At 43.6% G+C, this 144,179-nt stretch overlaps 3 protein-coding genes and 2 long non-coding RNA genes across 6 annotated transcripts in view; 3 read left to right on the forward strand and 2 right to left on the reverse strand.

The window, feature by feature from the left end:
• The window catches only part of itga1 (integrin, alpha 1), a 37,115-nt gene extending 37,073 nt beyond the window's left edge, over positions 1-42 (forward strand). Inside the window, exon 30 of the mRNA XM_077019806.1 lies at positions 1-42. This exon is cut by the window's left edge and continues 2,360 nt beyond it. The gene's annotated coding sequence lies outside the window, so the exon portion shown is untranslated.
• A 4,382-nt stretch (positions 43-4,424) lies between these two features.
• Positions 4,425-6,995, reverse strand: LOC143525630 (uncharacterized). The gene is made up of 3 exons (XR_013133704.1): positions 6,910-6,995; positions 6,763-6,818; positions 4,425-6,678 (listed from the first exon to the last, which is right to left on the reverse strand). It is a non-coding gene; the product is annotated as an uncharacterized LOC143525630 (long non-coding RNA).
• A 4,651-nt stretch (positions 6,996-11,646) lies between these two features.
• Positions 11,647-14,232, forward strand: LOC143525631 (uncharacterized). Of its 2 annotated transcripts, none has more exons than XM_077019807.1 (3): positions 11,647-11,782; positions 11,872-11,927; positions 12,076-14,232. In XM_077019807.1, exons 1-3 carry the CDS (start codon positions 11,763-11,765, stop codon positions 13,869-13,871), a joined length of 1,872 nt encoding a protein of 623 aa, XP_076875922.1. In that variant the 5' UTR covers positions 11,647-11,762; the 3' UTR covers positions 13,872-14,232. The 2 variants fall into 2 exon arrangements, with proteins under 2 accessions (XP_076875922.1, XP_076875923.1); XM_077019808.1 differs by having other exon boundaries at positions 12,079-14,232.
• A 19,639-nt stretch (positions 14,233-33,871) lies between these two features.
• LOC143525633 (uncharacterized) lies at positions 33,872-77,644 on the forward strand. Its single transcript, XR_013133705.1, has 3 exons — positions 33,872-33,968; positions 34,257-34,372; positions 77,594-77,644. It is a non-coding gene; the product is annotated as an uncharacterized LOC143525633 (long non-coding RNA).
• On the reverse strand, positions 74,573-107,054 carry gfra2b (GDNF family receptor alpha 2b). The gene is made up of 9 exons (XM_077019809.1): positions 105,845-107,054; positions 104,493-104,807; positions 95,097-95,174; positions 89,080-89,464; positions 80,605-80,714; positions 78,635-78,775; positions 78,226-78,413; positions 75,188-75,238; positions 74,573-74,830 (listed from the first exon to the last, which is right to left on the reverse strand). The coding sequence occupies exons 1-9, from the start codon at positions 105,882-105,884 to the stop codon at positions 74,681-74,683; spliced, it is 1,458 nt and encodes a 485-aa protein (XP_076875924.1). The 5' UTR covers positions 105,885-107,054; the 3' UTR covers positions 74,573-74,680.
• Between the last annotated feature and the right edge of the window lie 37,125 nt (positions 107,055-144,179).

Here is a 144,179-nt window from a genome sequence, read left to right on the forward strand (position 1 = left end):
CAGATAAAAAATGACAATAAAATTGGTTTTGTAAACAAACTAGTCACGTGAATGCAAGAATGATTAAATGGAATCAGAAATCAAGTGCAATTATCAAGTTATTCAGCAGACATATTCACCATTGCTCTTCATATCTGAATCTCAGATCCAAACCCAGTCCTGGAGTGTCATTATAAATGTCCTAAATGAGAAAAGAATGTAAGCAAGTTAACCAACACAGCCTCTTGCACACATTTAATGAGTGAGAAGTGGCTCATTGATTTTTCCCCTCACTCACAGCCATAAACTGAATTCAGGCACCATCACACAATCTTCCTACTTGGAACTAAATACACTCCGTTACAGCTTCTGTCAACATTTTTGTAAGGATGGAAAACATGGTTTGATGAATTTATTCAAAAAAACATCTCAAAATTCACAAATTTGTTGAACAGAAAACCCAGATATGATAGACTGATTAGTTAAACGAGTAGCATAACTGGTTGGCCACTTCATCAAACCCAATTCCTAAGTAATAGGGAGAGAGAGAGAAATGGGTGTAGAACCTGGAATTTGAATATATGATCTATACCTTCCTAAGCAGACAGATAGGTTAATTTTGTACATTTGAACTGGGCCAATTTAGTACGAGCATTTGTTCACATCAATATTTCCTCCCAGTAGTAAGGGCATCTAAACTGCAAAGCACTTTACAAGTTGCTCTGGATAAGAGCGTCTGCTAAATGTAAACTGACCATTAAGAAAACACTAGCAGATAAAAGGTTCACATATTGCACACACAAAGACCCTTCAGTTCACCACAAATGAATCCCCCAATAAAGAAGCCTGGTTCTGACCAGAGTGGCTGTGCGACATGGTATAATACTGCCCATGGACCTCTAAATAAACCACATTGCAAAACCAGGTGGTTGCCAATCCTTCACTTGGATGTTGTGCCTTTTCGACAAGTCTGAATGCAAATAGAACTGAATCAGAGACAGCAATACAGCAATTTGTTTTATGTAAATCACAAAAATCAGAACGAGAAGGATCACTCCATCCAGCATCTCAAGACTGCATCAAACCCTCAAGTTACATAATCCTGGTCCCACCCAATGGAGTAGCTGCTGCAAAGCCCTTTGGGAAATTCACAACAGATGGATGAGGTTTGACTTGCAGGGCCTCATTGGTTGAGCATTACAGTATGGGATTCAGGAGGAGCATCTTCATCTTGAGCATCTGGCATCAGTCTGTGCTCAAAGACTAGCATTGATCTGTACTTTAGGAATACAAGCGGTCATTATGGCTGTAGCCTTTACGTGCCCCCTCCTTGCCAGAGGGCTGGCTGGAGGTCACATGAGAACCCCAAATCTGGAATTGGGCAGTCTGTCCTGAAGGGTGGTATGGGCCAGAGGACTGGCCTTTGTGCATATCCTGGGAATGTGGGTGTCCAGGAAACCTGTGCCTTTGACGTGCATCATCCCCATCAATGTGGTAGCCAGTGGAGGGGACACCAGAACCCCACATCTCAGATTGAGGAAATTGTTCCAACGGGTGATATGGGCCAGAGGGGTGGCCTTTGTGCATATAGTGGGAATATGGACGTCCAGGAAACCTGTGCCTTTTATGGCCATCATCTGCATCAAACTGATAGCTCTTGGTGGGCACACCAGAATCCCACATCTCAGAATGGGGGCTAGATTGCTGCCATTTGCTTGCAACCCAAGGAGGGTGCCTCCGGCTGCTTTGTCGAGGATCCTTGGCAGAATCCACACCAAAGCTCTCACTAGCCAGAGAAGATTGGCTCAATGCTGTCTGGGGTAGAAAGTGTGGGGGTTTACTTAGCGGCCTACGGCATAAAGGATAGGGACGTTGTGTGCCTTGATGTTGAGTATGGGACGGACCATGATAGTGGTGATGTGTTGACTGGCTTGAAGATGGAAGCCTGTAGCCTCCCTGATAGCTTGGACCAGACTGGACCTTCTCCCTGGGTACCCATGCACCAGTGTAAGGCCTCAGGAAGCCTTGAGCTCTGGATACAGAGTCCAAGTCAACAGAAGAACCCTGGTGCAACTGCCCTTGCTCAAAAAGGCTACTGGACAACTCAGTGGTTTCTAGTGCAACACTAGGTTCAGAGCTCCATGCATCAAATGAAAATGTCCTCTAGCCCCCTTGATGTCATGCCATCATCTCTTTTAAAAAATATATTTAATTGTATTTGCTCAAGTATTGTAAAATTGATTAATTACTCTCTTGGCTCCGGTTCTGTACCTCTCTGCTTCAAAACATCTGTTGTCCGTCCTCTGTTAAAAAAGCCTAATTTGGACTCTTCTCTGTCTGAAAACTATAGACCTATCTCCAAACTTCCATTTATATCAAAGATCATTGAGAAGGTTGTAGCAGAATAACTCGACCGCTTTTTGGGGGAAAATAATTTTATGGACATTTTTCAGTCTGGATTTTGCAAATTGCATTCTACAGAAACTGCTTTATTAAAGGTTCAAGTGATGGCAGCTGACTCAGGAAACTTTACTGTGTTATTGGACTTAACCTCTGCATTCGAAACTGTAGATCACTGTTCTTATCAATAGATTGAGAGATGTGTTTGGTATTTCTGGCTCTGTGCTAAACTGGTTCATCTTTTACTTATCTGAAAGGTCTTTTACTGTTCCTATGAATCATGTTTATTCTGATGTTGCACCACTGTCCTGTGGGGTACCCCAAGGTTCAGTTTTGGGCCCAGTCCTCTTTTTATTGTACCTCTAGTATACATTTAAAAATGTTACAGTAACATGTCATATCATCTGTATGCTGATGACATTCAGCTGTACTGTTCCTTTAGAGCCTCTGAATTCTACAAATTGTCTGATCTCGTTAATTGCTTGTCACAAGTTAAAGTATGGCTGAACAACAACTACCTACAGTTAAATGCAAACAAGACTGAAACTCTTATTGTTGCTCTTGATGATAAAATCCCTGAAATCAAGCAGCATCTTACTTTTTTAACTCCTTCAGTAAAAAAATAGTCTCAGAAATTTGGGTGTTGTTTTTGATAGTTCCTTGTCATTTGACACCCATTGTATAACTTTAGTTCGTTTAGTTTTAGTTAGTTTAGTTTTATCATTTATGGAATATTTCAAAACTGAGGTCTTTTGTATCACAGAATGAACTAGTGTTCACGCATTTATTTCTTCTCATTTAGATTACTGTAACAGTCTTTTTATATATCTTAATAAATGCTCCTTGGCTCGGCTTCAGTCTGTTCAAGTCCCATAAGACAGCCCATATTACACCTGTTCTGGCCTCTCTGCACTAGTTACCTGTGCACTCAAGGAGTCATTTAAAATTTTTGGTTTTAATCTTCCGAGCGCTTCATGGTCAGGCCCCCAAATATTAATTAGATCTTTTGAAGCCTCTCTGTCCATCCAGGACTTTGAGGTATTCAAATCAAATGCTGCTGGCTGTACCTCAAACCCATTATAAAACTCGTGGAGACAAAGCTTTTCAGGTGGTGGCTCCAAAGCTCTGGAACGCTCTACCACTGTCCATTCACTGCTCTGATTCCTCTGACTTAACATCTTAAGACATTTTTATTTAGGCAGGCTTTTTTAAAGTGCTATTCATTGTGTTTTAATTGTTGTATAATCTGTGACTTATTCTTAGTTATGTTTGTTTAGCACTTTGTGATGATTGTGAAAGGTGCTATATAAATAAAGTTTACTTACATTCATGCCTGGTGGAGTTACTGCTACCCTTCCCTCAATAGGGGTAAAGGGGTTATTACTTAAATACATGGGGAGCACAGAATCAACAGGCAGGCTACAACTGAATGACTGCTTTGTTTTCACCCAAAAGGTGTTCACATACATAAATACAAGGCTGAGAGAAAACAATACATTTCTATATACTTAAGTATAAGAATTCCCACTACATTTCCCTCCTTTTTGTCCTTTATGGACAAATTTCAACAATCACAGACCACTCCATTCTAGGTTTAGTCATTCACCTCAATAGTAATTTTTTTTACAACACTATCAAAATGTTAAGACAATACATGCTTACAGAACATCTATAGGAACTAATGATTTTCCATTACAGGAATTTGAGTACGTTGTAAACTATTGCACTTCAGCATGCAGAGGTATTCAAATCTGGTCCTGGATTTTGTAAGCCTTGTAGTTGATTAAATGATTGCGAATCATACCATATCTACTTCTAAATATACTTCATTACTTGAAGTACACACACCATACCTCTGAAACAGACAGCCACTTTTTGTAATTGTATAATGGAAAATAAGTTTATAAATTGCAAGTCTTTCATATCTAAAGTTTCTTTGCATAACCATAGTGGACAGAATGTACACTTACCAGGATTATGTACACATTTGGCTAATGCTCCCCTAGTCACTTCAAAATGAACAGTAAAAACTTTAAGCAGACAGCAAATTTTACAAGCACATTTTATTGGAGAAAATTAGATTGGGCAAACCACAGAAGAATAGATAACCTGTTCAACATGACACATCAAGAAAGCCTTAATGCTTAACCGTCTAGTTCTGGTTAAGGGTTTGCATTGACAGCTGTATAAACAGACAAGCCACGAGTAGCTGTAGATTTTTGAACTTGAGCATCTGGCATCTGGGACTGGGCAAGTTGCAGTTAAGATTCTGGGCTCATCTTCCATGCAACTACACCCTGCGAATACTGGAGGTTCATAACTGCTTTTGTGGAGCATCTCTAGCAGGCTCTTAGTTAGTAGAGGTAACATCCAATGGACGGCATGTTCTTGTACCCCGAAAACCCAGAGATCTGCAATGACTGCTACTTGTTTGGCTGGTTGAGCTCAAGCCAGCATCAGCATTCTGCATTGGTGACTGACTTAGTGACTGCCATCTGCTTGCAACATGGGAATCCGCCTTTCCATAGAATTTGCTTTGTTGCACAACATCCCTGGCAGGCTGCATCTGGGAGGCAGCACTCTGTACTGCAAGCAGATTTTGGAAAGATGGCTGCTGTTTGACATTTGCCTGTGAATACGGAGGTACAAAGTAGCTGCTGCTTGTTTTGAGAGCATTCCAGCCAGATTGTTGGCTGGAAGTAAAGTCAGAACTTGCTTTGAAACCCTGCACCTGAGTCTGGGCAGGCAGGTTAGATGGATAGCATGTGCTTGCACCCTGAGAACCCACAGGTCTACAGGGCCTTCTTGTTTGGAGTGGATCCCTCTCAGGTAGTTGGTTGGTTGAGGTCAAACCAGGATCAGCACTACGCAGTGGAGTTTTGGTAGACTGGTGGCTTAGTGCCTGCCATCTATTTGCAACATGGAAAGGCAGTTTGACATGGGAGTTGCTTTGTTGTACAGCATCCTGCATCTGGGTTGCAGCAGTTGGCACTGCATGCTGGTTTTTAATAGAAAGCTGCTCCATGCCCATAAACTTAGAAAATGGATCTCCATAGTAGCTGTTGCTCATTTTGGAAGGATCCCAGACAAGAGGTTGGATGGTTGAGGTCAAACCAGGATCAGCACTATCAACTGGGGTTTTGGTAGACTGGTGGCTTAGTGTCTGCCATGTATTTGCAATATGGAAAGGCAGTTTGCCATGAGAGTTGCTTTGTTGCACAGTATCTACAGCAGGTTGTTTGCTGGTGGAGGTGAAGCCAGGACTTGCACTGAAATGCTGCACCTGGGTCTGAACAGGCTGTTTGGGGCTAGCAGAGTGGCATGTGATTGCACCCTGTGAACCCACAGGTCTACAGTCCCTTGTTTGGTGTGGATCCCCATCAGGTAGTTGGCTTGTTGAGGTCAAACCAGGATGAGCACTTAGTGCTGGGGACAGGGCAGTCTGGTGGCTTAATGTCTGCCATTGACTTACTGCCTGAAGAGGGAGGGCCTCATGGAAGCCTCCTTTCTGTGCAGGATCACTGGCAAGCGTTAGACCAGAACTTTGTTTAACCAGGGGAGGCAAATCCAGTTGACTTGAGCTTTGGTCAGCAGGTTGTGACACAGGCCAGTGGGAACTCTGGTACAGAGCAAAGCTGCCTTGGTGAGGAGTTTTCACCAATACAGCATCTGCAGTCCGTGTTTGGGACATTGGCAAGTTGGGGGTAACTTTGAGGGTGGCCTCTTGTGGGTAGTCTTGAGGGTCCTGGGATAAAGCACAACTAGAAGGCTGATGCATTGACGGTTCCGAGGGAGCCGACTGCACAGATTCCTTCTGCACCCATCCACCAGTATACAAACCTGGGAATCCTTGAGCACTGGATGCAGAGTCCAAGCTGCCAGAAGGCCCTTGGTACAACTGCTTTTGCTGAAAGAGGCTACTGGACAGCTTGGGGAGGTCTTGTGCAACACTGGGTACAGATCTCCATGTTTCACTGTAAGAGGAACCTAGCAACTGGGGTTTGGATACAACTCCAGGAAGCACCTTGCCACTTTGAAAAACAGATTGGTAATAGCTCTCAGAGTCACATTGAGATTGTGGTGAATCCTTTTGACTGCTGGGAGCACAATGTGGCTGAACAGGTGCAGTTCCACTGGGTTTTAAGCTTTGGTGAGGGACAACAACTCTACTTTGTGTGGATACAACACCAGAAATGGAGTCCTTCATCTCTGCCAAATAAGGAGGATAATAGGCTTTTTTGGGCTGAGCCACAGAAGCGGATGTACTGCGCCATTGGTGTGCAGGTAGATTATGCCACACTTTTAGGGAACAAAAACAAAATATCTTTCAGATACTGAACTTAAATTAAAAGTCTCTGTAGTGCAATTTGAGAAGCAGCCTACCTGCAAGTCCCTCTGCATCCTTCACTAATAATATTACAGCAAAAAACAACCAAGACCTAAAAGACAAAAGAGCATTTACACATGAAAACAACCCATCATCAAGCTAATAAAAGGAAGACATTATCAAAAGCAAAGTATTAGCAATACCTTCTATGCAGCATCATGGCTTGAAATGGCCCACCACCCAGAGCAACACTTCATACAACATCTCATTCAGACATGCATTCCTTTTAAGCCTCTCATTAAAGTTAGCTGATAAGAATCACCTGTTCAAACTCTTTTCAACTGTTGGCTAACCAATTATAGGAACCAACCTGTGAACAGAGAACAAAAGATCATTTGCATTTTTAAACATTAATATTGGTGTATCAAAGGCCACATTTTATTGTACAGGCATTTTTTATTGTTTCTTTGTCACATGGATAAAGTTGACTGCCAATTGTTTTCCTCTTGTTATTGTCTTTATTTGTGGATTGTTTTAATTAAACAAATAATTTATAGCTAATCTTCATTTTCAATTAGATTTTTTAAAGGTGTTATTTCTGTTACACTTTTTTATATACGTTTGTTTGAAACATTCTGTACTATTGAGCTACTTTTTTGGTTGTTAAAGTTTCCGAAAATAATTATAGAGCCTAGAAACTTTTTAATATAGTTACCTGTTTCTCAAAAATTGTGGACACGTTTGTTAAAAATGACAGTCAATCATGGAGATCCATAAACTCTACAGTTTAATATATTTCACATACTGTCCAGACCACAAACATTCAAATAAAATAAACATTTTTAGACTGAACCAATATATTATAATGTATAATGTTCTTAACAGTATAATGTTAAGAAGATCATGTCATCTTTTGCAAAAAAGTGCAAGAATGGAAAGACCACCTGGGAAAGAATGACATTTGGTTCAACATTACTGGCCACAGACCAAAGGGACCATCTAGACTGACAGTCAAGACCTCATCAAAGTTTAAATTTCTTGGATCCCTGATCAACTCTGATGGTGACACACTCCACGATGATTCAATGCCACATGAATGAAGCGGTAATGAGTTACCGGTGATTACTGATGAGAAAATACTTATCCACCTCCCAGCTAAGATCTGAAGCTTCAAACCAGTAACGCTCTGTGGTTTAGTGTTGGCCCTCCTCTTCAAAACGAGCAGGTACTCTATGGGATGGAGAAAATGGATCATGGATGATAGTAGATACACAGGCATCTGACACAATTTAATTTATTTTAATAAATGACCATATCCTTTCCTTCATCCAATGTCCTTCTCAGAAGGTCTGAGTTTTGTTTTTAATTAGTTTTTTTTAACTAACATAGTAATTGCTTAGGCTACACTGAATGCCTTTATTTGTAATACATACATATACAAACAAACAATACAGTAAAATGCTACTTCACTGGTAGGAAGGTTCAGAGCACAGGGTCAACTGTTTCACAGCACTTCTGGAGCTGAGAGCATTAAATGTCTTGTTATATAGACCAAAATCAGCTACAAAGCAAAGATGGCAGTTGGTATTCTAATTGAAAGACCAAAATCCAGGTTGCTACTGTCCAGTTATGTGTGGAGTTCTGTGGCTGATTTATATGTATGTTTTGAATAAATTGTGCAAGATAAATAAGAAAACAATGCAGGAAATAATACAGTTTCAGGACGAGCAGCCTCTGGACCATGGTTTATAGTTATCCCATGGGAACTGTAAAAAAAAAAATTAAAGAGCTATTGAGAATATCAGTCCATATTATATTGAATTTTAATTCCAATTCTGTGTTTGAAAGATGTATACCTGAAACATCTGCAATACATCAAACAAATTTGATTCTAGGTTCTATAATTATTTTCAGATATGTAATCAAGATGTGTGAAAAGAATAAAAACATAGACAATGTATAACATAATATCACTACTAACATTTGGATGATAAAGGTAAAAAAAGGTAATGTTAATGTTTAACATCACCAACTACTTTTGAGTGTGCCTATATTTGGTCAGACAACAGCAGAAAATAATTTGAACAGGTGATTCTTATCAGGTAAATTATTAGAGCAGGGGTGACCAATACGTCGATCGTGATCTACCGGTCGATCGTGAAGGAAGTGTGGGAGTGTGGGTAGATCGCATGACATTAAAAAGTAGTTGATGAATGATAGGCTATCGTCCATCTGTAAGTAGGTAGATCATTTTGACTTGGTCATTTTATAAGTAGCTCACCAGTTGAAAAGTTGTGGGCACCCCTGTATTAGAGGCTTAAAGGGAATGCAGGTAGGCAGAGAAAATATGTTGGTCTGTGGTTCTTAAGGAGCAAAGGAAGGGCTGTATGAAGTTGTGTTCTGGAGTATCCCATCTATAGCCATGATGTGGAGGCACAGAAGGTATCCATGTGGCAGGGGTCACACCAGTCTGGCCCCTATCGCCCTTGGAAACAGTCTCCTCAATCCCAGATGTGGGGTTCTGGTGTCCCCTCCACTGGCTACCACGTTGATGGGGATGATGCATGAAAAAGGCACTGGTTTCCTGGACGGCCACATTCCCAGGATATGCACAAAGGCCAGCAGCCTGGCCCATACCGCCCTCCAGGACAGACTGCCCATTCCCAGGTTTGAGGTTCTCATGTGCCCTCCAGCCATCCCTCTGGCAAGGAGGGGGCACGTAAAGGCTACAGCCATTATGACCGCTTGTATTCCTAAGGTACCAATCAATGCTAGTCTTTGAGCACATCTTGAGCATCTGGCATCAGTCTGAAGATGCTCCTCCTGAATCTCGTACTGTAATGCTCAACCAATGAGGCCCTGCAAGTCAAACCTCATCCATCTGTTATGAATTGCCCAAAGGGCTTTTCAGCAGCTACTCCATTGGGTGGGACCAGGATTATGTAACTTAAGTGATCCTTCTCATTCTGATTTTTGAGATTTAAATAAAACAAATTACAGTATTGCTGTCTCTGATTCAGTTCTACTTGCATTAAAACTGGTTGAAAAGGCACAACATCCAAGTGAAGGGTCGGCAACCACCTGGTTTTGCAATGTGGTGAATGCATGGGCAGTAACATACCATGTCGCACAGCCACTCTGGTCAGAACCAGGCTTCTTTAATGGGGTGGGCATTTGGGGTGAACTGAAGGGTCTTTGTGGGTGCAATATGTGAACCTTTTACCTGCTAGTGTTTTCAAAATGGTCAGTTTAGATGCCCTTACAACTGCAAGGATATTGGTGTGAACAAATGCTCGTTCTAAACCGGCCCAGCTCATGTGTACAAAATGAACCTGTCTGTCTGCTTAGGAAAGTATAGATCATGTATTTAAATTGGTCCTGGATTTCCAGGATCTACACCATCTTCTCCCACCCAGTACCTAGGAATTGGATGTGATGAAGTGGCCAACCACTTATGGTTACCAGATATCATAACTGGGTTTTCCATCCACCAGGTTTTTGTGAATTTTGAAAATGCACATGTGTGCACAACTTGATTAGAAAAAGGCCAAAATTTGAACATGATGCCCAATGTGAAGTAATGCCACACTTTCAAATCGCATTTAAATTCCAGGTCAGTTATTAATCAAGCTTAAAATTATTTGATGGGGGAATCTGTTCTGTGTAATCTAGACATTAAAGTACAACACCCAACTAAAATCAGTTCAGTGACTGAATCAATTCCCATACCAGTCTGCAAACAGCTGGACATTTTCCATCACCCTTAAATGATGAGACATCATTCCAACTTGTGAGTGGGTGTGCACTATCCGGGCTAATTGAACTGAATTAATCATATTTATTCATCTAAACAAGTTTACCCAATTCAGGGTCATTAAGCCTATACAGACAAGACACAAGGCAGGAGTCAACTGTGGACAGACCATCTTACACACACACACAGTGCTAACCAAAATACCACCCACCCACTACATTTATCTATCCTACTTAACATATCAATTAATTGATGTTCTTAATAATAGAATCAATCATTCTCAATCATTCCAGCAATTGATAAATGATTAGATTAATTCAACTTGATGCAATGTCTAAAAAAAAAAAGTTGCCCCGATACCACAACCAATATTGTTAAACTATTGCACTTTCTCCTAAATGTTTTATACAGTCAAAACAAGATATGTTGTAAATGTCAATTACACTACAGTCAAAAACAACAAAGAAAATGTAGACCAAGTGAAAGTAATACAAGTGTGTTTCATGCCTGACAATAACTACACTACATAGCTGTTCACATTATGACATCACATTTGGGTTCCATGAACACGTTCATAAAAACAATGAACAGGCAAAGCGTCTAGAATGGCAGGGCTTAACATATCACCAAGTAAATGATCCAACATGGCTTGGCATGGTACCTACATGGATCTCTGGCTATGATATCATGATGCCACATTCCATTACAGCTGCTGTCAACCCAGATAAATATCAAAAAATGATTATAGGTTCGAGAATTATTTCCAACTATTTAATCAAGATGTGCAAAAAGAAAAAAATATATAGAAATGTATAACATAATATCACTACTAACATTTGGATGATAAAGGTAGAAGAGGACACTTAATTGAATTAAAAGTTCCACAAACAAATGAAAAACACAGAGGGAAGTAAAATTTGCACTCAACTCCACCCATGTGATAATCATACAAATGAACAAACCAAAAACCCCCAAATGGAATTGCATGTAAATAATAAATCTACAATAAATGGAACCTGTGGTACCAAACTTTATTACTGATAATGTTTTAACATCAGCAACTACTTTTGAGTGTCCTGTCAGTTATTCATTGGTTCCAATCATTCTCACTATTCACTCATTGGTTCCTATAATTGGTCAGAAAATGGCAGAAAATAATTTGAACAGGTGATTCTTATCAGGTAAATTATTAGAGGCTTAAAGGGAATGCAGGTACGCAGCAGAAATATGTTGGTCTGTGGTTCTTAAGGAGCAAAGGAAGGGCTGTATGAAGTTGTGTTCTGGAGTATCCCATCTATAGCCATGATGTGGAGGCACAGAAGGTATCCATGTGGCAGGGGTCACTTGTTGTGTTTACTTGTTTAAATTGGACAGTGGATTAATTGTGTGTAAATGCTCTTTTGCCTTTTAGGTATTGGTTACTTCTCAGTGCAGTATTGCTGATGAAGGATGCAGCGGGTCAAGACGGTAAGTTAGATTAGACTATGCACATTGATGCTTTGTGCTTGCTCAAAGTTTTTAAAAAAGTAATTTTTTCCTTGTTTCCATTCAACCCCTGGCCCTCTTCCCAAATGTGGAATAAAAAAAAAAACTGCTCCTCATCGGTATGGTGTAGTAGCATGGGATTCTGTGGCTCAGCCTGTAAAAGCCTACAGGCTTCATCGGCGGCCAGAGGTGGAAGATTTTAGTTCGAGTGTCGTAGCCATGGAGACTAGCTCTGTGGTCTCTGACCAAGATGTGAAATTCAGTGAGGTTGATGTTCAGTCAAACTGGGCTTCTGGCAGTCAACAAGGTTCCTCAGAGGTTCTAATTGAACGTGAATCTGCAGGCCCTTACCGGTCTGTTGTCCATCGTGACCAGAAGTTTCCTGGAGCTGTATCTGAAACCCAGCTGCTGGCTTCCTCTTCCGTTGATGCATGGAGCTCTGAACCTAGTGTTGCACTAGAAACCACCGAGTTGTCCAGTAGCCTTTTTAAACAAGGGCAGTTGCACCAGGGTTCTTCTGTCGGCTTGGACTCTGTATCCAGAGCTCAAGGCTTCCAGAGGCCGTACACTGGTTCATGGGTGCAAAAGGAAACCGTCCAGTCTGGTCCTAGCCACAGGGTTCCATCCTCAGGCCAGACAACACGCCCCCCTTATCGTGGTCCATCCCATCATCATCCTCGAGGCCCACAACGTGGCCTTCCTTTACACAGCAGGCCGTTAAGTAAGACGGACCCAGGTTTTGTACCTCAGACGAAATTGAGCCTCTCTTCTCTGGCTAGTGAAAGCCTCGGTGTGGGTCCAGCCAGGGATCCTCAACGAAGCGACAGGTGGCCCCCTACTTTGGTAGCAACCAAATGGCAGCCATCTAACCCCCAATCTGAGATGTGGGGTTCTGGTGTCCCCTCCACTGGCTACGACGTTGATGGGGATGATGCACAAAAAAGGCACGGGTTTCCTGGACGCCCACATTCCCAGGATATGCACAAAGGCCAGCACTCCGGCCCCTACCGCCCTTGGCAACAATCCCAGAGGTGGGGTTCTGGTGTCCCCTCCACTGGCTACGACGTTGATGGGGATGATGCACGAAAATGGCACGGGTTTCCTGGACGCCCACATTCCCAGGATATGCACAAAGGCAAGCACTCTGGCCCTTACAGCCCTTGGGAACAATCCCAGAGGTGGGGTTCTGGTGTCCCCTCCACTGGCTACGACGTTGATGGGGATGATGCACGAAAAAGGCACGGGTTTCCTGGACGCCCACATTCCCAGGATATGCACAAAGGCAAGCACTCTGGCCCTTACAGCCCTTGGGAACAATCCCAGAGGTGGGGTTCTGGTGTCCCCTCCACTGGCTACGACGTTGATGGGGATGATGCACGAAAAAGGCACGGGTTTCCTGGACGCCCACATTCCCAGGATATGCACAAAGGCCAGCACTCCGGCCCTTACCGCCCTTGGGAACAATCCCAGAGGTGGGGTTCTGGTGTCCCCTCCACTGGCTACGACGTTGATGGGGATGATGCACGAAAATGGCAAGGGTTTCCTGGACGCCCACATGCCCAGGATATGCACAAAGGCCAGCACTCCGGCCCCTACCGCCCTTGGGAACAATCCCAGAGGTGGGGTTCTGGTGTCCCCTCCACTGGCTACGACGTTGATGGGGATGATGCACGAAAAAGGCACGGGTTTCCTGGACGCCCACATTCCCAGGATATGCACAAAGGCCAGCACTCCGGCCCCTACCGCCCTTGGGAACAATCCCAGAGGTGGGGTTCTGGTGTCCCCTCCACTGGCTACGACGTTGATGGGGATGATGCACGAAAAAGGCACTGGTTTCCTGGACGCCCACATGCCCAGGATATGCTCAAAGGCCAGTCCTCTGGCCCATACCGCCCTCCAGGACAGACTGCCCAATCCCAGGTTTGAGGTTCTCATGTGCCCTCCAGCCATCCCTCTGGCAAGGAGGGGGCACGTAAAGGCTACAGCCATTATGACCGCTTGTATTCCTAAGGTACCGATCAATGCTAGTCTTTGAGCACATCAGACTGATGCCAGATGCTCAAGAAGATGCTCCTCCTGAATCTCGTACTGTAATGCTCAACCAATGAGGCCCTGCAAGTCAAACCTCATCCATCTGTTATGAATTGCTCAAAGGACTTTTCAGCAGCTACTCCATTGGGTGGGACCAGGATTATGTAACTTGAGGGTTTGATGCAGTCTTGAGATGCTGGATGGAGTGATCCTTCTCGTTCTGATTTTTGTGATTTAAATAAAACAAATTACAGTATTGCTGTCTCTGATTCAGTTCTATTTGCATTCAAACTGGTTGAAAAGGCACAACATCCAAGTGAAGGGTCGGTAACCACCTGGTTTTGCAATGTGGTGAATGCATGGGCAGTAACATACCATGTTGCACAGCCACTCTGGTCAGAACCAGGCTTCTTTATTGGGGGGTACATTTGGGGTGAACCGGGGGGTTTTTGTGGGTGCAATATATGAACATTTTACCTGCTAGTGTTTTTAAAATGGTCAGTTTCGCTGACCTTACAACTGCAAGGATATTGACGTGAACAAATGCTCGGACTAAACCGGCCCAGTTCAAATCTACAAAATAAACCTGTCTGCTTAGGAAGGTATAGATCATGTATTTAAATTGGTCCTGGATTTCCAGGTTTTACACCTTCTCCCACCCAGTACCTAGGAATTGGATCTGATGACGTGGCCAACCACTTATGGTTACCATCTATCATAACTGGTTTTTCCAGCCACCAGCTTTTTGTGAATTTTGAAAATGCACATGTGTGCACAACTTGATTAGAAAAAGGCCAAAATTTGAACATGATGCCCAATGTGAAGTAATGCCACACTTTCAAATCGCATTTCAATTCCAGGTCCGTTATGAATCAAGCTAAAAATATTTGATGGGAGAATCTGTTCTGTGTAATCTAGATATTGAATTGCAACACCCAACTAAAATCAGTTAAGTGACAATTCCCATACCAGTCTGCAAACAACTGGACATTTTCCATCACTCTTATGAGACATTACCACACCAACTTGATTGTTGTGTCTGGGGGAGTTTCACTGGAAGCAGTGTACACTGAGTGGGTGTGCACTATCACACCCAGCAACTGTGTTGCACTAGAAACCCCCGAGTTGCCAAGTAGCCTTTTTGAGCAAGGGCACTTGTATCAAGGTTCTTCTGTCGGCTTGGACTCTGTATCCAGAACTCGAGGCTTCCCGAGGCCGCATACTGGTGCATGAGTCCCCAGAGAGAAGGTCCAGTCTGGTCCAAGCCATCAGGGAGGCTACAGGGTTCCATCTTCAAGCCAGTCAACACACTCCCCTTATTGTGGTCCATCCCATCCTCAACCTCAAGGCCCACAACATGGACTTCCTTTGCACAGCAGGCCGCTAAGTAAGGCCCCACATTTTATACCCCACACAAAATTGAGTGTCTCTTCTCTGGCTAGTGAAAGCATCAGTGTAGGTCCAGCTAGGGATCCTCAACAAAGTGGCAGGAGGCACCCTCCTTGGGGTCCAAGCAAATGGCAGCCATCTAGCCCCCATTCTGAAATGTGGCGTTCTGGTGTGCCCACCACTGGCTACCAGTTCAGCGGTGATGATGCACATAAAATGCACAGCTTACCAGGACGCCCACATTCCCAAGATATCAATAAAGGCCAGCACTCTATGCCCTTATTGCCCTTGGGAATGGTCTCCTCAATCCCAGGGTTAGGGTTAGGGTTACGTGTCAGGTTTGGTGTCTCCTCCACTGGCTACCACGTTGATGGGGATGATGCACGTAAAAGGCACAGGTTTCCTGGATACCCACATTCCCAGGATATGCCGAAAGAAAAGTTCTCTGGCACATACCACCCTTCAGGACAGACTGTCCAATCCCAGCTGTGGGGTTTTCGCCCCACCTCCAGCCATCCTTCTGGCAGGGAGGGGGCACGTAAAGGCTACAGCCATTATGACCGCTAAGATACACATCAATGCTAGTCCACGAGCACAGACTGCCTGATGCCAGATGCTCAAGATCAAGCTCCTCCTGAATCCCATATTGTAATGCTCAACCAGTGAATCCCAGCATGTCCAACCTCATCCATCTACTATGTATTGCCCAAAGGGCTTTTCAGCAGCTACTCCAGTCTGGCGGGACAAAGGTTATGGTGATTCATGTAAATAATCCATCCTTCAGAAGTTGTGGTTGGTGCTTTGTTGGGGTGTTTAATGTGTTGGTCTTCTGACATTTGTTCTGGTTTTGACTATCTCTTAAATCAAATCTGCTTATTCCTGTTTCTTTTCTATTGCTTGCTTTTTCTTTATCCAAACAGCTGAGAAATTCTGTTTCTTTAAAGTTGGTGAGCACTGAAGTTTATGATCAGTGATGCATCATGTTGCATGCCTAATCTGCTCAAAACTAGGGTTCTATATTCATGTGAGGTTGTATTGATACATATAGGAAACCATCCAAGGCACCTAGCATCTGTAAATACCAAGTGCAAGGAATTCATTTCCTGACTGCAGATTTTGTATTGGTCATCCTGAGTTGTATCCTTACAACTAACATTTGAGACTTTGTGCAAATTTTGAACCAGAGCAACAACTGTTGTGTATGTGCTCCTCATGACATTATTCTCTATAATGGTAAAGTTTATTTTGAAAGTGTTTCTGGTCTTTAACGTGCACTCTAACTTCATGGCAAAAATGTGATTTGTCTGATTACAAAAATATAAAATACATTTTTTTAGAGCACAGGGGGCAATGTAAGGCACAATCTTATCACGAACATTTTGAAGGTTCAACCTTTTTAATCTGCCAGTGTTTTTCAGGGCATTTTTGTGGAATGGATATTTTTGAAGTGTTAATTTGCCATTGATTAAATATTTAAGGTCTTGTCTTTTTTTTTTTTTTTTACTTATGAAGGCAGGCATGAAGCAACCTGTTTCTGCTGTGGTTTTTATTATGGAGCAAGAGTCCTGATGTAAAGTTAACCTCCAGTGGGTTTCTTTAAGTGGCACTAGCTAGAGCTTCACTCCGGAGCATGCTAGTCCTTGTTTATCAAAGATACTCACTTCTATAAGCCCCCTGCTCAGTTTGGAATTAAGGCATAAGCTTGTATTAACTATGTTATGTTGACCTATATGTTGGTTCAGTTTTGTATACTAACAATTTTCTCTTAAAATGTCATAGTAATGTCACTTCATCTCTAAGGGTGATAAGGTCCAGCAAAAAAGTGCAACATTTATAATTTGTTTAATGGAAATTAATTATCGTTCACCAGGCTGACCTATTTACCACATACTGCTAAATTGGAAATTTTCACATTATTTTCCAAGTTTCCCACTTTTTTTTGTTCTCCCCTCCCCACCAGGTGGTGGTATTGTCATTTAAATGCAAGTAAATAGCAACGAAAGTTTCCTGGGAGTGACCAGCATTAATACAAGCATCATGAAAGAGGGGGAATTAAAATTATAATATACACTGAATGTCAATTGGCAACTTGTCAGCATGTAATAGTCGACCTTTACAAGCACAGAGAGCCAGCAGACTTTCAAAGACTTGAAGTGTGTCAACTGAATCAACAAATGTGCACTTTAAGTCTACAAGTGTCTTTGATCATGGGACTGTTTTATTTGACATCTTGCATCCTGAGGTGGTAACACTTACCCCTAGCAATGCTCCAGTGATCATTTTGAGGTAATGTCCTAGACAGTACTCTCTGAACCTTTAAGATGTACTCAAGCCCCATTCTTTGCCTCTTCAGTCACCAGGTCTAAACTTCACTAGGGGGTGCAGAGCATAAAGCAGACAACCTGAAGCTTTAATTCATGATGAATGGTTTAATATTTTACCACAAGCAGTTCAGGACTTTAATGACCCCACTGTAAGAAGTGCCCAGATGCTTTGAGCCAGAGCCTAATCCTTGGTGCTAGTAGTTAAATACTGAATTAGCACACTAATTTACAAAAGTAACGTTTATAAGAATAAAAGAAAATGGCATATACATCTTAATTGTTTAATATGTCCATATATTTAAAACACGTTACTGTGCGTATGACCTGCTCCATTAGCCCAAATATTAGTATGATTACAGTTTTCAATGTTTTTCATGCAATACAAATTTATTTATTATATATAGTAAGATGTAGAAAGAGAAAGAATTATAGAGATTTGTAGTTTCATCCAGTCTTTGCAAAATGAGTTCCATCTCATTCTTTGAATGTGGTCCATCCTGATTTGCCTCCTGGAGGGTGTGAGCCAATGGGAGGGCTGAGGAGGAGAGAGGAGGGAGGAGGGTGATTGTACAAAGCTGCAAGGACTGCACAAATGTAACTGTTTCTGTCTTTCCTGAAGAGAGGCAATGGCTAACAGCCAAGCATGGGCCCTGCTACAGTTTTCTGGACTCCAGCAGAGTGAGATCATCTACATATTTCCAGGGATGTTAGCAATAGTATCTTTCTATCAGAACAAGGAATGAGACTCCAAAGAGATGCTCAATCTGACATGATTCCAAGGTAGCACACTCCTTTTGTTCTCTTGGGAATGAAACTTCAATGTGATTAGCCCAAGCCTACCTCCCTCACTCTGGATTGTATTAACTATAATGTTATGATCAATTCTTTAAAAGGCCTTACTAATCTCAGCAGACATGATGGAACATGCAGTGGTGGGGTATTCAGAAATTCCAACCAAAGAATCTACCAAGGTCACAAAGATTTAATTTTTGACATGTTTGTATATGGTCTATGGTCAAATGCAACGTTTTTAATTAGAATTAATATAATAAATTGATTGATTTGTTTGTTGATCAAAATGTTCTGCTGTATTTTGCTAGCTTAATGCCTTTCAGGCACCTCCATTCAGAGTAAACATCTGGTGGAGGAATGAGAAGACTGATTGGAGTGATGGATGGAGGAATGGGAGGAGTCATGGAGGGGTGATGGGTGGAGGAATAGGAAGAGTGATGGGAGAAGTGATGGAGGGATGATGGGTGGAGGAATTGGAAAGATGGAAGGAGTAATGGGTAGAGGAATGGGAGGAGTGATTGAATGATTCATTTATCATGTTTGCAGCAAGCACAGTTTTGGCCACTGTCATGAATTGAAGTCAGTCTATTACTCAGTCAAACTCCAAGAAGTGTAAGAAGAAGTACATAAAATATGTTTAGTGTTGGCAGTGATTATCAACACATAATCATTACTCATACCAATGTGTCACCATATTTTCTAATTAGGGCAAATACTCTCAAAGTCATGATGACTTCGCTGTAGTCAACAATTCACATATGGTATTACAGACAGGTTGGTCGTTTTCTGCAATGTAAACATAATGCTATAAGCATTTTATTCGGAAGGGTGAGGTACATATACACACACAGAGTGTCTCAAAACTAAGGAAACACTTCTAGACTATCAGTTCCTCTGATCCTCGATGAACCAAAACATCTGGCCTAAGCACAAACAACAATTCTTTAAGATGAACAACGTTTTATATTGTATGTTCATGGAAAATTCGTTGAAAATGTGTTTACTTCACCACAATTTTTTATATGTACACTGCTAAAAAAAAATTAAGGAGACAACACAATGTAACTCCAAGTCAATCACACTTCTGTGAAACCAACCCGTGAAAACACTGATTGTGAATCAATTTCATCTGCTGTTGTGCAAATCGAACAGACAACATGTAGAAATGAGAGGCAATTAGCATGACACCCCCTATAAAGGAGTGGTTCTGCAGACGTTTTCTGTTTTCATCCTTTCTGGCTAATGGCTTGGTCACTTTGGCATTTTGTCAGTTCTCTCACCATAGAGGTAGCATGATGCGATGTCTACAACCTACAAAAGTTGTGATCTGTGGCAAGAAGATTTGCTGTGTCTGTCAGCAGTGTCCAGAGCATAGAGCAGTACACCAGGAGACATGGGGGGGGTCGTAGTAGGGCAAGGAGGAACTGAAGGAGCAGTGCCAGAGCACTGCAAAATGACCTCCTGCAGGCCACTAATATCCATGTTTCTGCTCAAACTGTCAGAAACAGTCTCCATGAGGGTGGTATGAAGGCCCGACGTCCACAAGTGGGGCTTGTGCTTACAGCCAAACACAGTGCAGGGTGATTGGCATTTGCCAGATAACACCAAGATTGGCAGATTCACCATTGGCATCCTGTTCTCTTCATGGATGAGAGCAGGTTCACACAGGTTCATGACAGAGTCTGGAGATGTGACAGTCTGGAGATGCCATGGAGAATGTCCTGCTGCCTGCGACATCCTCCAGCATGACTGGTTTGGCAGTGAGTCTGTAATGGTGTGGGGAGGCATTTCTTTGGAGCGTCACACAGACCTCCATGTGCTAGCCAGAGGTACCCCGACTGCCATTAGGTACCGGGATGAGATCCTCAGACGCATTGTGAGACCATATGCTGTTGCAGTGGGCCCTGGGTTCCTTCTGATGCATGACAATGCTAGGCCTCATGTGTCTGAAGTGCGCTGGCAGTTCCTGCATGATGAAGGCATTGATGCTATGGACTGGCCTGCCCATTCCCCAGACCTGAATCCATTCGAGTACATTTGAGGCATCATCCACCAATGCCACGTTGCACCACAGACTGTCCAGGAGTTGACTGATACTTTAATCCAGGTCTGGGAGGATATTCCTCACGAGAACATCGCCGCCTTGTGGTGGAAATTATGATGATCTCAGCCTCATCAGGAGCATGCCCAGGCATTGTAGGGAGGTCATACAGGCACACGAAGGCCACACACACTACTGATCCTCATTTTACCTTGTTTGAGGAATTTCCACTGAAGTTGAATCTGCCTGTCATTTGATTTTCCACTTTGATTCCAAATCCAGACCACCATAATATTGATTTACATTGATCATTTTTATGTTATTTTGTTCTCACCGCATTCCACTATGTAATAAATAACTGGAATATTTTATTATTTGAGATCTAGGATGTGTTATTTTAGTGTTCCCTTTATTCTTTTGAGCAGTATATGTGTTTGGATGAAGAATTGTGAATTTAAAGGCACAAACAAATATCAAATGAGCAAATGAGACTATCAGATGAAATGGGTAAATAAAAGCTCGGAGTTTAGGCTTTTAGTTGTGTGGTTACAGCCCATAACTCATCTATTGCTATATTTCAAGAGAATCTAGTCATCAGTAGCTCTATCATTGTAAACTGACCACTACTGATGATTTTCTTGAGTGGCAGTGAGCTGTCAACCAAGCGACACTGCTGTGCATGATATCAGCCTAACACCCACAACAAGCAGTGTCCCTGGCAGTGTCTGCTGCATTGAAAATAGCTTTGTCACCCAAACATGCAAACAAGGTCCTGTTGTCAGAGACTGACAAATGCCAAAGTCTGCAACAAAAGGTTTTGCAGTCCTTAAGTGTGCACCTGTGAAACACACCTGTATCACAGGCAGACTTAACACATTGCATCTTGGCTGGGTTTCCCAAAAGCATTGTAAAACAAAGATCATGCCTAAATGGTAATGTGTTACCCCTCTCCCGTCTCATTTAGATGATCTTAATCTTATGAATATTTGGGGAAATTGAGCTTCAGACTATAGGTGTAAGGTAGCTGCCTCTCAGTTGTAAGAGTAAATGACTCGCACACAACGTCCACATCCACACAAGTATGTAATCCGCTGATACCTTTTGAAAACAGATATGTGACATGAAGGCTGGAATGTCTGTGGGAGAAAATGGAAGCCATTTTGATTGTAGAATAATGCACTGGAAACAATTTACAGCCCACATAAGCACAGAGTGGTGCAGTTGTAAGTGGTGTGGGAGGAGCTGTAAATCTCTCATTAGCATATCCAAACACAGGAAGAGTACCAGTAAGCACAGAGGAGTGTGCAGAGTGGTGGAACAAAGGATTATGGGCAGATGAAAAGATAAAAATCAACCAACGGAAATGTACAATATGTAACTTTCCTAGAAAGTATCTCATAATTTAGAGGTAGCTCACTTTACAATGCAGCAAAACAGTAAGTCAAAGCACACTTTCATGGCATGTGAGAAGTTTGGGAAGAAAAGGTGGAAGACATTTCTTGATTTATACTCCCTCAAGTGGCTTGCTGAATAATTACTTAATTTGGCCTGACATCTATTATCGCTTAAAATGGGATGACGAGACACGAGTGCTATCGTTCAAAATGATAACTACCAAATGATCAAAAACAAAAAACGGATCACCCCGCAAAGCTTGCAGATTATTGGTCATTTCGTGTTTAACCCTGGCTGGGCGCAGGTTCAAAATGCTGACCAAATACACTCCCAGTCCAAACACCTTTAGAGAGCCGAGTGCATGTATATAATGCTCTAATGAGTGTTACTGTAATAAACATTAATACGAAATGAGAACCTGATCATAACTGTCGCTACGTAGACCCATGAAGCTGCTTTACGATTACATCGAGCCCACGCTTTGACCTCCGTGACCTCCTTCACGGGGACATTAATCAGATGTCCGTGTTTCTTTGAGTCGCATCATTTCCCATGAGGTTCTGCCTCTCACCGCAGCACCACTACTTCCCCGCGTGCATTCACACACCTTTAACCATTCTAATCATGTCAGTGTATTTTTAAATCGATCCCCTAGCCCCCATCTCCCTGACAGGCATTTTAATGCGCAGCCATTGGCGTGAACACACTGCATTAATGTGGCGCCTGCGATGATTCCAGCAGAGATATTTTACTTTAATTTTGTCACTTTCTATTGCTGTTATAATCACGAAGATTATCACCAGTTTTCAGGCACTGGAGCACTGTGTGCCACTAAGTATTTTTTTTTAACAAATGTTTTATAGTCAGTGATTTTAGTCACTATGAATTATGCATGAGGCTGATGTACACAATCAAATTGTATATAAAAATGTAATTGCATAGTTAGTGACTAAAAGTTGTTTGCAGGCGTATTTCATGAAGAATTTGTTTAGTTAGCAGTGAAAGAAGATTTATGATACTCCTCCACCTCCCCTCCCTCCCAAAATTTGACCTAAACTGAACCCTGTGAAGGCCCGAGAGCTCTGCATTGTTACACAACGCATCAACACAACGCGTTTTAAACACGTTTTTTCAGCTCCCTGACTGAGTCTGCGCTTTTTAAGTGGCCTACAATTTCAGTCGGCTACAGAATGAATAAGAAACAAACATTTACTATGCGATCTCTTTAATAAAACAGGTGCATACATTTCAAAAAGCTGCAATTAGCTGACCTTGAAATAAGAAGCAGTTAGCTGCCTTGCATAACGAGTGTTTGTGTCTTAGTTTAGCAGAGATAGGGTTCTTGGCACGCTCTTGCCGCTGTGCAGCATCTGGAGACGTGTGATCTGGTTCTCACCGGGGAGCCAGCACGCGAATGATTAGATGGCCTGATTCCTTCAATTATTTACATTTGAGGCAGCTACCACATCTGAGGGAAACGTTTAGCGGAAACATTAGCACTTGTTTGGATTGTAAATGAACAGGGCTAGGTTTCCCAAAAGCATCGTAAAACAAAGATCATCTTCAAATGGTAGTGTGGCTATTACATTGATCTCTCTCTCTCTCTCTCTCTCTCTCTCTCTCTCTCTCTCTCTCTTCTCTCTCTCTCTCTCTCTCTCTCTCTCTCTATCAAGGCGATTGTAACGCTACAAGGCTTCTGGGAAACAGGGCTCAAGATTAGTGAGCAGTGTGCTGCTGTGTATTTTTGATTGTTTGAGAGGGTACATTTAGTTGTTTAATGTAGACAGTCTGTCTGCATGCCAATATGTCTGTGCTGTCACGGAGAGGCATGTCATAACGATATTTCTGCACCATATCACTTCAACTCTGACGTTAATATGCGTAACTTACTTCATGACCTAAACATCATGGGTTAAGAGAAGGCTTTCTACAAGTTTGGCATGTCTTTTATGTTACCACAACATTACGTGATGACAGTCGTACATCATCAGAATAGGTGATGCGATGTGGTACCGGATTTCCAGAACCTGCTCCATGTATTCATTTGTCCTTCCTGAAGGACGCTGATAATGACTCGTGGTGCTTGATCAAAAACAAACAGGGAATTCAAGCTGAGATTCCTGTGTATTTGGTGAATGGTTTCCCAGTGTACAATATGTGTAAAACAGCAGCTTAGGCCACTTGCCAGATGCAACTTTCACCATACTTATTAAACTAACTACATATAGCCCACTACTAAACTTGACCATGTAAAACACATGGCTACACCAACAGATAAGCAAAGAGTTGTGTGTTTGTTTGTGTACTTCTGTACAAAATGTCATATTTCTCTGAAAACTTTATGGACTTCACTGCAATTCTGAATCTTTCTCTCTTTATCTATCTGAGCTACTGAGCTACCTTGAATTGATTTTTAAGACATACTAATGACCTCCAGATGCGTTCCTGATCTTGTACCATTGTAGGTTGGTGAATTGACTGTTAGGTATGTATGTTGCTGGAAGAACTCTCAGCTCGGCTACAAGTAACAATCTGGTGAAGTTCAATACCTTCCAACTGAACTGAGATGTCTTTATGATCGAGGCACCTTGAAAATAAAGAATAAAACCTGTCTGTTTACATTAATCTTTCACCTCTGCACTTTTTTCTACTTTGTTTATTCTTCTCCTTTAGTTTAGTTTATACCATTGCAATTTATTTCTACTCTGTAAAGCACGTTGTAAAGCATGTTTAAAATTAGCTATATCAATCAAGCTTCTTTCTTCCTCTTATTTAAGACTATACAGTGTGCAGATGTCTCTTGCTGAGGGGGAGGTGTGCGTTCAGGTGCTACGTATGTTGAGTGTATGTCTTCCTTTTCTGCTGGTGATTGGTAAACAGTTAATCATTATCATACATAAAAGATATCTATTAAACACTCTTCTCTGAAAAGGAATAACAGGGAGCATGAATGCATTTTGTCAGAATCCTACTGAGATTCTATTTTAAATGGTGACAATCTGTTCAAATTTTATCCCATATGTTATTCACAATGACATCTGAATTATAGCATTTTTTGTCTATGCTCCAAACAGTCCTTAAATTGTTTGGGGATTAATTTTCCTTAACCGAGACCATTTCTTATGGCTCAAACACTGTGTATAAACATATGTTTGCAAGTTTTCATCTTCTGTCAAAACTGTACTCTTTTTCTCATTTGCAGTATTATTTACAATAAGGACGTCTCTGTCAGTGACACATGGGAGTGTAAAACAGCTAAATTCAATTTGAAAACTCAATTATACCACTGGGGTTTGAACAGACGAGTCTTCATTCAGCAATTGCTGTGTGTGTTTTTCTGTGCACAACAAACAGAAAGGGTCAGGTGATGTGGCTGAAAGACAGAACATATGCATGAAAGGACCAAACCTCCAGAAAGCATCTCTGGTCCCGGTGCATTATCTAATTAGTGACCTGCAGCAGCACAGCGGTGATGCCTGAGTTATTCCTGGGAGTCAGAGGTCTACTGTAGTCTCCAGACACTGCAGGTCCCCCTGGAGCTGCAAGCAACAGAGAACAGCAACCCATCCACCAACCATGACTGGCACAAACAGCTAGATCCCAAATTGCTCCCAAATAATTTTCAAACGTTGATTAATGCCATGCAAATGTGCTCCTTCATGGCATCTGGGCAGCGCTGGGTGGTTATTATCTTTTCACTACATCCAGCACCATGGGCATCGCCCAGTTTCCTCCATGCCGTGCCATCGGAAATGGCACAAGAGGAGACGCTTTTGGGCTGTAAAGCAGACAACGTGATCAGCTTGTTCTCCCATGCAGGAGGGACTTCTGACTTGGAAACTATGTCTATGAGTCAGGGTCACATTGGCTGGGACATGGTTATTTGAGAGTCATCCAAAATGCCACATTAGTGATCAATGGGAACTGCCTTGGAGAAATATGTAGCTGTGAACTCACAGTGCAATTTTTCTTTTCCTCTTTATTTTAAAATATTTATTTATTTATTTATTTATTTTGTTGCACCTACTGAGCTGTGACCATTCAGCTTGTAAGTATAATACTGAAGCAATGTGAGCTGTGTTTCAAAGTGAATCTATATACACTAATGCACTATTAGAAACACAAAAGTATTCGTCTTGTAGGTGTGCAATTTGTTGCCATGTGCAGCATGTGTTAGTGATCCTCCAATCCTTCTGCAGAGGTCACGTCCAGACGACAGGCCCACTGCTGCCTAGATAGGTTTGGGTGACAGAACACTCTTAAGTCAGCAGTGACACTGATGTGTAAAAAAACAACAAGCAAACAAACCTCCAGCTAACACTGCTGTGTCTAATACATTCATACCAGTGAAAGGCAAATATAATCTTGTCAAAAGTGATTGTGTGGTCAGAAACCGACCAGTCATGATCTGGCTAATAGTCTGTGTATGCCAGTGGAGCTCCAGATCTAAACTCTTTCATTCTACACCTTCATAATTCACCTAGCAGATATGTAGGCCTAGTGAGGTGGGTACCGTGTGAGGATGTTGCTTATGAAGTGGCAGATGAGTGTGTATTTTAAACATATTTGCAGTAAATTGCAATTCTTTAGATTGTCTGTTCAAAGCCTGGATCCCAAACCATGAATTCTTGAAATCCTGCATCTCTGGCACAGCACAGAAATGAACCTGCAGTGTATGTTGGGATCTTTTAATTCTATGAACTTTTGATTTAAATTACTTACTTAAAATGCTTAATATCCTGCTTTGTACTTATATTAAACATTAATGTCTGAATATACCTAAGATTATACCTCAGGATACACCTCAGGATACACCTCAGGATACACCTCAGGATATAACTCAGGATACACCTCAGGATATAGCCTACCTCAGGATATACCTCAGGATACACCTCAGGATAAACCTCAGGATATACCTCAGGATATACCTCAAGATATACCTCAGGATACACCCCAGGTATCAGGAAATATGGATGACGTGCTTTTAGTTCCATCTGGAGTAGTTTAGGTCTTATTCTATCTTATATGCGATGATGGGTACTTGCCCTCTTTCCCAGCCACACAAAGTTCAGGTGAATAGAAGCCATCTTAAAAATTAATGACATCCAAGAACACCAAAAGATATAAAAAAAATCCAAGAGAGAGAAAATTATGGTGCGTTCTGCTGAAGAACAAGCCGCAGAGCTGTGGATTCCACTTCCTCTGAGCACTTTGATCTGTCCCAGGTTTTGATGATAACTGATCGATAGATTCCTCTCCAACAGAAATTCAATCAAGCCGAATGTTTCTGAAGTGTGTGATGGTGTGTTTAAAGGAAATGAGAGGTGCTGCTTTTTTATAGCAGGAGCTTTGTTTACGAAAGGAAAAGATGCAGCATTTTAATAGGCAGCACCCCACTGCATGGCTAAAAATAATGCAAAACACCCCAAACTGTTAGCTTCAGGTTTTTTGCTTCACGTTTGTCTTTTTTGAGCTCTAAATAACAATTTGAGCTCCATCGTCATAGTCCTTCACAGAGCATATTTATATTTCAACAGGAATACAGGGCGTAGAATGTGTGTAGACATGCTAAATTTGAAGGATTCTGTCTCTTTTTTGGGTGGATGATGTCATTAATTGTCAGGCTGTGTGTGCTTCTTCGTGTGTTGAATTCCAACGAGTGTGGAGGGGTTTCGATGCTCTCCTCCTCCCTCTCCTCTCCTCCTCCCTCTCCTCTCCTCCTGGGTCTGTCCTCATCCAGCAGACAGCCTGTCTGCAGCGGGCAACCTTCGAAGCAATTACAACGCCTTTGGTTAATTAGAGGAACCTTAATGACAATCAATCTCCACCCCTTGCATATATCACTGGATTTATTTGCTGGGTTTGCTGGTAATTAAGCCATGTGCAACCAGCCAGACAAATAGGTTTACTGACTAACTATATAAAGCAACACGTTCCTAGGGCATTTACATGGCAATTAAAGCACAAAAGCAACGTTGGACGGTGATTGATCGGAGGACTGCATGGTACAAAGAGAGACAAGGTGGTTTAATGGCCTCATAGCTATTAGACCTATTTCAGGGTTTGGTTCGGACTACCATGGGAAGAACAGGAATAGAAAGAAGCCCATAACCTTCTCAATAGACAAGTACTAACCTAAATAAGAACTAACCTAAAAGCAACAGATTGTGGAAAACTGCTAGTGATGACCCCCCTCCCCCCCTTAACATCTGATGGAAAAGAGATTAAGCATAAAGCATATGGCATAATTTAAAGGAAAACGCATATGTTTGTAGCTGTGTGCATGATGTTTGTCCCAGTGGTTTGCTCATGCTGTTCTCTGAGGGATGCAGTAATGATGCTGTAACCACTCTAATCAGTCATCTGCAGAGGAGGATGTAGTCTTCTAATTCAAACAAATGCTTTCATAACAACATAATGCATAATACATCTGATCGATGGCAGCACTGCCAACTGCTGTCATGTTAAAAAGAACATAATTAGGACCATGTGCCACAGTAATGTTGGCAATGGGGTCTTGACCTACAAGCTAGCAGACCAAAGCTTGTAATACAAAATACATGTTCTTAAGGGAGAAGCAGTGATGGTCTCAGCAGAGCGCACATGAGCATAAATGTTCCTGCAACATACTTCTGTCACTCATTCTCCCCCAGTTCAGTTCTTTAATTCTCTTTCGTTTGGGTGCAGCCGATCCAGTGTTGCATAGCTACATGCGTAGTAGTAATGGGCATCCTACCCCCTCCCCCACCCCCAACACACAAACACAAACAGGCTTTAGATGGCATCGTGGTGATATGCAGATGAAGAGCTTTCAGTGTGCTGGTTTCTCTCATCAACAGGACAGGCAGCTAATCAGAAACCACATGGTGGATGGATCATCTAGCATGTGGCAACTGCATCAGTCAGAGGAAACGAGCAGCTTCGATCCAGGGTTCCAATAATTATGGTCTGAATTCGGCCTGAATTCAACAGGCTTCAGCCTGCATTGTTCCACCCAGAAGAGATTTCTGGAGATTTCACCACTGAACACATCAAACAGTGGACTCAACTGCAGCATGTTCACAACATAAGGGTATGAATCAATCCAGTGCCTCAGAATTATATAATTGCATGTCAAAATAATGATCATTTTGAATTTGTAATGGATTCATGGACTTTGGATCTGCAGTAGTTTTACTAAGTACCCTCTTTAGACATTTAAATTGGCATCTTCCCCATCCTAAAATAGATCTGCAGTGAATCTTCACCAACACTGTAATTTAGTCCTTGATAGAGCTTAACCTGTGCCTGGAAACCTGCCCCTGCAATTAAACCTGAGCAACAAATAGGTGTAGTTCCCTCCCCCCAAAGTTTAAATCTGTAAATCTGTGGCTTTTTGTATATGTGTGTCCTGTCTTTCTATACCACAAACATCAGAGACTCCATCAATGTCACAGTAAAGTTCCTACTGACATGCTCTACTCCTCTAGGAAAATGTCAAAATTATTTAGCAGAAAAACATGTATTTGACAGCCACGAGCATGCCTGCATCAGGCAGCTGGTGCAACTCCTTGCACCACACTGTGATTCTGCAGCTCTGTGATGTGATTCTGTCATCTGATTCTTTACTGCTTCTCATTACATGACCTGTGGCCGATGTGCAGTGTTTTCGGTGGAGTCACGTCCCACTCCTGACACCACTGTGCTTTCTCAGCAAGTGTTTCCTCAAGTTTTAAGTGAGTGATTCAACTCCTCAGGTATTCAACACAGACTTGGAATGAATCAGGTGTTACAGTGGGCCTTAGACCACTTAGTATAAGCCATTCAATAAGATACACTATACTATACTATACTATACTATACTATACTATACTATACTATACTATACTATACTATGCATTCAGCTAATGATTGTTGCTAATGAGTCTGCAGTACTCAAGTTAAAATAGGTGGCTCTGTGTCATGGCATTCATGTGGATAACCTGCCCATGTATGTGATTGGAACAAATTTACTTGTAACAAGGACCTGTGAAAAGGTAGTTCAATGTACATTATACAGCCAGAGATGCATAGACAACACTCCTAATTAATGAGTTCGGGTGTTTCAGTTATGCAGTTATGTATCACACCAAGCAAATAGCTAAACTCTACAGGCAATCTCCATAAGCAAACAATGGCAATTTAATGAGATATAGTGAGCTCAGTAAATGATGTAAATGTTGCATATGTGTCAAACGATGTCTCAGGACAGATCATGAAATTTCTGCCCTGCTAGATCTGTCCCAGGCATGTGTAAGTACTATTATTGTGAAACAGAAGTGTCCAGAGTAATGATAAGGTAGAAACTCAAAGAACGCATCCGCCATGTGCTGAAGCAATAGATGATAAAAATCACCCATCCTCTATTGCATCATTCGCTACTGGAGTCAGCAGCATCATGTAATGGGTTTCCATGGCTGAGCCGCCTCTGACAAGCCTAAGATCACTATGCGTAATGCCATGCGTTGGCTGGAGTGGAGTAAAGCATGTTGCCACTGGACTGTAGAGCAGTGGATACATGTTTTTGGAGTAATGAATTATGTTTCACTATCTGGCAGTCTGATGGATGAACCTAGGGTTGGTGAAGGTCAGGATAATGGTACCTATCAGAATTCAGAGTGCCAACAGTAAAGTTCGGTGGAGGAGGGATTTTTTAAGGGTTGGGGTAAGTCTCTTAGTTTCAATAGAGGATAATATTAATGCTACAGCATACAAGGACATTTTAGATATTATGGTTCCAGCCTTGTGTGGGAGGTCCCTCACCTGTTCTACTATGGCTGTGGCCCTGTGCACAGAAGAGTTCCAGAATGACATGGAGGATTTCCAGTGGTCTGCACAGAGCCGTGACCCCCACGCCCCTGAACACTTTTGGGATGACCTGGAATGCCACAATATTATCTGGCTTCACAAATGCTCTTTTGACTTAAAAGACACTTATTTCCATATACACTCTCCAGAATCGTGTGTAAAACCTTCATGGAAACTCAGAATAGCGGAGGCTATTACAGTCATTATGGCTCCAGTGGGAGCCAAAAGGCCTGTGCATCCAAGGCCAATGACACAGAGGTCTCCAGAAAGCAGTATTTTTAAAACCACAACTTAGCATTTTACATTTAAGAAATTAGTTCTACACAATTACTGGTCATTTTCACATGCTGCTTCTGATTCCAATACTTTGCTTAGGCTAAACAAGCTGTTACCATGGTGTCATGTAGCACATTTCCAGAGTCAATCTTATACATTAAACATGTCCACCTACTGTATGTTATTACATTATACACAATTTTGTTTGAACAATAACATGAAATAATGTACACTAAAGTTTATATACCCTCACTGTTGTTGATTTCTAGTCCTGCATTTTTTTTCTTTGCTTGAGTTATATTTACAGCTCTATGCATTTGCTTAGTGTAAGTGTTATGTAGTTTTTGTAGCTTGTAGGTTACATTAAGGCTTGCAGCCATAGAGAAAATTGCCCCCTCTGGCCCTTGGGGGGGGGGGGGGGGGGACTCAATGGTTTTGGAATGTTCAGCATGCTCATATTTGTGTGATGATAATGTGCCCACATATCGTTAGCCACATAATATAGTTTAAAGGTGATGCAATTCTGCACATTTTAGTGTTTTCCCTGCTCCGGACATAGTTCAGTGCACAGTTCATCAGGACATTTACCAGCCCTTTGCCCGTTTAAACTGGGTGATTTAGGAGCAGGAGAGACACCAAACCCAGTGGTGCGGGACAACTCCAGCTGTAGCTTGGAGCAGCACTGCTGTTAAAGGAGTGATACCAGCAGGCAGAGAGCAGAGACCTTCATCAGCACTCCATGACTCCACACACCCGGGTTTGTTCATCATCAAGTGAAGTGCTGTTCGTTTAGAACAGGGTTGCACACTTGGAGGGGTCTTGGACGGTCTCTGCTTCTCTTTACTTGTTTGTGCTGTATCACACAGATTTCAACTCATGGAAGGCTCGTAAATGAATCAAGTGTGCTAAATTAGTAACCCCCCTGCTAAACTCTGGCCTGCAGAACTACTCTAATATATCCCCTATAATCCAGTGAGCAAAAAGGTAACAAAATTAAATATATTTGTCATATTACATTTTGCTATTTTATATTTAGTGTTAATTAATTTGCTAAAGCTTAAAAATGCTATATCTTTCAATTTCTTATTTCCTGACATAGCAAATGTTGTAATAATACACAATTTGTCAAAGTAATGTATGTAAGTAAATACCTTTACCAACTTGGCAGTATTATTTATTATTGCAACATCAGCATTACTTATTTAAGAGGTTTTGCTGCAAACATGTCATCTGCTAAAGAAAGCCTCCAGTGAGATTATAATAACATCTTAACTCTAGCTCTGAAATTTTTTCAGAATTTACAGTAAATTATTAATTTTGAAGCAGCAATCTTTGATATTATATATTTGAAACATGACGCTTCTGGTACAAGCCCTACATGTATTTTAGCATGAAATAGGAACTGGTTTATGTGCAGGTTCATGTACTGGTTCAAACTAGTTTATGTGCTGTTTCATGCTAGTTTATGCGCAGGTTCATGCTAATTTATATACTGGTTCAAACTAGTTTATGTGCAGGTTCATGCTGGTTTATGTGCAGGTTCATGCTGGTTTATGTACTGGTTCAAACTAGGTTATGTGCAGGTTCATGCTGGTTTATGTACTGGTTCAAACTAGGTTATGTGCAGGTTCATGCTGGTTTATGTGAAGGTTCATGCTAGTTTATGTGCAGGTTTATGGCAGGGTTAATATACCATTCATCCTCTTCCACATCATATTCATGTACAAATCTCTAAAAGCACATCACTCGATATACTAACACCCACCATGTGCCAGAACATTATTCACAGCCAAATGTAATTAGTAATGCTGTGTTTTCATACATGTGTGGATCTACAGTTCTCTGTGATTAAGAGGAAAGTTCACACTCATATAACATGTTGGGTTGGGTGGTGTGAGAAATGCCCCCCTCCCCCTCACTCCCTCATTTCACTCCCAAGCTGAAATGAAACTAACCACACTGGGTTCAGACCTCAGGTGCGTGTAACACAGCAGACATTTTCACGCACATGGCCACACACTTGTACCCAAAAATCTGAATCTACTCAACTGAAGAACTTGTTTCATCCCTCAGCACAACAATATCACCTGCTCTTCTGACACTGTGACAAACAGCTGGGAAAATATATCTCAGTCCTCAAGTCCAAAGCACCACCAGTATAGCACCAGCAGTGCAGCACCACCAGTATAGAGCATCACCGGTATAGCATCATCAGTATAGCATCATTGGTATATCACCACCAGTATCATACATACTCATCAAATCAGGATTAGGTAGGGTTATTTATTAAAATACATTTAAATATAAGCATTTATCACTGTTAATACAGTGCATACAATATATATGGTCGCAGAGCTACACATGGTGTACCCACAGGTTTTTATATGAGTAATTCTCCAATAACTCAAAAATGCTTATTCATTTCAGAATGAAATAATATATTTGTGAATAATAAGGCAACTGAATAACATTTGGTAATGTTTTTTGATAAATGATGAAAAGAATTTCTGGACACTTTAGAAACTGACAAATTCGTCCTTCCATCCTGAGTTTTGTTTTCTTTAAATATTTACAAATGGTCAGACTGTACAGCCTTGTATCCTATGTGATTATGTATGAAGTACTTCATCAGTCTGAGGACTGATGGGTTTTTTACTTATGTAGAGGTCAATCAGAGAAAGAGCATCTTCGGCCTGAACACACCTATACAGTTGATTTTCTTTCAAAACGTCTTTGTTACTGTGAGCGTGACAAAGTCGAGGAGAAAAGCCACGGAGGAGGATTCAGAGACACGCTCTCCTGGGAAGTATTAGTACCGCGAGACCTCGCTTCATTACATTCGGAGTGTGTGGGTTTGCCGCAGTCGCCCAGTTTGATATGTTTTGGAGAAAAATTGATAATGCTGATAGTTACCAAGAAACCAGAAACAAATAGGCTACGTTCTTACAGGTGACCTTATTCCATTGTGGCAAAATTATAGCATTTTGTGTTTTTAGGGTTAGTTTCAGTTGAAGACTATTCTGTTGGTCACGAGCTACTTAAAAAACACAACATAGAGGCCAATACATAACTGTGGTCCTGAGCCATAAAGTAATACATACATACTAAAACGTCTGACTGCAGGGTTGATAAACCCCGAACTTAATTCAAGTCATCCAAATCAAACAGAACTTAAAGGTCTGCGCAAGCTGACATTTACACTTGTTTCCTATGTGTTTGTATGGTTCTAACAAACAGGAACAGCACGCGGCCGTCCACGGGACATCAAGATGGCGAGATGTCTGGCTTCTAAAGTTCATTTGTCGAGGTCGGTTGTTTCGCACGCGTAGTAGTTTATTACAGCGACAAGCGAGGTAAGCAGATGTGGTTAAGGGGGCGGTTGGCATAAACGGTCTTGCGTCCAATATGTATTTTAAAATAAACATGTTTTTATTGTCGAAACAGTCGGGGTCAGTGCTAATTATCGTTAATAATAGTTTTTATAATGTGATATGGCGTTCATCAACACAGTGCCTAACCTACTGATTTAACATAGTTTAGCACAGTAGAATTAATAGTAAACTTAGTTCCAGTTCACAAAAAAAATATATACGCATTGTTTTTTTTTTCTAAGACTTTTAAAAGTTTGAATTTTGTTTCCCTTTCCAGCCAGTGAGTCAGCTGGGTTAAAAAGTCAAACAGGTCGATCTTAATGTTAGGTCAGTTCGTGATATTTGCCGTGGGAACTGGATCAAAATCCTCATTCCTCTTTGGAGAGCCTCTTTGCCCTCATGGTGAAAAAAGCCTCAACAGCTGATGTGCTTGCAATTATACACCACAAGCAATGACTGACCAAGCAAGTAACACCCACTCAAGGGCTGAGGTATAAAAACACGTGTTCTGTGAAGGAGAAAGAGAAAACAAGACCCTAATAAAATGTTAACCTGACACAGTGTCAGAGTTTCAGTTAGGGCATCTCTTTCCTGCTGTAATTATGTGCTGAATATTTTTTGACAGTGTCAAAAAAAAGTGTGCAACACTACTGATTGTCTATTGCTTCCCTAAAAGTTTTATCTCCAAATTGATCTATACCAACATTGTCAGTCTGAACTGTTATTGCTAAGTGATCAGAAGCCATTTAATTCTTAGTAGAAGATAGCTCAGACAGCTGGACAAATCTTGAAGATGAAAGGAAAAGGAAAGCTGTAGAAGTCATGCGTGAGCAAAGGCAGCCTGTCAGTCTTTGCAGTCAAATGACAGAGTACTTACTGTGGTCATTTAGATAATTCCCCACACTTTTACAAGGCAAATTTGCTGGCAATTGTGCAGACAAAGGAGCTATTCAAACCAATATAAAAACCTCTGCCTGGGGAGACAGTAATACAGGTCTATTTTCACCAAATGTCCTTTAGTACTGTAGCTTCAAGCTTAATATAAAATGCAGGTACAAAGGAAAGGTGTAGAAATGTAGGCTGTCATGATTTACTGATAGAACTAGCCTGTGTCTAATCAGACCTGATAACAGAACTAACAAACTGCATCATGAAGTGGAAAATTTAAGCCAGATTAACATTGTTGGTGCATTTCATCAACATACCCCGACCATAAATAACTGCTAAGTAGAGTTTTGTAGTGCCTGTTAAATGAATCACCGGGAAGGACAGATTCTAGATGAAGGTGTTATCCACTGGGAGTGAATCTCTGGACTGTGTACTATGGAGAGAGTCAGGTAACGAGACTCTGCTGATCCTTCTATGATTCAGTGAGTTTTTTTTTTGTCAAATAAAGTTCAGATCATAATGAAGCAAAAGTCAAACTTGACCTCTGGCAACCAATTCTACTGAAAACAGATTTATTTCAGAATAAATTAAATATCATAGGCTTAACACAGGATTTATCCTCATTATTCTGTAGTGGATAGCAGTGGATCAAGTTGGGTTGCTAATCTGCTCAGCTTCCTTGTGTTTTTGGATGTAGCTGTGTCTCTGTTGCTTCCATAGCTTTGTTTTGAAAGATTTTCAGGCTTATTTGACTGGCTAGTAAGTGCATGCATGCATGCATGCGTGTGTGTGTGTGTGTGTGTGTGTGTGTGTCTGCCTGCATGTGTGTGTCAATCACTGGTTCTGCAAGATGACACAGGGTAAGGGAGCCAAGAAAACAGCTTTCTCTTTGAATAATTCTTGCATTAATGGAAACTCTCGCAAGCCATATGCTTTTGAGCATAAGCTGGGCTTGTTGAGGCCAGCTTCAGACCACAGCATCTAGTTCCACCGTCGGCACGGGAAATCTGAGGGACTGTGGTTCTGAACGGCACTAAAGTTCAGTGAATTATTACAGTGAACCGGACATGCGTCCTGTTACATCCGTGCCTCACCCTGCTGTTTCGTCCCTGGACATGTTCCACTGCTTTGAGACCATTTGCATAAGCTATGCATCCTCTTCCTGCATTGAACTGCCTGGATGCTCCAGAGATTTCTCACATCCTTCTCCAACTTCTGTCATGATTTATAACTAGCTGCATAAACTGCCAAGCCATTTTTTATTGCTGTTTTAAATGATTATTTTTTAATTCATGAAAACGTGCTTTATGCGCGTCTCTTCTGGGGGTTTGTTTGTCCCATGTATGTTCATCACAGGCTGGAGATAGTCATGTTGTTTCTGAGCTTCTGTTATTGAATACAATTTCTCAGCTGTCTTACTCAACGTGTGGCCCCTCTGTAATCCCGTCTTTAATCCCACTTTTGTCAATTTTAGTTAGAATCCCAAAGTCCAGGGTGGCTGAGAGGAGGATGGCTTCCTCTTGAGTCCAGCTCCTTTAAAGATTTCTTCCTCATGCCGTGCCAGGGAGTTTTTCTTTACCCCGTCACTCTTGGCTTGCTAATTAGGGGGTCTTGAATCAGAGTTCTGTAAAGCTGCCTTGTGACAATGTCTTTTGGAAAATGTGGTACTTGAATTGAATTGAACTGGACTGTAGATTGATAAACTCCTCCTACACCCCCCCCCCCCCCCCCCCCCCCCCATGTCCGAGTCCATTTATTATTTAGTCCTTTCTTGGAGAGTCAGGGCTAATTTTGAACAAATGCTGGCAAGAATATTATTTAGAACTCAAGGCAGGAATCACATAAAACCTGTCTGTTATGGGGGAATATAAATACATTTTGCCTTCTGTCCTTGACATGACATGTGCCTTATTGATCTTTTCATTTTATCCTTGATGCAGAGAGGAAGTAGCTAGAAACCTTTTCAGGGATATGATGTTCTCAGTCTCCATGGTTACAAGGGGAACACCTGTTTCAGGACCTTTGGTCGTTTGGCCAGTCCTGTCATACAGGCTTTATACATTTATGCCACATGGACCAGGCAATGTTGGCCCTCTGTTGGTGATATTAATACTAATGGCTTTTTTGGCACTGTGTGACCGGAGCTTGTTGTGCGAATGGATCCTCCACATGTTGCTGCTTTTGCTTTAATCAGCATCCAGATGAATTAAACATGCGTGTCCCGTGTCTCACGAATGTGCACTCTGACCTGTTTGTGGTGACTCAAGGACTCGGGCAAGCCGTTCTTGCTCCGTTTTGAGTTATGTGTTTTGAGAGCTCGCTATTGTTTTCTGGTGGCATTTAGGTGTCTTAAGGGCCATTCAGTGATGGGTTATTCCCCACTGGACATTGGTTAAACTTGGACCTTGGTTTAGTGACATTTGTGAGTGTGGAGTCAGTGTGGTGCTTCATCTCAAACCTCCTCCACCTCCTTCAGGTGGTAGGTAGATGCACATGGCTTCAGTGCCATCACCCTCAGTCAACACTGCATGTTGTTTCGAGCCCTTTGCTGTACCTTTTAATATGACCGTGGAGCCCCACAGAGGTCCTGTTGTCAAGTTTGCGGGCGAGCCTGTAGTGGTTGGCCTGACCACCAAGCACGGTGACATACAGACATTGTCCCAGTGGTTCCAGGCACACAATCTATTCTTAGATGTCAGCAAGACCAGCAAAGGGTAGTGAAGTCTGTCCAGCGACTCACCAGGTCAGCGTTGCCCAGCCTATAGAACATCTACACTAGGCAGCAGAGAATCACACCTCATCTACAGTGTGTATCACTGGTTGCAGTCTGCAAAAGCACCTGTACAAATGTCAGGACTTCATCCCTCAAGAACTTAGATCCATGAACCCATGACCTCACCCTCCCGATTCTCTGCACATGGCCCTATGTGACACCCCTGCACACTTTAGTGTCTATACATGTACACGTGTTTTGTTTATGCTACTGCTGTTTTCTATTTGGGCATCCGTACCCGTTACCTATTTCTCTACTGTTTGTGTTTTTCAGATTGTTTGTGTAGTGTTCTTGTTTTTGTTTTTTTGGCAGTCTGCATTGTATTTGACTGCACGCTTGTAGCTGCTATAAGTGTGCATGTAACAAACTTTGCTTTGATCTGTATTCAAAGTCCTTTTTGGTCCTGTGTTAGACTAAATGTGTAAATAAAACTGCAGTGAGAATCCCAGTTGCTCATGGAAAGTGTCAGAATAAACCTGTCTGAGACGTCAGATTCACCAGCGGTTGGTTCAGTGTCTTATAATATGAAAATCATTGTGATGTGTAATTTTGAGATGGGGTGATCTGTTCTAGAGTGTCAAACATCTTTTCCTTCTGTGACTGTAAAGTGCTTTTGTTACAGTGGTCTAAAATGGTTGGAATTCATTTCCATTCTGAGTGTTTACACTTCCCTTAAATATCTGAATAATGTTCATGAAGTGTTCTAAATACATAAGTGTGCTGCATTCTTGCTACATTTTGTGCGTCAAAATAACAACTGCCGGAGATTAAAGAGGGGCCAAATAACCCAGGCCTGTAATTACAAGCTTGTGATGTAGGGAAGCCATGCATGCGTTTCGCTTAAGACGGGAAACAGACAGCGCATCATCTTTTAGTTTGAGGCCCATGCTTCGTTTACTGTAGGGACCTGAGGAGGTGGTGAAAGTGCTTTTATAGAGGAGAAATCACAAGGGGCCAGTGCGATTCAAGCTGTTGGGTGCCTTTATGAAGCTCATCAGAGGAGCTTGGTGGATCTGGGTCCATCTGCTTCTGCTGCCTGCTTTCTGCTGTGGAGGACAAAACTCATTAAAAAGTTCTGAAACTTTGCACCTAAGTGGACTAAATAATAAGTGGTGGCTAGTGCTCAGCAAACGTTTTACCAGACAAGTGAACGTGTGTTCACCTGCAGAATTACTGGTTTGCGCTGCACTCCGAATGAGATTCTGGGGGGTTGGAAGTGTCGGTTCAGGAAAGTCACTGAAAAAGAAGCATGTGAACATATTAATCACCTCCACAGTGATTGGCCAGTAGTCATGTATGAAGGGAACTGGCTGTACTGATCTGATGAGATGGATACGTTTGAGGAGAGGTTGTTAAACATCCATGTGACTCCTTCCTGCCGTGACTGCAAACCAGGTATCGCGCATCACTCCTCAGCTGCTGCTGCCATGGTGATGGACATGCCATGTGGTTTTGTTTTGTTTCAGCCCCCCCGCTGCACTTTGTACTCTCGTTTATTCACGTATATACATCTCCTTGAACCTCCTCCTCCTGTATTCAGTGTTGGCTGTTGTTTGCTGTGGTTATAGATGCTCATGTGTTCACGCTTTCTCCTCCTTTGGATGAATGCTGTTATTTTTCTGTTTGTGTTCCATGTGTTTTGCCTTCATTTTGGTTTACATCTTTTAGTTTGAACCTGGATTCGCGGGTGCATTCTGCTCACCTGGTCACACCAGGTTATTTTTTAGACAGCAGTGACCTGGGGGACCGACAGCCAGGCAGGAGATGGCAGCAGTCTGACACTAATCAAGAAGGTAGGACGTGTCCCCAACCTGGACCCCCGTGCGTCGGTGTTCATGAGAGTGTGCTGGCAAATCTGCCGCTAATCAAGGACTGTTTCTCTCTGCCCCTCCATGACCACCTAATCAAACAGGGGACACTTTCAGCTCCAGACAGATCCAGCCATGCAGCAGGAGGGAACAGCCAAGAAGGCCATTTATCTCCACAGCTATCAAAGACTCCTTAACTCATCTACCCAGTGTTGGGATGACACCCAGCCACACGATGCTCTTCTACATGACGTATGTTCGTTGTGTTGATGTGTCTGTACCTTGTAGCACTCATTGGGGAGTTGTTGCTCTTACATGGATGCCATGTTAGAACTGAAATCCTATACCTTTTCTGCAGATGGTTTTGGAGATTACAGGAGGCAGAGATCACTAAAGTGTAATTCCTAAGTGAATTGTATATCGCCTATATGAAGAAACCGAATTTACCTTACACTTAGGATTAGTGCAATTTGCTATAGCTGTTGGGTGTAGCGTTTTTTGGGGTCATTTTTCTGCTTGCAGACACGAGTTAAAAATGTTCCATTCATTCCATACACATTTATGCTATAATCTGGAAATATGTGTAAAAACATTCAGTCAGTCCATACAGGATGATGGATTTGGTCAAATCTGTTGTGCTGTTGACAGCATTAACATGTGAAATCAGAGTCCTCAGTTTAATTTGTGTGGGTGCTGTGCATGCAGTCATTTTCAGCAATGCTTTATCTGGGTTGGCTTGCCATTAAATTGAACTCAAATCACATTAACAATAAAACACCCAACCAACCCCCCCTTAATCAGTAGACACATTAGTTTTGTTGAATAAAGCAGCATTTTTATTTTGGCTTTAAAGGATGCATATGCATATTTAACATACCTTTTGCTTTTTTGCATTATTTTGTTAACCACCATGGATCATATTAAGATATTAATCTATAAGTCAACTGTAGTAAGAAGTAAGATGAGGTACAGCCTGCCTTATTTGCACAGAGTTTAAAGGTAGAGGTACTTTGTTTAAGGTAGATGTCCATCAGACATTATCAGATGCCCCAGGTATTTACTATTAACACAAACTAGCACTTTAGTTTTAATCATTCATCACATTCGTATCATCCAGTCCACCATTCAACTGCTTACTACTCACAGTCTAGTAGCTTTGTCCTTATGGGACAAAGTGTCCTTGTATCTGGTCTTTGCAGTGTCCTCCTTACTTGATACGCTGTGCATGTGGCTGTGACGGAACGATTTCCTTGAGGGATAAATGAAGTACTCTTTTCTGTCTGCATGTCCGTCTGCCAGGACATCATTCGCCAAAGCCGTTTTGTTGGAAGAGCCAACAATAACGCTCGCTTTCACCTTTATGCTTCCTGTTCTGTACCCTGGCACCCTTGTTTAATAGACATCCTGCAAATAGCTCTTAGCCCGATGCTGTTCTGAAGATCCTTGAATGTTCCATGATTCCCGATGTTGGTTTTAAGTCGTTCCCAGAAGTGCCTTCTGATGAAGCACGAACCAGCCTTTCAGCTTGGGTCACGTCTCCATTTAAAGAATGGCTCTTCGAGATTAACCGTGGGGAGCTCAGCACAGTATAAAAGTGTATCCACTGCATCATTATGGATGGCTTGTGATCGTATAGGTGTCCATATATAGGAAATTAAAAATCCGATGTAAGTAATTGGTGTCTGGCCTGGTACCACTGGTGCTCAGATTCTGTTCAGGCAGGGAGATGACTTTTAGCCTAAACAGTACCGCCTAATGGATAGATGTCTTTAATTAATATGGGTGATTAAGTAACCTATGCACAAGAGCTAAGCCCTGTGAGTAAGATCAGGGAAACCAAGGAGCCTGGCTCTTTAAGAACCTAATGGTAGTAGCAGTAAAGGTGGTATAACAGTTAATATAATATAGTACATGATGGAAAGATATTGCAAGGTACAGTATTTGAAACCAGGGGTGTACTGTGCATCAAGCATGTACCCCGTCTGCACATCACCACCCCCCAAAAATGACTTATACAACACAGCAGTTCTCAAAATCAAAATGCAAGTACAGTTGGCAAAACAAAAGTAGTGTACATAATTTTCTTTCTGGTAAAAATGATAGTTTGCCAACCTCGCTGAATAGAAACTAGCATTTACATTGACATGAACATTTAGCTAATCATGCTATAGCCCTTTTAGATTGTCAGATTTCCTGTCATTTTACTAATATTTACATTGCAGAACCTTGCATTGAAATGTGACCAGTAGTTACCGACAACATGTACAGTAGCCTATGTGAAAGGGCTCATGTTTTGATTTACCATAAAAAATGTAATTCAGGTTTTTTCTGTTTACTTGTTGTTAGCCCTTCTCAGAAGGGTTAGCAGGGCCTGATTGCTCCCCATTGGCAGAGGGAAGCAGCATGAACACCTGCAGTTTATCAGCACAGTCACGCATCATCCTGATCTGACCATCACGTTCTCACACTCGTGACTGCGCTTCAATTGTGTAGTGTCAGCTGATGGCTTGTGTATTGTAATCAAGTCTAATGAAGTGTGTGTGTGTGTGTGTGTCTCTGTGTTTTTTTTTTTTTTTCCCGGCCTCAAGCCCGTAGGCTCTGTGGTTCTAAGGTCCGTCGCCTTTGATGCTGTGATTCATGGACACATGCTGTTTTGAATGACAGAGGCGTTTTAAAGCATAGCAGTGGGGTCCTAAGAGACATGAGAGATGAAACACATTCCTCTATCTCTGCATCTGCGTGTTAGTGTCAGTCATCTTAGCCATTCTGTTTTTTAAATCCCAGGCCATTTCAGCCAATACTGTTTGTTGTATTTTTTTTTTTTTTTTTTTAGCTCCATTTTACTTTTTATTCTAAGACATCTCAGCCAATCCTGAGATACCTCTGGAATGTCTCAAGCTTTGTATCTCTGAGTCTTAGGACTTCAGTGCAGTGCTGGATGTTTGGATATAGCCCCAACATGTCGTCCTTTCTTATTAGATCGGAGCAGGACAAAACCGAGCAAAAATGGCGGACAGATTGGAGGGAAAACGCTGTTGTACAGAGCTGTCAACTGCCAATGCAAATTGCCCTTCACAGCTGGGCTGCTTTCAGGGGAGCTAACAGGCCTCGCTGTATTTATTCTGGTGTCACACTGTGACTGTGTGAAAGTGACCTGACATTCTTGAGCTGCCAGTGTCGGTGTTGAGTATGACACGACTTCATGCTCGTTAGCCTGTGCACGGCTTGGATATGGCATTTGATACTAACAATGAGAGACCTTGTTCGGTTTTGCTGATTAATTTGAACTGTAGACTTCTTTAACTGCCTTGGAACATCTGGGTTCAACCCATGTATCAAGAGGAAGCCATTTGGTTCATATTAGTTTATGGAACGTGTTCTGGGCAAAGGGTAATGATTTTAGTTTTCTTTGTTCCTGTGGGGAGAAAGAACCAAGTTTTCATCTAAGCACAGTGCACTGACTGGAGTGATCATGGCTAAATTAGTTATTTCGTGCTGTGTAAAAAGAAGAAGATCTCATCAACGTGACCAATTTAATTCAGCCTGACGGAGGTGGAGCTGCAGACTGCGACACCTGTAGGCATCTCACCCGTGGGGTGTTGCGTGCCGATTGCATTTGCCGACACTTTGCTCTCTGTTGTTTTTGGATAGGATGCTCTGAATGTGATTTCCTTTGTCTTATGAAATATGTGGTGCGGAGTCTGGTATCTGCAGTCACCAGCCTGGGCCCTTAAAGACCCCTGCAGTGTCTAGATCCAGCCCTGGAAGTCCCCTGCAATGCTAAGCACACCTGATCCATCTCACGGAGTGTTTGGTAATTAGCAGCTGAGTTGAGTCAGGTGTGTTGGGATAGGAAAGGTGCAGAAATACACAGACTTCTGGGGTCCTTCAGGAGGAGGAGGGAGAACCACTGATGGGTGAGTCTCAGTTAGACCAGTCACGATCATGACATTGAAGTTGACAGTTACTTGTCATGCAGATAATTCAAATTAATGATTTAATTGCCCTTTTTTTGTCCAGTTTGTGCCACTATTATAATTACAAGCCCAATAATGGGTCTCCTGTAATAATACTCTTAACATATCATGAAGAAGAGGCATTTATTATAAATATGTGAAATTCTGTTTAAGCCTTTAGGCTTAAAAAAAGTAAAATGACACTAGATGAACCATAAATAGAGAATTTCAATACACATGAAGCCTAAGATATACAGGGGTAGTGCTGACAATGACAGGTTGGTTTGATTTGCAGTTCAGACTGACATTTATTTGATCAGTTTGTTCCCTGCATTTTCAGGTGCATTCTGGGATATCATTAAGGAACTCTCATTCCACATCACTGGGAAACCCTAGAAGGTGACAATTCCCAGTTAGCTTGCTACCACAGAGAGCAAGGGGTCAATTTGACATGCTTCCCAGTGTCTGTCTGTAGTGCTTTGATTTCTTTGATAAAACTTTATTCTATGTTGCTATGCAACAAGAAAACATAAATCCAGGTGTCCATACAAACCTTTTTTTCTTTAAATGCTTAATGGCAATTTTAACAAAAGATTTCACTGAGAGTTTTTAAACATACTCAACCAGGGCTGTTTTCTTTTGTCTGATAAAGTGTTGTGACAAATCTACATTATAAACATGTTTGTTGAAATAAACATCAAATCGAAATGAAAGATGCACTAAGCAGCAAATTGAATGAAAGATGAGCTACTTGGGACCACATTGCTCAGCAGTTGAGCGCTGGCTTCTGTACGCCGAGTGGAAGAGCCAAGCGCTTTCTGTCCACGGTCATCAGCATGAGGATTATTGGAGCTGACGAATGTACAGGTGTGCCTGCATTGAAAGACTCCTGCTCAAAGTACAGGATGTGTTGGCTCACTTGAGAGTGGTTTATTGGCACCTGTCTGGCATGATCTTGGTTCAGAAAGCACCGAATTGGAAATGGAGCCGACACAGCCTTCCTGTGATCTTTGTGTTTTAGGTGCACTGTTCATTCTCTGGTCCATTTCGGGTTGTTGCAGTGAAAACATGATTATGGTATTGAACCACTACACAAAGTTATCACACCCAAGCACCAGTGATTGTGATCAGGCTATGCGATAATTGTGACAACCCTAGCCCAGTTATTAAAAAACTATACCTCCGATGCCGTAAGGTTTGGTTGATTTTGTCTCTGGCATTATCACTCTGATCTTTTATTACAGCCCCCAAGAAAGGAGTGTTTTATTCTTGTAAAACTTGAGTGCTGTCTTACTGCCTTCACCACCATACAACAACCAGCTAAGCAAGAGTAAAGTTAGGGGGTGAAAGGTCAAGAAAAAGACTGAACTCTGACCTTCTGCTGATTTACTTTGCTGCCATGGCTACGACTTAGCCGTAACCCTGTGTCCTATTCATGGACCGGTAACACTTTACATTAAGTGTTTTGCATTACTTCACATTAGTAAGTAGAGTTAACATGAAGTAGCACATTAACAATAATTAACCAACGTTAAGCAAACGTGTTGTGGCTCCTGTTTTGGCTCTTTGTTGCTTGCACCTTTTTTGGTACAACCTTAAAGGAATATATTACATTGTACTGATTTACCTACATAAGTAATGGGTAACTTGGAAATATCCAGAATCTATCAGCTCTTTAGTCCCTTTTGTTCCAAACTAAAACACTAAAGCTCTAAAAAGGTGCGAGGAACAAAGAGCTGCAACTGTTGCATGTTTACTTAACATTAGTTAATTATTGTTAATGTGTTACTTCATGTGTTGTTCATGTTAACTAATGCATTACTTCAAGTTTGTAAGTAAATGCTTAATGTAAAGTGTTACACATGGACCTCAGAATTTCCTGTATTAATATTAGTTATGCTTACAAAAACGTGTTTAAATGTTTATTTTAATTAAAAATATATACATTTTATGCTTGGATTCTGGGGTTGGAGCTCAGGTCCAGACTGACAGCTCCAGTAGTAAGAACAAGTTTATATTCCTTTATACTAGCACACACACATCTAGTGTTGAGGGCACCTTAATTATTAAACATGGTGTTTAGTGAGGTAGTCACTCTGTCTTAATTATTAAGCACAGTGTTTAGTGAGGTACTTGCCCATATGTCTTGGTGAATAATTTTTTTTCTGATTATGTTAAAAAAAAAAAAAAACTTCCAGGATGGATATAATTAAGAAAATGAACAGAAGAAGGATTTTACATATTGCTGAAAAATATATATTAAAACTCATAATCTGTTGGTTATTATTGAAGATACATGTAAAAATGCAAATGAGCAGGCCGCATCATCACAGAGTGGCCTTGAATTATGGGTGAATATGGATTCAGGCTAATTACCCCAGTTCAGCGCACAGCAGTATTACTAAACTCTAATGACACTAATACTGGGAAAGAACAATTTCAAAAAGTGCGAGTTTATTTACAGTACATTAAGCAGCCTAATTATTTAATATACTTGAATTTGTTTGTGGGTTTCTGACTTGATGAGTGGATTTGGAAAATATACTCTGTTGATCCTGCGTGTTACACAGTGCCAGAAGGTGCTTGGTCTTTCAGAGCTTTAAGATGGGCTTCCTTTAGAGTTTATGTGGAGTAGATGATGTGCAGAAGGATGACCTTAATGTGTGCATGAAAATGTCAAGGTGCATATACAGAGAGACGTGCATTCAGACAGAATGGATTCCTCACTCTCCACAACATTTTCAAGTGTTCTAAGGTTTTATCTCACTTTTCCATCACTATGAAAGACAAAAATTTGGTCATATTATCCATCTTAAATCAAGATGATAGCAATCTATGAAGGTGTGTGTCATTAACAGTGATATTTATAGAAATATATCCCCTTCTGTTTTCGCAGGGCATAATTTCAAGATCACAATATGCTTTAAGAAGCTTGAATATGCTGGTAATGTAGAATCTGAAAGCTGCGGGTACAGTGCTTAGCACACTGCAGCAGAATATTTATGTGTACCAACATCCGTCGAAGACGCCATGTGAACCGCTCTGCTTGTGCCCTGATAATTGTTCATTTGGAAAGAGGATGAGTTTCTTTCAGATCTCCGATCCACCGTTATCAAAGCTATGCACATGCTGTATGTATGTTGCGTGTGGGAGCTGGGTTCTTTTCCGGTTCACTTCTCCTTGGCCGATGCTCTTTGTAGAGGTTTCCTTCATCCTCATGATGTTTTCCCTCATGCTTTCTGCCCTTTTTTGGTGTTTTTTGCATTGCTGGCTTGTGCTTCAACTTCTCCACAGTGCTATTAGAAAACCCACATGCCTAGATAAGAGAGATTCAACCATGTACAAGAACAAATGAAGAAATCAAATGCTTGAGTAAACTGCTGCTTTTTACTAAAATGCAATTTAAAAGTGCTCTGGGTGTTGTGCTTTTAAACAGAAGGTAAAGCTCTGCCTTCCCATACACCCATATGGATCCCAAAGGGAGGACGATTCCTGCTGCCTGTTTTACGTTTCAGGGATTAGGGTTCTTAGTATGCTGCCCCAAACCTGTGAAATCATTTTAATCTTTCAGCCTCGGTTTGGTTGTTGAAGCAGTCTACCATTTTGTAAGAAAAATATGCCTTTCATGCCTTAAAACCCTTCCAGCAAATTGTGACCTAGTATGTTGCAATGTGTCTCATCCTGTGTTCACCAGAGTGAACCAAAACGCTTCACGACAGCGAAACCGAATCGCTCCTTGTTCAGTCTGTTTTCAGAGCGACATTTAGCAGATCAAGATGATTGGTCTTAAATAGAAAGCAAGAAACTCTTCAAGAGAGCTGGAAATGCCAATCAGAAGACACCGGTTCCTGCAGCATAGTCTGAAGGCTGCATTTATTCATTATGCCCGTTTTGAAAGATTCATGTTGTCACCATTTTGTCTTGTTCTAATTGGTCTGCAGTTTATTTTTAGTGCATTTTGTGTGTGTGTGTCTCTGTGTGTGTGTGTCTCTATGTGTGTGTATTCAAGGTTAAATTTTTCTCTTTTTTCCCCTTTTTCTGTGCGTCAGGAGTGGCTCTTCACTGGATGAAAAGAGGTTGGGATTTGATAGAAGGCTTTTATTTTCTTTTTCTTTTTCATTTTTTTGCAGCTGATGGAAAGATTGCAGCAACAGACGAAAATCAAGTGACAGGATGTTTATAGCTCTGGCCCATCCAAGTGCTATCACTTAGCAGAATCATGTTGTTTCAGTGTGAAGATATTATGTCGCTTTGACTGTAACTTGACCGTGGTCCCAATGACGCACCCTTTTACCTCTGTGCTGTCAAAATAAAAGGCCAAGATCCCGTGTCTTGAAGGCAAAAAAAATCAAGTACAGGCGTGTCGTGGCACATGCAGCCAGCCCTACCTGAGAAGGAAGTTATTTATAGCAGTCCTGAGATAATCTGCATCAGCGCTAAGCACACATCCCTTTCCCATTAATACGTTCGGAATTGGCGGGTGGTGGAGAAAGTGCCTTGCAAAAAGATTGATCTTTAAATCCCATTTGTCGTGAGTGATTGCTTTGCCTTTCTTTACTCCGAAGTCAGAAGGCGACTTGGGCAGGAACAGTGAGAGACTATACTGAGCTGAAATAGGCTTCAAAGAATACTATTCAAATAGAAACGGCACTTAACCCCACGACACCTTGCTGTGCTCCTGCATGGTAATTGGGGTGTTTTGTATGCCATTCCGCTAGGAACCACACGCGTTACAAGAGCACCATTAAGCTGTCTCAGCTTGTCAGAGCCAAATCCATCTGTCTGTAATAGTACGAACGACTCCCCTATGATATGGTGTAGGATGCTGCAGGAGAGACGTGGACCAGTGTGAGAAGGAAGTTGATCCAGACCTCCACTGGGACCAGCTCCAAACCGCCAGCTGGATTGTTGTATGTGCTTATCCTCCATGCAAGTAGGACATAGCAGCTTTTTAAAGTTTTTAAATTACTGTATTCTCACCTGACAAGGGTTATCTATCTACTGTCGATATCTCTCTGCATGCATGCATGTGTGTGTGCATATATATATATATATATATATATATATATATATATATATCTGGAAGATACCAGGTAAGTAACTGCAGCGTATTTAGGTAAGATACATAGACATATTAAAAATTGTAGTAAAGTTCATAAAGTTTCCAGAGAAACAGGATCTTTTGGACAGAGGTCCTTAATCAGCTGTGCAAGGAAAGTACTTCTCAATTAATATGAGGAGGAACCAGTTTGTATATGAAAAAGTAGATGCTTAAAAGTAGAAGGTTTAAATCAGAACATTCATCTCATGGGATTCTAATGTTCCAATAGTGTAGATAAGATATTTTTCTTTGAATTTCCTCATTTCATTGCTGCCATCGTAACAACTGGCTGTGCAACCACATATGTTGTTAATACAGTGTCTTTTAGTGTCCATTAGTATTAGAAATATAAATGGAAATGACACACCCTGATGGCCCAAAGGTGTTCAACAAACTGATCAGAAAGTCTTCTCTTCACCCAATGATGCTGGGATTGGCTCCAGCCCCCCCGTGACCCCGACTAGCGAGATTAAGCAGTACAGATAATGGATGGATGGACATCTAGATCGGATGCAGGCTACAGTACTACAGTTGAAATCTATACATCATCCTGGAGGATCCTGAAGTGTTTCAGTAGTAATATTAGTCACTGTTTTACTTGGAGAATGAAAAATCAGCACCAAAGGAGTTCTTATTGTCTTAACAATAGATTGTTTATAGATCAGTGCATCCACTTTTTGAACAGGTATAACATGAGCAAAAGCAGCATCTGTACCTTTATTAGAAAAACCACAGTTTTTAAAACTTTTGTGCAGAAAGTCTTCATTGTCACTACAAATGCACTTATGTCTGATAGGTCTGTAAGTTTATAATGGATGGTGGTATTTAAGCAAGAATGAGTCAAATTCACTGAAGCATCCAAAAAGTTTATCCTCATGCCAGGATGTGCTATATCTCATGTGTATTCAAGAGCTGGTGGAACTTGGAGAATGAAGAAATGAACAGTTGGAGATCTTCTAATATGCATCTAGCAATACCAAAACTGTCTTTAAAGTATCTCAGAAATTGTAAGGGTACAGGTCCAGTCTATTGCTCAAAAAATGTTTCTCAACAAATTCAACAAAGAGGTTGACATACGATGGTCCCATTTTAGTCCCCATACTGACTCCTCGTCTTTGTGAGTAGTAGTAGGAGTAGTAGTAGGAGTCCTTGAAGTGAAGCACGAGTTCAGCTTATCTTAAGAGAATCTCTGTAGGAGGGTTCTTCTCTGCTCTTGTATCAAGAAAATGTTTTAAAGTTCTCAAACCATCTTTACTATTGATGACTGTGTACAGACTTAATATCCATTGGGAAAAAAGCAAGGAGTTGGCAGGTAGTGTTTGTCCTTTCATGCTTTCAGAGGTTTGTAGACAGTGTGAAGAGTCTTTTAACATACGTACGTAAGGTTTGAACAATTGATAGAAAATCATCCAGATAGAACAAGCAAGTACAAGCAGATACAATGGAACATCCAGGATTATTCTCCTTGTGAATTTTGGTAGGAGATAGAAACGGCCACAGGGAGGATTATCTACAGTAGGATTACTTTCAGAATCAGGGAGGTCTCCTGCTGAAAAGGCATGATTAATAGAGGCCTGAATAGAAGACTGTATCTGTGGAGTGATATCAGAGCTGTCCCACCTATAAAAGTTCCCTCAGAAAGCTGGTTGATTCCTTCTTATAAAGGTGTTTTCTCCAAACAACATCAGCTCCACTTTTATCAGCTGGTTTAATAACAGTGTCACTTGTTTTGTTTAAATGTTTAAGGGCAGAGTATTCTTTCTTTAAGTAGATTAAGTTTTCTAGTAGGTTCAAAATCTAATGCTTTAAATTCACCATATACAGTTCATCCAGAAAATATTCAGAGCACTTCACTTTTTCCACATTCTCTTGTTACAACCTTATTCCAAAATGGCTTTTTGCTTAAAACTCTACAAACAATACCCCATAATAATGAAGTGAAAAAGATGGTTGACATTTTTGCAAATTTATTTAACAAGAAATCACATGTACATAAGTATTCACAGCCTTTGTCATGAGACTCAAAATTGAGCTCAGATACATCCTGTCTCCACTGTTCATCCTGTTGTTTTTGACAAATTAATTGGAGTCGATTGTGGTAAATCCAGTTGATAGAACATAATTTGGAAAGGCACACACCTGTTTGTTTAAGGTCCAATAGTTGACGGTACATGTCAGAGATCAAACCAAGCCATGAAGTCCAAGGAATTGTCTGTAGACCTCCAAGACAGGATGGTATTGAGGAACAGATCTGGGGAAGAGAACAGAAAAATGTCTGCAGTATTGACAGTCTTGGAGGTCACCTGGACTCTTCCTAGAGCTGGCCGCCTAGCTAATCTGATTGTTGTAGAAGGGACGCCCATCACCTGACCAATACCATCCCTACAGTGAAGCATGTGTGATGGCAGCATCATGCTGTGTGCTTGTTTTTCAGCAACAGGAACTGGGAGTCTAGTCAAGGTCAAGGGAAAGATGAATACAGCAATGCACAGAGACATCCCCGAAGAAAACCTGCTCCTGAGCGCTCTGAACCTCAGACTGGTTTATCTTCCAACAGGACAACGACCCTAAGCACACAGCCAAGTTGACAAAGGAGTGGCTTTGGGACGACTCTGTGAATGTTCTTGAGTGGCCCAGCCAGAGCCCAGGCTCGAACCCGATTGAAGATCTCTGGAGAGATCTGAAAATGGACATGCACCGACACTCTCCATGCAACATGATGGAGCTTGAGAGGGCCTGCAAGGAAGAATGGGATAAACTGAGCAAAAATAGGCATTCAAGCTTGTAGCATCATATTCAAAAAGAGATGAGGGTGTAATTGCTGCCATGGGTAATTGCTGCCACATACTTATGAACATGTGATTTTGTTTTTTATTTATTTATTTATTTATTTTAATTCATTTTCAAACAAACTTTTCACTTTGTCATTATGGGGTATTGTGTGTGGAATGATTCCAGGTGAGTAACTGCAGTATCGCAGAGAGGTCGTTCAGCAGCTGCCGCAAAGTGTGTGTGTGTGTGTGTCTGTGTGTGTATGCAGTGCAGCTCGAATGTTTGTGAGCCACTAAAACATGGACATTGTTTTCTTAAAAAAAAAAAAAATTTATCTTATGAACATCCAAACAGACCTTCAAAATAAAGAATACAGAAACATTTATATACATTTTCATCAGTTATTCAACAAAAGTAATTTCTCAAAAAAACTGCAAAGTGCAAAAGTATATGAGCTCTTTTACTGAGCAGTTTGTAGCACCTTCTTTTTCAGCCCTTCAAACAAACGTTTTCTGTAACTACAAATGAATGTCTCCCATCTGCTTTTTGGGATTTTTGCCCACTCCTCCTTGCAGAACTCTGCTAGTTGAGAAGGTTGGAGGGACATCTGGCATGTACCGCCCACTTCAGATCTTGCCACAGCATTTCTATGGGACTGAGGTTGCAACTTTGACTGGGCCAATCCAGAGGGCAAATCTTCTCTCTCTTCTCTTCTCTCTCTCTATTCATTCCTTCATAGTTTTGCATTAACTCCCCGGTGGCAGGAGATTCTTGTCAAGAATTTATTCATAGGCCTGGCAATTGATGTTTCCCAAGATAATATGGTGGTGTCCAGATCCAGAGGCAGAAAAGCAGACTCAGACCTTCACACCTCCACCACAATGCTTCACTGTTGGGAGGAGATTTTTTTGTTGATGTTTCTCCAAACATGGCATCTGTAATAGTGTCCAAATAGTTAAATATTTCCCAGAAAGACTCTGGTTTGTCCAAGTGCTCTCTGGCAAAGTTTAAACGGGCATCTTTGTTCTTTCTTGAGAGCAGAGGCTTCCTTCTAGTAACTCTCCCATGAGTGCCATGTCTATTGATTTTTTGCCTGATTGTAGACACATGTACATTTTTTCCCAGATGCTTCCAGAGAGGTCTGCAACTCTCAGGAGGTGATGTGTGTGTAGGTTGGCTTTTACCTGAATTTTTATTTTTCTGGTGCCTCTTGGTATATGTTTTGATGAAGTTGTGGTGAGAGTTGTGGTGATGCTGAGTGTCCTCCATTTGTAAATGATTTGTCTTACAGTAGATAAATAGAGCTGGAGATGGTCTTGTAGCTTTCCCCAGGACGATGGGCTGTCACCACCTTCTTCCTGATGTCCTCAAATGTCACCTTTCCTCTTTACATTGTTGATCTGTGTGCTTTACTCCTTGACACGACAGTGGTTTCTTTGGTTTTCTCTCTCTTTTAATCAGTGTAACTCAAATCTTTTCCCAAGGATATCTCATTGGACTGGTCTGCTTAATTGATTAATTGAGCACTCAAGTTTCACGTAAGTCTTACCAGAGCAGCTGTGGTTCATTTACTTTTGCACATGCCCTGATTCCATATTTCATGTAGTCTGCTGGCTACTCTCATATTTCCCTCAAAATGCAACATGGTGGCTTGGTGGTTAGCACGTTTGCCTCTCAGCACTGGGGTCTTGGGTTCAAGTCTCTCTCTGAGTGGAGTTTCCATGTTCTCCCTGTGTCTGCGTGGGTTTCCGGTTTCCTCCCACAGTCCAAAGACATGGAGATGAGGTAAATTGGCAGTCCCTGATTCCCTGACAAATTCTCCCTGAGTGTGTGTCTTTGTCCCTTCATGTCCAATAAAAAAGCAGTTGTCTGAGTGTGTGCTTGTATGCCCAGTGGCGGATGGTGCTCTGCCACTAGGGTCTGTCCTCTCTCCCCTTCCTGCACCCCATTCAGTCCCCCAGAGGGCTGTGGATCCTGGTAGAGAGTACGCTGTGCGCAATTGGCTGCAGCTTCTGACTGGAGTGTGATTGGTTGTACCTGTGTTAAAATTGTAAAGCGACCTTGGGTATATAGAAAGGCGCTATATAAGTTGAACATTAATTCAAAATAAGTACATGGAATTGGCGAATATACATCTGACATTTTATATACTTGTGGCGCTGGAGGAAGGACAAGACATGAGTCCAGTTCTCAGACACAAACGAAACTTAATTATACGAATAAGCGCAGTCAGCGCACGTAGAACATCAACACAAAACAGGCACGTGTATGACTAACAAAGACGAGCATGGGACACTGTGCGAACGCACACTAAATAGATAAACCACATAATCCCCGAGTGATGACGAGACGAGCCACAGGTGAAACTGATAATCACACTCAGGCACACCCACACCCATGATGATACACAGACGCAGACGACTGGACGTAGACGACATAAACACATGCCCAAAGCGAGGGGTCAGGGGCTGTACCGTGACAGAGCCCCTCACCAAGGGCACTACCCGTCCCGGGGTGCCAACAGAACTGAATGCCCTGAACCCACGCCGATGGGCGGATCCGGAGCCTTCAGTCCTGCGTCTGGGAGATGACCGCCTTCGGTGGAGAGTCCTCCAAGAACAGCCTAGTACACTCTCCCTGGGAAGACAGGGGAAAAGATGTTAGACACAAAACATGGAACATTCACAAAAACACAAACAGGAACATTTAGAAACAGAGGCACAAAAGAAAAAAGGGGATTCGGGAGCAACACGGGGACAGACACAAACACAGGAGCAAGAACACATGAAAACGGAGCCAGGCTTTGCGCCTGTAAGAGCGCTGCCATGGAGGGAAATCCTCCCTGAGCTGCGGGCGCTGCAGTGGGCGGTCTTCCTCCCGCTCCTGCCGCAAACCCTCCGCCGGGAGCGGCACGACTGGCGGATGCTCCTGCAGTCCTCTCGGTAGGCGTGCAACCAGTTTCTTTGTGCGCCCTCGGGGTGCACGCGGTCGGGTACGCCTGCCGACACTCGCTCTCAGATCTCCGCAAACCCCACAGGGGGACTTCACCTCCGCGTGGTGGGGAATCCTATGGTCTGGCTGCGGGTGAAGGTTCCTCCGTCTCCATCCCTTCCTCTGAACCACCCGAGCTCCATTCCATGGGTTCCTCCGGGGTGCAGCACCGGAAGTCCATCTCGCTCCCCTTGGAGTGGGAAGGATGAACGCTCTCCGTCAGCCCTCTCCTTTCCCTCATGGTTCCCCCAGAGTGCTCCAAGGCAGGCGGGCTCACCTCCTCCTCCTCAGTGTATGGCCCGCCCTCCGAGTATTCAGATGGAGGTGGACTGTACCCTGAGTATTTGGACGGGGGGGGGGGCTCACCTCTTCCCCGCAGTACTCAGAGGGGTTGAAGCACTCCAATGGCGGTGGGCTCGCTTCATCCTCACAGTACTCCGGAGGGTTGGAGCACTCAGACGGCGGGGGGCTTGCTTCCTCCCCGTAGTACTACGTTGCAGCCGAATACAGCGAGGGGGGAGGGCTGACCTCTTCTTCACCCTCGCCGTGGTACTCGGTAGGGGCTGAGCATACGGACAGAGGTGGACTGTCCTCCTCTTCTGACTCTTCCCCCTCAAATTCCTTCTCGGGGGGTTTTGGAGTCATCTCCGCCAGCAGAACTCAAAGGACCCGACCATAACGGGTGAGGGGTCTCTGGTAGGAGAGGGGTGTCTCTCTCTCCACACCCGCAGTGCGGATTGGCGGAAATGCTCCGCCAATGACTCCTGCTCGGCTACCTGGGCTTGCTGCAGCAGCATCGCACACACGGGGTCCTGCTGCATCTCTTCCTCGGTCATGGGGTTGTTGCGGCGGCGTACAGGGGAAGAGGCGTGATGGTGCTTACTAGCCCTCTTCCCCTTCTTGGCACAGGATGCGCATCCTGGCATACTTGGGCGGCTCGTCTTTCTGTGACGCTGTGGCGCTGGAGGAAGGACGAGACACGAGTCCAGTTCTCTGACGCAAACGAAACTTTTAATTATACGAATAAGCGCAGTCAGCGCACGTAGAACATCAACACAAAACAGGCACGTGTATGACTAACAAAGACGAGCACGGGACACTGTGCGAACACACACTAAATAGACAAACCACATAATCCCTGAGCAGTGTTGGGAACGTTACTTTAAAAATGTAATTAGTTATAGTTACTCACTACTTGTTCAAAAAAGTAACTGAGTTAGTAACTGAATTACTCTATAATAAAAGTAACTCGTTACCAGGGAAAGTAACTATTTGCGTTACAGTTAAAAAAAGGTTATATGCCAATTAATTAAGTTTTTTTTTTAAGCAGTTTTCACAGTCAGTTGAAATGAGTAGATCAGAAAATTGTTTAACTTTTGATATTTATTGCACATCCACAGACCAGTGCAGGATAAATCCTTTAAAATCCCAAATCTTTGGAAAAAAAAAGCAAAAGTAAACAGTTACACTATATAAAGGGCATTTACATCTATGAAATTTAATTAAATTCTCTCAACCTGAGACAACTGGCTGCCTTAGCCAATCGCTTACTGACTTGTTAAGTTAAACAGGTGTTACACCGAGAATTGTGACCTATCGGGATCTGTTACTCCTCACTAGCCTGGGCAGCAGTCCGCTCGCATTAGTATATCAATATGTAGTAACGCACCGCTTTTAATGACTAGTAACGTCAACGGCGTTGTAACGACAGGAAATCATATTATCCCGTTACTGACAAAATGACGACGTTACCTAACGCCGTTATTTTTAACGGCGTTATTCACAACACTGTCCCTGAGTGATGACAAGACGAGCCACAGGTGAAACTGATAATCACACTCGGACACACCCACACCCACGATGATACACAGACACAGACGACTGGACGTAGACGACATAAACACACGCCCAAAGGGAGGGGTCAGGGGCTGTACCATGACAATACTAAAATAAGAATCATGGTAAAACATATATGCACACAATATATAGACATATAAGACCAGACTATTGGCACCATTACTATTAGAGTGTGGTTTTTGTTGTTTTCTTTTTCTTTTTTTAGATAATATGACTGAAATGTAGCCTCTCACGGTGAGGGGAAAGAGATAAAAATCTTATAACACTGTAAAATGTTGTGGAGACTGTCATATGAAACCGCTGGTCTCTGCTGCCCTTTATATTGCTCTGCCATGGAGAGAGGATGAAGGAAAATGATGCCCACTCTGAAGTATGGTGGGGGAACTCTGATGATGAAGATGATGATGATGAACTTATTTTCTTCTAAAGTCTCTAGGGATGCATGGCATCTTGGACTCCATCAAACACCAAGAGATTTTTAGACCAGAATCTGCCTGGCTCTATCAAGAAGGCTAGGTCATGGTTGGATCTTTCATCAGGATCCAAAACAACCCTGCAAATCCACATAAAACTGGCTATTTGAGTGCAGCGAATCAGGCTTCTGTAGTGGTCATCATTGTCCCTGACTACAACCCAGCTGACAGCCTGTGGAAAGAGCTAAAGAGTCCACATTTGAGGATCAAGGACACTAAAGATCTAGACTTTTCTACGGAGGAATGGCCTCAGATCCCTTTCCGTTGTACTCAAACCTGCCCAGCATAATAAGGGAGGACTTAGCTGGCATTGTCATAACAATGACACATGCTTCTGGCAAAAGATTTGTTTTTATTTGGTGTACTTTGCTGAACAGTCTTATCCTGCTGAGTGAAGATTAAAATTGATCTGATAACAAAGACCATCTTCATCAAATCTTCATCACATGCTTCATCATATATATTTACAATATATACTTTACCATCTTTACCAAAAGTGCCAATAATTTTGTGACAATAATTCTGTTGTGATGAAAACAAAGAACAAAAGCTTACAAAAAGGAGAAAAATAAAAGCTTATCTATACGTCTCTTCAGCTGAGGAGAGCTGGTGTTACCGAGGAGTAGCACGGCAACCAGCGAGCTGGACCTCACGTCTCTGAGCAGGAGACGCGGTGCCCACGCTCGTGACGGGAAGGTCGGGCTCCTGAGTAACCTTGGTACTCCCTGCTGGAGCAAGTGATGTCATGTCGTTCCCGCGTTAATGAGCGTGGAGGTCCCGCTGGTTACTTTTGGCCTGTTGGCGTGGCGGGGCGTAGCGTCGTCTGTGAGGCGGAGCTTGGCTTCAGCCGATCACGCTCCCATTTCAAACGATTCGCAGTGTGTCTCTCTGGGGATGGAGCCGAGTGACATTGTTAATTTCAAAAAGCTGAGGGTGGGGACTGGATACCCAGCGGCTCAAACACTGTGAACTGTCTTACATGAAGCAATAAGGCGCTTCTCAAATAGGAGCTTGTCTGTTAATATTCGGAGGGGTTGGGTGGGGAGGGGGGGTTATTGTCTGATGAATCAAATCCTGACATGAAATACTGTAACAAGTGTGATTAATGATCAGGAAAAAAGGGGTTTACAGACATATGTGCATCTGCAGTAAAACCTCTGTAGTCAGTAAGAAAAGGAAGGTTATTGGTGAGGTACCGAGTACATTTTCCCCTTGAAATATGGAGTTTCTTCTCACACAGCATGGAGGTTAACTCCTGCCAGATGCGCCTGCTGGGAGGACGCACAGTTTGGGCAATTGTGTTTCCTAAAAATAGGATTTTGCAGAGCAGACGTGTGTCATCTCTGTGGCTGGCATTTCCCGCACTCACAGACACGCACACAAACAAGCAGTATAAAAACAGACCGTTTCACTGCTTTAAGGAATACATTTTAGCACCTAAACCTTGAAAAACACTGTATTCAGAGTAGTTGGTGTTTGGCTTTAGGGTGTTTTTGGTCTAATATGTAGTTTTAAATGGGGCTTAATTGGCTAAATCCAGAACATAACTCCAGAACATGGTAACCAATCATTTAACAACTAAAATCCTACTAAATCTACTGAATCCTATAAACAACGGAACAAAATATTTTTGATGTTCATTACTGGAATTCACATGCCTTACTGCTGCCTTCTCAGCCTTCTAAGGTCAGCTCTGATCACGTCCAGTGCCAGAAGTTCTCAACCAGTATATGACCGGTACACGTGTACTGTGTGGCAGGGGATCCAGTGTTGACTAAAACATTGTGAGCACACCGCAGCACTCACTTGGACTACAATCTGTCTACAGTCTCAGATTTCGCACCAGCTCAGGTCCTGGGCAGTTTACCACCAAGCAACATTACGTTGTTAATGGTTCTCTAGCTTATTGGGCACCTTTTTGGTTTTTTTTTTTTCCCCCCTTTCGCACCTGCACTTCAATGCTGACCAATGGAATGTGACACAGCAGTTTGGACAAACAACCAATGCCATTGCACATTCACACTAAGGTGTGAAGTGGCAGCCGTGGACCTCTCCAGTGTTTAACCTTACCAGCCTTTTACACTCCTTCTTTTTCCATTCTTTTCTTTTTTTCTTTTTTTGTGGGGGGGGGGGGGGAGCACTGTTGATGACAATCTTGGATCTCAAGTGTCCAACTGTGAACAGCCAGGGGACGTTAACAGTGTTAAAACATATTACAAAAGTTAAGACATATGCATGTACACACATATATATATACACACACACACACACACACACACACACACACACACACAAGAAGTCAAAATCACTCAGCAGAGAATGAAAACACCAGTATAGTACACCAGTATAAGAGCAACATAATTGTGTGTCCTTGTGTGTGTCTGTGATCTCTCCTGTTGTGTGAGTTTTGAGTGTGTGTGTGTGTGTGTGTGTGTGTGTGTGTGTGTGTGTGTGTGTGTGTGTGTGTGTGTGTGTGTGTGTGTGTGTGTTTAGTCTCTCCTGTGGTGTGAGCACAGAGTGTTTGTGTGGTCTCTCTTGTGCTGTGAGCTCTGAGTGTATGACCCTACTGGTGGTCCTCCACCATCCTGATGAACTGTACTGGATTTAAGCTGCTGTCCCTGAGATGACTCAGGCCATCTGTTAGTAGGTCACATCACACTTCATGCTCTTCTACTAGACCTTGCCAAGCACATGACCTCTGTGGCTGCTGTCTTGTGATGTAATTGGTTTTCCACTTTCCCAAGTGCCTTTGGAGTAATTGTTAAATAATAGATTCATAGCTTATTTTCAAAAGTGAAATAGTTATAAAAATGAATACCTGCTCCAGTCCGATTGGCATTTTCAATAAGCTTTGTGAATTCCGTTTAGTTTTTAGGCACGGTTAGAGGCTCTTATTATGAAATAGGATTAATTGTGAAGCTTTATCTTGGTGAAGAAGTTGGCCCCAGATTTGCCCAGAATGAATGCATTAGCACTAATGCTAATGTTTTTATTGTTGTTGGATTCCATTGGTTTCACTGAACCAGTACATTTTCCCTGGTCTCTTGTCTCTCATAGTTTGATTTCATTGCAATACATTGAATTCACAAAAATATGGGAAAAGTGTATTGTGTTGCTTTAATGTATGACTGCATGTATACATGTGCATATGGGTCAGGTTGAGCCTTACAGTACGTAGAGTTTAAAATGAGTCGCATAATTCATTTGGTCTCGTCCACTTGGTGTTAAAGACTGTTGCCTTACTGAAGTGGTGCTGATTGTTGAAGAGGCTTTTCCATCTTTCTCAAAATCTCAATTGTATTTGATTACAGATTGATTTAGATTTGATTACATTTCTAATTGTAATTGTGAATGCAGTGTGTCTCTTCTTTTGATTGTAAACAGCCAGTTAGAATGAGGAAGGTTTAAAAAATAGCCCACTTCAAACCAAAGCCTGTGATCTCACTGCTGTTTACAAAAGTAACTTATTTATGAAACATTCCTGATCTTTAAAACACCTAACCTTACACAGAAAAATTATTAAATGCATGAGCAGTAAAAAATGAAAACAGTTGCTTCATTTTTTCCATCGTATAAACAATATTTCCTCAAAAACAGATAAACTTGAATGAAATTGTTGATCAATTAAAAAACAAATTATAGCAAACGTTAGACCAACCATCAAAAGTACACACAGTAGCATTTCCAGTGTTAAAATACCCTCTGATTTTGGTGAATTTTGTATGCATGCATAGACACTGCTATGCTGCTATGTAATCCCACAGAAATGCATAGAGGAGAAAATGTGAAGCTCTGAGCAGCAGAAGTGCTCAATCAGCTTTACTTAAAGGAATGACCAGAACAGATGTACAACATTTCCTCAAACAATCCAAATCTAAATGACTGTGAAAGGTTAGCGTTTCACTCCATCAGTGCAGGTATATGGATAATGTCCTCACTCAGGAACACACCATAATGTGCTCTCAGGAACAGACCATAAGACTGTCCCTGTGGTCCCAACTTCAGTCCTAACTTGCTTGCCTGTTCTTAATTTGGTGTCTCAGTATGCACCAGTTCTCAATTTGAAACACTCAGCGTCAGTAATACAAAGAAGCACACACACTTTATAAAGGAAGACATCATAGCTTACATAGGTTGTTGAGCAAGCTGTTTCAACAAAAAGGGGTGTGCGTGTCATCCATATGGAAGATAAATTGTCACATAGTGTGTTGGTGTAATGGTCAACACCAGATGTCTGTACACTCTGTCCAAAGACTAATATAGAATATGTAGAGCATGACATTAATATGAGTGTGCCGTCTAAAAGCGCAAAGAGTGTGTGACGGTATAAGGAGGATAAAGAGACTCATATCCTTCTGCTTATGTGTCTATCAACAGAAAGAGATTCTCCTCGTAGGAAATTCTAACAGTCCCCTTTTATTATTATTATGAGAAAGGATTCATTGTCCAGATGGAATAAGCATAAATTTATGGAAGTAATGAAATAGCATAAATGTAGTTGTTGGGGATATGATCATGACCTTGTCCCTGAACTCAGGTGTTATGTCACTGTATGACATGGAGAGAGTGATAGATGCAGTATAAAGTACTCAAGCATTGGATCAAGTGAAAAGGCATGCAGATGTCACAGTGTAGACTACCTATGTTTCTGCAGTGGCACAAGACGGATTAGCTGGCATTAGTACTGAAACAGTTCCAACAACAACTCTCTTCACAACCTTCATGACAATAGGAAAACAGCATAAGGCCAGGAGGCGAATTGCAACAATGCCTCTGACAGTTATGGCGATACGAGCGAGCCAACCGCACCCCACAATAACGCTACCCATCCCGACCAGCAGTCGTCTGCAGGAGTCTGGGGTGTCACTGTGTGTGTCATGTGAGTGATGATGTTAGTGAGTTCACGGGAGATGTCAGGGATATAAAAGCAGTATGAGGTGTTTAAGACTTTGCATATTCCTCCTGCCTTTGCCAGCAGGAGGTCCAGATTTTGTATTACTACATTACAAATGGCAGCCAGCTCCGTGTTGACAAGATGGAAGGCGTATGTGGCAGCATTAGCAATTCTCAGTACCTGCCAAGTCAAGGCGTTTAATTTTTTATTTAGGGCTGCAGTGGTACCCCTCCTAAGAGTAGTGACCACCTTATAGCTGAACCCATGTCCAAGGGTCAGTGAGAGTGTGACCTTCATAACGACCAAGCACAGGTATAACTGAGGAAGCCCGTTTTACACACGGCTTCAGGGCTTGTTGAAAGTTAGTGATAGACGCTGGAAAACAACTCTATATCATGACTATGGTTTGGGGGCACCTTTATTCTGGTAGCATGTATCTGACTTGTTCTTGTGTTGGTTAGTACGTCGGTTCTAGTGACAGGAATCATTCTGCACAGGGATCCATACAGTGAGTTGTCAGTACATTGATCTTATAATAACTAAATAATAATTATTTGTAAAGACAGTACTCTCCCTCCCTCTCATATATATGCGATTTGTAACGTATTCTTACAAGGTTCCCAGGAACTCAGGAGGAAAAACAGGCCCACAGCATCACCGATCCTCCCCCATGCTTAACAGTGGGCATGAGGTGTTTTTCTGCATACTCATCCATGGTGTTACGCCAGACCCACTTAGAGTGTTTGTTCCCAAAAAGCACAATCTTGGTCTCATCTGACCAAAGCACATGGTCCCAGTTAAAATCCCAGTACTGCTTGGCAAACTCCACCTGTTTATGCTTATGAGTATAACTCAAAAAAGGCTTTCTCCGTGCATGCTTCCCAAACAGCTTGTTGGCAAGTAGATAGCGCCTGATGGTTGTTTGGGAGACCTCGTAACCCCAAGATGCTACCATTTGATTCAGTTCTCTTACAATGAGCTTTGGAGAACTTTTTACTTCTCTTACCATCCTTCTCACTGTGCATGGTGGCAAGATACACTTACATCTTATTCCAGGCTCAGTTATTTTCAGGCTTTTAACACATTGTAACTAGGGGTGCCAATAATTATGGAGGGCGCTGTATATACTGTAAATACACAACACACACACACGCACACAAAATGACTGACCGCAGTTTTTGAAGCCCCATTGAAAATTCTATTCAGTCTTCGTTATCAATAATTCCATTAGTAAATTCCAGAGGTCAATATTTAGCGTTGTGCAATAACCCAAGACCTTGGGTACTCTTTTATTTTTTATCAGTGTTCTTCAGCACCTCAGTGTAACTGTTTCTTCACTTCTTTTATTTGTCAAACTGCTTCACTAGCTGTGAAAAATTGCAATGTACATAGTAATGATCACAAGTTGCTGTATACATATTTAAGCAAGCACTTTGTCAGAACAGGTGTTGTGAAAACATGGTTGTAATTTTGTCCCAGACCCTGTAGAGAGATGTTCAAGATGACTGACATTAACAATGATTTATGTGAAATCTCTGGTCAAGGACCTCAAAATAACTGACTGCGTAGGAATGAATGTCACCATATTCCTTCTGTAGTATTTGGACATTAATCTGGCTTTTCCTGACTTCAGCTAGTGAAGCAGCCCCAGAGTTGTAGTGCTTTCAAGCAACGGTTACATTCATTATTTTTTAACAAATGCACAGTGTGTTGTGTGCTTAATGGGGAATTATGTGTGTGAAGTTACAATTTCGGTGAGGAGCCAGGAGCCCTGATGGGCAGGAGGGGAACTGGACCAGCCTTGCGCACTGATCTCTCCACTTAACAAATCTCATTATCTGTGAAAATGATCTCCCAGATACATACACAGGATAAAACCGCCTCGAGTCTCCCTTTCAAAACGAAAGCCTTATTTCAAGAGTCTGCCTGTGATGAAGTCCATTAGACACAGTGCTTGTGAGCAGAGGACAGAATGTTCCACACCGTGCTGTCTGCATCATGTCCATATGTGAAACGCTCATATTTAACTGGAAAAGATCCAAGTGCGTAGTATTATCTGTGCTAAATGGCGCTGTGTGTTTGATTTCTGCTGCTACGAGTTGCATTTCCAGTGTTTGCATTCAAGAGCAAATACTCTGTTAACATCAGCAAGGAGCTGATTGGTGCCACCCTAGAGGTATTGTTGATGTGCCGACACACATCTGCATCTCCTCCTTTAGTTAGCTTGATATCGGTTTGAAATCACGTTGGAAATAAATTACTGATAAAAAAAAAATGCTTCACAGCGCATGCTGATTTAATTCAAAAGCAATGCTTGGCCAATTAACTATACAATGCAGTACTGTGACATGGGCCTGTTTCATGCAAAAATCCCGCCATCTCATAGTCTGGATAAAATAATGTTGCAGTATAGCATACCAGTTATTGGAGAAAGGGATCATGACTGAGCCTGATTGAGCTCTGATGTGGATACTCAATTAACCCCACGTCACTATGTCTTTGTGTTGGATTGGCTACAAGAAAAAATCTCAATCATATTTGAAACTCATTTCCTCCCTGACACAATTCACATTGGCATCTGGGAGAAGCATACTGAAGCTATCTGAATATCTATATAAATATCTAAAAGAGTGCCTTAAAATAATTCTCCTGGTGCCCCACCAGCTCCTCACTAGATATCCCTGCAGGTATTGTCCCAATGTGACCTGTGCAAACTCTTATCGCTTGTCTATGCAACGTGCTCGTTTTCTTTGATCTGAGCTTTTCACATCTTTCAGCGTCACTCTGGGTGTTGGGTGGTGCACTTTGCTTGCAGCATCACTTGAATCCCTGTTAGTGTCACTCTGGCATGATGAGCACAGCGAGGCTGTGAGATCATGTATTCGTACATGGCAGCCACAACACAGACATTTAATCAAAAGCACATATGGCCAATCATTGAGCAGATGATGTTGGTTTTTTGATGACCTTTTCCACCCATGTAGGATCAGAAATCATACCTCTACACCCCTTCTATCTCTTACTCTCTTTTATCTGCCTCCCTCTCTCTTGCTCTCTCACTCTTACCCCTTTTCTCTCCATTTTCCTCCTCGCTCTCTCTCCTTTGCATCTCCCGTACCTTATCACTCTAGCCCGTGGTAACTTATTTCTTCCTTGTGTTTTCTCTGGCTGTGACGGGTTCAGCTTTAGGTAGATCTGCATTGATTCTGTCACGGATGACTGAGGGTTACAAGGAGTGTGTAGCACAAACAGCTAACACGGTAAGAGCCGAGTAAGAATTTCACCAAGATGCCTTAAATAATAAAACTAAGCTATACTTCCTCATAAGTACTTTAGATATTCAGGAAATGTCAGGATACATGTCATTTTCAAATAACGTTTAAAGCACTATACTGGTCGCTGGCATTATGCATGTTCGAACAGACACTCCAAGCTGGCTTGCCACATGCCCGTGGAAAGTATGAGCTAGCATAGTCTGTAACGTTCCCCTTGTGGCGAGTCATGGGGGCTGCTCCCCCACGGGTCGGGTCGGCAGGCCCATCCCACTCCCCCGGTGGGTTCGTGACAGCAGGTTTCGCCTGGTCCTCTTGCGTGCTCTTGTTAATTATTCATCTTAACTTCTCGTCATTCACATTCATGGCAGCTGATTGCCCTAAATGTTTTCACCCTGAGGGCTGAGCATTCCTCACTGCACACATTAATAAAGGTTAATTAATGGAGACGTTTGCTGAGCCGGATGGGAGTGATGAATGATGGGTGAGGCTTTGATCAAATTCTCAGGTATAAATTGGCTGTACAAAGTCATCCTCTAACATCACAGAACATGCGATCTCTGTCCACAAGCTACCAATGAGGGACGACATACTGAAAATGTTAAAGGACTGTAAGCACGGTGACGGTATGTTTCTGCGTTATTTAAACTGATTTTGAGGCATCACTAAATCAACTCCCATTAAAATATTAATAATAGACTCCAAGAAAGCTTTTTGCTGATTAGTTATAGATCTTTCCAATCCAAATTTACAGGCCTACATGTCTAGACATATTTATAGTAGGAAAAAGATGGCCTTACACAAATTATTGTGGCTGACTTGATTTTTCTGTCTCCTGGGTCTCAGGGTTCCTTTTCTTATAGTTCAGAGAGCACATACAGTATATGTGTGCTCAGCAGAGACCTTGATGTAGATCAGTATCACAGAGCAACAGCTACACGAGGTTCCAGGGTGGGATCTGTCGATGCTGCGTGTCGTGCTTCTGAGAGTGTATAAATGAGCACTCATACAGAAGACAAGCTTATCTAAAGAAGCTCACATACAAAGGCATGCGTTTCCGACTTCAGTTCTTCGCCACGAACCAGTTCTTCAGAGTACTGTGTGAACTCTGGGTCTAACTACCAAACCTTAAGCATTCGGTGTTGAGGATGCTTTTTCTTTATCAATGTATAGCTTATGATCTGGTGAATCAAATCAGAAATTTTACATGGTTTCATTTGAACCTCAAAAAAGAAGGGTAAAAAAAAAAGGGTTTGAGTTGAAGACACTAGTTGTGATCTGTTCTCTGGATGTGCACAGGTTTGGTGCCCTCCCAGTGATGAGCAGCTGGCGTTAGCTTCTGCTCTGCGGCCGACACACCCAGTGGAGATGGAGGGAGATCTGTGTTGACATGTCCATGTCTGCCATGGAAAGGGTCAGTCGTGTGGTCATTACTGCTGTCATCCTTTCAGTCCACTACAGCCTCAATACTAAAAAAGCTTTTAGCCATCTCAGAAGGACGCGTACACATTTGTCACAGGAAGTCACATTGTGTTGGGGAAGCGTCTAGACTTGAGCGCATGTAAATAGTGTCTTTGTGTGTGTGAGTGTGTGTGTGTGTGTGTGTCTGTTCCTGTCACTTATACAGCCACTCTGACAGTCGCTGATTTGATTTTCAAGGGTTTTTTTTTTTGTTTTTTGAGGGGGTGATTTTATTGCTTTTGTTGTTTCTGTGCTCCACACATCTCCAGCTTTGTGTGTGTGTGTGTGTGATGGTCCGATTTTCCTGATTGCTGAACCTCAGTATTTGTGGCAATCTCTCGGCAAGAAGGCACAGCAGCGTAGTTACTTACTAGCTGCTCTTTCATCTGTTATTAGCTTTCTGCATGTTTCTTTCCAATAGGGAAACACATTTGATTATACCTTATTAAGAGATAGCAGAACTCCATACTCAGGGGCAGATATGTGGAAATCAACCATTGAATGAGAAGTAGCTAATTCTATGATGTTTAAACATTTGAGCTAAGACTCCAGGGAACACATTTACCCCGATGCAAAATTATAAGCAAGCACTTAGGTAGTAATGTATTTAGGACTTAAAAGATATAGCAGTCACCTAGCTGAGTGTCCCTACAGAACAGGGTTACTTATGATCTGATCAGGAAGAAAACCTTCTTTAAAAATGTATTTTGAAATGCATTTCTGGTTATTAACAGAACATGTGCTTTAAGTCCCCTCCCCCACTTATAATTTTTCAATTTCCTACCTGCTCATGTTTGATCTCTTTATTCTTTAGTGGATTTCATTTTAAAAGTCACCAGAAATCAATTTGCATTGGGTTGTCACATGGCAGATAGAAAGAGTGCAGAGATCAGTGTGTGGCTTTACAGTTTGCCTATTAACACGTGCAAGACAGCGAGGAAAGTGTTTATACTCACAGGTTTAATTTGGGGTACTGATGCAGGAGAGCAGACATGCTGACAATATGCAAACAAGAACCCTAAAACAGAGAGGAAACCAGCTGTCCAGCCTTAAATCCTCCCAGCTCCAAAATCTAAACATTTAGCATGTTTAAGCAAACGTTAGCAAACAGAGCAATAGAAATACTCCCATAAATATAAAACATAGCAAGCAATCACTACTCTCTCTCTTTTTCTCTCTCTCTCTCTCACACACACACACACACACACTTTCTCTCTCTCTCTCTCTCTGCACAGTGATGTCACATTTGCCTCTGACTGCACAAGCTGCCCTCAATACTCTTGCTGACTTTTTTCATCTCATTAGCTGATGTTCTCACTGTTAAGTCTGTCAGTGTAACAAAGCATCTATTAAAACAAAGTATTTGTCAAAAAAACAAAAAAAAACTGTATATCAAAATATTTGTCTTGCCACTGTTTAAGAAATGACATCTTAAATCCTTTGTTAAGTTTCTGAATACCTGCATCTTGGTGTCTGGTTAAATTACTCTGCCTTTTTTCTTAATGAAATCTTTCACTCTGCTATTCAGGATAAGCATAGACTTGACTTGATTCTGGGCTCTTATATCAATATATTCTTCCAATATGCATGCAGGTGTGTAGGTAGTCTTGTATATGTTATATATGTAGGTACTAATGTTTATCTTTAGCATCTTATGCTATGAAGTCTGTCAGCTCCTTGACTGCTATGGACTCCTATGACTAAATACATCTAGTTGTGAATGTTCCATAACTTTGTTATTGAACAGAGATAAAGTTTCTTGGCATTGGAAATGAAGTCTAACCGAGCGGTAGACCAAAACAGAGTGGGAAGCATGTTTAGTTGCTCTGGCTTGAAGTTCTGGAATTCTCTCCCTTTCTATCCTGTATTTAATTGATATATTGCAAAGCACATCTGTATCCTTTTCTAAACAAAGACATTATTATTAACTGTCTCCAACTAGAGCGTAATATCCTCTTGACTTTACCATGGTGGTAACCTCCAGCCCTTGGCTGGCAGGTGTCCAATCTTAGATCGAGTGCAGGCCGTTCTTTAATCGCCTGCTCTCTGCAGCTTCTCCAGATGCTACTGCAGCGTGGATTAGACAATTAATACCCGTGCTCTTGTTGCTAGGCAATATCAGGGCAATACTGAGTGTTCTCAGCACTGGGTCCTTAGCTGTTCCACCTGTTATGTAATCTCTGACATACGGAGATGGTTAACGCTGTATTTCCACTTATTTCGCTGTTAATTTGAGATCGTTTTGCTGCTGATGAATCGTGTGCAATGTGGCATGATGTGAAAGAACAGTGCCATTAGCAGCAGAGTCACTTCTAAAGCAGAATGTTGAAGCAGGACACCTGGACTCTGTGTTCAGAGTCATCACTTCCCACACTTAACGCTCACTCCGTGTTAGTCGGCTGACCCGTGTCCACCACCAAACTGCAGCGTCCGTTTCTAAAGGTCAGACAGGAATGTGGAATACATCATAACAGTTTAATGAGCAGGTAGTTTGCGCATGGGTGTTACTATGGTCAGTCAGGTTGTGTGTTTTTATGCTAATTTTTTAGTACAGTATGTTTACAGATGCGTTACAAGAGATGGCTAGAAATGTTCATATCTGTTGGTGGTGGGCCTGACTCCTTACTCTAATGGATGATTCATCGATTCTTAATCCATTTTGAAACACCGATCCTGCCCTCTGAACTTGAAGTTTTAAAGTTCAGATTTCTGTCAAAATGTCCTAATTGGAAAGTCTATATAAATATATTCTTTGCATTATTTTAACTGGTTTTGTTAACCAGTGTACACCACCCTTACCATCACAATCGAGAAGACATGGACAAGACAAACTCCTTTTTGTGGTGTTTTTCACTTTAATGAATATAATTTTTATGCTGTGTGGCAGTCAGTTTAAAATGCCCTATAGCTGTTAATGCTAGGTGTTTAATCCAGAACAGTTTACTCTATAATGACTGTAAGAGCATCCATGAGCTAGTATTGGTTGGTGGTCAGCAGTGTGCAGAAGATACACTGAGCCACTAATTCATGGCCTGGATACAGAAACATTCTACTTGTTCACCACTACAACACTCCCAGAATTATCCCACTTGTTCATCTATAGAGCACATCTGGAATGCTCCCACTAGGTCAGCTCTAGAGAACATTGAGAATCCTTCCACTAGTTCAGCTCTACAGCACACCTGGAATCGTCCCATTAGTTCAACTCTAGAGCATATCTGGAATCGTCCCATTAGTTCAGCTCTAGAGCACATCTGGAATCATCCCATTAGTTCAGCTCTGGAGCACATCTGGAATCGTCCCGTTAGTTCAGCTCTGGAGCACATCTGGAATCGTCCCATTAGTTCACACACATGCTGTCTATTAGACCACAGGCTGCACTGCACTGTCCAGCAATCCTTCAGATCCTTCTTGTGTCAACACAACCAGCATTTATTTTCTCTGCTTTACAGTTTCTTTCTTTCTCCATGTTGCTGTGCAGCACAGAGCGTGACATTCATATATATGACACATTCCGATTTACATGCTAATTCTTTGCAGTGCTCACAGTTTCGGTACAGTACAGCGCTTACACTGCAGACAGACACGCTGTGACTATGAAGCTAAGATGAAGCTAAGGCATAGTGATGAGAGAAGACCTCTTCCTGCATATTCCCTCCTAATGTAGATTTAATGGAGGCATATTTTGCATGTAATGAAGCTTTTGTGCTTCCTGACTGGATTAAATTGACCATGCACGCTGTGCTCATGGAGAACCCTCCCTTTAACCAAGCAGCACAGATGTTCTAACTTCATAATCAGGTCTGACAAGAAGACGCGGTCTAACGGAGAATGTGTAAGCAGCTGTAATAAGAGAGAGAGCACTGCAAATGGCGCACTGCACACGGACCACAGCACATGGACCACTGCACACGGACCACTGCACATGGAGTACATGTTTGGAGCACATTATGAATTGGCAGTACTGTGTTGTTTTTCTATGCTAACATTTTATAGGTAAACATGTTCACTTGTCCATAACACCAACACTATGAAAGCACTGATGCTGAAACCTCTGACTTGGTTAATTCTTTCAGTTTTTCCAATACGATAGCGGTTGATAGAAGCACAAACACAGCAGTCAGGGGAAACATCGCAGGTAAGAACAAAAGAAGAGTGCCTGCCGTCATGCCCCAGCGCCATTAACGCCTCACAGGTGAACCATCTCATGAGCCACAGATAAGTGAGGTTGTCTGGGCACCCCTGGAAAATTAGCCTGTCGCTAACCCTGTCCGAATACCCTCCCCCTCAAAAAAAAGAAACAGTCGCTACTAAAGGTACATGGTTCACCAACAGGACACACTTCATCTCTGTCTATATACGTTAATGTGTTAAATCCTTCGTCCTTCTGATAAAACACAAGTGTAAATGGGGAGAGCACTGTCTGTCCCGGCATGCCGCTCCCAAAGTAACCAAGACCACAGCCATTCCCAGACGGTGTGTCAGCACTTATGTTCTCTGTCCCTGCTGCATGCTGTACCACCAGGTAAGACTAGACTACACCTGAATCCTCTGATTAGGAAGCTGGAAATTTGCCAGAGAAGTGAGATGGTTGTGGTCAGTGTACATGACCACATTCCCCTGAGTGCTGAGTAGGTACACCTCAAAGTGAGAGAAGCTAAGAGCATTTGGGCAAAGCCAAGACTTCCTACTGCGTAGCAGAGTAAATTTGTTGTTAAGCTTATCAGACAGTATGCAACTGGTCCATCTTCTCCTGATTCATCTTGCTCTAGTTCTACATCACAGACATCTACAGCCAGTTTAAAATTTGAACTATGGGGACACAAAAACAGCATAACGTATTAGCATTCCTTTGATTTATGCCAAGGCAAAATCACTGCTTAAACAATAGGGGGAGAAGGAGGATACATCCCACACATTCCTAAAATTCTCATCCATTAACTAATTAATTCATGAATTAATAATTAGAGGTTTTTAACTTGGTAAAATCTAGAGTAGCCTGAACCGTTGCTTGTCTAGATCCAGCTTATAACCTTTCCTTGTCCTGCCTGATGCCCTAGATAAGATTCTAGCTCACAGTTGGCCAAGTTTAGGACAAGCTGAGCATTTAGATGCTCAGTACACAGATCCCTTGGATGATTCAGGTGTTCCCACCACGAATCACCATAAAGCATCGCATCATAATTACATTATTTAAAGCCATTGTAACTTTAAAGGTTTTTATTAACCACTGAAAAGTGTCAGGTTGATTTTTCATTCCGTAAGGGAGAACAGTGCAACAATATAGATTTGACTGTATCATTATAGATTTGTTGAGGGCGAGCAGACAATAATATTTGCCAGTATCCCTATAAAATCATCAGGTTGCCCTTGGCAAAATCGGTGATTAATCCTGACCGTGTGACCAACCATGTAAAATGTCATAACCATGTAAAAATCCAATGATTCAAAAAAAGTCTTGGTGGCCCTTCTGACTGTGTTGCCTGAGTAGCAGACACAACGGTGCCCGAGGAACTTTGGTGGAGAATGTTGGGTGGAGAAGGTGAACTGATGAGGAACAGGTGGTATCTCAGTAGTTAATGACCTCAGCTGCAGTAAAGATCTTACACCAACTCTAGATGGAGATCTATCTCTAGATCTACAGTTACTTCATATGTTGCAGGTGTAGAGCATGTAGATGAGGCCAATGGGCTCGACTAAGACATGCTACTGATTTTGGGTGGAGGGAGGGGTGGAGAGACCTAGCACAGCTGCACCACCTCTAGAACAGTCATACCCTGACTTCATTCTCTCACTTTTCACTAGCTGAACAATTAAGCCTCATGGTTTGTTTTTTGTGCAATGGAGCTGGGACAGCAGGAGATCTTTCTTGTTATGATAATCATGTGTTATCGCAGTTATCAGTGTTTAATATCATAGTGTTATTTCCTTTGAAGAAAACCAGCGAGAGAGAACTTGAGGAAAGGTTTTAAGTGCTGTCACACGTCTTGTTCTTTTATACAAGTGACACTGAAATTTTTTATTTGAGGCAAACTGACTCTACATCTTAGTATAGTTCATTGGTATTGGCCTCATTAAAAGTTGGCTAATATTTTAAGATACTTTCTATAATCTATATATAATCTCCATACATATTTTAAGATAATTAACATCAATGAGTATCACACTTTACTCATTTACAGGGTTTACCAGACGCTCTTATCCAGATGTATGTATTTCTCAGTATGACAATATGTGTACACCCTGGCAAGTGAATCCATAACCGTGGTATTACTAACATCAGCACACCTGCTCTACCAGCTGAGCTTTAGAAGATCAGTTTGATAACCTAAGCAAACATAATCCTAAAACAGTAGCAGAGATCTTAATGCAGATATTTTTAATATGTTTTTCCCTTTAATGTATGTTTTTCCCTTTCTATATCCATTGTAACTTCTATTTGTATGATTTAATAATTCATTGCATACAGTCATGTGAATCAAAATAAAAACAGCAGACGTCTCCTGGTGGAGACTAGCCGACTGCTATCATGACAGAATGAACCAAACTTATTTGATGATGGTTTTGCTTCAGAATGTTGTTGCTAACCCAGTGTTTCACACCTTAAGCCTGGGTACATTCGTTCCTACGGTATGTCAACACTCATTTATCAACAACATTACTAGGATGTTTTTATTTAGACTTTAGACAAATATTTCTTACACATTCTTAAGTCTCTGACACACCTTACTCTGTTTTAAAGCAACACAGAGTAACCAAAAACATTTTATTTTTGTTTGTTTTGGAATCATTGGAGCTCTTCATTCAGAACCTCTGAGATCATGAGTATCAGCTCTGTCCCCATCCTACCTTGTGAGTGGTACAATCTGAACCCTGTCCTGTGAGTGGTACAGTCTGAACCCTGCCCTGCAAGTTGAACCCTGAACCCATTACACAGGAGAAAGAAACAAAGCAACAACAAAATGTAAGGCCGCACAATAGATCGCACACTATAAAACACTAACGATGTACTCTTTCAGCAAATGGAGCTTTGTTCATCTTGTCCCTGGAGCGCTTTGCCTCAAATGACTGTAATCCAAGTCTCTAGAGGGAACCAAAAAAAAAAGAGAGAGAGAAAGAGGGGGGAAAGAAAAAAAGACACATAATAACAGCCTAAGAGGAACATTACGGGCACTGACACTTTTTTGTTGTGACGCGTTTGACATGGCTCATCCCAGAATCCCTCCACTGCTAGGGCTTGACTGGATGAAACCTCACAGAAACACAATCTCACTTATCTCAAAGGAGAACCTTGTTTGTCCGTTTGTCCATAGTTACCATCTAACGTGGTCCAGTATCAACAGTTTAGCGGCACATGTTGTGACATTTCTTTGCAGAGCTCTGCAAATAAAAACAGATTAAGTGGATTTCTACTTTTTGTATGTTAGTTGACAACAACTTTGTGACAAAAAGGGGGACATAGCTAGATTTTCATACACCGTAACCATAAATGAAATGTTTTACATGTGACTGATCAGTAATGGTCTATGAATATTACTATACTGCCATGTTAGAGAGCAGAAGAAAGCTTTATTTTGAAGATGGTCTTGCTCTGATTGGATGGTAATATACAGAGTGAGTCGGTCAGTGTATGAACACCTCCAATCAAAAATGTTGTCTCTTATCCAAAGTGATATACTGAGGTACGTGCTTCACCATTGGTTGGGTGTGTTCTATTATGTCACAAACAGAAAGTTCGGTCCATTCTACTCCTGGGGAAGGTGAGTATTCCTTCTGTAGGCAGTTAGGTCACCCAACCTTTCCAAACGTTCCTCACTGGAGGCCATGGTGCTAGACTAATGGTCATGGAATTCGCTTTCCCAAAATGCAGGATGTTATGCAGCTGTTGCTTCCTTCTTTGTAGTTGAAAATTGTTAAAGATGGAGTGTGATATACACACACATACAGAAAGATCAAAGTCAATTTTGATTTTTTTTCCTTTTTTTTTTGGTTGGGAAGTGGTTGTCCCTTAAATGTTCTTGGCATTATGGAATCCAAGTGAGGTTTACAGGACCTGACTGACTAACATGAAGGACAGGATGACAGTCGCCACGGAGACACTGGGAAGAGGTACGGTTGACCATGTAGCTCTGTTGTTCTTTGATTGGTGGGATCCCATTGGGTCAACGGCACCTTCCATGGGGTCCAGCATATTCTGTAAGGGGAGAGTATTGTAAATAAAACAGATGATGGAATACTTGCAGAGATTAGCTGCTGATTCTGAGCTCAGCAAACCTCATTACAAGCCATATTATTTTTATTGGTCCTGAATGGACACACATGGACCTGAATCGGTCATAGATCAGTCATGTGACCAGATCATGTGACCAGAATGTGCCCTTTGAAGCCTTCAGCCATTCACGCTTTGGCATGGAGATGAACCATCAGTGCCCCGCCTCTTTCAGCCAGGGCCCTTTCGCACACCGGCCCTCAGCTCATCAAAGTCCTGCGGGGGACAGGAGCTGCAGTGTCTGGCTGGGTCTGAGAAGACCTGAAGGTTTTTATCTCTTACCTCATCAGTGCATTCAAAACTGCTGGAGGGGGAACACTTCTGCCCACTGTCCTGGAAGAGCGGGGGAGATCAGGGCATCAGCAGTGTACAGATGGCTTGCTTAAAGACCCCAGAACAACAAGCTACTTCAGGCATGACCCCTGACCAATCACATTTGTGCGGCTGTAGAACAATGAACTCTGTAATGCGTGACTCTAGACCGATAAGCTATTTCACGAGTGACCCCACAGCTATGAACTTTACCACGAGTGACACCTGAATAATACGCTACTTTGGGTGTGACTCCAGAGAAATAATCTATATAACCCGTCACTCTAGAACAATGAGTTATATCACACGTGTTTGTTCTACATTGAGACTAAACAGGATGACTGGTGGATGACGATTACACTGGGGCTCATTCAGTCCTCATGAGCTAAAAAAGCATTTCCTTTTTTCTATGAACCTCTACTGATTTCTAATAAAAATGTTTAAATAAAAGTGCCGTCACAAAGTTGAATCACTTATTATTTCTACCTGCTGATTTTAATTAGTGAATGTAAGGAGTTGGAACGTGGGAAGGAATTTAACTTTGTGAACCTGAACTCTGAGAGCTATTTGATTCTCTGTGAAAGTCCAGTTCTTTGTTTGGCACACTTCTTCAGATTATCGGCTGGGCAATTTCCTGTCTAGTCTGGAAGTCGTTTATGGAGAACACTGTGTTTCACGCTCCTGGTGGAATTGCTTCTTTTATGGTCCTTTGTGCTTTTCTGTATGATGTTTCTAAAAAAAATTCTGAAGACCAACTTGTTGGACAGAGAGTGAAGCCAAGAAAAAATGCAGTCAAGGGAATATTGGCTGAAATATCCTCTGAGTCATCTCTGTTAGAACCTCAAGTGAAGAGGCCTCGTGTTAGGATAACATAAAACCCCTCTGCCATCACTTAATCAGATTACAAAGATTTATTGATTAGCTGTTCTGCCTGGCGATGATGACCCAAACCCAGGGGACTTGCCACTTCACTGGACAAAGTGTGTGTGTGTGTGGGGGGGGGGGGGGGGGGGGGGGGGGGGTTAGTTCAGAGGAGTGACGTGCCAAAGAGATTTATATTTTAGTTCAGACATGTTCTGGGTCAATAATGAATTTTGTATTAAGCCATGTGATTTAACCACAAAGAGAAGCTGCGTCTCCGTCAGCTATCTGCCAGTGGAAATGTGTCCAGCTGATTAGATAACTGGTGGAATTATTTGACAAAGTATTAGAATGTTCCACAGGGAGTCTATTTAATCTGTCATTGCTTTTCAATTACTCTGTGAATTTGAAACTGTCGTGCAGCACGTTCGTTCTTGCAAATAAGGCCAGACTAAAGAGTCACGCAGCTGAAATATGAGCTACTTGTTAAATTATTGGCTGATCACACTCATCTATCAAGAGATAATCATCTATCATATAGATGGATTAGATTTTATTCTAGCTAGCAGACATTTGAAATAACAGCTTCTTGGACAATTATGAATAATTTTGGTTCATTATACTTGAGCATGTCTTCTAGAAACAGCGTAGATTCTCTGTACTTTCCGTTTGTAAAGTTGAAAGCCCTCTATGTGAAATACCAGACTAGCAGTCTGTGAGTTAACATTAATCCCTGTCCCACAAAATACTAACCACCCATCCTGGTTATGTAAGCACACATGAACATGGCCGTCCTGTTCACCATTTCATAAATGGACTCATGGATTCATCACTCATGGAAACTGCATCTATGATAACACTCTAGCCATTTTCTTTTGAGAAGTGAAATGTTGCCATCTGGAAAGATAGGAATACGGTACTCTTTTGATAATATTTAAAAGCAGATTCACGTTTGCGCATGAGAATCCATTTTCAGATGGGAACACACATCCTTTGGGGGTAGCAAGCCCGGCTCATAAATAGAACGAATTCTGAAATATTATGTGTGAGTCATCAATATTCTGCTGAAGAATCTCTACGGCACTAATGCAGAGGCTCCTCTGTGCTGCAGGTTACCTCTCTCTCTCCATCTTTTAACATCATAATATGTCCAGTGCACAAACACCACCTACATTACGGGAAGGAACGATTCCTCCTGTAAAATGTCAGCGCGCTTTAGGAGAAGTGAGATCACGCCGAAGCGTGGCAGTAGTGAACCGCCCGATCACTCCACGTGCGACACCCAGCCACTTGCCATTCTGAAGGCAAAAGCAGCAGCGAGACCTGCAGCTCGGTGGTGCCCAGAGCAATCAAAAGACAGAATCCTCAGATAAGCACACTCAGACAGAGGCTTAGTGCTCCTGTTATTGCTATTGCCAAACAAACGACTAAACCAGTCGTGTCATGTGTAACACCTTGCTAATCTCATCGCTGGCAATTTTTTTTTCCACCTTAATTTGTGGCTTTCATGCCCAGATGCTAATGAAGGCCCAGGACAGACGTGCTCGGAGGGAGAAGCTGACAACGGAGCCATGTGGCACTGATCATCTGTGCAGAAGCTCCTTAACAACGCGGATTAGCAGATAAACTGCTTTTCATGCAGGTAGGGCTAAAAAAAGGGTGGTGGGGTTTCAGATTAATGCAGTCTGGTGCCAATCTAAATGAAGAGAAGTGTGACCTTTGTCATTGTGCTCTGATCCAACCCCTTGAGGAGTGGTGGAGGAGTGCAATACTTCAGCTGGCTTCTGGAAATGAAGCTGCTTTTTGGAGGATGTTTTTCTCAAGTGGCGTTTTTAAATCTGATTACCTACTTCACCCATCGTGTGGCTCAAGTCTAAGGGGTTACCATGACAGGGGTTACCAGTGTTTATCTGTTTGAAATCAGGTGGAACAGGAAGAAGGTGTAAAACAGTGATTCTTGTCACTTACTTCAAGCAAGCAGATGATATTGGATAATGGAATTGTCAAACACCTATAAACCAGTCACTTCCGTGGATTTATAAAAACCATTTGTCATAAACTAAACTGTGTAAACAGGTCTCTCAGATTCACAATGGTACATATTTCTTTGACACATTTCACATGGATTGAGCAGGGCATAGCATTACCTTCAGGTTAGCACACGTGGAGAACACACACGCGCTGTCCACAGGCTGGATGTCGTTGGAGCTGACGGCAGGTTTGGTGATTATGGCAGGTTGGAGTTGCGGTCGCTCTGAGGTCACGCCAGACTGAGACTCTGTTATGGGGAGGAGCCCTGCGTTTGCCCCATAACCAAATGCCTGGATGGCATTTTCTACACACACACACACACACACACACACACACACACACACACACACACACACACACACACACACACACACACACCAGAATCTAAAAACCTAAGGTATTTGATGGGCGTCGACAGTCTGCGAGATCAACCTAATGGACGCTGCAAGCTGTCGTTCTTACTGTCTTGTTATTTATTTGGATTTAGTGAGGCTGTTTGAATGACGCCGCAGTGTCTGCACTCACTCAGACACGTGTTCTCTCTGAAGTCGTGGAGGAAAGCCTCGCACTCCGTCTCCTGGTTACCGCTGCCACGACAACTGCACCAGGGGGAGATGGTGATGTTGGAGTGGTTCGCATCCACGTAGTTTGGGGTCACGTCCGATCCTGCCAGGGTCAGAAGCACACGCTGAGGCTGTTGGTCTCCCTACAGGGCTCTGAAGACACAGGACTCAACAGGACAAACGTACACATCTCGTCCGTCTCATCTAGCAATGGCCCTTTGTGTTTCTCGTATCTTCATCGTGCTTTTGTCTGACTTCTTTCTCTTGCATTGGCTGTCATTGGCTTTTGTTGTCTTAACCCTGTAGCTCTTAAATATAATTTTGTCTGATCAGCTAAGACTTTGAATACTGTCCTTACAAATTAATTTCATTCCAGTTTGAGTTTTAAATCCTGTCTTTGCACGTGATGTTATTCACACCAATTTAAAGTCATGTACAAAACTGACAAAGACCTCCCTGACCTTTCACCCTGCGCAGACAGGCGAACACTTCCTGTTCTGAAACCATGCAGCTCAGGTACTCTCCTCTCTGGAGCAGCTGGATCTACAGGCCGTGGGCAGGTTTTGTTAAGCATTGATTTCTGCAAAGCTTAATCTGCACCATCAGTGTTGCGGCCGTCACTCACTTGATGCAGTTACCAGGAAGCTGGAAACATTTAGCACCTCTGCTTCATGCTGTTTGACCTCTTGTCACGAGGCTTCCCAAACTACTGGCTAAGAGCAGATAGTCACTCTCTTCAGACATGAGCACAGAGCAGGACAGCCTTGCTGCTGTAGCCCTGCTGCTGTAGTCCTGCTGTAGCCCTGCTGCTGTTGCCCTGCTGCTGTAACCCTGCTGCTGTAGCCCTGCTGCTGTTGCCCTGCTGCTGTTGTCCTGCTGCTGTAGTCCTGCTGCTGTAGTCCTGCTGCTGTAGCCCTGCTGTAGCTCTGCTGCTGTAGTCCTGCTGCTGTAGCCCTGCTGCTGTAGTCCCGCTGTAGTAGCCCTGCTGCTGTAACCCTGCTGCTGTAGCCCTGCTGCTGTTGTCCTGCTGCTGTAGTCCTGCTGCTGTAGCCCTGCTGCTGTAGCCCTGCTGTAGCTCTGCTGCTGTAGTCCTGCTGCTGTAGCCCTGCTGCTGTAGTCCCGCTGTAGTAGCCCTGCTGCTGTAACCCTGCTGTAGCCCTGTTGCTGTTGCCCTGCTGCTGTTGCCCTGCTGTAACCCTGCTGCTGTAGCCCTGCTGCTGTAGCCCTGCTGCTGTTGCCCTGCTGCTGTAGCCCTGCTGCTGTAGCCCTGCTGCTGTAGTCCTGCTGTAGCCCTGCTGCTGTAGCCCTGCTGTAGTCCTGCTGCTGTAGTCCTGCTGCTGTAGCCCTGCTGCTGTAGTCCCGCTGTAGCCCTGCTGCTGTAGCCCTGCTGCTGTAGTCCCACTGTAGCCCTGCTGCTGTTGCCCTGCTGCTGTTGCCCTGCTGCTGTAGCCCTGCTGCTGTTGCCCTGCTGCTGTAGCCCTGCTGCTGTAGTCCTGCTGTAGTCCTGCTGTAGCCCTGCTGCTGTAGCCCTGCTGCTGTAGTCCTGCTGTAGCCCTGCTGCTGTAGCCCTGCTGCTGTAGTCCTGCTGTAGTCCTGCTGCTGTAGCCCTGCTGCTGTTGTCTTGCTGCTGTAGCCCTGCTGCTGTAGCCCTGCTGCTGTAGCCCTGCTGCTCTTGCCCTGCTGCTCTTGCCCTGCTGATGTAGCCCTGCTGCTGTAGTCCTGCTGTAGCCCTGCTGCTGTAGCCCTGCTGCTGTAGTCCTGCTGCTGTAGCCTTCCTGCTGTAGTCCTGCTGTAGTCCTGCTGCTGTAGCCCTGCTGCTGTAGCCCTGCTGCTGTAGTCATGCTGCTGTAGCCCTGCTGCTGTAGTCCTGCTTTACGGTGCAGCTGAGTGGAGGAGGTTGTGGTGCACTCACACGTGCTGCTAATCACTCACCAATGAGCCCCACGTAGGCCACCAAGCAGCCATGGTAGTTGTCATTAGGACAGCTTGTTACTGAGTGCGGCGTCATCTGGCAGTTCATGTGGAAGTCTGCTAATCTGGATCTAAGCGAGAAAAAGAACAAACAAACACAAATAAAGTATATACAGTTCTGAGTAAATAAGCTATTAGATAAGCAGATCTCTGATAAACGCTTTTAGCACATTTGAGTAAACAGGATGAAGATGAATCCATAAATAATCTATCACTCTCCCTCTGCCTTTATGTAGCTGTGTTGCAACAGCACATCTGTCTTCAATAAATCATTATCAAGCACAGTTTTTCATATCATATAATATGACGAACACTCTGTCTCTTGCTCTGTGTCTCTCTCCATGGTTCTCCCCGCCAGTCTTCCTCAGATAAAGAGATAAGAGTGAGATTTATTTCTGCTATATGTGTACTTTGGAGCTGCTAGATTATGCGGCGTCCGTCCCCCTGGTCAGCGCGGGACAGTGCTCATCTATAGCTGTGCTGTGGGAGACGTGTCCTGTGGGAGACGTGTCCAGACCTCTCCTAAGTGCTCCACTGCAGGAGTTCTCAACGAGGCCATTTTCTGTCCGACTGCATGTGGTTTTTCCATAACCCTAGCAATCTGCCTCACATGGTGGGGGGTGAAGAGGGTGGATATACATGCGCAGGTTGCCCTGTGGGGCTGTGGGGTAGGAGAAGCTGGTGCCAGCCCTGGGGGGGTAGGGGTAGGAGATCCAGCACCAGTCCCGGGGGGTAGGAGATCCGGCCCTAGGCCTGAGGGTAGCATTGAAGGTTCACCACACAGTCTCTGTGCAGTCGTTAGTTGTTCTGATGGTGTCTGTGGAGTCGTTAGTTGTTCTGATGGTGCCTCCATGTGCTCTCTCTCTCTCTCTCTCTCTCTCTCTCTCTCTCTCTCTCTCTCTCCCTCTCCTACAATCACCATTATACTGCAATGCATTACAAAGCATGCCCCAATTCTCATAATGTGGAAGAAAGGCTAAATTATTCCCATTTGAAACATAAGGCAACTAACTGGAATGTCCACCTCAATTATGTCTTTATGACTTCACAACTTAAACTTTATCAAGCATTTGTGCATTTGATCTAATGTTCATAATAAATAAATAAACAATATTAAATACATTATAAAAATAAATAAATACATTAGGGGGGTTGGAGATGCTGGATTAAGAGATGGTTTCACCCCAAGAAAGCCTAATATGCCCATCAGTAATGAGAGTTAGCAGGCAGGAAAGCCTAGCAGTCAGCATGCCCTTTAATAGCAGATCACAGACTGTGGTTGTAGCCTCACTTGTCCATCCTGAGTTCCTTGTCCAGACTGAGCTGTGGTTGCCAGTACCAGTATAACCCCCCCCCCCCCCCCCCCCCCCCCCCCCCAAAGAAAGCCCGGTGTCAATACCACGCCTCTGGTATGAGCAGAAAAGGTCATCCTTCCTGCACCACCCGAGTGAGTCAGACACACCCCTGTGCTGCCTGCAGTGCAGTTCAGGTCATCCTCTCCTCTCCTGGTGGACGTAGCGCTGACTTGAACACGGAAGCAGGAAGGTGTGTGAAAAAAATCATCAGTTGGGGAGCAGCGTCTGCTGATGAACTTGTGCCCGTGGATATGGAGCGCTCTCTCTCTCTCCCCCTCTCTCTCTCTTAGGAGTCGTTCAGGACCCCTTCATAGGTTATTAGCCTCCACTGGATGAGTTGTATTCTCACAGAGCTGAAGTCTGATCTTGGAATGCAGAGATCTCAGAAATGCGCTGGTAATTTCGCTTAAGTGAATGGAAACGTTTCAGCAGTGCATGCAGCACGCTCTCGTCTGTGACCGCGCTGTAAGTGCTATATGGAAAACCGGCGTTCTGTCATCTCGCCTGCACGGCTGGGAACATGGCGGCGTGGCCAATCAGTCTGTTCCAAGCATGCTGCAAACCTCGGGCTTTGCCGTTTGCCATTTTGGGAGAGTGCGGTCAATGCATTAACATGAAGGAGAGATGGCGGTGGGGGTGAGCCAGTATGTTCATAATGACATTCGATTACAGATCCGGGGAATGGTAATGATGTGCAATACAAAATATTGGCGTTTGGCTTCCCACAGCTGATTATGGGTTCGGTGTAGCCTGCATTAAGAGTAAGAACTGTGTCAAGAAATGCCCGAAAAGCGTTATGCTGTTATGCAGCCTGCAATGTAATATTCAGACACATTAACACATTCCACAGCAGATTGGATGATCTACATAGTTAGTTAGGCTGCTAAATGTGGGGGCAGTTCAGAGTTGTAAGCTGATGACCTTGGTTATGGTGGCGGCGGGGGCGGAGACTTAAACTGACATCATCAGCATAAATATGCCCCCTGGCTCTCACAAGGCCGTGCAGACTTCGTTTGCTAAACTGACATGCGTTGGAAATGAGCCAATCGGGCCATCCGTCCCGCGCTGTTGTGAGGCAGACACGCCAGTGTCAGCGGGGTTAATCGGGACTCTTGTCGATGGCAAGAATCAGGGAGCTGTAGCTAATGAATGGTGGAACGAGTTCTTCTCCCTCCTCTCCTGCCCCCGTTGAAACTGGCATGTGCTGATCAGGGTTCTGCATGTCAGACTGATTTAGACTCTCCCTGCTCATGCTGTAACTAATGTGGTGGATCTACGCACAACCAATCCAAAAATATACCAGCAGGGACCATAGGAGATGCTTTAATAGCACAGGGCTTCGGGCCTTCTCCTTCAGTCTGTGACGGCTCAGTTCGCTGGGAAATTAATGAAGCTGCATTAAGTTGTTTTTCTGTTTCTTTTCATTTTTAGCGTCATTTTTTTTTGTTTATTTTTTAACTCTGAGGATTTGTATGGCAGGATCAGACCGGGTCCCAGAGGCACTGCAGAGTTTTAAGGAAAGGTCAGACTGATTTCAGAACTGCCCCAGACTCTCCTGCTCCTTCATGCATTTGGAAGTTTAGCGGCTCTCTAATTTAGAATCAGCCAGAGTATGAGCTTTCTTTACTCACAACATGTTTTGTTTCAGATTTCAGAGTTTTATATGAGCCGTGTCTTGCTGCATGTGTTCATCCAACTCCATAAAGCAGACGTCTGTCTGGCCAGCCCCTGTAGCCCTGTACCCCCCCTCCCCCCCCCTCCCCCCAGTAGAACATAAGCACATCGGCGGCTGTCACTCAAGAGGGTCACAGGAGCCATTCCTGCTTAAACAGACAAAAATATCTCTCTTCCCTCAGCAAGGCATCGGCCCACTTAGTGTCTAATTGGAGTGCTTATCACTGTGTGTTTAGGAGCAGATGGTGTCCTGTCTCCCCTCTTTGTCCTGTCCATCTGGGACATTCTCAGACAGTGCATGTCTTGCAATCAGGCAAAAAAGGGGGGTGGGGGTTCCAAAGGCCATATATTTTAAGCAAGCATTTTAGGGTAGTGCCCCTTTATTTTTCACCTGAGCATTGTGCTAGTGATGGTCCCTGGGCAGATCCTGCAGGACGTGTCCAGCGTGTCTCAGCTCTCCTTGGCACTGGGGCGGCTCACGGGCTCGCATTTCACTCCTGTCTCCCGTTCATTCGCTCAGACGCTCAGGTGAAGCTTTCTAACTCCTTTATTTATTTATTTATTGGCATTGCAAACTTTGGTGGAGCAAATTGTGGGTTCCGTTTTTCCATAATTATAGTCAAATGTCAGCACGGACGCCTTTGGAACACATTATCTGTTGCTAAACATGTTTAACTTTGAAAACTGAACACTTGGCATCAATAATGGTGCTGCCCTCATTAGTCTGAAAATTGGCCTAAATCACTCGTTAATATTTAATTGAGACGATGTGCTTCTGTTGTGGACATATTTCAAACGCCTACTGCATTACCCTAGACCTATGTTTTTTATTTAAAATACATCCTCTGTGTGTGTGTCTGTTTTCATGTGAATGTGTCTATGGTATTTATTTATGTATATTTTCTGTGTTTGTGTGTGTGTGTGTGTGTGTATCTGTATGTGCCTCTTTCTGGCCCTCTGTAAACAGAGCACTGATGATAAAATACAGAAACAGTGCCCAGCATTTCTGCCAGTCTACAGCATCACTGTGCTGGGATGCTGTCCCTGGCATACACACACACACACACACACACACACACACACACACACGGCCACATGCCCCAGCTCACCACACGGCGCCCCACAGTGGCAGGATTAAGCAGACGGGAGCTGCGGGCTGCAATGCCACGGTCCTGCCACCCTGTCGTCCCCCCAACCCCCCACCACCCCTCCACAAGCTCCTCTAATCCCTCAGACGTGAGGAGAATGGAGGAGGACAGTGCTCTCTGACAGCAGGGCTGGCTGCCCCAGCAATAGCCATGCCAGCTTCTACCTCAAGCTTTTTTCATAACGGTTATAAGACCACTATGAACATAGTGTGAGCAAACCAACAACACAGGGGACTGAAGCCCCCCACACTCACGCCCCCTCAGCCCCAGGCATACGGGGCGCACCCGTTTAGGCTATGAACACTCCGATACCTAAACAGAGGAAAGATTTATGTCACTGTGATATAATTCAAAGGTTTCCCCCTCAGCTCCGCCCACTCCTGCTAAAGCGGTGTCTTCTTCCGTTTATGCGCCTGATCAAAACATTCTTCTCAGTGTTTGATGTCAAAGACACAGATCCGTCCCAGCCGACACGTTTTCAGGCATGAAATAAGACGCATCAAAAAGAAACAACGGAAAAACAAAGAACACTTCTTCTTTTAGGTCTGAAAACCACTCTGTTTTCAACCAATTATTAATCTGCAAAAAACATGTTTGTTCCTTGTATTTATTTTGTTTGGAGTTTGCTTGGTGGTAAGTCAACAAAGACACTTATGAGTCTTTCTGGGTCTCCACAATTTACAATTTAGATATTTTGTAAAGTCTGTGACGGTAAACACCCTACAGCACAGAACCTCTCATGCTCCATTTCTGCCAGAGTTTAGTTGGCACAATTGTAGACATTTTGCTCTTGTGTCATGAACTGTGTTTACATATCTTCATACACTATAAAATGTTCACATTCTGAATATGTATAATATATTGAAATTTATGTTTACACTGTGTCTGTGATCCATCTGTTGATCATTAACATAAACCATAAAATATCAAAATAAAAGCCCCCAAAACATTCTCAGAACTGTGCTGCTCATCAGTATTTGGGGGTAACTGATATCGTCTGACTACGTGTTCACTCGGTGAGCTTCCCAGTTATTACAGCTATAGCCGAGTACCTTGAAGTCCGCTATTGTTGTGGATATAACTGCTGTGTGTCGACATACACGCCCCTTTGCAAATGTGGACAGCCTGCTGCACTGAAGCAAGTAGAGACAACTCTGAATGTGGGTGTGTGGTCCAGTGTACGTTTACGTGTGCACGCTTGAGTCTGTGTGTGTGTGTGTGTGTGCCAACACGTGTGTGAATGTGTGTGTGAGATAGAGCCTGGAAACTGCTGGAAGACAGCAGTGTTGGACGTCCTCCAGTGTCCCACCCCAGGCTCAGGTGATTTCTGCAGACGGAGGCAGGAGTCAGAGTCCTGAGGTCGGCCTGCCACAGACCTGCACGTTGCCAAGCACCTATAAATCACCCAGCTATACGAGGACAAACCCTCAGCCCCCTGCTCTCTCTCTCTCTCTCTGTCTCCTCCTTTCTTTCTCTCTCCCCCTGCCCCCTCTCTCCCCCCTTCTCTCTTTTTCTCTCTCTCTTTCTCCTGCTGCAGGTAGCAGGAACATATCCAGGACATGCTCTGGGTGTGCCAGCTTTGAATGTGAACGTAGGAAATATGTTTGGGAGCTTGTTTCATGTAGGGTCCCTGATGAAGGGTGTTCATCAAGCTTTGTTATTCTTAAAAATATAAACGCAGCAGCACATTCCGTATGCCCGATTTGGGCCACACGAGTCACGGCGGACCATGCTGACATTTCACTGGCACCGCCGTGCGTTTCCGATGAAAGGACTCCTTCGTGACCCCAGTTGTTCTCCCGGTTTTCTGTTTAACAATTGCGACAGTCTGACATTCAGAATGTGTTTTAAATGCTTTCATAAACGTCTGAGTGCGTGTGCCGGCCAGTTCTGGCGAGGACCGAGTTCTGCCTTGGCTGGGCCGGACTGAGCGTGGTGATCTCAGAGGGGAGCTTCACTTGTCACATAGCCAATTGATTTCCTCCTAGCTCACCAGACCAGGCTAATTAACATTCTCCACTCAATTTAACAGCTATTCTTACTGTTTCTAATAGACTCTGAGGATTATGGGAGGTTGTGTGATATCAATCATTGATTTATGCTGCCAGGAAACGTGGGAGCTGTGAATGACGATAAGTTGCATCGAGTTATTGTTTAAAGGATGAAGTCTCTCGGTTTGTCGCTGTGCCTTTTTCATGAGCGTGTTGGGACTGTTTGGTTTTCAATTGCCCCAAACCTGTTTATGTTGAATCAGACCAGCCGCTGGTTGTTTGAAACAAATTACCCTCAGAAGACACTTTATTACAAACACCTTCCTTGCACCTGCAGTGTTGGCTTTAACAGGTATGTCTCATGGACTGATTTTTTGTCATACAATCACAGTGTCCACATGCACGGTTCTCTCCACACTGCTCATCACTGGACGGTTTCTTATCTCAGTACCACACTGGTGATGACATATTATCTACATCATCACCAGTGGTACTGAGAGGAGTGTGCTGACGTTGGTGTAACAGGCATTGGGTCATTGCTGTTTTTTTTTTTAGGTGTATCTGAGCCACGAGGTGCACTCACGCTAACAACTGAATGAAGCTTTTGGTTTCACTGGCTGTTCACACTAGCAAACCACGAAAGCTGCCAGAGTCAGTAAGTCAGCCCCTCCGTGTGGGCGACTGCAGCACTGTGAAGTCATACCTCTGACATCAGAGACCAGCCATGACTCAGCTCCTCCAGGACTCCTGAAGCTCACAACTGTTCCACTTTTATGCAGATTAGTTATGAAGCATTGAAGCATGTCACAAAGTGTACAATCATCAGCCCAGTCTCGATCTGCCCCCCCCCACCAGTCTCGATCTGCCCCCTTGGTCTCAATCTGCCCCTCAGTCTCGATCAGCCCGCTAAGTCTCAATCTGCCCCCCCCCACCAGTCTCAATCTGCCCCCTAAGTCTCAATCTGCCCCCCAGTCTCAATCTGCCCCCTAAGTCTCAATCTGCTCTATCAGTCTCAATCTGCACCCTCAGACTCAATCTGCCCACTCTGGCTCAATCTGCCCCCTCCAGTGTCTACCTGTTGCCCAGAGGCACATTTCATCCATGACTTCACGCTTCCCAGGGCTGCCAGTTCTGCACCATGGAGGTGCAGTACATTACAGTACTGCTCAGTCATAACCACCAGACTGTCACTTCTGCCTTTCAGCACTTAAACTTTCTACCCACTAAATCAAATTCCACATTTGAGCAGAAATCCATCTTTACCATATCCGCGAATCTATAGCACACACGATGTAGAACTAACTCATCAACAGCCCTTTGATCAGGACCTGTTCAGAAAAACTTCCCATTTCACACCACCTTTTGGAATCTCCTCTGTGCACTTTTTTTAACAGCTTGAAAAAAATCACAAAATATTCAGTTTCCAATCTAACAATTACTGAATATTATGAGGTGATGTAAATGGTGTTAAGTATGTGTTTGTGCAAAATTGTAAAATGTAATATTTGCATTTTAGTAATTGTTTTCAGAGTTTTGGCATCCTGACAGTAGCTGGCCAGCAAATGTCTCAGAAATGTCTCATCTCACATGCCGTTGTTAACCAAAAGGGCTTAAAACACTCAATAAATCAAAATTTTTGCATTTTCAAAACAGGCAAACCTTTTTTAAATAAAAAGCTGTAATGTTTTTGTGTCTGTGAAGTGACGACACACAAGAAACACGCTCAAACACAGCCACAACCTATCAACATTCAGAAGGAACAAGGTCAGAGGTCACTGAGGTGAATGGCTTCTTGGAACTTTCTCAGGGCTGATATAATTTGCTCACATCGATGGTTACTGTCTGTGTTGTGTGATTCTTGCTACCTGTTACTGTGGGTGTATCTCCATGAGATAATGTCTGGGTGGCTACGGTTGGATGTGCAGATCATTTCAGTTTCAATGTGGAACTGAGCGCAGTGAGTCTGATTCAATGTATCAACCTCACTGATTCAAGAAGTCAAAACGCCCCACCTTGTTCCATACCTGCAATTACATAATTGGCTAAAATACAATCATTTGCATGTAAATCCTGAGCCCACCTAATTCCATTGCTGAGTTGTGTTCTGTCCACGTGACGTAGAGATCTGCAGACGAACCGTGTGACAATAACCCACTCCCTCCCAATTCTGCGGCTACTCTCGCTGTGGTTGACTTTCCACCGTCCCTGCAGTTCTGTGCGCTGACCCCCTGACCCCGACCCCCTGACCCCTGACCCCCAGGCGCATACCTGCAGAGGGGATCGGTGCGGCAGGTCCTCCTCAGCTCCAGGCAGTTGGGCCTGGTCTTCTCCTCGAAGGAGCAGGCGGGCACGATGGTCTGGCGGCGCCGCTCGGCACAGGCCTTGTCCTGGCAGGAGCAGAAGAGCAGCGGGTAGCTGAACTCGTTCTGCACGCGCTCGAAGAACTGTCGCAGGGCCTTGAGGCAGCGCTTGCGGTTGCAGGGCTCCTGGGCCTGCGCGAGGGGCGTGGCCCGGTTGCACGTGGCGATGTAGGCGGAGCGCTGCCGCTTGCAGGTGTCGTTGAGGTTGCAGGACTTTGCCGCGTCCAGGCAAGGGTTGCACGGCTTCCCCGCCTCGGAGCACAGGCCCGCCTTCATCGAGACCGAGTCCATGGCTGTTGGAGGAGAGAGAGAGAGAGAGAGAGAGAGAGAGAGAGAGAGAGAGAGAGAGAGAGAGAGAGAGAGATGGAAGGGTGGATACGTCCCGGAGGCGGGTGGTGCGTCTGCCTTTTCACCCATCATGCGTCCTGGTGTTCTCCGCACCCCACTGAGAACACCTGTGCTGTAATTGTACTTTCCTTAAAGTCTCTGTAGCTGCTCCTCTTTGTTCTCCATTGTTAATGAGTTTTTATCCAAGGAGAACTGTTGGATAAGCTGTTCTGTGTGGTACGGACGGAGGGGAGGAAATGCTGAACAGACTGATTTTACCAGACAGGTGCGCTTGTCTTATTCTGCCAGGGACCATAATGTCTGTTTCTTATTCCAAAATGCTTTGATTTGAAAGCACCCCCAGGACACTCATAACTTCATGTTAACAGTAGGTTATAATATATGTGCTTTTGGTGGTTCACCTTGATGTCTGGGGCTATAACATCTGAATGCTTATTGTTCTGGGTTGGGCTTTTGGTTTGTTTGTATGAGGTTCTGTTGGACTGCATGGTTCTGTTGCACTGACTGGTTACAGGTTCAGCCCTGTAGGATATGATCACAGCAGCTAAGTTTGAGTGTTTATCCTCCCTCATCCCCCACCTTCCCTGGCTCTCTCTCCCTTGCTCACTTCAGTGAGGGCACCTTCAGTGTGAATGGGGACGAAGCCTCAGTGCAGAGATGGTTATCAGTAATGAGCGTGTACATGACCACCCTGATGTTATCTGAACCACACACTCTTAAAAACATATATAAAAACCCTTTAAGCCCATAGGCCTGCAGTCCTGTCGTCTCTTTCCAGTTCCCATTATCTCATTGTGACTCATGTGTGCATGCGCATACGGGCGGACTGTTCAAAGGGAGACATCTGTGAGGCGGTAGGTTTTATCACCACCCAGCAAGGCTCATAAATATTCTCTGCATATGTGTAGGTATGCATCGGCCAATTAGTGCTACGGCAGGGCCGGCTTGTCGGTGTCCTGACGGACGCGTCCCCCCCCCCCCCCCCCCCCACCCCCCATCTCTGCCTCTGCGCTCTTCCCTTCAGTGCTGCTCTACATGTTTTATTTAAGGTGCGGGAGTCAGGCAAGGGCTTCACAACGCATCTCAGTGAGGCAGAGGCTTGTGGAGGTGGAGAATGGACCTGCCTTCTGATGCATCCCTAGCAGAAAGCAGCGCCCAGAAGCCCCGCCCCTGCCTGCAAACAGACCCCGCCTCCCCTTCCCCTACAACTCCGCCTGCCCCTCCCGGCTACAATGGCCAAACATACAAACACCATCTCATTTCATCTCTGAAATGGAGAGCCAGAGAAAGAATGCCTGCAGGGTCCTTTGAAATCAAAGTTTAAAGGTCCTAGGGGTACGATGCGAGTTCAGTACCAATCATTCTAAAGGGCTCAGATACAAAGGGACAGGGAAAAGACCTGCTTTCTTCTAAACACATCTGAAGTAGCTCCTTTTTGTCTTTGGGATGAGAAGCTGTGCTTCCTGACAAACAGGGTGTAGTCCCCAGCCTTGTGCACGCTCGACAACCCCCCCCCCCCCCCCCCCCCCCCCCCCCCCCCCCCCCCCCCCCCCAGAGGTGATCAGAGGTGGCATTTCATGGCCTGGTGTCTTCTAAAGCAGAGTGCAATTTTGGGGAAGATTTTCGAGGCAAAGAAAGAACTCTGATTGAACAAGAGCCTCTCACACAGATCACTCCTGCCAGCAGACGTCCATGAGCGTGTCTGAGGGAACGTGAAGGCTGACAGGAAGAGTAAAACTCCAAACTGGTCAAAGGACTCAATAAGGAGATCAGCTGTAATCTATCTCTCTCTCTCTCTCTCTCTCTCGCTCTCTCTCTCTCTCTCTCTCCCTCACTCCATCTATCTGGATCTCTCTATCTCTGTCTCTCGCCTGCTTTTGTTATTGCTGGAATACAAATGTGAGAGTTCGGGGGGAGTTGTTGATACTCTCAAGGAAAGCATGAGAAATGTTCCCAGTGGTCATGTGGATCTGACCAAAATTTGTTAATAATAAAGGTAAAACTCTCTCTCTCTCTCTCTCTCTCTCTCTCTCTCTATTTATTTCTTTATTGTACAGTTTTGAGGTCTGAATAAATAAGCAGAGTCTTGTCGTCATATAGTTCACTTTATCAGCTACTAAATCCCAGCAGGTTGCATTAAGGAGCCTTCGAGCTTGTTTATCAGATGCGTTCATCTTCACAGCACACCCAACAGCTCAGCCTTGTGTTCCATGGTCATTTGGCAAAGCAGACCAATTTCATCCTTCTCTCAAGATTCAGGGTGTTGCCTTCAGCACACGAGTGTAACGAGCACCGGAGGAGCTGCGGGCCACACGGCCCTCGTCTTATTTGTCCATGGCGGCTTTTGACGTGAGCCCTAGGGGCTTCCCTGCAGGGGCTTTATTTTAGCAAAAACACAACAGCCTGCATTGCACCACCTGATTTACATGGACCTCCCAATTAATTTCGTCAAAGCCTCAATCCACCTCCTCTCCGCCTCCTTCCATGTGCAGAACATGATATTAAGCAAATGGGCATTTCCACAGTTATGGAGATGTCCGACATGTTGCAACCCTGCATGTGGTAGGTTTTGCACATCCATAAAGAAGAGGACCCAAGGATCAGCTTGGAATATCAATTCATGACCATGAACCATTTTAGAAAGAAGATTCAACCATATCTGGGACCTGATAGATAAATAACACGCTCTACTTTTGGAATGTAATTTCCTTTAATGTTATCTGCATGTGAATATAAGCATCCTTTGAAGATCCGCTCTGTCTCAACAACCTGTTCTTTACTAATCGATTAAAGATGCTCCTCCAGTCTGAGGCATCCTTTAACAGTGCAGTTCTCTTTCTTCTTTAAACATCGCATTTTGTTATCCTCTTATCTCTTTGACTCTATCTCTCCTCTATCGTTCTCTCTCCATCCCTCCTCCTCTCTTGTTCCTGCCAACTTTCTCTTTATTCTGTCCACCTTTATCACCTCCCTCTCACTTTCTTTCTCTTTCTATCTTTCTATCTCTCTCTGCCTTTTCTGCCATCTATTTTGCCCATCTCCTTACCCCAGCCCTCCCTCCCTCCCTCTCTCTCCCTCCCTCCCTCTCTCTCCCTCTCTCTCTCTCCCTCTCTCTCTCTCTCTCTCTCTACCACCCCCCCCCCCCCCCCCCCCCCACACAGGGGACTTCCCTGTAAGCTTTACTGGTTCAAAGAACTGCACTGACTTTAGTGTCCAACTTCAAGGAGATAGAATCAGGCAGATCCCTGTTGCAAATCCATTCTAATCACCATAAACAAGTAATGCCAGTTCAAACACACTGTATCATTTCTTTCATTTGTATGGGAGTTGTTCAACTTTTTTTTCATGTTGTTGACTCCTTTAAGCTAAAACCTTTGTTTCTTGAGGGGCTCTTGAGTTATTTGCTCAGTAGTTTGCTCATGCAATGGGTACATGATGTTCATTGCATAATTATCTAAACATTTACGCATGTAAACTGTTTATTGCTAAGCGGGCAGGCCACATGTACCATTTATTACATGGTATTCATAAGAACAGGGAGGAATGTTGAGAAATGAGCACGTGAGATGACACAACAAATGAGTGTGCCAAAGCAAACCTGGACCAGCTGGCTGCTTCATGATCAGAAATCCCAGATTGAAAGGCCACGTGAGTGGCCAAATAATCCCTGCAGCATGCGCCTGCTTCCCCATCGCGGGTCACGTGAGCTCTTTGGTGCTATTTTCAGATGGCAGTGCTGTCTTTCTTATACACAGATCCAGATTACTTCTATTGTAGGGTAAAGAATAAGAAATATGACCTGGCGCATAAGGAATTTAAAAGAAAATAGCTTTCTTCATGACAGAATGGAGGATGGATTTTGTTCCCTTCTATCAGTGAGGGAGGCAAACGTCTTTTATTTCCTCTGTATCTGCGTTTCCGGCTTTCGACTTCCACCGGCAAAAGTGTGAAAAGCCCCAGGTGACGCCTTCAACGCGGGAGGCTCTCGGAGCCCTGCTATGCCATTCTGCACTTCATTTGTGAAAGAAAATACGATCAAGTTCCAGAGGTGACAGTAAGAAGAAAAGAAGAGAAAGAACTCCAGTGGTCCAGCCAATGAATCATTGCTTATTCACAAGTTTTTCCTCAACGCTGCAATTATGATTCATATGGGCTAATTTTGTTCTCCTAGGTGGCCTGAGTGGATTGCTGTTATAATCGTGACTAGCCCAGTTGCATTTGCGCTAATTAAACCCACATGAAGCACAATGAAGTGAAGCATTATGGTGTAGCGGTGGAGTTAGCCTACACGTAGCGCTAACGAGTCTGCAGAAGACGTGCACTTATCCAAACTAAAGAGGACCTTCATCTCGTTAAGAATACATGGCTGTTGTGTAAGAATGAACAACTAATGCATTTTGCTGCCAGGCCTTTGGGTACTGTAGTAGATGATACAGTCTGATTGAGAAACGCCTAATGTTTTCCGATGATTGTATTCGAATCCACCGGATGGAATATGCAGGTTAAGACATAAATTAGACACATATAATGACTTTGACTAACTTAGAACAGCATTTTTAAATTACATTTACAGAGAAGGTTATTTCATACCCAAAATAACACCCTTATACCCTTATAATGCCCTTGTAATACCCACAATTCCAGTTTATGAGCAAAACTTGGCATGCTTAAGCAGTGAACGTCCCTGGAGACCTCCATACCCAAAACATCCTCCTCTACTGCTTTAATAAACTACTCAGATGGGTCCCGCATTTGAAATCCTCTGTCAATATGGGACTAATAATATCAAGCCTGATCTAAACAAACAGAAGGATCTGAGAATATTAGTACTTAGGAGATGTGGAGATGTCTGGGGATCTAGGTCTGATGTAAGAGCTGAGCTGTGTATGCACTTCTACATCGAACTCCAGTTAATGACTCCGTTTGCTGGGTGATGAACGTGCTCATTAAACACTGAAGAGAAAGTGCAACCTTCAGAAAGCAGAATCAGGGTGAGTTGTGTTGTACTATGGGCATGTAACGCATAATGAAGATCTCCATGCAAAACCATATACCATATATTAGTGATGTCTCTTAAAATCTGCAATATGCTGTTCTACTTGCTTCTCATGACAGGCATCCTATTTTTAGTTCATTTTTGCAGAGGCTAAATAATTCACTTTAAGCACAACTTTGGGTTAGCTGAGGTCTTATCAACAGATTTGTCACTGCAGAACCTCCTTATTCTTGTTGCAGCAGGCTTTGTATGGACCAACTCTGTTGATGAGACACTGGGAAATAGAAAAACCTGCTGAATCACATGTCTGCATCCCACGCTTTTATGTGAATAAATGAGACAGTGAAATTATGCCAATTTAAAACCTCCTGTTTGTGTTCTCTGTTTACCTGAGATCTATCTACTCATCTCCTGCACTTGGACAAAAAAGAAAAAAAAAATCAATACTTGGACTGATCCATCTCTAGTTACCACCTGAAGGACAGAGACCCGCTGCACTTCATAACCTTCTGTGTTGAATGGACCTCCAATTAAAAAATCAAATGTGTCGCCAGTTAGAGCAGAACACTGATATTTCTTACCTGAAATGATGGAAGCGAGACGAAACTCGTCTGAGAAGTGCATCGGCTCGTAGGGGGACGTCTCATAGAGCTCCTCTCCTGTAATGGCAACAAGATGCGTTAGCGCTTGACGTTCAGAATGACAAAAGGCCCAGGAGAAATGTTTGAGAAGGTGTGATGAGCACTGTTTGAAACAAAAAAGCCTGTGAAACATCTTAAGAAGTACCTGTTACTTGAGACTCATTCTGTGACACAGTGCTCACAATAAACCAGTTCTGTCTTTTGCTTCTGAACAAAGACTTTCCCAGGTGTGGATCTGTTCTTGGTCTCGGGGTCTCTCCCAAGGCCGATGCCAGAACTGCCGGAAATCTCAAATTAGCCCCTCTGTGTTCAATCCGTGTTGGACTTTTAATGTGGTATCCATAATCCAGAGTGGTATCCTGCATTCTAGCTCAGGCAGAGAGATGCAGGAGATCAGGGCATCTGAGGAGGCGTGATGAGACCTTCGGGGTGATATGAAGGTCTCAGGTTTCTCCGTGATGGTTTTCTAAATGAATGAGATTTGTGATCTCATTTTTAGTTCACTGTCAGAATCACAGGAAAGGAGGTGCTTGCAGTGGATATTTATATGATGTTAAATCCAATATATCATAATGGCAAATTACTGAGAATGTGCACAAGAACACCAGTAAGCTGCTCTGATGGTGCCGTGACCCTGCTGTAACGGCTGCTACCTTCACCTTGGCTGAATCCCCCAGAACACCCCACTCTGAAAACTCTTGTGCTCCACCTGCCTCACCCTCCACCTTGCACCCATGCCCCCTCTTCAGGGGTGCCAGGACCTTTGGCTCTCTCCTGTGTGTGTGTGTGTGTGTGTGGCTTCAACAAGCCCCCTGATGGCTTCTCTTTTACAGGCTGATCCTGGATCAGGGGCTTATCTGCACACGCCGTGACTCGATGTGATGGACTGCTCTCCTGCAGTGTGGACACCTGTATGAGCTGCCTGCTTCTGCAAGAGCAAAGTCCACCAGACCGCATCCTAATCCACACCTCACCAGCCCCTCCGCACCACCCTACGGGCCCCTCCGCACCACCCTACAGGCCCTCCACACCACCCTACAGGCCCTCCGCACCACCCTACGGGCCCCTCCGCACCACCCTACAGGCCCTCCGCACCACCCTACAGGCCCTCCGCACCACCCTACAGGCCCTCCGCACCACCCTACGGGCCCCTCCACACCACCCTACAGGCCCTCCGCACCACCCTACAAGCCCTCCGCACCACCCTACGGGCCCCTCCGCACCACCCTACGGGCCCCTCCGCACCACCCTACGGGCCCCTCCGCACCACCCTACAGGCCCTCCGCACCACCCTACGGGCCCCTCCACACCACCCTACGGGCCCCTCCACACCACCCTACGGGCCCTCCGCACCACCCTACGGGCCCCTCCACACCACCCTACGGGCCCCTCCGCACCACCCTACAGCCCCTCCGCACCACCCTACGGGCCCCTCCACACCACCCTACGGGCCCCTCCGCACCACCCTACAGCCCCTCCGCACCACCCTACGGGCCCCTCCGCACCACCCTACAGGCCCTCCGCACCACCCTACGGGCCCCTCCACACCACCCTACGGGCCCCTCCGCACCACCCTACAGGCCCTCCACACCACCCTACGGGCCCCTCCACACCACCCTACGGGCCCCTCCACACCACCCTACGGGCCCCTCCGCACCACCCTACAGCCCCTCCGCACCACCCTACAGGCCCTCCGCACCACCCTACGGGCCCCTCCGCACCACCCTACAGGCCCTCCGCACCACCCTACGGGCCCCTCCACACCACCCTACGGGCCCTCCGCACCACCCTACGGGCCCCTCCTCACCACCCTACGGGCCCCTCCGCACCACCCTACAGGCCCTCCGCACCACCCTACGGGCCCCTCCGCACCACCCTACAGGCCCTCCGCACCACCCTACAGGCCCTCCGCACCACCCTACGGGCCCTTCTGCACCACCCTATGGGTCCCTCCACACCACTGCTCAGGGACAATAGTGGAGAGACCCCTGCATGAAGACGGCAACCATGCAGGCAATGGAAAAAGAGAAAAAAGATGGCATGAGAGAAGTGATACAGAAGCATGAGCCCCATTATATTCAGTGCAAATGCGTGCGCTGACAGGCGCACTTTACATAGATTTGGTGCATCGATGTAATTTATTTAATTATTTCTTTTTTTTACTGTGGAACGTCAAAGTGCTAAATGTGTTGGCATGAAAAAGTGGTGTGGTGTGCTAGCGGTGGTGAGCTAGCGGTGGTGTGATGCGCTTTCACGTTTATTTGGCCGTCGCTGCTCGCGCCTCGTAAACGTGGTAAACGGAGCAGCGCTGTCCTTGGCTGCGACTTTGGCTGCTGCTCTCCCACGAGCCGCGCCTCATCTGCAGACATTTAACAAAGGGAGATCCAGCGTTGCCGTAGGAGCGCAGGACCTCAGGGCCGCGGAGGAGGCCTCGTTTAGCCCGTGACAACGGCTCCGTGTTTCATAGATGCGTGACCTTGCAGCGTTGGATGCTGTTGCTGACACTAATGGATAATGATGCTGAAATATTGGCCATAAAGAAATGGACATTAGTCACATGGAGTTTGTTGTTGCCGATTTATGAATAGATCCCATCTCAAATAAAATGCAATGGCTTTGCTTGACAGATGAGTGAGGGGATTTATTGCCCCTCATTTGCTAGAGCCTCTAACATGACTTATATCTGTTAGTGACACACCCGCACGGAAAGGCACACATGGGAGAGTTTTTGTAGACCCAGTTAAATATTAGTTTCTGGCTCTGAGTTCCCCATTCACTTCACCATTGCTGAGGTCTGCAGTGACTGTGGACGTGATTAAGAGTGCCGTTATTCTTTTATGCTGTCTTTGTGCTCTCGTTTTAATTACCTCTGACAATAAAGTTTGCATAATTTCTAATTAACCTCCTCATCGTAAAATGCTCTCTCCTCATTTTCTTCTTGTAAGTCAGGTCAGTGTTGATGGTACATCGTCAGTAGCATATTTGAAGTGTCAAGACGCCTGTGGGTTTAAGACGAAGAAGGCAGATCTCAGGGTTTTGCCCGTCTGTCTCTGTGCGTCTAGCCAAGACACCTGTCTCTCTTTCTGCGTCTGTCTGCTTGAGGCAACCCAGAGGACAGGATCCAGCAAGACTGATGGCTTTGTTCACCTGCTTCTCAGTGTCCCTGTTCCTGTAACCTCAAGCTGAGACATCAGAAGATATATGGAACATCTCGCTCCGTGTTGGGCAGAGCTTCACTGACACAACCCTGTGTCATGGGTCATTAGTGCGACTCATGCGGCGAGAGTCAGATCTGTGTTTATGATGTGCTGTAACTTGGCAGTCATTGTCTCATGGACAGTAGGAAAAACGCAGTTATTGTCAGGAAATGTCAGGAGAGGGTTTTGTCTCCTCTGGTAGCTTCTATAAAAAGAATCCATTAGTTGAACCCATTATTGAAATGAGTATAAGCGCAGATTGTATAAAACAGTTTTTTGAACCCATTCTATGAGTAATCACTGAACGGTATATGTGCACTGTTTAGATTTTATGCAAAAGAGGCAAATCCACATTTGTGGTGATCCGCGTGTAAAAAGCCAGGGTCTAATGCACTCTACAGAGTGTACATTAACAGGTAAATGAGAGGCGAATGTTTGCCACAAACAGCAGAAAGGGCTTTGGCATTTTACTGGAACTGCTTATACAGAAGTCCAATCTGTTATTATCGCCATCAGAGGGGCTTTAGTACGCCAGAGCACTCTACTTTGACGCGCTGACATTTTTTCCGCCCTGCCTCCCCCAGACAGAAGGCAAACTAGTCAGCAGTAATTGGAACAACGAGCAAGCGATGCAAGATGAACAGTTGGAGTTTGCTTTTGAAATTGCTTTCCTTCAAGGGAATCAATTATGCAGCAACCTGGTCGTCAGCGGAGTAGTCGCATGTGTGTGGCTGCGTCTCACAATCTCTGGAGGAAATTGGGCGTCTTTCAGAAAGAGTTACACAATACAAACTACCATCCCTTCAGCCGTGTGACGTGTGACTGCAGTCCCGAGTTGGACTTTTGAGTTATTCTTTTTGGGTTAATCGCAGAATGTCCTGCAGTGACGCGTATATACGATGGACGCGGATGGCCCTTTCTGGAGACTCCAGGGGTCCGGACCCCTGCACGGCTTTTTGTCTGGGAACCAAAGCATGCAATTAGTAAACAAAGAAGAGTTGCCTGATGCGCAGGGATGTTAATGCGCTGGTGAGTCCTGCATGAATGCGATTCATTAAGGCAGAAATACCAGATGACTTGGCAAGCAGCAGAAGGTGGGGTTTGTTTCATAATTTGTCAGGTGCAACAATAGCTAATGAATTCTGGCCTTTTTCCTACAAGCTTGTTTAATTAAAACTTTTTGGAGGGGGTGATGGTTGGGGGCGGATGCTTGTATAATAGTTTTTGATTAATTATCTTCATTAAAAATTTGCAACTTCATCTCTCTACTGTTGAAGATCTTAAAGCCATCTCATCCCCTTGGGCAAGTGTTCAGAGCTAGGTTGCTCCCCAGTGATATGTGGTCATCAGAATCATGCAAATGTGCATCAGAAAAACTGGAGAAACGTTCAGTGCAGAGATGTCCCATTCAGTCCAGAGAAAGTCTTTGAAGTCATGAGTGGAAGACTGCAGCAATGTATGCAGTCAGAATTCATTAGACATTTACATTGTCTTTTAATGGTGACGATGTAGTATATAAGAGGATTTTGTGTATGGTTATGTTATGATAGCTAGGCATTGTCAGTTTCTGAATCACAGTACCACCTTTAAGGTTTAGGTGAATTCCTCCCGAACCTAAACTGCTGTGCTACGCTTATCTTTCATCAGCACAGCCAAAGGAGCTTTAGGCTGGCGCTTAGAGTCATTGTGAGAAAACGCTTCCTTCATCCATGATAGGAAATGGAGACCATTCCCTCTCCCTCCCTGTCATAGCACATCTTTCCTACTCAGTGTTGTCATAAGTGTGTTTACTTGGAGCTGGGAGATGTGTTCAGACGTGTTCTTATACCTATACTACCAGCATTGATGGACATGTCCTCCTTATGTCATGCCACTGTGATCACAGCTCCACAAGCTTGCATGTGTTTCAGTGCTGGGAGCTGATGGGAGATGAGGGTTTAGATGGAGCGTTCCTTAGCCCGACAGTACCATATATACTTTTTATGAAGGAGCTATGGGCCTGGTTGCTTTTTAAGATGCTTTATTCAAAGTCTCTTGTGGTTGCCAAATGTAGTATAATCCCCTAATTAACAGGGACAGCTGAAAATAACGACTGGCGTAGGAAAGAGCCAAACTCCCAAGCTGCAGTGTGTCTGGCCAATTGCATAACTGTCCTCAGTGGTCACCCACACAGATAGAAATAACTAAACAGAAAACAACGAAATGCGTTGCCCTTCCACACGTGACACATGAACGCGGTGGTGCATTTGGGTGGGGGCGTGACCTTCGGGCAGGCCTGAGCGTGCACTGAGCACCTCTGTCTGCGCCCAGAGCGTGCCACGGTCGTTGTAGTAACGCACGGTTGCTGTGTTGAAGGGCAGCACAGATGGAACCACAACAAGCGCTTGATCTCTGAATCACTGCGCCTGTCATGGGGGCCACAAACGACAATGTACAGTCTGTTGGCACAAGTCAGTTTTACTTTTTGTGATGATGATAGACTGATGGTAGTAATAGGCCTCCTGATTGTGCCAAAAACTGTGAAAAGTTGAAGAGCTCTTGACCACATGTATTACATGTTGCCACTGTTTTCACCCTGAAGCTATTTGTGTTCTGCTTTTTAGAATTATGCATAATTGGTGTCAGAGGTGACAGCAGCACTGTTAAGGTAACACCAGCAGCATTAAGTCAGAGTTTACATTGCTAAAATAATTCTAGCAGTGAGTGCTAAAGAATTATCAAGAGTAGAAATACCAGCAGTGTTGAAGTAACAGCAGCAGCACTGAACAACACTGACAGCAATAAAAGAAGTCCATTGTTAAGCATTGTTCAGTAATACTCACATAAAACCCACATGCCCACATTGTACCCACACGGACTGCCTGGCCTGTATGGCTTTCACAGAACAGAAAACAAACATTCTAACCATATTCTCTCATTAGCCTTATTTTATTCTACGTCATGGCTTTGTGCAGGCTTTCTCATACCAGCACCACCACCTCCACCACCCCCTCCTCTCCCATCTGACATGCCTGTCTGTGCTCCATGACAGGTCCCCTAGCCTGAAGTCTTTGTGCTCGCGGGTGTCGTTAATCCTGCACACCTGACCAGCCTCCCTGGCAGTGGGGAGGGGGGGGGGGGGGGGGGGGGGGGGGGTGAGAGAGAGATGGAGAGCTTCACCCAATTGGGTGTGAATATCAAAGCTCGACCAGCCTTGCGTTTCTAAATCGGGCTGCAGGCGTCCTGGCTGGCAAGGCCTGTGTTGGTGATTTTTCTCCCAACGCCACACAGCTTGTGCTTGTCTGCGTCATGCACGCGATTGAATATTGCCTGTGCTGACAGCGCTTTGAAGCGCAAAGGAAGGGACTGGGTAAGCGAGGATGGCATGCCAGTAGTGCTTTCAGCACCACGGAGAGGGACAGCTCCACACTGGACCTTTCAGCACCACGGAGAGGGACATATCCACAGTGAACATTTCAGCACCATGGAGAGGGGACAGCTCCAGACTGGACATTTCAGCACCAAGGAGACGGACAGCTCCACACTGTACATTTCAGCACCATGGAGAGGGACAGTTCCACACTGAACCTTGATACTATGTTTGCTCTGACAAGACCTCCAGCACATTACTGGCTGCAGACAATCCTGTGACTTCAGTGTCTTACAGAGAACACTTATATTCTCTCCCCTCCAATCTCTCTTTTAATCTCTTTTTCAATCTGTCTTTCAATCTCTCTCATACTATTTCCTGTCCCTTCTCACTGTCTTTTATGCCTTCTTTCCCTCTCTCATTCTCTCTCTCTCTCTCTCATTCTCTCTCCCCTCTCTCATTCTCTCTACCTCTCTCCCCGTCTCTCTTATTCTCACATATACACACTCATATATACACACACATGCTTAATTTTCTTTCTTTCTATCCATTTTCTGTGTTCCCCAGGCATCAGCCGGTGCCCTTTCGGTGATGTTGTGTATTTGTTTAGCAGAACATCCCAGCATCCCTGTCCAACGGAACGACAGACAGATAAACTTGAGATGAGGCTGCTTCGGGTTGGCTGGCTTGTTGTGTAAGCCTGCTAGACCAGCTGATTGTGTGCTTTCAGTGGAATTGATTGAGTTCTGTTGAGATGCAATCATAGCTGTGCAGTCTCTCTCCGGTGCTTGAGAGCAACCTGGATTTTTCAGATGTGTTTGCTCTCAGTTTGATTTGCTATTGCTGTTGGCTCTACAAAAGGGGTTGTAGTGGATTTGGGAACACAAAGTCACAAGGAGAACATTCTAATAAGGGGGCTGTGTGACTACTGTCCAAACTAGGGCATAAAACTGGGTCCATTTTACACAATTCAGCTGATATCAAGGGAATTAAGTGACTGGACAGAGACAGGAGCCAGTGCACACTCACTCATAACCATGATGCCAGACCTATTTGAAATACATCTACATCCCACAAAACAGAATCAACAGGCGGTTGATAGCTTGTATGTAGCGTGGCATGTGTGTTTGGAGTGACACTTCCTCCTGAGACCTATGGAGGCAGGCCTAATGATCTTCATGCATCACCTCAAATAAACGATAAAAGAGTTCCACAACATCCAGCGCTGAGCGTGAACCGCAGACCTCTCTAATGTGGTGGGTCAGGATGTGCTACATTTGCAGGGAATAATCTTTCTGGAGAGCCTAGGCTGTGATGAAAGGAAGCTCTGTGTGTGTGTGTGTGTGTGTGTGTGTGTGTGTGTGTGTGTGTGTGTGTGTGTGTGTGTGTGTGTGTGTGTGTGTGGGGGTGGGTGCGTGCGTGTGTGTGTGTGTGTGTGTGTGTGTGTGCTTGTGTGTGTGTGTGTGTTTGTATTTGTGTGTGTTTTACCTTACCAGGCAGTTAGCAGGCTTGGCAGTCCACAATGCCTCATTGAAATGTCAGTCCTGAGAGCAGCAGTCTCTTTAAAAGCACTCCCTGATTACTCGCATCAATAGGACTATTTGTTGTGGCTGCCACGGCAACTGCCAAAGCAGATGGGTTATAATTCAGGCTGCTTTCCAATGCCTAAATCCTATAATGATCCCTCAACACTCTCAAATGGTAACCACTGCCCCACATGCCCAAGGACCCCCATGACAGACAGACTAAAAAGGCTAAAAGCAGGTTTTCCTTTGCCTTCCCTACACTCAAATGCCATGCATGCTCAAACAGACTCAAACATTTCACATCTCACACACATACTTAAAAGCACTTCACGTTAACAAGAATTATGTGAATCCTCTCCACAAACCCAAAATGCAGATAATGCTATCGCTTCGTAGATAAAGGCCCCTGAAGTCTAATATAGAACACATCAAGTACTCCAAACCAAGCTCAGAAAGAGAGCTCGGTTTTAAAGTGGCCAACAGAGGTGAACCATGCACATCCAGCTTCACTCACGCCCATGTGGATAGACTTAACCCTAACCCCACTTTCACTCAGGCCCATGTGGATGGACTTAACCCTAATCCTACCTTTACTGAGGCCCATGTGGATAGACTTAACCCTAACCCCGACTTCACTCAGGCCCATGTGGATAGACTTAACCCTAACCCTACCTTCACTCACGCCCATGTGGATAGACTTAACCCTAACCCTACCTTCTCTCACGCCCATTGTGGATGGACTTAACCCTAACCCCACCTTCACTCACACCCATGTGAATAGACTTAACCCTAACCCTACCTTCACTCACGCCCATGTGGATAGACTTAACCCTAACCCTACCTTCTCTCACGCCCATTGTGGATGGACTTAACCCTAACCCCACCTTCACTCACACCCATGTGAATAGACTTAACCCTAACCCTACCTTCACTCACGCCCATGTGGATAGACTTAACCCTAACCCTACCTTCTCTCACGCCCATTGTGGATGGACTTAACCCTAACACCACCTTCACTCACACCCATGTGAATAGACTTAACCTTAACCCTACATTCACTCAGGCCCATGTGAATATACTTAACCCGAACCCTACCTTCACTCAGGTCCATGTGAATAGACTTAACCCTAACCCCACCTTCACTCAGGCCCATGTGGATAGACTTAACCCTAACCCTACCTTCTCTCACGCCCATTGTGGATGGACTTAACCCTAACCCCACCTTCACTCACACCCTTGTGAATAGACTTAACCCTAACCCTACCTTCACTCAGGCCCATGTGGATGCTCCAGAAGCTCTGCAGACACTGCAGCTCCTTCTTCATGCCTCTCTTGCAGCGGCACTCGTACAGCGGGCTGTCCTGGAGCACCTCCAGGGCCGCCTGGCACTCCTTATTGGCCAGCATGGTGCTCCTGTCCCGGCCCACCAGACACTGTCGCATAATGCGGAACCTGGAGCTGCACTGGGAGTTCTGGTTGCACATCTCACTGGCCCGAAGGCAGTCCATTGGAGCCCTCCAGGTGTGAGCACCCAGCCCAGACAGAGCAGAGGAGCCAACCACGGTGCACACCACCTTGTCTGGGGAGGAGGAGGAGAGCAGCAGGCAGGTTAGACTGGAGACTGTGGACACGGTTCACCCGGGACATGGGTGTCCCAGTTCAAGTATGGATTCCTATGTTCCACATAACATTTTATCAGACACACTTGAAAAATGACACAGTAAATCAGCACTGACATACTGCACCTATAAGCCTGGCATGTACAGAAAGCTCCAAATGTGATGATTAAATTAGATCTATTGTTATTTCTGTGTTTTATATATTCTGTCACGCTATTCAGTGAGCGGATTTGTCAGTGTGTATTACATGTAGTGACACATTGCAGTAGTACTAAATATATATATTTATTTGGCTGACAGGGGTAAGATAAAAAAAAGATTAGCGACATCTATCGATGGGGCAAAGAATTGCTGAATTCGGTGGTGATTGAATTACTCGCATTAACTAGAAGTGACAGTTGTAAGTTGCTTTTCCCGGAAGACGTCAATACAATTTACCGCTATTTTGGATGGAAAAAAAGGACCCTGTATGTCCTTTGCGAGGTGCTGTAACGAAAAGCACGAGCTACTGAGGCGTGTGCTTATTTTAAATGGTGCACTGATAATGTTGATTTTAAACATTTTCTGGCGTTGTTCAGTAATGATCCGCTTCGCTTCTTTTTCAGCACCATGGATATTTCCCAGCGGGAAGGCAGATAGCCGTCTATTCTCGCCAAAGTTAAAATCATCTCTATTGCACAAATGTGGTGAAAAAGTCTGGATCATTTATCTGCCTTATGATGAAGAATAGTTCTGGATTTGCGGATATATTTTATTATAGATTAGCAGGGCTCTTACTGTGAGGTGTCCCTTTGACCGCCAAAACGTTACTTTACGCAGTTAGTTCATCGTAAACGTTCGATCAAACGGTGACTATTATTCTTACCCTCTGCACATGACATGAAACCGATGTATGTTTTGGCTTCTCTAAATCTCCTTCAGTTGTTAGTTTCTTGCTTCGATTTACTTTATATGTCCTGTGTGACATTTTGTTAAACATATTAGTATTTTTACTTACCCAATAAAAACAGGATACTCAGAATATTAAGTAAAATCATGATAAAATCCCTGTGAACGTCTAAGATGCTGCGATCCCAGATGTTGCCCGTTGTTAAAGAAGATAAGTAATTTCCTTAACAGTTCTGTTAGAATTCCAGCGTGGCTTTAACGCGGACGGATTTTGCACTCCAGCGGTCCATCTCTAACCGCGCGCTTCTTAGATTCTCGCAGATGTAAGAAATCCAGTGCTTTCGAAGCTCCACTTGAAATCCAACTTTTGTGCAGGAAAGTAATAATGAGGGCAAAGGATCACGAATATATTTGTGAATAGACTGTCCAATACAGCATCCTTTCGTTAAAAGCGTTGAAGCGTTTCTCCGCGCTGGATCGAGTTGGTCGTTCCTCCATATAGATACGACTGCTCGTCTGCTGTTATTTTCCAAATCAAGATCTATTTTTTAAAGACCTTAATAACTTACAATCAGAAATTTCACTTTTGACCTTTTCATTCTAAGGACGCCACTTCGTATTAAGAAACTTCTGGCACTAATTAAGTGATTTCGTTCCTCGTTTATACTTACGTACTCAAGCATTTGAACTGTATCATTCAGAGACATTTACGTATCATCGTGTCTTCTCCTCAATTGTTTCCAACTTGCAGGCTAATATCTCCTGTAATATGACTTTTTTTGGCGCTTACATGTCCTTTCTCATCGCTGCAGGCTCGTGACAGCCGCAGTTTCCCGCGTTCGTCCACTCCGCGTGACTGAAGGTGAATAGCTGGAAAAGCGGTTTCTTTTCTTCTACGTCTCTTTTCGCTTTTGCTCGTTTGAGACGAACTGCTTCTCTCTCCCCTCAAACGAAGTTTCGTGTCCGACCCTGGGGGCTCCGCCGCTCTTCACGTCAGCGCGAGCGCGATGAAAATAGCCCCGCTTGTCTAAACCTCGCCGCTCTTCTGAATCGGCGCGACCAGGAGACAGACTATTAAGTGTACAAGGACATGACAGCGAAATGGGGGAATTGTGTCTGTAAAAGAGCGCCGTGAAGTTTCCCCTGGATATCTGCTCAACTTGTGTTTTGGCTAATGATTTGCACGCAGAGATAATTTTGGTTATTGTTATTTATATCCTTAAGCAGATACGTTCGTATTTTGTCTTAAATGTGTCGTCGTTTGATTCATACACTAAAAGAGCTTGCATCACTCCAAACTACGTAGGCATTTCGTCCAAAGCAACTCCTGCATACAAGCTCTTTAATGTAAGCGCGCATGCGTGAAACACACGGCCTGGTGGCGTTCGAGCGTGTGCTGATGGACTACATGGAATAGAATTCACAGCAGAATTAATTCCCACTACATGCTTCCCTGATCGATAATAGCCGAATGGATTTGTGCCCTTAGGGTAAATGCAGCGTTACTCAATAGAGGAGACTTAACCAGCAGTCCAGTTGTCACCAGTATTATGTCATTCACTAAAGGACTATAGTTCACTTCCAATATAGATTGGCATTCTGTTTGGTCAGTTGAGTTGTATGTTTGTGTGTGTGTGTGTGTGTGTGTGTGTGTGTGTGTGTGAGAGAGAGAGAGAGAGAGAGAGAGAGAAAGTGTTAGACATTACATATTATTTGAAACCTGCAGTGTGTTTAGTTTGTAGTGGTGATGAATGGGATAGATATTCAACTCTAGATCAGGAGGATGAACATTTGGATATGTGCAACATTAAATATGCGATTGAAACACACAGACAGAAGAAGAGTTATAAAAAAAGGATAAAAAATAGATACTTTTTTTTAGTAAAAGGAAAGTTGGTTGTCAGTCTCTAAAGCCAGAGCAGTGGGGGTGTAGCGTACCTCTGTTCATTAGACCTCCTACACTGGCAGTGCTGTCAGCTCCATCACAAAGGCAGCTCTTTACAGAGGCAGCTCTTTACAGAGGCAGCCCTTTCAAAGGCAGCCTTTTACAAAGGCAGCCCTTCACAGAGGCAGCCCTTTACAGAGGCAGCCCTTCACAGAGGCAGCCCTTCATAGGCAGCCCTTCACTGAGGCAGCCCTTGACTTTAGAGGAGCTAAAATTAAGTCACGACTCCCATCCAGTCTCAGCTGTGATTGTTGCTCTTTTATTTAGAGTGTATCAGTGGCTCAAGTCAAAAATCAATGATGTCTCCTTAAGCTCTCTGCAAATGAACTGATGAAAGCTGAGGTAAGTAGAAGGGGTTTCGCCTTGCTGGTATCAACCACGCTACCCTTAAGTGGACTGGAACGTACCTCCTCAGCTCGACAGGAAAATGCAGGCCCCTGTATTCCCACCTGCATTAGTTATGGAAGCTCAATTTGAAAAAAGAATTTAATAATCGTTTATAAAGACAGCTCCCAAGCTATGCAGTACCTTTTTTAACTTCTTCATTCTGGTGAAAGGTCAGAGGTTATTTTATGTAGAACATCTCGGTTTTGTGACTGCTCCTACCCCTCTGTCATTAGACTGTTAAACTCCACTCTAGAATTTTAATCATGTTTAATAATGCTGTTCTTTTTCTACAAAAAGTTATGATGTGTTGTAAGTGACAAATTTTTAGAAGTTTGTATGCATGTTTGATAAGTTAACTAAAACATATTCTTCTTGGTCAAGCATTGACTGATATGGCAGTAAAATACTGAAACTGAAATTATTTCAGTGCTTGAATGTGCTTGAATTAACTGAGGACACATTTGGCAGACTAAATATGAGTATGAACATAACTAATCATTAATAAGAATATCATATCCTTGCGTCCTTTGAGATGCACCTGGCAGAAAGCCGTTTTTAATGTCGTGTTTACTCACTCGCAAACGTGTAAATACTGAAATCTTCTCTTCTCCACCCTGCTGGTCATTCAGTGCTGTGCTGAATGATGTCACAGTTCATAAGTGAAGGACCTAGATACATCGTTGAGGTAAAGCGGTGGTTTCTGGTGTGATTACTTTTGGGCTAGAGAGTGTTTAAACAATCAAAATTCTTTCTTCCCCTCAGCTGTGTATGATACACACATAAAATCTTTCTCAGCATGGAAATTATTTCTGCTCATTAAAATCTGCCCAGTTAAGACCAATACAGTTAACACTGGTATTAGGATTTCAAACCGATGGCCAGGGGTGTGGGGGGGGAGTTGCACCTTACCCAACATGTCATCATCCAGGTCTATCCACAGCTCTGTAGCATAACAGAGCAAAACAATCACACCTCAGCCATCCCGTAACGATGGGCAAAGGCACCTCTGACAAGCCCATTATGAGAGAGAAATTAATTGTCTGCCGTCTTATTGTATGCAAGCCTTCGGTGTCCTTCAGATTACCCAGAGACCCAGCCCCAAAGCGTTTGGTGCACCATTCTAAGGGCTCATCAGTAACGTGTGATTTGTCTGTTTCTTCACCGCTGAGGAGAGAAGAACAGAATGTCGGCCCTTTCCTAATCATTTGGCTACAGAGCTGTGTGGTGAATACTGAGGTTTTTCTCCCAAATGCTGCTGTTGTGGCAATTGAGGGGATATGTTTTTCCATCTTCCAAAGGAGCGCCAACATGCTTAAAGGAAAATGACAAAAATGTTAAAAAAAAAAAAAAAAGCTTTCAAATCTGTATGTTAACCCTTATTCTGCCATGGTGATAGAGAATGGAAGTCTCTTCGCCCCTGGGCTGAACACAGCCTCATTCACAGGGGACACGTAAGCTGCTCATGTCCTCCTCGGCTTTGTATATCAGCCCTAGTGGTATGCCTGTTTTATTCAAGAATGTTCATCTGGGAGTCTTGGTGCGAGGTTCTCTGCGCAATTGGATGGCCTTGTGTGTGTGTGTTTGTGTTTGTGTGTGTGTCTGTGCTGTAACACACCTGACTCATGAAGGGCTTCGTAATTACCTGATGAGTTGCACCAGGTGCAGGAAAAAAAACTGAAAATGTTCCCTGGAGGAGAGAATCCACAGCCTTGGAGAAGACACCCTTACAGGGGAACCTCATCGCTGGATGTGAGAATCTACAGCCTTGGAGAAGACACCCTATAGAGGAACTTCATCCCTGGGCATGAGGTGCCACAGCCTTGGAGAACACCTCCTGTAGGTCTCAGCATGCTTCTTTGTTTATCTGTCTGCCGAAGTTTTCTGCTGCACCAACTGCTTGATGTCCATGTCCATGTGTCTGTGTGTCATATCTGCGTGAAACCTGCTGAGTCATTACCATGACTCAATGTAACGTTTCCACTGAACATTTTCTTTTTCTGGGAGTCACATGCTGCTCAGTACTGAAATAGCCTGCCTTTACGTACAGATGTTTCAACAACGTTCGCATGACATTTGGTGAACTACTTTGACGTCTTGGCAGGGTGTGTGTGAGTCCTGTCTGGAGCCCTGACAGTCTTGAGTTAATTCTGAGTTTCCACCACCTAGAAGGCTTTGAGCACCTTCATACGTCATGCCCTTCTTGACATGTGTGTAGTTCATATATGTGTGTGTGTGTGTGTGTGTGTGTGTGTGTGTGTGTGTGTGTGTGTGTGTGTGTGTGTGTGTGTGTGTGTGTGTGTGTTGTGAGGCAGAAACACACTCCACTCCCTGTAATCCACGCAAGGTGAAGGCACAGACAAGAGGTTCTCCCTCAGGAATTCATCTGGGTTTGTCTGAACAAAACCAGTCGAGTACTGACTGACAAGGTTATTCTCCGAGAAAAAGATAAGCGCGGGAAGCACGTTTAGAAAACGCATCAGCTTCCTCACTCATGGAAAAGCAGTTCTTCTTCAGGCCTGCTCTCAAAAGTCTGACCCCGTCACAGGGAGCCACAGAGGTCGTTCTACCATGAGATGGAAAACATACGAGCAACCATTTGGTCTTCTGTCATCGCTCAGGTCAGGGTCGCCATGGCAGGACGAGGAAATGATTTGACAGACTCTCACAAAGAGAAACAATGCAAGTTGCCTACATTGTCTGAATGTCAGAGAAGGTAGGAGTCTATAGCCAGGAAAGAGAGAGTGGCTACCTGCTGCTAAGAAGGGTGTGTGTGTGTGTGTGTGTGTGTGTGTGTGTGTGTGTGTGTGTGTGTGTGTGTCTGCCCATGTGCACATGCATGTGCACGCATCTGTGTGTGAACAGATTTAGCATGCCTGTTTGATCCAGCAAGGCTTGGATTTCCATAGTTACAGAGGTGTAGTTTAGAAATACCTCTTCTGTCCCTCTGTTGTGTCAGTCAGACTGGGACTCTAAAACACTTTGTACTGCTCACACTGGGGCCAATCATCAAGCACACTTTAGTGTGTGTGTATACATGAGTGTTTAAGAGAGAGAGCCTTCAGCTGGGTGACTAAAGGTACAGCGTGTTGTTTATAGAGCAGGGATGATTAAGGTTTGCCATGCACTGATCTGGTCTGGGTGCAGAATGATTGAAGTTGGACGATCATGCAAGAAACATTAAGCCACAGCACTCCATCACCACTGACAGTCAGGTGAGGAACCTTTGGACTCTGATAAATGCGGTTCATTTCTTATGGAAAAGCACTGGTCATGACGTGAGATTACATCAAGCCATGAAGACTGTTCGTATCCCCCCTTAGATGGGACACCTGATCCAAACAAGTACAGAGAAGCTCAACAGAAATGCTATGTACCTCCCTACTGTACTCCAGCAATCTGTAAGATACAGTAGAGACACAATGTACCTCCCTACTGTAGGTCTGAGTGTTTTGTTTGTTGTTTGCAGGAAACCAGTGAGAGACCGTGTGTTGATCTGCTTCTGACTGCAAACACACTTCTGTGTCTCCTTCCTCATGCTGCACTCAGAACTCCACATTTTCCTTCTCTGGTAAGTATATATTAGTATAGAGACCGATATAGCATGGAACATTACCTTTGTTAGAACACTTTTTCCTGAGGATTCAAAATGTAAGCTACATGGAGCTGCATGGGGTATGTTTCAGCAATGCCTTGATTTGCACTTAAATCAATTATAATGACTCCAAAAGAAACACAGATGTATTGTGAAAACACTGTTTTGTATGTAATGGCCTAAATGGGATCGGTTAAGTATGCGATCTGTGTACTGTTTGCTGTGGCGCTGTCCATCTCTTCTTCTGTCTTTCTCTCTCTCTGTCTGTCTCTCCATTTCTCATCCTTCCTTTCCTTCTCTCTTGCTGCCACTCTGTCTCTCTTTCATTCTGTTTCTCACTCTCTCATTAAGTGTTGTTCTGCAATACACGTGTCACACTTGAATCAATAGCGTAAAAGACAATAACCTCGTAAATACCAAGAGGGGTTTGAACTTGATCTGTAACTTAATTAGGAAATGCAGGCAATAGCACACTACACATTTCACTGAGCATGCCAGTAATTACAAACACAAACTTCCTCTCCACACTCTTTAATTAAACCCATTTGAATAGGCCGTCCCATGGGATAAAAATTTCCCCTGAAAACTTAAAAGTGCAGTCACTACTCTTCCTCCACTCTTTCTTTCTTTTTTCTTTCTCTCTCACACACTCTCTCAGTCACACACACACACGCTCACTCTTTCTCTTTTTATATATTTTGGTCTTGCTTCTCTCACACACACCACACACGCACCTTCACTCTGTCTCTCTCTCTTGTTCTTTCTTTCTCCTGTTCCACATTGCCCTTGACCATAATTAGCTGAGACTGTCAGCTGGGTGTAAGCCCGTGACCCTGGGACAGCATATGGTGGGCTACAGATATCTAATGAATACTCACTAGTAGTGGGACACAGAGAGCGTCATCCAAGGCTCTAGTGATCTGCGGCTCAGTGAAACACACACTTATAACTACCTCACCCAGGGCCCCACCCACCAGCCTCTCAGTCCCCCACCCTGTTATTCAGAAGTGGATTTAATAGTCTGCAAAGACTATAGGATTATGTAATCCGCTGAAAGGTTTATTTGTGCAGTGCAGTGAAAATAGAATCTATTCTATAGAAAGGAGGTGTGGGTCAGCAGTGAAGTTCTACTCATCTCTGATGTTCTTTGTTGTGGAGCAATATGTTTGGGCAGGGAGTCGTGTTTTGGGGAGGTATCAGTGTATAGGGGTCAGTGTCTTGTTGGAGTGGAGTGTAAGTGGAGGAGGCCATGTTTGGGTGTACTAATGTGTTTGGTTGGAGTAGCATGTTTTGAGGTTGAGTGGGAAGAACATGTTTGGGGTTAAGGATATGTTTGGGGTAAGGGTTTGTTTGGGGTTAAGGATATGTTTGGGGTAAGGGTTTGTCTCGGGTAAGTGTATGTCTGGGGTAAGTGTATGTATGGGGTAAATGTATGTCTGGGGTAAGTGTTTGTCTGGGGTAAGTATGTATGGGGTAAATGTATGTCTAGGGTAAGTGTTTGTCTAGGGTAAGGGTTTGTTGGTGGTAAGGGTATGTCTGGGGTAAGTGTTTGGGGAAAGGGTTGGTTTGGGGTAAAGGTTTGTCTCGGGTAAGTGTATGTCTGGGGTAAGTGTATGTATGGGGTAAATGTATGTCTGGGGTAAGGGTTTGTTGGTGGTAAGGGTATGTCTGGGGTAAGGGTTTGTTTGGGGTATGGGTATGTTGGTGGTAAGGGTTTGTTGGTGGTAAGGGTATGTCTGTGGTAAGTGTATGTCTGGGGTAAGTGTATGTCTGGGGTAAGTGTATTTATGGGGTAAATGTATGTCTAGGGTAAGTGTTTGTCTAGGGTAAGGGTTTGTTGGTGGTAAGGGTATGTCTGGGGTAAGTGTTTGTCTGGGGTAAGTGTTTGGGGAAAGGGTTGGTTTGGGGTAAAGGTTTGTCTCGGGTAAGTGTATGTCTGGGGTAAGTGTATGTATGGGGTAAATGTATGTCTGGGGTAAGTGTTTGTCTAGGATAAGGGTTTGTTTGGGGTAAGGGTATGTTGGTGGTAAGGGTATGTCTGGGGTAAGGGTTTGTTGGTGGTAAGGGTATGTCTGTGGTAAGTGTTTGTCTGGGGTAAGTGTATGTCTGGGGTAAGTGTATATCTGGGGTAAGTGTATGTCTGGGGTAAGTGTATGTCTGGGGTAAGTGTTTGTCTGGGATAAGTGTATGTCTGCGGTAAGTGTATGTCTGCGGTAAGTGTTTGTCTGCGGTAAGTGTTTGTCTGGGGTAAGTGTTTGTTTGCGGTAAGTATGTCTGGGCTAAGGGTTTGTTAGTGGTAAGGGTATGTCTGTGGTAAGTGTTTGTCTGGGGTAAGTGTTTGTCTGGGGTAAGTGTTTGTTTTGGGTAAGGGTTTGTTTAGGATAAAGGTTTGTCTTGGGTAAGTGTATGTCTGGGGTAAATGTATGTCTGGGGTAAGTGTTTGTCTAGGGTAAGGGTTTGTTGGTGGTAAGGGTATGTATGGGGTAAGTGTATGTCTGTGGTAAGTGTTTGTCTGGGGTAAGTGTTTGTTTGGGGTAAAGGTTTGTCTCGGGTAAGTGTATGTCTGGGGTAAGTATGTATGGGGTAAATGTATGTCTGGGGTAAGTGTTTGTCTGGGGTAAGCGTTTGTTGGTGGTAAGTGTATGTCTGGGGTAATTGTATGTCTGGGGTAAGGGTTTGTTTGGGGTAAGGGTTTGTTGGTGGTAAGGGTATGTCTGGCTTAAGTGTATGTCTGGGGTAAGGGTTTGTTGGTGGTAAGGGTATGTCTGCGGTAAGTGTTTGTCTGGGGTAAGTGTTTGTCTGGGGTAAATGTATATCTGGGGTAAGTATGTCTGGGGTAAGTATGTATGTCTGGGGTAAGTGTTTGTTTGGGGTAAGGGTTTGTTTGGGGTAAGTGTATGTCTGGGGTAAGGGTTTGTCTGGGGTAAGTGTATGTCTGGGGTAAGTGTATATCTGGGGTAAGGGTATGTCTGGGGTAAGTGTATGTCTGTGGTAAGTGTATGTCTGGGGTAAGTGTTTGTCTGCGGTAAGTGTATGTCTGGGGTAAGGGTTTGTTTGGGGTAAGGGTTTGTCTGGGGTAAGTGTATGTCTGCGGTAAGTGTATGTCTGGAGAAAGGGTTTGTTTGGGATAAGGGTTTGTCTGGGGTAAGTGTATGTCTGGGGTAAGGGTTTGTCTGGGGTAAGTGTATGTTTGGGGTAAGTGTATGTCTGGATGTCTGGAGTAAGGGTTTGTTAGGGGGAAGGGTTTGTTTTGAGATTGGAATGTTGGATTTTGGTTGTTTGGATGCATCTTGCTCCAAGGAAATACCTTTTTCAAAGTTTCTATCAAAACTGCCTATCTTTAATAAATCTGTAAATGTCAACTTTTCTAAGCCTACAGTAGCATATTGCAAATCTAGCTATTTCAAGGAAAAAAGGGAATATTTCTCTGGGTGTCTCCCGATGAACATCTGTAGATCTGCAAACGGATGTGGCAGACCAATGATGAGTGCCTGCATCTTGTGTGAGATAAACAGGAGCATTGCAGACAGTGCTCATATCTAAGGGGGGAGCTCTCCTTCCATCCGCTCTTGCTCCATTTTATTGCGATGGGAGATATATTTTTGTTGTTATATTTTTTTTGCATATTTTTTCCTCAGTGGCAATAACTTCTCAGCACAAACTAGGTGCACACACACACACACACACACACACAAATATGCATGTTGCCTCATATGGCACAGCTGTGATGTTAAAGGCATAATGCCTTCTGATCCAACTTCACGTCTTCTCAAGCTCATTCCAGAACTTTCCATGTCACATGTGCGAACAGTGTTCCATGTGCACATGGTGTTCAGCGTTTCATCCGTGTGCACACCCCCACCTCATATTCCACCTCCAGCTGTAACTAGAAGTTAAGGGCTTCATCACATGGCCTTTAATGACTTTTCAAGATTTCTCGGGCACAGAAAATTCTCTCCCTCCACAGAAGTAAATGCAATGTTCACTCGTCAGCTGGTAATGATAGTTTCAGACAACTCGTCTTAAAAGACATAGCTGTGGCTGCCATCAACAGAGATGTGGCAAAGAAGGGGAGGGACACACACCGGGGGGCCTTCAGACTCGGAGAAGAAGCCGCTGGGATCAGTGAGACAGAAGATTTTAGGTAGGAATGTCAAAAGATACATGCTGGATAGAACAGCTCTAATTAACAACCCTTTTAACACATTCGCCTAAGAGACTAAGATTTAATTTAATTTTGCTCATCCCACCAATGGGAAATTAAGATAAAATTAATTAGTTTTAGCCCCCCACATATCACTAAATATTATTTTTACATTTTATGCAGATTTTTTTTATGAAAGTCATGTAAGTCCATCTTGATTCCAAACAGACATAAATTATGTTGTTTGTCACAAGTCTCCTGTGTAGAAATGATATTTAATCCAGCCATCTCAGTAAGCATACCATTTAAAGTGTTCATCTGTGTGACACTGTTAACAGTTAAACAGTGCCGAACCTTTTTGATTTTTGGCCCAGTTTAGCTTTAGTTACTTCCCCACATGCACCCTTAAAACTGTACTACACATGACCACATGAAGGACCTTTAAAACTGTACTACACATGACCACATGAAGGACCTTTTAAACTGTACTACACATGACCACATGAAGGACCTTTAAAACTGTACTACACATGACCACATGAAGGACCTTTAAAACTACTACACATGACTACATGAAGGACCCTTAAAACTGTACTACACATCACCACATGAAGGACCTTTAAAACTGTACTACACATCACCACATGAAGGACCCTTAAAATGTACTACATATCACCACATGAAGGACCATTAAACAGTACTACACATCACCACATGAAGGACCCTTAAACAGTACTACACATCACCACATGAAGGACCCTTAGAACTCTTACGTACTTTTTAATACCATTCAGTACTGGAAATGTTGGGAAGTCTCCCAGAAATGAGAGAATTGAACAAGTACGTTTTTTTTTAGTCTGTGACATTTTACTCCGATATCATCCTCTAAGATAAATGAAATACAGTACTGTCATAATAATAGAGAAGTGTTAAGAATTCAGTGGTGCAGAAGACATTATTACCAGAGGATAGTAAAGTCTCTAATATGTTGCTTTGCTTTCCAACAGCTATTTGCACTGTGATTAAATTCTTAATGCTCATTTGTTTCCACATTTGACAGTATAGATGGAATTGCAATGTATTATAAACCACTGCTTGCAGAGACACACATGCACACACAAGTTCAGTATACTTACAGCAAGTTCCACCACACCTTACCCAGCTGTGCTGTGTGAGATTAGAGTTGGGCATACAGTCGATGTGAGGGCAGACTAAAGTAGCACTTCTAGAGAAAGCACTTCTCATCATTGATCATTGGTCATTGATCATTGGTCACTGATCCCTAACAGTACGCGATCAATGGACAAAGGTGTGTTCCAGCACTTAATCACGTTCTCGTGCCTCCAGCAGAACAGACAGGAGGCCCTCTTATGCAAAACAGCGGAATCAAGGGAGGTGTTGCTGAGCCAAGGCTGGGAGGGGGTGTCATGGCGACGGTTGCCAGCCACTGCTCTGGGGATGATCATTTACTAATGAGTCATGGTGAATCTTTGTAGGGCTTTCACTGGTGCCGTGTGACATGGGTCACTGTAGTCTTCCTGACAGAGATGGAGAAATCTAGGAATTCTAGCTATATTTCACCATAAGACTATACATCCCGTTCTCTGCGCTATCTCTCTTTCCTTCTCTCTGTCTCTCTTACTTGTCACTATCTGGTAATAGATTATCAGAATAAGAGAATATCTCCAGCCACCAGTACACAAGCACTGCATTCAACATCCCTGTAAGAGACCTAGAAGACCTAAACAGCCATTTTAAGTTCATACTGTTCAACCCAGTGCAGTTAGACCCAATACAGCTGAGCCTGTTCACACTGTTCAAGCCAGTGTGGTTCAGAATGGTAGACCCAATATAGCTGAGCCTGTTCACAACATTCAACCCAAAGTGGTTCAGACTGTTAAATCCAATACAACTTACCTGTTCACACTGCTCAACTCAGTGTGGTCCACATGTGAGAGTAGGCTCTGTGAGGAGTACACACTCTATATCAAGCTTAGCCCTTGCAGTACACTGTCACACACACACAAACACACACACGCACACACACACACACACACACACACACACACACACACACACATACTTGTTTTTAGTACACACACACACACACACATCCTCTGCATGCATTTTCCTTCTATTCCCCACATCCTTTTAATAATCGCAGGAATAAACAAATCTGTTGTGTCTGACTACAGAAGGATTCTGACAGGTTTCGCAATAGCGGCCTGGCGGTTCTGAGATCTGCGCTGACTGAGAATGACAAGTGTGGTGGTATGGATCGGATCGGAGTTGGAACGCTGCCGTTCAGAAGATTCCATGCATGGCTGCTCCCGTCTCGCTGATGGAGCTGTTTAGGATGTGAGCTGCTTATTTCTTTTTAATGTGAGCCCAGGAGGAAAACGGTGGTTTATCCAAGAAAGTGTGTGTATGAGTAACAGCCCTGCATCTTCATAGTCTGTTTACTGCACTCCAGAGGTGAGGCTTTGTGAGGTTTCTACGTTACCGTGTCAGCAGGAAATGACAAAGCCCACATGTGCTGACACAAATGTGTTTAAAAAGTCTAATTTCCCTTATTTTACACCAAACATATGAACGCCTGTTTATTTTTCTGAATTTTTTTTTACTGCTGCTGATCACGAGACAAGGGAGCGAGACCTCTCCGCTGTGCTATGCACGTCGGCGTAAAAATATTGACGGCGAAGCAGTGTTGAACTGAATTAAATAATGACTGTAAAATCGATATAAAGTGCTTTCTCTGCACACCGAAGTGTGTGGCTGGTCAAGCGTCCACTGGCATTGAGATATTTACTAAATATGTGATTGGAAATCTAAATTGGGGAGCACGTGGGTTTGTCTTCATGGGCTTATATGCTCTCTAGTTTCATTCTGTAGAGGGGGGAGGGGTCTATTCACTCCATGTCCCCCTACGACACTGGGATGTCCAACTCATCGTTAATCGCTGGTTGACCCCATGTTCCCTCAGGGCTCAGCTTGCTCATAAATGTCCAAAGGTAATGAAAGTAGAGTAATTTCTTTCATTATACCATCTCCGTTTTAATATAGTAACTTAGTCATTTAGTGCTGGGCTATGACCCAGTACATTTGGAAATGAATCCCATAAGAAACATCGCCCAAGACATGCAGGAGGTATTACAGCTGTTTCGCTTAGAGATATAGAAACATGGGCGGCAGTCTCAAACAAAAGGATCGTTTCCCTGTAGTGAGTCTGTAATGCCAGGCTGGTGACTGCTGGGTTATCTGAGTTTCCCTGTCCAATAGAGCGTCAGGAGCCTCTCCATTACAGCGAGGGTGCTGAGGGGCCATGGGAAGAGGCCAGGTTATTAGACTACAACTAGTCTAATATTAAAGAATTAAAGTGAAAGCCAAAACTATTTAGCAATAAACATAAACTGAAACAAAAATAAAAATTACCCCTTATAGAGAAACTAAATAAAATGTATAATCATCATCCGTAAAACTAACAGTAACAGTAAAACTGGCTTTAGTTTTGTTGTAAAACTAACAGTAACAGTAAAACTGAGTTTAGTTTTGGAACTAACTGGTGAAATAAATGGTGGTTTGTGCGCAGAAAGAGCGCCGTGTCATATGCTGAGTCAGTGCAGTTGCACAGCCACGACTGTCTGGCTATGAAAGATCTAAGTCCCAGAAGATACACCACCAAAAGTGAAGCTAAAACATATAAAAACTAAATAAAAATGTACTAAGATTAAATTAAGATTAACCAACAGTAAAATATTGTCAAATATCTTCAATCGAATAAAATGGAAAAGTGCTTTAAAAAACACATAACACTCTTACCTCTGTAACCTTAGTGGGAGGCTCTTTAATCTCATGGTAATCTGGACAAATTTGAGGAAGAGCCTTCAACATGGGTTCCTGCTTGGAGAGTGGATGGTGTGGGTGGAAATGCGAGGAGTCCTATTTAAACAAACTGTTAAGGGATTGTCTCTACCACGACTGCTGGTAACCCTCCATCTGTGTAACACTCATCCCAGAAAGCAAGTATTAGTAGGAGTATTTCCTTTAAACACTAGCAGATTCACACATAGCACTCCCACAAGAATACACACACATGCAGAGTGATTCACACATGCGATCTCATAATCATAGACTCACACATATGCAAGCAGATTTCCAAATCCTGTTGCCTACCCATGGATAGACACACACACACACACACACACACATGGTGGTACACAACCTTCTAGCCTGTGATCAGGATGGGATCCTACTCTCCGTCATTTCTCTCTCATGGTCTGTTGATGTCCAATGTGTTTTCTTTACCATTACGTTTAGTGAGCATGTCTTCATTTAGGACCGGGCTCCTAAACTGCACTCACACCCAATTCACCTGTAGAATGACGTGGTGTGTGTGTGTGTGTGTGTGTGTGTGTGTGTGTGTGTGTGTGTGTGTGTGTGTGTGTGTGTGAGCAGGTGTGCAGGCACAGCCCCAAGCTGAAGGATGCTCCACAGAAGGCTCTGAACAGGTGCAGAAGTCTGCAGGCTGAACCCACTGTTTGCTCTGCGTTCTCTCTCTGCTGGAGAGCTAATCGGATCCCCCAGACGCTGGACTGGATCTGCCCGCATCGCAGTCTCGCTGAGTGCAGGGAACTTGCAGTCAGCTTTATGCAAACAACACATGCCTAATGGAACCGGTGTGATCCATGTGTAGTGTGTGTGTGTGTGTGTGTGTGTGTGTGTGTCTGAGCAGTGCTGGCACACAGTACTTTTTCAGCTGTGCAATGAGCATCCCTCCTTCTAGCCTACACACACACACACACACACACACACACACACACACACACACACACACACCCACTCCATGGTTTGTTTTTCTCATGGTGACGGCAATTATGCTAAACAGCTATAAGGATGTTATTGCGTTGTTCTCTGTGGAATGGGCTTTAGACAGGGCCTTGTACAGTTACACAGTGTTAGCATTCAGTTTGACTCCCCAGTGACCAGTCTCTACAGGGACCGGCATCTAGCTAACAAATATGTGTTTATCATGTTGTCTAATTGTAGCCAATCATAGTGAATTTTCATTTTTTATTTTACATATATTTTACATACATTTTATTTTCATTTTGCTGTTTGCTACCTATTATGGAAAGTCTGTGCCTGTGCCTTTATAACAGAAAGCTGTTTACGTTGTTGTGAACCACGTGGACTTTGGCATATGATCCTTTGGATTCTGAGCTCCTGTGTTGATGTATTGATGTGGGTTTGTAAAATCTGGGAATGTGACAATAGTTTAAAATGAGGAATTCTCAGCACCATACACATAATCACATGTGTAGGAATTAAATTAAACCTAATTCAATTCATTCTTCCATCTGTTGTTGTTGTGCTGGATCTGTTTGTGGTCCAAACGCAGGCCCGGTACATGGTTCTGAGGAGTCATGCCTTTGTGAAGTCTCTGCCAGATGTGTGGACCACTGATCTTCTACTTTCAGCTGATCTTCCCGATCTCAGTCCCCTGGTGTCGAGTTTTAATCACCACCTGCTCGAGCTCCTGTGAGTAGTGAGAGTCAGATAGCACACACTGCTTGGTAACAGAGGGGTTTTCTGTGGATTTCTGTGCACACACACACACAAACACACACACACACACACACGAATTCCACAAAAAATATTGTGCGATAGACGAATAATTTCCCACACTCTATACACATGGTATAAAATCTCCCTGGGTTTCCTATAAATTGTCCTGTATGAATTTGCTATGACTGACCAGTTGATGTGGGTGTATGCGCTGATGACTGCTCCTCCTGAGCTTTGAGACCCAGGTGTCATCCAGGATGTTGGAGCCAGTGGCAGAGGCTCCTAATCTCCTCACCACAGCCTCCATGCTTGGCTACATCGGGGGACATCTGTGAACTGATGGCAGAACCATGTTTCTGTCTGTAGAAAATATCCTTGTACTTGAAGTAGGTGGTGTTCAGGTCATGTGCAGAGCACACATGTGGTCTCTTTACAGGTGCTCTTTAACCTGTAAACAATATGTTATCTGCAAAATAAAACTACTGCAAAGTTATTTTACACACACACACACACAGAAAGAGAGAGAGAGAGAGAGAGAGAGAGAGAGAGAGAGATATCTCATATCCTCTGCTCCTTGTACAATATAATGAAACATCTGATATGTGGCCAATTATAGACATTTCACTTTCCAACAGTTCAGTATATGGTTGGAGATTGGTACATATAGTAATGCCAATGGTAATAGTATTTTTGATGCCAGGAGTTATTCTATAACCTCGATCTTGCAGTGTTATCTGCATTTGACTTTGCACTTCAGTCCTGCTACATAGCTTGGTGGTTGGGATGTTTGCCTCTCAGCACTGGGGTCTTGGGTTCAAGGCCCTATCTGAGTGGAGTTTCCATGTTCTCCCCGTGTCTGCGTGGGTTTCCTCTGGGGTCTCCGGTTTCCTCCCACAGTCCAAAAACATGGAGGTTAGGTAAATTGGCATTCCCTGATAAATTATCCCTGAGTGTGTGACTGTGTGTCTCTATAAAAACAGTTGTCTGAGCTGTGAGCAGTGTCTGTGCATGAATGTGTGTGTGCTTGTATGCCCAGTGGTGGATGGTGCTTTGTCACTAGAGTCTGTCCTCTCTCCCCTTCCTGCGCAATTGGCTGCTGCTTCTCGCTGGTGTGCGATAGGTGTGGATTTCTACCTGTGTTAAAGTTGTAAAGCAACCTTGGGTATCTTGAAAGGTGCTATATAAATTGAACATTCATTCATCATTCATTCATTCATTCATATGCTACTGGTGGAGGTCTGCCATCTGGCACGTAGACTATAGCCGTGAGACCACCACTGGTGGAGGTCTGCTCTATGGCACGTAGACTGCAGCTGTGAGACCACCGCTGGTGGAGGTCTGCTATCTGGCACGTAGACTGCAGCCCTGAGCCTTCCTCTGGTGGAGGTCTGCTCTCTGGCATGTAGACTGCAGCCATGAAACCACCACTAGTGGAGGTCTGCTCTCTGGCACGTAGACTGCAGCCATGAGCCTGCCTCTGGTGGAGGTCTGCTCTCTGGCAGAGTATTGCAGGGCAAAGGAACAGAACTGTTTCAAAGGAGCAAAGTTGAAAGCTTCATTGGTTATAGCTAACATTAGCTCTATAGCACCTAGCAAGAGCATTGAATTGTGAATCATTCCAAATTAATTGTTTTACCTCATAATAAATTTTTAATATAATCTCAGAACAGTTTTTCTGCTACAGACCATAAGCTTGGCTGAGGTCAGTATGTTGTCAGAACCTTTTCCTCCCCAGTTTTAGATCTCACGACCAAAAGATTCTGACGTCAGGCTTGGTTGTTGTTGGTTACCGCCATTGTTTTGTTGACTTTCAGTCCTTGATCCTCAAGAGATTCTCATTCCCCTGAGAAAATCCAACTCAAATTCTGAGTCCTCCTCAACTTCAGCTGCATTACCACCAGACTCATATTTGACCAATATTTTCACCATAATCTCAATGTACTGTAATATTTTTCCTAAGATTATAATTTGACGATTAGTCAGCCAGAGAAATGAACAGAACATTCCACATGGATGCCTCGCATAAAGAGGTCCGCCATCTCCAATTATTCCTACCTCCCAGTACTAAATTGTAGGGTTTTCTTCTTTAAACGATAAGAGAAATTGCATTGCAGAACTCCACTCAGTGCAGGTCTATGGACAGCTACTCATGTAACCCATTTTTTATTCCTTTGCCCACAGAGAGTGACAGTTGAATTTCAGCTCTGTAGTTTATCTATAAATCCCTCCTCTGTTTAGAATGGAATGCAAATACGTGTTCAGTAATTCCCTCAGAAGAAAAAAGAATGGTACATTTTTCCTTTTGCTTGGAGAATAAGGTGCTTGTGGGGAATTCAGATCCCCTTATAGGAAATGATGTCTGGGAACTGGCTCAACAGCCTTTACTGATGTTGACACCATATAAGCTTGGACATGCCATGCTGTGTTCAGACTCTGAAAGGCGCCCATGCTTGGACAGAAAAGCTGAAGGACTGAACACTGCGTCTGACGGCTAATCAGCACCTACAGTTGAATATCTGAACAAAACAGCTTGCAGTTAACTTCGCACTAGCTGTCATCTTATGCTTCTAGCATCCCAGGAATTGGCCTTCTTATTAGACCTTATTAGGTCTTGTATTGAATTAAAAATATCAAATGAACAAACTAATTAATTACCATATTATCACACAGACATGATCGCTGCTGACAGCTATGGCTGTTAATATCATTTACAGTCAATGTGACCAACAGGCCTCCTGACCACCACTTCTGCAGAGCAATCATGTCTCATGCAGATGTCCTTGTGTAGTGCGGTCTCACGCATGTTAAATCTTTACTGGACCGGGGAGGGTGCACTGACGCCATACCCATGTACCAGCCAGCCCTGCTGAAGAGGCGGGGCCTGAGGAGGCGTGGCCTGACTGAGCTTGAGTAGGTGGGGCTGAGTGCCCTTGTAAAGGGTATGCCCTCTGTGTGCCGGGACCTGTAAAAGCCAGGCGGTTGTGCAGCGCAGTAACGCAGCCCCGAGGGACTCGGCCAAGGATGTCTCGTAACCATCATTTGTCTTCCGGCAGTGGCTCCTCTCGTAAGACGATACAGCAGTCTGACGCTAGGGAGGTGTTGGAGGTGTTGGAGGTGTCTGAGCCCCTGTGCTCCTACTGAACCTCGGCTACACATCGCACATCCATGCAGTCACACAATCTTTATGAAGTGAATTTATTCAGATAGAGGGGGGCGACCCCCAGCCGTGAGAAGTGTTTTCTCTGCTCTGTCTCCTCTGCAATCTCCTCCTGAATGTGTGTGTGTGTGTGTGTGTGTGTGTGTGTGTGTGTGTGTGTGTGTGTGTGTGTGTGTGTGTGTGTGTGTGTGTGTTTGCACACAGTGAGAGAGGACTGCTGGGGTTACAAACGGTCTGCCAATACACTCCATACACTCGCTTCTCTCTTACACTGTGACTGGGTCTTTATCACCTCACAGATTTAAGATACTTGCTCTCTCTCTGTCTCAGTCATTTCTCTGTTCATTACTGCCTGTGCCGTCTTTCCTTCTATGTTTTTGTCTTGTGTCTCTAAAATATACATTATGCATCAAGTAAATTAAAGATGAATGTATATATAGAGCACCACTTGAATGTTTGTGAAACACCCAAGCATGGTCGTGGTCATGAACATCCGGTCTCAATTTCTAAAGCAGACCGTCCAAATAAGGTATACACAGAAAAAAAGATATTTATTTGCATTATTTATTCAACAAAAGTAATTTCTCTATCCAAAAAAGTGCAAAAGTATATGAAGTCTTTTAATTAGAAGCTTATGGCACCTCCTTTTGCAGCCATTACTTCAACCAAACATCTTCTGTAACCACAAACGGGTGTCTCACACTTCCTCCTTGCAAAACTCCAGCAGTTGAGAGAGGTTGGAGGGACATCTGTACCACCCACTTCAGATCTTGCTACAGCATTTCTATGGGATTAAGGTCCAGATTTTGACTGGGCAAAACCAGAGAGCAAGTCTTCTTTTTCTTAAATAATTCCTTGGTAGTTTTGCTGGAATGCTTTGGGTTGTTGTCTTGTCACATAATCCATTATCATTCCAGCTTCAACTTCCTGACTGATGTCAGGTGATTCTGGTCAAGGTTCCTTGGATAATGTGGAGTCGTCCAGGTCCAGAAGCAAAAAGCAGACCTTCACATTCCACCACCATGTCATGCACTGTTGGGAGGAGGTTCACCTCTTTATATGCAGTGTTGCCGTTTCTCCAAACATGGCTTGTGATTGTGGCCAAATAATTCAATTTTGGACTCACTTGTCCAGATAATGGACTTCCAGAAAGCTTCTGGTTTGTCCAAATGCTCTCTGGCAAAGTTTAAACTTTATTTTTTCTTGAGATCAGAGCTCATGAACGCCATGTCTGTTTTTTTTTTTTGCTTGATTGTAGACACATGTACATTTATCTGAGATGCTGCAGCTCTCTTAAAGGTGATATGTAGGCAGGTCTTTACCTGAATTATTATTTTTCTGGTGCTTCTTGGTGTAAGTTTTGATGGCCATCCACTTCTGGCCAGAGTTGAGGTGATGCTGAGTGCCCTCTATTTGTAAAGGATTTTTCTTACAGTGGATGGATGCAGCTCCCCAATCTTTTGGAGATGGTCTTGTAGTTTTCACCAGACTGATGGGCTGTCAGCACCTTCCTGATGTCCTCAGATGTCTCCTTTCCTCTCGGTATTGTTGATGATTGTGCTTTATGCTTTGGTATGACAGTTACCTATTAAAAAGGAGAGGAAACCAACCAAACTAATGCGGCTCAAATCTTTTCCCAAGGATGTGTCATTTGATTGGTCTACTTAATTGATTACTTAAGCACCCACATGTGTTTCACCCATGAAGTCTTTTACCTAATTGACTTTACCAACGCATCTTTGGTTCATATAACCATGGTTCACTTTTGCACATGCATGTAAATTATGTGCATGTATCTTGTAGTCTTCTGGCAACTCACACATTTCCCTCAAAACAGGTAAATGGAACTGATGAACATAAACCTGACATTTCATATACAGAAACAGATGATGAAAAAAATAATAGAATCATGGTAAAACAGAAGAAAACTCATACACACACTAGTTTCACTGGGTGAAGTGGCAATAGGCAGTGACATGCTTATTTAAGTCACCCATGCACAGGCATAAGCAGAGAGAAGTCCAAATTAGATTCGGGGTTTTTTTTTGTAGCGTTTCGCCTTTCACCGCTTAATTTATAATTGTGGAGTTCTTTTGCCTTCTTCAGCTCTGCAGTGTCCATTCTTCTCAGTCAACGTGTGAATCAATACATGAAACATCCATTCTTCATCAAACCCCCATCTGAGTAAGTGCTGCGCTGCTCCTGCTAGACAAGCACTAGCCTGTATGGTCAGAGAAGGACGTGCTCACTCCAAAACTGCTTTAATTGGAATCATATACGTATTGTTTATACCCCCACAACACAACAAATGCATTTGCATTTTGATGAAGCGGAAGCCATGGTTCTCCAGGGTGCCGGGCCAGGCGAGCTGACAGCCTCCTGCAGATCGTTGAGTGCACAGCGAACCGCGCATTAATCATCGTGACTGGACCTCCATTGCAGGGAGAGGACGTTCCACCTCGTTATCCACAAGCGACCCGATGCACTGTCATAACAGGCAGATGTGGAGCGTGGAAGCTTTGGACGGGGACGGGGGGGAGGGGGGACACAAGCCGGGACACTTTCCCCCCGGTGACCTGCTCCAAGAGTCACTGACAGATCCGCTGAGACACGGGCCCGACGGTCAGAGGGTGTCCACAGACTCACACTTCTTTATCTCACTCTCTTTCCTTAAGCTAACTATCAGTGAGATCTAAAGTTTACTTATTTTCTCTCGTGAGGTTAGCAGAAGCTTTGTGTGCCTGTGGGTGATTCAGCTCAGGACGACCACAACAGATTCATTGTTTATGGTCAAAACAGAGCTTGCCTTTCTGCCTGGGTACTCACCATATGTAAACTTCCAGCAAACCTCAAAGCTTTGGCTCATTAAAACATACTTACCACATTTGTATTTTATTTTCATATTTGATAAGATTACATAAGTCAGGTGGAATCATTTTTACATGCTTAGTAAACAGCATCAGAAAACTTCACTATATATATTATTACCATGTACGGTATACACACACACACACACACACACGCACACTATATTACCAACAGTATTTACCTTCCTTCACTCACATATGAGCTTAAGTGACATCCCATTCCTAATCCATAGGGTACAATATGACGTTGGTCCACCCTTTGCAGCTAGAACAGCTTCAACTCTTCTGGGAAGGCTGTCAACAAGGTTTAGGGGTGTGTTTATGGGGATTTTGAACATTCTTGCAGAGGTGCATTTGTGAGGTCACATACTGATGTTGGACAAGAGGGTCTTGCTCTAAGTCTCCGCTCTAATTCATCCCAAAGGTGTTCTATCGGGTTGAGGTCAGGACTCTGTACAGGCCAGATTCTGCCATCCATTTCTTTATGGCCCTTACTTTGTGCACTAGTGCACAGTCATGTTAGAAGAGGAAGGGGCCAGTTCCAAACTGTTTCGACAAAGTTGGGAGCTTGGAATTGTACTCAAGCATTAAGAGTTCCTTTCACTAGAACTAAGGGGCCAAGCCCAGCTCCTGAAAAACAACCCCACACCATAATCCCTCCTCCACCAAACTTTAAACTTAGCACAATGCAGTCAGACAAGTACCGTTCTCCTGTCAACCACCAAACCCAGACTTGTTCAACAGATTGCCAGATGGAGAAGTGCAATTTGTCACTGAGACCGCTCCTCCACTGCTCTAGAGTCCAGTGTCTGCGTGCTTTACACCACTGCATCCGACGCTTTGCATTGCACTTGGTGATGTGTGGCTTGGATGCAGCTGCTCAACCATGGAAATCTATTCCATAAAGCTCTCTGCGCACTGTTCTTGAGCTAATCTGAAGGCCACATGAAGTTTGGATGTTTGTTGTGATTGACTCTGCAGAAAGTTGGTGACCTCTTTGCACTATGCACTTCAGCATCTGCTGACCCCACTCTGTCAGTTTACATGACCTACCACTTCATGGGTGAGTCGTTCCCAAGCACCTCCATTTTCTTATAATACAGCTGACAATTGACTGTGGAATATTTAGCTGGGAAATTTCACGACTGGACTTGCTGCACAGGTGGCATCCTATCACAGTTCTATCGCTGGAATTCACTGAGCTCCTGAGTGACCCATTCTTTCACAAATGTTTGTAAAAACAGTCTGCATGTCTCCAATGTACATATTGTAATATATTTATTGACATGCGCAAGGCACAAGCATTCCGGAGAAAGCAGGATGTTTCATAAAACAGAGTGGTCCTTCATAAGCTGTGCAAGCAATGTAGGTAGGTATGTTGGTAGGTAGGTAGGTAGAGAGAGAGAGAGAGAGAGAGAGAGAGAGAGAGAGAGAGAGAGAGAGAGATGTACATATAGAACAGTAATGGCAGTGTTCGTGGCTTTGGCAACAAAGACCTGATAATTATTATTACCATGACTATTATTATTACTATAGTCATAATAGTAATAGGAATAGTCCTGCAGTAATAATAGTAGTAGCCACACGTTTGTAATTGTATGAGCAGGCTACATTCGAAGAAGCATCAACTATAGGCTTTTCCATTATGAATTATGTTGCTATGATGCTACTTCCTCAGACATTTATCACATGAACTTACCAACTACTTCAAGATACAGCACAAGTAAGCAAGGAGAAACAGTGCAGCGGCCTGTTTAAACCTGGCAGTCACTGCTGGGCATCGCTCTGCATCATGGAAGGCTGTGAAATGAGCACTCAGCCTGTCTGTAATGAGCAGGTGTCTGATAGGAGTATTTACGATGCCTACTGGTGCACAAATGGTTGTGAATCCTCACCTTCAGAGAAAAGACATGAACAGATGCAGTGGGGGAGGATTTGTATTCTAACCACAGGCCATCTCTGAACTTCAGAAATGGGCCTTTCACTGTATGCCTTGATGTAATGGTTTTGGTTTTAATAGTCTCTGTCCTAAGTGCCCGGCGGCGTTCAAAGGGGCCCCGAACTTTGAGTCCACAGAGCTCATGCAAAGATGACGCAAGCACGTTTGTTGACGACTGCTTTTCTACAAATCAGAGCGTATGGCTCTCCAAGAACCATATGCTGTGAGTTGGTGTTGAACTGCTGGTTTTGTTACATTTTTAATGATTGGTTTCGAGGAAAGAAATGTATCCTGCTTCGTTGTCTGTGCAATATGCCACATACTCCTGAAATCAACACTGGTAAGAAGTGGTTTATGTAAAACAGGAGAATCTACACTTCATAGCAAATAATTTCCCCAACACCAAACACATGAAGTGTTCTCTTAATTGTAGCTTGTGTATTGCTCTTTTTCAAAACAAAACAACTTTTTTGATCGTGTAGCCATGGTAACACAAACGAAAGGCCATGGTTTTATAAGAGGAAAAATATGGTGCCTCTGTGGATGCTCTATAATGGGCCCAAACTATTAAGTCAAATCACCTCAATAATAGGCAGGCAAGTGCAATATAATCTCGTGTCATAGTTTGCCTTCATGTCAACACGCACATTTTTCTCGTTTATCCCACCCCCCGCCCGTTTTTGCTTATTTTCGTTGTTGAGATTTTTAAAGAAACTTAGCCTAGATACTCGGTGCATGCAAATCTCTGACCTCAGACAGAATATATTGCTCTGTGGAGCCTATTCAAAGCGCATCATCAGAGTCTATATTGTATTAAACCACGCTGTATTCGTTTTTGATGGTATCTTTCCTAATTTGTCTATTTTAAGTAATAGTGGACGTGTTTCTATGTGTGTACACAAGCTTGGTGTCGTGAGCACTATGGCAGAGGCCAGATGTGTTTGGGTTATGTACTTGCATGCTAATGCTGTGTTACTGTAACTCTGACCCTAAATTTCTTTACATTATTATACTGCAATTTGAACTAAGGATTTGCATACCCTGTAGAATTTTGTCCATTGCACCGTACCCAACTGTGTGCCTCATGTAAAACAATGTAAAGAAAATCCATCCGAGTAAAATTCACCCGCTGGCAGAAAAAAAAGTATTTGTCTGACCTTTGGTGATGGGAATGTTGTTTCAATCAGGGTCTAATCTGATTGAATCGCGCGGGCTGGCATCTGTGTGAGACCAGAGTGGATTTATCCTCGACAGTATGGAGTGGTCGTGTTTGGAAACCGTTGCAAACACATCAGTCTCCCGACACCCGTGTCTGCATCATCACGAGCTCCGCTTTCGGCATGTCAATACCAGCTTTTTGGAAGTGAAAGATGGCTCTTTCAGCCCGCTCTAATCCCCTTTCTTTCCACGTGTAACTTCAAAGAATCACAATTTTTAAACTGCAGATATAGTTGTTGGGTTGCCCTTTGTCTCCGAATTAGCTTTTTGAAAACGAGTTGTGTTTCGATTTAGGAAATGCACCGTATATGTTTACTTGTTTGCTCGGTCAACATAACGTAATTCGAAATTAAGCGATTTTCTTTGTCTAATTTTATATCTGCCTTCGTAGTCAGCACTACTTTCTTGGGACAGAACAAAGTGAATCACTAAAATGGCATTGAACTCTTTAATTCATCTCAGAAAAGGCATGAAATTATTCATCAAATCATTAATCATTTATAAATAAACCTCTATTCCCAGTGTTTTTGCCTCGAGGCCACTCTTCCCCTGTGTTTTCTGTCGGCATTGGAATGAGGCCTTAACCCAGTTCTGCCAGAGAACAATACTATAACCGCAGCCCTCCGAACTCCCCTGCAGACACGCTGGCCACCAGTCGCAGTCCCAGCAGGAACGGATGGGGGTGGGGTGGTGAAGGGGGCACTTCTCTTAAGCATAGCTTTCTGATAATCGCTGTTGTTGAGGGAGAACGTGGATGGAGCTTTATTTCCGCAGCAGTTGTACATATGTTTTGGCTTTAGGTTTTGTTCAGGAAAGATTCCTAGACTGCACCCACCTTTACGAGAAAGCCATTAGAGCTCAGAATGAACGCTCAGTGGTGAGCTCTTCGGTTTATCTTAGATCCAGGCCACGGCACTGTTGTCTGTACAGACTTTTGGCAGGAGCACGTGCGCGGTACTGTGTTCCAGCTGGCAGGTTTGCTCACAAAGAGAAGTGCCGTCGCATTGTCTGCTGCCTCTGACTTCTCCGAATGTCACGTGCGTCTGTGGCTGAAGACGCGATCAGGCTGGCAGACAGGATGGGGAGCGTGAACCGCTGCACGCGCTGAGAAAGGCTTTGCATCGAACTGTCTTTTGAAATACATTTTTAAAAGCTTTTTTTATGACAGGTAAATAGAAGCAAATTGCATTTTTAATGATTTTCCCTCATTGTTTTGAATCCTGGCAAAATGTGTAACTTAATGAATGGCAGAAGAAATTGATTTAAAATATGCTTGTGGATATATTATGTCTCACTCAAAAAAGCCTGGTAATATTTATCACCATTAACATTTTTCACCAATTTTCATTCAGTGAAAGGACTTTGGCAGTCAGCTGACGTCAGGATGATGTTGTGTAGTGCTACAGTTTTTTTTGTATTAATCTTTTCAAGTGGCATTCCTTTATCCTCATTATCATTTTCTTCACGTATAATTCACAGTTTGCATCAAACAGGAGGAGTGCATTTTTTTCTCTGCAAGTGGCAAGGCCATGTGTGTTTTAGCTACACAAATCTGTTATTTGAATTCCTGTGAGACAGTGTTCCTACATGTCCTGGTGCTCGCCATGGCGATTAAGCTTCCGTCGTACAGGAGGATTAAAAATGCTGACAGTGCCAGTAGGAACATCCTAGTATCTGCCCACATCTCTGAGCGAACATGCTCAGGTCTGGAAACACCCACTCTGCAGTAACTGTAGCCACAGCAGCAAACGCAAACCTGGAACCATTTTCAACGTAATGTGTACCATCCATATCTCACATATACACATTTTATTTTTAAAACCAAAGCGTCAGTTAAAACTGCAAAACGTGACGTACAATAAATGCTTCTGACGGAAGACTTATGCATCTAAACAACAAAAACCCCAGAGTGCTGAATTAACACCATCGGCACAGGATTAACACCCACCGCGTTCATTCATGTCCTGTCACACTTATATAAACACTGGGGGTGTTAATTCATCACTGGAGGTTTTGCTGTCTTGATTACTCGTCCCAAAATCCCAGCATCCTGTGAGAGAGTGCAGGTCTGTCACAGCCGATGGAAGTAGTGTGGAGGGGGCGCTCATCAGCCCTTCAGACTGAACACGAGTGAGGTGTCGTGAGGAAAGCACAATGACACAGAAATCTGAGGAGGTTTGGTGTGAACGCCTCCATAGCTGGGTCATTCTACACCCGCAATGCTGTGATCTTGACTAGCTGTCTAAGCACTAGGCTGCACTACCCTCTACCACAGACCCCTGCAGAGTGTGGGGTAGACTGCCGACACATACCCGGACTCCAGCCTCCCTCCCTCCTGGAACTCAATATCAGTTCCTTCCACCGGTGGTGGAAGTTGAAAACCATCACCTGAGACTCCACCAACCCAAACAATACCCTGTTCTTCCTGCTTCCGTACACTATTATGTGATCGTGTGAACTCAAACAACACATCTAGAACTCCACTTGACAATCTTCACCTCACACTGTATATGAGCACTGGTCACTGCACTTCAAAACTGCAGCCACAGACAGTTACACACTATTATTATTAGATTGAATACCCCACTGCGTACTACACTACTAACATACACTAACATATAGATTACATAAGTTGTCTGTTCTGTTTGTGTATTATATACTTTTTTATACTGTTTGTATGTATGAGAGTGTGTAGCCTATAAGGTGTGTGGTAGCGAGTGTATGTTGTGCATTTACTGTTATCCTGCACTGATTTAAGGAGCTAACTGCCTAAGATTTGTATTCATCTTTTCTCCTGTATATGTGCTATGTGACAGTGAAAGTGGTTAGAATGAATTCTGTGCTGTGTTTTTGTCCTCTGAAGCATCTGGTTGAGTACCTGAGGGCTTGCTTCCTTGATTAACTGATTCCTTACAGGACAGCTACTGGTCTGTCCCTGCACTGGTGCAGATCTGAACAGCTGCTAAGAGTGCTAAAGCTGCTGCTAAGAGTATTAAATCTGCTGCTAAGAGTGCTAAACCTGCTACTAAGAGTACTAACCCTGCTGCTAAGGGAGCTAAACCTTGCTACTAAGAGTACTAACCCTACTGCTAAGAGTGCTAAACCCACTGCTACAAGTGCCAAACCTGCTTGTTAGAGCGCTAACCCTACTGCTAAGAGTATTAAACCTGCTGCTAAGAGCACTAACTCTGCTGCTAAAAGTGCTAGAATTGTGTGGTTACACTCAATTTGCCTTATGGAGATAGGCGGCTTGTGCTATAAATGGCTAAGACGCTCCTTCTGTGAAGTGTAGAGATCCTGTGGTTTATGTCATATTGCTCCGTCACTCAGGGTTCGACACACGATTCATTGCTGGACGTTTTGTGATGCTGATAACCACAGCTAATGGCTGGCCATTTAAAACACTGGAAAGCCCATTGCATTCACTCACCAAGCACTATATTAGCAGCACCTTTAGGGTGTGCATTTAGAGTCTATAGCCCATTAGCTGCCATACACTTAGTCATGCTCTAACTCCTTATTAGTGGCCAGTTCCTGTCCAGAGGGCAGCAGTAGCAGTAGTAGCAGGCAGACCGATCTCAAGCCAGCAGTGACATGTGTAATAGGCCCAGCTGCACTGCTGTGCCTGGTCCACTCACAGCAGCACCATACCTACCACCATGACTCTGCCATGCCAGGGTCAATGTTGAGTGCAGGACAGATCATCTCCTCCTGCAAGTAGCCATTCAGCAGTGGTCCTGTGGTAACTGAGCGAGCCTGGAAACCTGTCTGCTAACCAGGAAAGGCGAGTTTATTTATATACATTTACTATCAAAGTTCCAAAGTACTGAGATATATAACATGAAAATAAAAACAGAAAAAATTGCAAAAACAAACAAAAACTGCAAAATCGGAATAGAAATGGTTATGCTGTTAGTAAACAGTTATATAGTAAATAATTAGTATATGGTGCACACAAACCCAGTGGTGTACGAGGCTCTGGAGCCTGACACGTCTGCTGCCTTGTATGAGCAGATTTCACAGTGACTGGCTGGGCTGGCATCCAATCCAGAACGTCATGGAGGACATACGAAAGACGAGGTAGACGGCCCTGTCACAGACGAGGTAGACGGCCCTGTCACAGACGAGGTAGACGGCCCTGTCAAAGACAAGGTAGACGGCCCTGTCAAAGATGAGGTAGACGGCCCTGTCAAAGATGAGGTACACGGCCCTGTCACAGATGAGGTAGATGGCCCTGTCACAGATGAGGTAAATGGGCCCTGTCACAGATGATGTAGACGGCCCTGTCACAGACGAGGTAGACGGCACTGTCATAGATGAGGAAGACGGCCCTGTCACAGATGAGGTAGACGGGCCCTGTCAAAGACGAGGTAGACGGACCTGTCACAGATGAGGTAGATGGCCCTGTCACAGATGAGGTAGATGGGCCCTGTCACAGATGAGGTAGACGGCCCTGTCACAGATGATGTAGACGGCCCTGTCACAGACGAGGTAGACGGCCCTGTCATAAATGAGGAAGACGGCCCTCTCATAGATGAGGAAGATGGCCCAGTCATAGATGAGGAAGACGGACCTGTCACAGACGAGGTAGACGGCCCTGTCATAGATGAGGAAGACGGCCCTGTCACAGACGAGGTAGACGGCCCTGTCATATAGATGAGGAAGATGGCCCTGTCATAGATGAGGAAGATGGCCCTGTCATAGACGAGGAAGATGGCCCTGTCACAGATGAGGTAGATGGGCCCTGTCACAGATGAGGTAGATGGGCCCTGTCACAGATGAGGTAGATGGGCCCTGTCACAGATGATGTAGACGGCCCTGTCACAAACGAGGTAGACGGCCCTGTCATAGACGAGGAAGATGGCCCTGTCATAGATGAGGAAGATGGCCCTGTCATAGATGAGGAAGAAGGACCTGTCACAGACGAGGTAGACGGCCCTGTCATAGATGAGGAAGACGGCCCTGTCACAGACGAGGTAGACGGCCCTGTCATAGATGAGGAAGATGGCCCTGTCATAGATGAGGAAGATGGCCCTGTCATAGACGAGGAAGATGGCCCTGTCATAGATGAGGTAGATGGGCCCTGTCACAGATGAGGTAGATGGGCCCTGTCACAGATGAGGTAGATGGGCCCTGTCACAGATGATGTAGACGGCCCTGTCACAGACGAGGTAGACGGCCCTGTCATAGACGAGGAAGATGGCCCTGTCATAGATGAGGAAGATGGCCCTGTCATAGATGAGGAAGAAGGACCTGTCACAGACGAGGTAGACGGCCCTGTCATAGATGAGGAAGACGGCCCTGTCACAGACGAGGTAGACGGCCCTGTCATAGATGAGGAAGATGGCCCTGTCATAGATGAGGAAGATGGCCCTGTCACAGATGAGGTAGATGGGCCCTGTCACAGATGAGGTAGACGGCCCTGTCACAGATGATGTAGATGGCCCTGTCACAGACGAGGTAGACGGCCCTGTCACAGATGAGGAAGACGGCCCTGTCATAGATGAGGAAGACGGCCCTGTCATAGATGAGGAAGACGGCCCTGTCATAGATGAGGAAGATGGCCCTGTCATAGATGAGGAAGACGGACCTGTCATAGACGAGGTAGACGGACCTGTTATAGACGAGGTAAATGGACCTGTCATAGACGAGGTAGACGGCCCTGTCATAGATGAGGAAGATGGCCCTGTCATAGATGAGGAAGATGGCCCTGTCATAGATGAGGAAGACGGACCTGTCACAGACGAGGTAGACGGCCCTGTCATAGATGAGGAAGACGGCCCTGTCACAGACGAGGTAGACGGCCCTGTCACAGACGAGGTAGACGGCCCTGTCACAGACGAGGTAGATGGGCTCTGTCACAGACGAGGTAGACGACCCTGTCACAGACAAGGTAGACGGTACCGAGGTAGGTGGCTGCTGCCTCACACCCATATACCTAACGATGCTCAAGTAACCATTAACTGTCTTTAACTGGGGCTATTAAAGGTTTACTACACACTCAAAACTGTTTGATTAGTTTATTTTTACATGTCATTCTTAGGACATGTTAAACATTTCTCTCTGTTTGTTCCTTTTGTAATAGAAGTGTTTCTTGATGATTTCTTGACTGTTTCTCCATATCAGGCTTGTACAGGCTTGTATTGACGTTTGCTGACAAAACAAAAGAAGGTCCATCGTTTAATTGGCTGTATCAACTGTCCATAAAAGTAGACTCTTCTTTTTTATTGGCCCAAATTGCCATCACATGGAGGAAGGTTAATGGATGTGACGTGATCTTCTGTTCCGCTAGCTCACCTGTGGCGATGTTCTATTGTTGTCACGGTGGGCCGTATGGCAGGGGGAGGGTTAACTAGTGCTGAACCATCCCCGCGGGACATCAGCACCCGCCCTCACTCACATTATTGGAGCAGGCCATTAGATCATCTCCCACAATGCTTAGGGGCAGTGGGGACACAGCGGGAGAGCACTGTGAGAGGAGTGTGGTGTGGGGTCAGATAGGGGCTGTGTGCTCTGTCTGCTGTGGCCTCAGGGAGGAGGCTGCTCTACATGATTCCATGTGGCTCTGCAACGCGTACACTGACTGAGTGGCTGCGGTTCACACACTGACTCATGTGGTTTTACAAGATGAAGGGGCTTCGGGCCAGCTTGTTTGGGTGGTGTTATTTCCCCTCTTCTGTTCTCTTTCATACAAAACAAAACATGGATGATTTGTTTGAAATTAATATGTAGACGATATCTTGCTAATACGCTGTTCCCTAATGTCCTTTCTAAATCATTGATTTGTATTTTTGCTCCAGGTTACATCATTAAATGAAACAAACCAAGAGGAAAAAGTATAATTAGGGTAATTGCTACGAAATTTAGGTAAACAACACGGTTGGAGAGGGGGTAGCTGCTGAAAGTCAAATCATTTACAGTTAGTTTACTGCAGTAGTGAGCATGTCAATAACATTGTACCTGTGACTGTTCACTAACTAGCTGGACTGCATTTAACCTGGTTGCATGGATAAGTTGAGCATCAAACTCTTGTGTGCTCCTCTCATTAGAGCCAATCAATGGATCATCACATTAAGTGCATCTTTTAACCTGAGTCCTGCTCTGGCAACCTCTTGGTTAATCAGATGACCTGGCTGTCTCCAAGGATGAACTCCTCATTTGGAATAGCATGGTTTGTCATCTGCTGCACTAATTTGCAATGAACATGATGCTCGTTAAGAGGCATGGGTTAATTGTTTTAATTGTTTAATTGAACAGCTTGTATGATGCACTGCATGTGGAAATAATTGAGGTGAGTGGGTTTTGGGATCCTTTAAAGCTGAGCTTTTCCCAGGGATTTGTGGTGGGTGGGGCTGTGCTTATGGTGTGGGAGGGGCTGCATGTGTCCGGATGTGTAGCGTATGCTGTGAGCGTGTGTAATGAAGGCATGGATGAATGGAGTAAGGACTCGTGATGCCCACCAGGACGCTACGTTCTGCCATGTGTCTCAGCCCGCACTGCTGTGCAGGGTTAATTACCTCACCATGGGCTATTGGCCCGCCAAAACAATTATCAGGCCAAGGGACAGTCAGATTCTCGTGCACACACGCTCTGTGACTCCATTTTTGTTGGCTTCTGTGCGCAATCACACCGCAGTTGTTCTGGAGAAGCTGAGCATGAAAGCATTACCATGCCACTCGCATGCTTCTGTGACAACACCCCTCAATTACCAGCTAGTTACAGGAGCAGCGACGCAAGGCGCGTTGAGGCAAGGCGAGAAGCCAAGTGCTCCTCCAGCGGGCCGCTCACCGCCGCTTTAAACGCGGCAAGGAAAAGAAATCTGTGAGCCATTTAGAGTCTTTGTGGAGATAAAGACATGGGCTCCCCCTGACCGCTCATGCCACAGCTGTTTGTGAGGTCAGCATGAGGAGGAGATCTTTTATTACCGGTGTCAGAGAGTGAGTGGTTGATGCGTCCCCTCGTGAAGCAGTGGGCTGGAAAGGCTATGGAGGTGGAATTAGGATGGAGCAGGCCATGGTAAGCACTGACCTCAGGACGGCGAGCCACAAACACCTCTCCACCCAACACCCCCAGCATGCCCCCCCCCCCCCTCTTCCCCTCTGCCTCTTCCCCTCTGCCTCTTCAAATCCCTCTTCCTCTACACCACTTCCCCCAGCATTTCTGCTAAGGCAGTATTTTCGAACCGGTGCTCAAAGAGCTGTGTCAAACCTTAAATAAATTGATTCACACGTGTGTGTATGTGTGTGTGTGTGTGTGTGTGTGTGTGTGTGTGTGTGTGTGTTGCACCCAAGCAGGAGCATAGCCCTGCACATGACACACGGCAGTATGGCTTGGAGTGTAATGTCACTCCATGCCAGCTCAGTAGTTGACCTGAATTCTAAGAGAATCTTTCTTATTTTTTTTGCCTTTTCCCTCCTGCTCTTGTTAAATCCCTCTGGAGGGGCTGCAGTGGAAACAAGTTTGACAGTAAAGGAAATTGAAATACTTGAGGCACAGTGCACTTCTGATCTGTGTGAGTGTGTGAATATATATATATATATATATATATATATATATATATATATATATATATAAACTATTTTGATTATTGTTTTTATTATCTCTACATAATAACGTGAGCAAACAAGGTGCTTCTGATGTTCTAGGAGGTGGATCCTGTTTATATTTAAATCATGACATCCATTCCATGGGATTTTAAAGTTCCAATAGTGTACAGCTCCTTTTCTTTGAGTTTCCTAACTTCATTGCTGCCATAGCAACAACTGTCAATGCAAACAGATCTTGCAGTGTCCATTCGAATTAAAAGTTCCTGCCAGTAGTAATGAGAAATCCTTACGTCTGATGGTCTGAAGGTGTTCAACAAAACAATCAGCAAGCCTTCTCTTGGTTTATTCAATGTAAATCTAATTAGTTTCCTGCAACTAATACAGCAGACATCTTCCCTAATGCATCAGGAGGAATAGGATGTAACAATTGATCTAGTGCTAGGTATATTAGAGCCTGTGTTAATCTAGAGTTATATTAGAGCATCTATCTATCTATCTATCTATCTATCTATCTATCTATTATAGGTACACATGCACAGGGAGATTGTACCAAATCGATTGTGGATCGTTCATGTAGGAGAATGATCCACAGATCTGTGGATGTAGGCTTGTTCAAATCCGCCTCCCTTTATGTAATCCCAGACATTGAGATGTTGAGATCAGGGCTCTGATTATCACTTCCAGATCTCCTTGTTCTTCTTTGAAGATAGTTCTTACTGTAATGACATTTGTGGTATGTTTCAGGTTGTTGTCCTGCTGCATGTTAAATCTGGAGCCAATCAGATGCCTCCTTGACATGCTGCCATTTTTCTGTATCTGTTTTTATGCATAGTTGAGACTCTTGGCCTTGTTTCCACATCAAAGGTTTGGCCTTTTGGCTGTAATTCTCCCATGAAGACCACTTCTGGCTAGACTTGTACAAGATGGGTGTACCTGGGTCCCATTGGTTTCTGCCACATCTGAGCTGATGGCACTGCTGGACATCTGATTTCGAAGGTAAGTAAGCAAGATGTGTCTTTCATCTGCTGCACTGTGTTTTTGTGGTCGTCCACATTGTCTACGGTTCCGTGTTGCCCCTTTCTTTGTGCTTCTTCAAAAGAGCTTGTGCAGCACATCGAGAAACCCCAGTGTGCTTTGAACTTTTTTGCCTGGGAGAGACATCACTGATGCACTATATCTACCTGGTGTCTTTTTGCTGTGCTCAGTCTTGCCATAGTGTGTGTGACCTGTGACATGAAATTGTCTTAACCTCACCTTTGTAGCAGAGTTTGCTAACCCAGTTTTAAGCCTCCTACACAGCTGTTTCTGTTTCAGATAATGACTGTGTTTCATCCTACATATGAAAATGATGATTATTATCACCTGTATTGAAAAATTGGTTAATTATTCACCCGAATATAAAACTCCAAAATCCCTGACTTTGTGCACATGGACCTACCTGAACTGATGCTGTTTTGAAAGCAAATAGTTGATTTGATTTGGATCTCTCTCTTGTTTATTCACACACAAAAAACTATGAACACTTCTATTTTTGAAAGAATTCTGGCTTTGCCTAAAACACTGTGTATGGATATATGTATTATTCTGGTCTCACTCTGGGTGGTCAAATCGTTGTTTTTTATTCAACCTCAGACCTTATATCACAGGTCTGGGAGTTTGAGGGTGCAGTGCAGTATTTTTGTTGTTCCTAGGATTGCGCTCTTCTGGACTGAGATTGATGTTGTTATTCCTGGGGTCTATAGGACTCTCTCCTCCAGCAAAGGGATCACAGCCCCAGGTGCCCTTATCACCAATGGGACAACCGTGGTGTTAAACTTCCGTATTCAACCGCCTTTGTGGACCTGCCTTACGTTATGGAGCTACTTAGATGTTGCGGTTATTGGTTCCCATGTGACTGAAGGTATTCGTAGCTGTCCTCCTGGTCTCCTATTTGGTCTTTGCTCTTTTTTATGTCATTCACATTCATTCACTCCTGAATCTGTACTAGTACTCACTCTCATAGGCCTGAATCCTCTCAGCCAGATCATCAATATATGCATACATATACTGTATATTTTGAGTACACTGTGTGACTACTACAGTAAAGTGTCTACTATAATAGTAAATGCGTAAGATGGAAAAATCTGGTGTAGGACACTACGTTTCATGGGAATAAGGAAATTTCAGGCAGAAGTCATAACTGTGCAAGCCATAAACCTGCTGCAGCTGTGTGTGTGTGTGTGTGTGTGTGTGTGTGTGTGTGTGTGTGTGTGTGTGTGTGTGTGTGTGTGTGTGTGTGTGTGTGTGTGTGTGTGTGTGTGTAAAGGTTGGAAAACAATCAAGTCCTTGTGAATCAGCCACAGAGGCCACCAAGATGTACACACACACATACACACACAGATTATATATATATACTGTATATATATATATATATATATATATATATATATATATATATATATATATATATTATATATAATCTGTGTGTGTGTGTGTGTGTGTGTGTGTGTGTGTGTGTGTGTGTACGTATATCTTGGCCTCTGCGGCTGACTGGATAAATGTGCTCGGCTGGTTGCAAGGAGTAGAAAGGTAGCCAGAGCTGAGTGGACTGAACTACCAGAAGGCAAATTGCAGACACTGAGTACCTTGGTATCCCGCAGGTAAATGGAAATCATGAAGAGGCCACCAGGAAAGCAACCGGTTTGAACTACAGCGTCTTGGCCATTTCTACATGCCTAAATGCCTTGAGTTGCTGCCATGTGATTGCTGAGCAATTAGACATGTGTACACACACACACACACACATATATATATATATATATATATATATATATATATATATATATATATATATATATATATATATATATATAGGTATATATAGAGATGGATATCTGCAGATATATAGAGTGACACGTCATGTGGAAACCATGAGGACGCATACGAAGAGAATAAGTGAGATTAACAAAGAACAAATACACAAACAGAGGAAGCTAAAAAAAACTAGCAAACATAGTAAACAGGAAACAAGAGTATTTAGAGCACATCGCAAAAGAGAACCATGGGAACAGGGAAGACAAATGTTTGTATATGGTCATCCCTAATGAAGATGTTTTGAGACCTTTATAGCATTTTCTTGTTGCTGTTCCTGAGAAGAACCCTCCCACAGATATTCTGGCTCTGGCTGAGCTTGTGTTAACTCTGAACTGCTTCACCTTTCCAACTACTACTCACAAAATTGAGGAATCAGGATGGGGACTAAAATGGGACCATTTTATGCCAAATCTTTTGTTGAATTTGTTGAATTCATTTTGAGCAATACACTGGACTTGTACCCTTACAATTTTAGAGACAATCTTTGCAATCTTTGATGACATTTTTGGTATTGCTACATGCATATTAGAAGATCTCCAACTGTTAATTTCTTCATTCTCCAAGTTCCACCAGCTCCTGAATACACATGAGATATAGCACATCCTGGCATGAGGGTAAACTTCCTGGATCTTTCAGTGAATTTTACAAATTCTTGTTTATATACCACCATCTATTATAAACCCACATACTCTCATTCCTATCTACAATACAATTCTTCCTATTCTAAAGCCTGCAAAAACTCCATTCCTCAGACTAACACATTTGTAGTGAGAATAAAAACTTCCTCCACAAGCATGGAAATGCACAAACATTTTAAAAGCTGTGGTTTTCCTAAGGAAGTCATAGATGCTGCCTTTGTGTTATACCTGTTCAGAAAGTGGATGCATTGATCTGTAAACAATCTGATGTTAAGACAACTCCTTTGGTACTGATTCATCATCATACAAATGAAACCATGGCTAATGTTATACCGAAACACTTCAGGATCCTCCAGGATGACACAGAGACCACATGCCTTTTTACGAATTCTCCACTAATTGCTTACAGACAAGACAAAACCAAATAACTGACCATTCAGATATTAACTGTGGCGCTTTAGCCTGCAAACACACAGCCGCTCAGCCAGTAAAATAACTGGAATAAAAGGATCGGTTAGCATCATTCATTCATCCTGGTGCATTACTGTGGGAGTTGTCTACTGCATTACTTGCGAAAGACATAATCAGCGTTATACTGGAGAGACCAAGAGGTTTGCTGATTGGTTTCTTGAACACCATCAGGATTAAGGGTTTGTTATTTTCAGTGGAAAGGCATGTTAATACTAATGGACATTGTATTAATGACATATCTGTTTGCATTGCCAGGAACTGCTATGACAGCAATGAAATTAGGAAATTCAAAGAAAAGAACTGATCTACACTTTGGAACTTTAGAACCCCATGGAATGAATGTCATGATTTAAACATCTACCTTTTTATATATAAACTTGTATATAAAATACTTATAGAATGTATGTAAATGGTTAACAAAAATATAAAATACTTATAGAATGTATGTAAATTATTCAATTAACAAAAATATCCATGTGGTTAACAATATCCACAACAATATTATTTTATCTATTGTTTAAAAGTCATAAAATGTGGTGAAAGGTCACGTTTCCCATCAGAGTTAGTTACCCAAGTAACCTGATTAAATAACCATTCTGTTTCCTTCAATTTTCTTCATCATAGTGATGTATTGTCCCGTGACAAACCAATGTATCGATATGCATCAATATATCGGCCCACCTCCGTTAATGGGCAGTACCTCTCAAGTTAAACAACATCAATCTGCATCTATTTGGCCACCTGTTAGCATTGTGATGAAATGTTTGCACCAAGAGAATTAATCGTGTCAGAACCCATGCTGTTTAAGATAATTGCCATGCTTGGTTTGTTTATTTCTTTATTTTTGGCCACAGACACACATTTGTTTGCGACATGGAGGCAGACGCTGTAGGCTGGAGAGACAGTCGGCAGCCGGTATGGAGCCAGACACGCGGCTGCCGGCTCCTCTCACTTAATAATACAGTGGGAATGCTGGAGTGGCAGCAGCAGGGCCTGGAAAAGACACACACACACACACACACACACACACACACACACACACACTCAATCACTCATACACATACTCACGCAAATATACAAAAGCACATGCACTCACTCACACACACACACACACACACACAC

Source organism: Brachyhypopomus gauderio, chromosome 10 (genome assembly GCF_052324685.1).
Source record: "Brachyhypopomus gauderio isolate BG-103 chromosome 10, BGAUD_0.2, whole genome shotgun sequence".
NCBI classification, from domain to species: Eukaryota; Metazoa; Chordata; class Actinopteri; order Gymnotiformes; family Hypopomidae; genus Brachyhypopomus; species Brachyhypopomus gauderio.

Excerpts from the sequence above, each read along its gene's own strand:
- LOC143525631 (XM_077019807.1), top strand. The coding sequence starts at position 11,763 with ATGATGTGGAGGCACAGAAG. Across the intron at positions 11,783-11,871 it reads ATGATGTGGAGGCACAGAAG|GTATTGGTTACTTCTCAGTG; the intron begins GTATCCATGTGG and ends TTTGCCTTTTAG. Across the intron at positions 11,928-12,075 it reads GGATGCAGCGGGTCAAGACG|TAGCATGGGATTCTGTGGCT; the intron begins GTAAGTTAGATT and ends GGTATGGTGTAG.
- gfra2b (XM_077019809.1), bottom strand. The coding sequence starts at position 105,884 with ATGATTTTACTTAATATTCTGAGTATCCTGTTTTTATTGG. Across the intron at positions 95,175-104,492 it reads CCACATGGGCCTGAGTGAAG|GAGAGGAGCTCTATGAGACG; the intron begins GTAGGGTTAGGG and ends TTGCCATTACAG. Across the intron at positions 80,715-89,079 it reads CGCACCGATCCCCTCTGCAG|ATCCAGATTAGCAGACTTCC; the intron begins GTATGCGCCTGG and ends TTTCTCGCTTAG.